Raw genomic sequence first — 135,137 nt, 5'->3', positions numbered from 1 at the left:
CTCAACAACAGCATTCTCATTCAGGGTCATCTCGTAGTCATTATGGACAGTCTTGAACTGCTTGTTGGCGACTCTGAGAGATCCTTTGGAGATGTAGTACACCTTCCCCAGCTCAAACATCGGATAGAACTTCTTGGCAGCCTCGTTGAACATGGTTGCCTGGATCTGGGTGCCCTGTACACAGATCCAACAAAATTAACTCATCAATCAACATACAAGAATTCAGAATTGCTCATGAACTGCAATTACATCCTACGGAATAAACATTTCACGGTAGGTTGCACTTACATCCACATCAGTGAGCTCCACATTGAAGACGCAGCCTTCACCACGAGCATTCTTGTACGTCCTCAGGTTGCCCTTGCTTGTGACACGCACCTTGATGATCCAGTTGCCCTGGTAGGGGTTCAGGGAGATCAAAGGATGAACTCTTCTCGTCATGGCCAACCGCGCCGCAGGAGCAGCACTGCAAACAGGAAGGCATCAAGAATCGGCAGGTTAGTCTCACCAACAATTCTGCATCAGAAACAACTGAACAAGAGAGATGGGGATCTCGCAAGAATCGCTTACTTGCCGCGCTGCTCGTTCACGATCTGGGACGCGGACTTCACCTCCTGCTTGGGCTTCAGCACAACCGGAGGAAGTGGCGGCGCGTTCGTGGGCTTGGAGAGAACCACGGATTCCTCCTTGGGACTCAACAGAATCGCCGGCTTCTCCTCTTGCTTTTCGGCCTCGCACTTGATCTCGGAATCCAGCGCCTTGAACACGACCTCGAGCTTCGTGATAATCAAGACCCTGTGACGCATATGAACAAAACCAGAGATTCAGATTTCAGAAGACAAAGAAACGCGAGTGGTCTGAAGAATCAGACAGGTGGAGCGCGCGGATCTGTACTTTTCCTGCTTTTCGCCGATGGTGTTGCAGGTGTAGTCGAGGACGCGGATGACGCCGAGATTCTGGATGTTGCCGGAGCGCACCTCCGGAGCGAGCTGGGTGAGAAGCATCGTCTTTATCTTGTCCTTGCCATCGCTCGCCAAGAAACTGCAACGCAACAGAGAGATCGTGAGGAACTCGTCGCTGAGGAAGAACAAGAACCCACCCAGATCTGGGCGAGTTTTTCCGTGGCGCGGAATCGCAAGAACGCTCATCAAAGAGGAATCGCACACAAGAAACACTCACGTGAAGCGGGTGCCGATGGGCTTGAGGTCGACGACCTGGAGGACGATCTCCGGCACCGGCACGCCGGTGGCCGCGTCCGGCGACGCGTTCTCCAGGACGAACGCCACCGCCCCCGGCGTCACTGACGGTGCCGCGTCGGAATCCATCCCCGAGCCGAGTTGAAGGCTTCACGCGGGAAGATTCAGCTGCGGCGGCGGCGGCGATGGGGAGGAAATGGTTTGGAGTTGAGGAGAATGGGAGTGGGAGAGGATTGGATCCGCGCGCCTTTATAACGCCGTGGTTTGGCGAGGCGAGGCGAGCGCGCGGGCGGGAAGGGGGAGGAGATGGCGTTTCGGTGGGATTTTTGCCGCGGGGTTTCGCGTTCTCCTCTTCTTCCCCGCGCGCGAACGGCCGCGTCTGGTTTTTCTTTTTTTGGCTCGGTTTTTGAGCTGTGGCGGGAGAAATTTTGGAGGGTTTTCGCGCCGGTGGCGGAGGCGGAGTGCGAGCCAGAGAGATGGGCCGGGCCGCTTTATCATCACGTTCGCCTGAACGAGGTAGTGGGCCGAGACTAATACGGCCCAATTAGTGAGATGGGGGAGCTGCCTCCTCGGCCAGGTTGGGTTTTGAGGCCCATAAGCGTGCTTTCCATGGGGGCCCACTATTCAGCGTGAAGGAACGACACTACGGCGGAATCCCCCCTACCGCCGGTCCGCCGCCGCTCGCCGTAGCCTGCCTCCGGCCGGCGTCGTAGTTGCGTTTCACGGCCGTTATTTCAGTCTCAGATCAAATTGGATTGATAAGCCAAGCATCCCAAATTCTCAATGTCACAATGTACAAATTGGCTTACGGCACAGCAGCAGTAAGCAACCTGAGCTTCGGCGAGATCCTCACGAGGCCAGGGTGGTGGTGGGGCAGTTGTCGACGCCGCAGGCGAGGATGTCGCGGTAGTCGCGGGAGACGGTGAAGCTGTCGTGCACGCTGCCGTCGCGGCTCCGGACGTACTCGAACAGCAGCGCCGTGTGGTTGAAGGCCGTCAGCTTGGCGAACCCGTAGTCCCGGTCCTGGACGTGGCTCCACCGCGCCCGTACGCCGGCGTAGTCCGCCAGGCTCGCCCCGCCGCCGCCCACCACCACGTGCGTCGTCGCCGTGAACGCGCCGCTGTAGTGGCTCGCCGCCTTCGCCACGCACACATTCTGAATGCACACATTTCACACACAGTAAAACACAAGCAGAAAATGAGAGCCACAGCCATAAATTCACAAGAAATACACATACTTTACACTTTAGCTGTTCTCACGTTCTATACTTCTAAAATAGTTGTCCCTGTGTGATTCAAATTTTATCTCAAAATAGTAGGATTCAATTTTATTTCAAAATAGTTATCACTTCATATTACTCCCTCCGTCCCAAATATAACAACTTTTAGCACTCAGAATTTGCTCCAAAATATAATAATTTCTTAACTATAATTCTCTTCCTAACCAATCACAACTATCCACTATCTACTTTTCCCACCTACCTCTTTCTGAACCAATCACAATATCTTTCTATTTAATTTTACCTACTTTCTTATATTCTGGGACGGAGGGAGTACCCTATCAATTACCTTCCATTCAAATATCTCGTTATTATACCCTCAACAAGGGCGGATCCAGGAACAAAAAAAATTAGGGGGGGCTCAATTATGCAGTTTCTTTAACCTCTAGCCATTTAAGGACCTTTAGTTTATCATTTATGGTGAAAAAATCGAAGGAGTGCTCCGGGAGGTATCCATGGGTATAGAGTTCCCCCTGCACCCACGTTGGATCCGCCCCTCCCTCAACTACCTAACCATACACCATTCAATTCAAATTTCTCTTTATTCTATCTCCAATCTCCAACTACTCTCTCACACCTAAACATACACCATTCAATGACGGGCACTATAATCTTCTCTTTAAATCATAATCTACACTAAACAACCTAGAATAGTAACTGTATGGGAACGGAAGAGTAACAGTGCTCATATACCTCGTAGACTGGGCAGGTTCTCTCGTAGCCATGGACATGGCCGTACATGGCGATGTCGACCTTGTACTTCTGCCAGAGCGGCTGGAGGCTCTCCCTGCCCATGGGCTCCTCGGTTGTGCCCTCCTCGACGTAGAAGCTAGCTGATGAGTAGCCGAGAACACGGTGGGCGAGGAAGATGAGCCACGGCTGTTTCTGCCGGTCGACGGAGGAGAAGCAGTGCTCGATGAACTTGTACTGCTCGGTGCCTGGCCTCCAGTCGAGCTCGGTGTTGGCTATGCAGAAACGGAACATGCCGTAGTCTATCGAGTACCTGCAAGGATGATCTCAGGGTTTAACAGGTGCAGGACTGCAGGTTATTGGGGCCATAATCTTTTGTAGTAGCTTTTTGTTCAGAATTTTGATGGACCGTACTAAGAAAGATGAGATTATGCAGAGTTGGTTGTGTTCAGTAAGAGAGATCAATGAATTTTAGCTATTAGTACAGCCTAAAAAAACATGATAGCTTGTTATTTGTTAATGTTGATCTGTGTATATAAGAAAAGCATGTTTACGCATGATCGTCTAGTGAACCAGAATGTCTCGATAAGTGGTCACATGTATGAGTGGTACGCCTTAAAATATCCAGGTTTCGTATAGTATTTCACAAAATTCAGGGGAAAAAATGTCCTACCAGAATTGCTCACGGTTCTCTGCTGGCACGTAGAACATATTCTGAGCTGGTACACCGCATTCACCACCTGAATCCAAATTCCCATAGAAGGAACCTGATCCAGGCCAATCTCTTTCATGGTTGCCGCTGCAAGCACAAAACAATATCATCAGAAACATTGTTTGAAATTTCCACCTTGTCTTTGGTTTGTTTCTGTCGTCAAGTCGGAGTACCTTCCAACCATGTAAGGCACACTGGATGCAATGGGTTCAACTTGTGCGGTAAATTGATCCCATTGTGACAGATAACCATTGGCATAGCAGATGTCCCCAATATGTATTACCATATCAATATTCTTCAAATCTTTAATTAGCTGGTAGGTCGTGTTCAGTGAACCAGGCTCGAAGTCATTGAACTCATTTGAACCATCGGCCTCAGCCTGTGCAAGGAGTTCAAATGCCAATTAAGGCCAGAGGAGAAAAGCGAATTTGTAGCAAATAATCTCTCTTGTTTTAGCATGAGTAGCAGGTACTTAAGTATCTTATTCTTTGTTAGTTTGACTCGAGATGATAGAACTCATAAAGAGTACAACCTTTTCTAACTTGCATAATTGTCATTACCAATTTACTACTACTAACTAAAGATAAAGACACACTTTGGTGGCCTTCTGCTAATTGTTCCCTATCTAATCTTTTTTATATAATTGAGAGATTTTATTTAAAGCACAAGTTGTACTACATCTCCCATATTAACTTTGAATAGCTATGGAGTTCCATATCGATTCAGTGATCAGTTACCTAATAATTTATTGCACTTTTGGGAGATAAACGTGGAAAAACAGGCACATTGTAAGTGGTATCATATTCACACCTTCCCCATATCTCCAAAAATGACTACACGCTGCAAAGAGTCTTCCCCTGGATAAGGAGGTGCTTGGAAGCTATACTCATGTCCCCAAATAATAGAGCCATCTGATAGCCGATGCCCAATTCTGTATGTATACCTGAAATACAAACTCACTTGTAAGACTTGTTGGCACTTGCATTTGTACAAATGAATAGTTACAGGACCACAGAGGGCACAGATGCAGACAAAGCAAGGTTGTGTAACACTCATTTACTTGAAATTAGGCCACAGATCCTTGAGGAAACTTGTATGTATGAAACCAGGATCGCGCCATCCAACTGTCCTAGCAGGAGGACCTGTGGTAAAATCATCATAAAGCATGACAATGTTATCATCTTATTAGGTTCGTCAAAAGTTACATGTCAATGGTTATTTGATCTACAACTGCTCTGCCATTATACCATTATTCTAAGATGTGTTTCTTTTTTAGTTGTCACTTGTCAGCACTAATGGGGGATTATTACTCTGAGCAAGTAAAAACATAATGAAAATTTACTCACCGCACATAGTGCTGCGACTGAACGTAAGGGTGCCTGCAGGAGAAAGGCTTTGGATTTGCCCTTGTAGGCCCCATTTGACAAATGGTGTAGCCTCATTGGTGCCATATCCACTTGTCCAAGTCACTGTCATCTAGAATCACTTAACATCAGTCATTATTCTGTAAACATGGTATGATCTGATTTGCAGAAGCACTTTGGTGCCCATTTGTTTCATAAGCAACGCAGACAAGCAAACACTATTTCGGAAGAAAAAAATATCACTTAAATGGAACAATCTGAGATGTCTTACATTCCTGTTTTTGTTGCTTTGACATTCGAGCTCATAAACATATTCCATTAAAAAAATAGGTTACTTGCATTGAAAAGTGCTAAAGGACCATAAACGAAATTTTATTTCTGTCCGCAATGATATTTTCCTTTGCAGATCACAGGCTAGGATGCTCAATTGAGACTCACTTCATTACTTATGGAATACTTAACAAGATGATACTTACTTCATTCCAGGATTTTCCTTGCGCTAGGCGTGGGTACACAGGGGCCTTTGGGTTCGTGAAGGTTACTCTCTTTGAGTGTGCAATGAGCTTTGGCTGTGAGGTTATATAAGACATGGCATAGGCAAGTTAGACCATATAATAGTTCAGTCACATTGTATTTTAACTAGAAAAGACAAAATATACAAGAAATACCACCATGGTAACTGAATCGTTCAACAATAAGTTTTCACACTAAATAAATGAGGAGAATTTGGCACATACATTTGAGAGGCCTCCAGAAAACAATGCAAATGAAAAATCCTCCCTCTGATTGATTAGCTGAAGCTTCATGGATCCCTTTCCTGTCTTCTCATAGTCAAGATTCTTGTAGTTTGCAAATATAAACTGCCAAAAAATTGTGCCTCCTTCAGCATATGTTATTGGCAAGTTTTCTGAAGTCTCATCTACAGTTCACATGGAATAAGGCTAACTGGATGTAACACTAACCTTTATGGGAGCTGTACATAGAAGTGGTGGTTCAACCCATTGGCTCTCTGATGGACAAGTAGAATCACTGGTAAATTGCCAAAAAGGCAAAATATAAATAAGATCTCAACTTCTTTCTTGCTGTCTTAATTAAGCATTCAATTCAGGCATCCAGCATCAGGATGATTGGATTGCAAGTACCTGAAATTAGCAGGAGAGAACACCCCAATCCAATCATCCTTCGATGGCTTGGGGTTGTTATAGGTAAGAGTCACCCATTCTCTGTCCTGTCCCTGCAACAGATAAGGTAGCCAATAATTTGAATACAGTGGGTCTATGGAAGTTCAAAAAAAAAATCATGATTGATTCTCCTATAAATCCTAATGCTGCAAAATGCAAATATATGCCTCGACCGACTAAATTAAGGCACTATTAACTGGGATCAGAACTCTCGAGCTCTGGTAAGTGGTAATGGCTGACTACATCGAACTATATAGGTCCGTACAAGAGCAAAAAACAGCAGCGAGTGCTGAATTGACGAGCTAGTAGATACAGTAGGTTGCTGAGAAAGCTGTAGTACCTCGAGGCCGAGGAGGAGCGGCGAGGCGTCGACGGAGGCACCCGGCTGGATCGCGAAGGTGGTCCGGTGGATGCCGATCCTCGACAGCGGCTGCTCCCCGCCTCTTCCTGCCGCCGCGACCGCGCCGGCGAGGCTGAGCGCCACCAGCGCGTGCAGCACCGCCGCCGCCGCCGCCGCCATCACGGCCTCTCGCTCGCTTTGCTCCCCCCAAACGCAGCAAGAGATTGGTACAGCGAGGAGGAAGATGATTAACGCAGAGCTGGCACGGAGGAAAGAGTGGCGTCTAAGCCAAAACACAAGTGGCTCGAAGAAAGAAAGAGAACGCAGGAGAAAATGGCGTTAATCTCTGCAAGATTTATCAGATTAGTGATGGGACGTGTTGGGCATGTGTAATCTAATCGACTAATCGTTGTGTTCGGAGCTGGATCCGCAGATGCTTTGGTTTAACCGTGGAATATCCTTGTGGCAATTCTGGTGGTTATGACTAGGGACTTCAGATGCAACACTTGCAGGCTGCAAGAGATTAATTAATGCACATAATTGCGAAGTCAAAATGGGATCTTATTTATGTATCAACACATGGTTTTGTTGCATTGATCTTACAAGTCAAGGTCACCAAACTAACAAAACCAGCAACATACAGCATCCAAGAGAAGCTAGCAAAAATTGGCTTAAGCATCATCAGCACTCTGAATGTCGTGCAGACAAGTGCCCTTGCCCTGCCTGATCACACTAGCTTCTACAGGATTATATGTCAAAAGAAAAATGACCATCACGTCGACATTTGAACCACCCCAAAAGAAAAGGAACTGGATATTGTACATAGCTCACACTGAGAACATTGAGCGATGAACTGTTAGCGTAATGGCATTGAGCTGATGCATCAGGTCAGGCAACATTCTCTACCTGCACTCAACTTGCATTGGAGTACAGAACAAACTAATTTTTCACACAGCCCAAAACGGTTTCTGCCCAGAAATGGAAGTTGGGTTCCCTCCAAGCACGCTATTCGTCTCATCGATGTTGTCCTCTTCATCGTCATCTCCATAATCCATAAGCTTCAGCAGAGTATCTGCAAATGAATGCCAAAGAAGTTCAGTAAAGATGGATTGGTTCTGTCACTATGTAGAAAACAACGATATTATAGTGTTCCACCATTACCAGAAACAGATGCCCCACCAGGTTTGACCACTCTAGGCTCCTTTGAAGGTAATTGTGCTGAATACAAATTTGGTGGTGAGACTGAACTCACGTCCAAGGATCTCGGAGGTGCCATTGGCTTGTTTAAATCTGAACGCCTATCCTCATTTCTTGACATCTCATTTGAAGGAAACTTAGGCGGTGGCGGAGGCATGCTCTTGGGAGGTGGGGGTGGCATGCTCTTCGGAGGTGCCATTGGCTTGTTTAAATCTGCACACCTATCCTCATTTCTTGACATCTCATTTGAAGGAAACTTAGGTGGTGGCGGAGGCATGCTCTTGGGAGGTGGGGGTAGCATGTTCCTGGGTGGTGGTGGTGGTGGCGGCAGCATGTTCTTGGATGCAGATGGATGTGCAGAAACATGCGGTTGATCTTGAAGAAGCATCCCATTTGATCCAGGCTGAACTTTAATTGGAGGTTCAATCGATGAATTGGTCATGTTACCTAAACCGTCTAAACCTGTCTTAACAAATTTGGACCTCTGTTGTGAGTTCTGGAAAAATGAAACAAAAAGACTTCTCCATCAAATTCCTTTGCATTAGAGTAAATAGTACACAATGAAATACAAATAAAGGATGAAATCAACAAAATTTGTGCATAAACAGCACAAATCCATAAATTGAAAGCATTATGACTGGTAAGCATCATACATGGATATCAGTTAACCATGCAGAGTTATAGAGATTAACTTACATCTTTCTAAAGTTCATATAACTAAAGAGCATAACGGAAACTTCATAAAAAGTGTCTACAAAGAAATAAAGCAAAAGGTACTGCATTAATACTATTGTTTCATTAGGCTAAGAAGTTTCTGCTTTTCTAGGACTACTTGTGAATGTCACTGAGTGAGAACTCTTTAACGTGCAAAACTTTAATGGTTGAACCTATTTCTCCAACTGAAAAGGAAGGAAAAAACTTGACCAAATTGTACCTAAACCTATTAAGAAACTACCAAATTTCAAATTCAAGGAATGGTAAAAATGCAGTCCTTTACGAAGTCTTCTTGTGGGCATCAACAGCTTGAACACAAAGGGTTAGTAACAAGATAGTACAAGCAGTCATCCACTTTAGAAGCAGAAGACTGTGCCTTGCTAATTCAATTTACGGGTTGAAAAACTCATGTAGTATCAAAAAATACAAGCAATAATCCAATTCAGAAGCAGAAGACTCTCGTCAGTTAAACTCCATTGGTGAAAACTCCAGCTTGTAACAAGCCCTGTGAAAAATTCACATTCTATTACCACCCTGTGAGCTTCAGACAAGGTCAGAGAAAATACCTGGAATGAAATAAAACGTCAGTAGCAGATAAATCAGTCTTGGAAAAAGAAAAAACGTGCCAATCTGGTAAACATTGAAGGACCACTATGAAAAGAAAATTTCACATCACATTTTGAATCGTAGATTTTCTAGTATAAATGAAGTTATGATTTCTCAACAGTAGTAAATAATTAAACATTCAATTTGTTCATGTGGTTGCATATGCAATATATAACATGAACTAAAAAAACATTTGCTTATTCTGCAGCACAAGTTCCTTCTTTGAAGACATTACCATATTAAAAGCACTATTACGACAATGACACTGAAATCACATCTTCAAATAGGATGATGCAAGGACTTACGTAGCGATGCCATCAGAACATCAACTGTATATAGAATCGAAATCAATTTCACAGGGTTCTATGGTATCAAATGCTTTGAAAACCATGTACATATGATATTAGATCAGTGGACTAAAGATGGTGCGTGGCAGTCCGTAGGAGATGGAACACTAAGAATGGTGTGGAGAGAGAGACAGGAGGGGCATCTACGCCAACATTGTAGAGAAGAGAGGGGTTCGACATGAATCAGGGGAAATGAATTCATGGGTGGATGGTTTTTTTAGTGGTGGAAACATAAAGATGTCCGAGATAGGCAAATGAAGTAACACTGCTGCTCATTTCAATCGAATATTAATTTTGGGCAATAGCAGTGGTGCCTATTCAAGTAAATGCTACCTGAACTTCTGTGGTTGCGCCCTGTGAAACTGGTAATTCCTGGAATTTCCTCCTTTGTGAGCGTTTATCTGCTTCTGCGTGTGAACAAGGGTTCACCATTGCCACAGTGCTTGTTGATGTAGACGTCGCTGAAACAACCTGGGTTGATGATGATGAAGCATGCTTGAGTGTTAATGCAACCTGCTGCAATGGAGTTGCCTGGGGATAAATGCCCCCATAGCCACCATAAAATGTCCCACCATTTGCTGGTTGACTAGGACATATCAGGTTACTAGGTGGTGAAACCACAGAATAAGACGGGGCCCCAGATTGAGATGTCACTGAAGGAGCAACTAAGGAAGCATTAGCTCCAGTAGATGCAAAGGAATGTGATGCTCCGGTTAACACATTAGGGCCTAAAGTAGGGTGTACATCTGGTATTGTTCCTGACGTTTGTACACCATCCAATAATTGCTGCGGAGGTGGAACAGCACCATATACTTTTGAAGAAGAAATTCTGCCATACAAAAGAAAATGAAAATATACTTAGAACTTTGTGGTACGATACAATCTCTAAGAACAGAATCAATCCATGTTTTACTGATCAGGCGAGTGCAAATGGGTTAGAAATGTCTGGATATAAGACCCTCTCACCCTAATATTCAGCAAGATAGATAATGCATTTACTAGTACTAATATTCAGCAAGATAAATAAAGCATTTACTGGTACAACTATAATGATACCAACAAAAAAGGAATAGTTCGAGGCAAATACGAAAAGAGAAGATGAATTAGTGACTAATCATAGCATAACTGAAGCATGGTATTTGTATAACTAAAATCCAACTGATCATGTAAAATTTCAATTTATATTTTTTTATAAGGGCAGTTATAATGAACGATACTAAAGCAAAAGAATCCATAATTTCACAAAACAAAAATTCCAAACTTACAGACCTGGAAGCACCAAATTCAGCTGCTATAGTATCTAGAAGGTTTTCTGCTAAAACTTTTGCAGCTTCTAGGTTCTTCACATGCATACTTGAGATGTAGAGGTGTAGAGGTTGTTGTGATGCTGTAGTATAGCAATAGACATTACACAAAGGAACAGAAGTAATATGCTTCCCAACTCACGAGTTTCCAAGAGCTACCAAAATAAACTACAGACCTTCAGCATGACAATTGACCGGAGTCCCTGAACCTTTTCCTCTGAGTACAACAGTGACCCCTGTTTCATTCATGATGTGATTTATGTACTGATCCTGCATAAAGAAATCAGAAGCACCAGCAGCACAAAAACAGTTTCTCCCATCCCAATTGGGATGCCAGAGAAAGCTTCAAGATTAGTTTTCTTTTCTTTTCCACGGGTAAACAGAACTGGACTGAATTCATAAAACAATACTGACAGTAATAGCAACAATGGCATGGTTGAATTATCCAATAACGCTTAATATTTTACAAAATACGAGAACATACATTTGGACCACGAACCCAAGCTGCAACGTTAAGTGATGGATCTGCATGAAAACCCAAAAATATTGAGGCACTAAAAGGATGAACGGCCTGTAACATCAAAAGGAAGATGTTAGCCTTCTCAACAAGAATTGCCATATGTTAAGTAGTAATTATTTATCTGCTCCCCTTGAAAAAAAAACTACACTGTAACTGGTTCCATATTAATCAGGAAACAATAATACAAGCACCAACCATATATGTGGATTATTATTTTCCTTCTCAAGATTGCATCAACATAATTATGAATGAACTAACCAGACCATGTATTAACACATTTAATGAATAACAGAGATGGATTATGACATGTGTACTTATAATATTTGGTTTGGTGCCTATTAATCCATTAGATATCATATATTAAACAGACTGAGATATGAAGGGAAGACCTGTCCGTTGCTCTGGATAGTGCCTTCTGGGTTTGGGCCTTGTTTTAAAATTTCCTCAATCATTGAAGCCGCACGATCAACTGCTTTGATACGCTCAGCAGTATCTTTTAGCTAAAGTTGGGGGAAAATATTAGCATACCATTATCTTGCTATAAAAAGGATCTTTTGTACTACAGGTATTGTACTATACTAAAAGCAATCACTGAAACATGCTGCAACATAAATGGCATGGACCATGTAGTTTTTTGTTGAAATTACAACAGCAATAATGATGGATGATATCACTGTGAAAGAATAGCAGAACACCATTGCACAACTAGAGAGTGTTGTGCCAAACAGACAGGCATACTGAATTATTGGCTGTATCAAACATCAGCATAGGTTCAGAAAACTAGCATCTGATTTTCTAAAGAAAAACACTGTTGCAATCACTGTTCTATAACATTTATAACATCAAAGGTGCATACTCCATTACTATATAAGCTTCCTAGTTGAACAGAAATCAGAAACCTAGGACCAATTCAGTCCTAACTCCCAACACTTGATGTTAGTTGGAGGCTTGGAGCTAAAGAAGTAATAGCCAATCTGGTAGTAACAGATACAAAATTTAGTTATCAAATCATGGTACTTGTCACTGTTACTTATAAAATACGAACATATAAATTGACACCACCATCATAGAGAAAACAATTCAATGAAGACTTGCAGAGATAGTTAATGAATGTGGATAGCCCATCGAAACATCCATTTACATGAGTTTATGTGATTATGTAATAGTTGCAATGCAAGAAATTCAGATAAAATTAGTAATTCAGATTTCAAATAATTAACAGCTCCCAGGTACGACAGGAAATAACATGGAGGCTCAATTTGATGATATGAACAAGATTTACCTGAGACCCAGCAGATATATGCAAGTAGAGTGGCTTCTCACCATCAGTTTGTCCATTTGGTGGATGGTATCTTCCCCTGGTTAGGTCAAAGCAAGTAAATATCAAAAGGGACCATCGCAGTCACAAGTCACATCTACGTTTTGCCTGGCTTACCTAGTAATGATGACAGTGCTTGTACATCTCTGAATCTGTTAAGTATCCAGCAAATCATTATTACTGCTATCACAAAGTGATCTACGCAAAAATGGTGTTTAACCCTGTACAGGAAGCACATAACAATTGTCTCGTTAAGGAATTTTACCTCCTCCTGAGTTTGCCGTTTCGTAAGCTTATATCGCACAGACGGATCGGCGTCATTTATAACAATTTCTCTTGCTATTAGCTCATCAGGCATTTTTGCCTGAAGAAACAAGATGTACACAGACAAAATTTTAGAACCGTGTGCTGAATTGCCTAATCAACACATATTGATATACTTACGAAAAATACATCATTGTCACACCTGACTCAATTTCTGGACCGCTGCCGCGGCGGTCTGGAGCACCGAAGGCGCCAGATGCACCGGCAAAGTATAGGGCACAGCGACTATATTCCCCAACGGACCGGCGGCTCCCGGGATCGACACGCCGGAGAGGGCACCGATGTTCACCACGGGCAACCCCGCCACAGCAGCAGCAGCCGCCGCCGCGGCGACGACATCCTCCGCGGGCTGATCCCACTTCCTTTTCTTCCTACATCACAAGCCCACGCAAAATCAGATGCGCCTGTCCGTTGCGTGGCGAGAAATTTCGCGGCGAATGGCGGGAGATCTGCGAGAGCTCCGGCGACAGGGGAGGGAGCGAGCGAGGAAGGGATAGGGAGGGAGGTCGCACCTCTGCTTGGCCGCGGCGGCGGCGGGCTCGTCGGGGACCTTGGGGGCGCGGTCCTCCGTCATGGGTGCTCGCCGGCGGGAGGCTCAGGAATCGATATGAACCGACGGGCGAGGCGGCGGCGGCGGCGAGTACGGATGGGATGCGGCGGCTGAGAGCCTGAAACGTGCGGTTGCTGAGGAGGGTTTGGCTGGAGCCGAGATCGTACGGTGGACGCAACGTTTTCCGGCTCGGAGTCGTGGCAGCTTTGGTCGGCCACTCCACTTTGGCGATATAAATTTTTTTAGATTTTAGCTCGCTATGATTGATTACGTCACAGCTAATGAGCTTAAAAAAATGAAAAGGTGATAACATAATTTATACGTAAAACTGTATTATTATAGTTGTTTAAAGTTGATATTGTAAAATAAAGTGATAAACGACCACGTAATTTGATATTAAATTTTAAATTATTATATTTCAAAAAAAATAATGGTTACGTTGATAAGCTAGCTAACAAGTAAAATGTGCTAATTTTTGCCATCTCCACCATTAGATGTAATTCAAATTCCAAATAAGTTACCATTTTTTAAAATGTGGTTAATTATGGATAATTCACCAATCCATATGCCACAATTCTACTTTCCATAGATTATTGATTTGTTGTGATCTTAGATATAGGCTATACCGGCTAGTGAATGTTTTAATTCTCTCTTTTTGTGATAAACGTTTTTGTTTGTTCTGAGTGTGACAATATCACAATGGACACAACTACACCGAGAGTGCTAGCTGGATAGTGCTAAAAAGAGACACCATTCTTTCCAAAAAAAAACTACTAGTACACTCAATATCTATGTATTTTTTTCTTCTTATAGAAGTTTCTCTTAAGTTACTCATCCGATTTAAATTCCGATTACACTGTTATTGTAACAATTAAAACTTTACAACAAGATCTCACATGATTATATTTTGATGAAAAATCACAAATTACTTTTATGATATGTCTAAATTACTTCTAGATTTCACTAAGTTACTTCTTAGACATATAAAAGTAAATTAAGTAAAGCTTAAAAGTAATTTAAATATATTATAGAAGTAACTTATAACAAAAAGAAAGTAACTTTAATTTAGAACTATATCTAGATTCATTAACATCTATATAAATGTGGGCAATACTAAAATGACTTACATTATGAAACGGGGTGATTAACTCTCTATAGTAGAAATAACTATATTGTGAGTGAGCTGAAATAAGAAACTATATAGAGTAAATTCGCAAGTAAAGTGTAGAGAAGATTTATAAAGTCCACAAAATATAGAATTAACTAAAAACAGTAATAAAAATAATCAACTTAGAGCATTATGAATGTATATAAGTAATTTAGTCAAATCTAAAAGTAACTTATATATATATATATATATATATATATATATATATATATATATATATATATATATATATATATATATATATATATATATATATATATATATATATATATTATAAAAGTAACTTAGTATATAATAAAAGTAATTTACAAATATAAATATTTTTTCATCGTAATATAATCATGTAAGATCTTGTTGTGAATATTTAATTGTAACGAACACAATGATGTAATTGGATTGTAAATCGGATAAGTAATTTGAAATAAAACTTTATAAGAAGGAAGAAAAAGACACACATGTCTAAGAGGAAAAACAGCACGCACATCAGCACGTGTAGCAGTAATTCTTCTCACAATTAATTCGTCGTTGGTTAACACTAAACCGAGATTTTACCTATCACAATATACGTGATGTTGGTGTAGCCTCAGCCATATTGACTCCACTTTACTGTACCGGGCATTGGGCATTGTTAAATGTCAACGACTAAAGCAATCAAAAATTCAAAAATGTGCATTGAATACTTGCCCAAGATGGTTGACAACGTCCTCCCTCTTCATAGATCAACATGAGAAAGAAAAAGGGCATGTGTTGATTCAAAGCAGAGCTCATTGGTCCAACTCAGTAATTTATTTGAGTATTACATGATATCATTAGAACACGAGACCAAACCATTTAGCCACCGCCATCTATCAGGCTACCACATGATAGGTGATGTGATACAATTGTTGGTTTCGGTGTTTTGGTACAAGCACAAACAACATTCCCAACAAATATTGCGTCTATCCGTAGTGTAACTTCTAACATGGCAATATTTTCCGTCACCTTAGTGAAGATGGTAGTGCCTCTCATCCATACAACACGGCTTCCTCATGCAATACGATCACTAGGCCTTCTCTCGTTGAGGTCAAGCAGCCAAAGCCGTCATGTGGCATAATAAGGTAGGAAATCAATTGGAGACTTCGAGCGAGATATATTGGGGAGACTGGGAGAGTGAGTTTGGGTTTGTCTTAGGTAAAGAGTTAGTTATTGTGGTTTCGATCCGATCCCTGCTATTTTATCTTTGCTCCTTTTATCTCCGTATTTTGTTTTAATGCTGCTATAAAATATTTTGTATAGTACATTAATACATGTTGTCAGATTATGACTACCTCAAATTCTCATACGAAATGAATTAGGAAACCGCAAGCAAGCCTAAGATGGGCTGGCCCGCCAGAGCGCCAGGCCCGGAAAAGCTCGGCCTTGCTGGACTCGTGGCGATGGGCCGTTGCACCGAGCGGAGGGATCTATCGACCCTCGCGCACGATCTGGGCCTCTCGATCCAGATCGAACGGCCGCCCCGTCACCGCGACCGCCGCGGCGAATCTGGCACAAGCCGCCGACGACGCAGACACGAGCCCAGCTTGGGCGAAGCCAAGCAGGCAAGCATCCATCATCCATGGCGCGCCGTTCAAAACCCTAAACCCTGAGGCGAACCTCGAGGAATCGCAGCGGCGCGTCGTGTCGGCACCCATGGCGGCGTCCCCGTCCGCTCCTCCTCCCCCCGCCGCCGCCGCTGGAGTCGGAGTCTGGAGCCCTGCTCCGCAATCGCCGTCGCCCAACCTCGCTAACTTCTTCGGTAAGTGCTTCTCGCTCGTTTCATTGCTTCATCGCACGGTGGCATCGGCTCCACTAGCCTCAGCTAAAATCCATTGTCGCGATTTGGGGGCTAGGAGAGACGGGCATGGGATGGAGAGGTCTCACAGTGGCATTAAAAATGACTTCGATCTGATCAATGATGTGAACCATCTCTTGTTCTGTTCCTTGCAGAAGAAGAGTGCTGTTTATGAACTCCTAGCAAGTTACCTGTGCATATTTGTATGTTTTGGCAGTTAGCGTAGCATTGAACTGTCATTCAGTAAATGCAATATGAATGGACACACCTCTCTTCAGATTTGAGCTTGGACATTGATTCACCCTATTCTCTTAGCCCACTCAATTAGGCCAACAAATAGTTCAGAGTTCTGATAACAGGTTATAGATTTCAATTACTCTGTGACATATCATGGTTTAATTTCATCAATTTCTTTGCACTTTCAAGTTTCAACAGCAAACTATGTGATAACTTGTATTAGGGTTTTACACTTTTACTGCATCTGGGCAATGCATTTTCCAGAAGAGAAACATGCATTAGATTATTGCTAAGATAAACCCTGTAATGCAGTATGGAGGGAATTTGTATGGGGAGCAATTGCAGGCGCATTCGGTGAAGGCATGATGCATCCAGTCGATACTCTGAAAACACGGCTTCAGAGTCAGGCTATAATCACAGGGGCTAAGGTATGAGATAGTTTACTTTACATGTGCACGGACAGTAATGTTTCTTGCTGCAATTCGTGATTTGATACATGGATACTGCATCCTTCTTTTCTTTGTGCTGAGCAGGCTCAGAAAAATATATTCCAGATGATCAGGACAGTCTGGGTCTCTGATGGTCTGAAAGGTTAGCCATTCTCTGTTGTTTGTTTACTAAACAAAGGAAAAACAACATGAAGCAACTTTGTATTAGCTCTGACCAAAACCAGTTACTTCGTATCAGCAGCAATCTTGATGAAATTCAATACTCACCCATTTTCAGGTTTTTACAGAGGAATCAGTCCAGGTGTTACTGGATCACTTGCTACAGGGGCAACATATTTTGGTGTTATTGAATCAACCAAGACATGGCTGGAGCATTCTAATCCTAATCTAAGTGGCCATTGGTCTCACTTTATTGCTGGAGGAATTGGTGGGTAGCTATTTTCTTATGTCTCTTGAATGTTTAGTATTGTAAATATTTATGACGTTACCTAAACTTTTTTATACTAGGTTTTATCAACTGTGATCAATATTTATTTTTAGAAGTATGCCCTTTTTTTCCACGCAATGTAAACATTTCTGGCTGATGGAATTTTGCCTTCTCATTGGAATTTCGCTGCTGGAAATTTGCCTTCTGATTGGAATGCATGGAACTCGAGAAAAATTCTTATGCCGCTTCATTGTGCTCATTGCAGGAGATACACTTGGGTCTTTTATCTATGTGCCATGTGAAGTCATGAAACAGCGAATGCAAGTCCAAGGCACCAAGAAATCTTGGGCCTTAACTGCCACAAAAGGAAATATTTCTCAAACTCCAGGGGCTCCGATGTATAACTACTATAATGGAATGTTCCATGCTGGTTGTTCTATCTGGAGAGATCATGGTCTGAAGGGACTTTATGCAGGGTATTGGCACTGTTTGCTTGTTGCTAGCATGCCTATCGTTATTGATAGTGCGTTTCATCTATTTATAGTGGAGGGGAAGCTTTTGTTTTAATGAATTATTATTTTCTAGACACTCTAAAATCACATCCATTGAAATATGCTAGAAAACTATTTCTGCTCGAATACTGATTATTGAATTATGCTCGAATACTATTTCTCAACCTTTGAATACAATTATTGATCATTAAAAACTACATTTTATATACACATTTCTGGACGCGTAAGTGTACAGTTGTTGATTGAACAAACCTACTATCAGTACAGTTTGTATGTAAAGAGACAAACTGATACTATCCCTTGCGTGATGATAGGCTAGTTATCATTCATTTCCTTTTTCTTTAAACTGACACAATCTTTTGTCATACACAGATACTGGTCTACACTTGCCAGGGATGTACCTTTTGCTGGTCTTATGGTAAGTGAGAAATTCAGCTTGCACTTTTTTCTCATTGTTCTAGTAATTTTAATATACATTTTCATATCTCAAAGCAATAGGTTTGGGGCCCTCCTCCTTCATGCAGTAGGCATGTCTTAAGAGCTAAATACTGACCACAACATGGCAGCCTCAAGCATATGAATTTTTAAAATTTGGCCAGGTCTCATCCCAGATTGCACATGTCTTGATAAATAAATATGTTTTGCTAGAGGGCTGTCTTCACTCTTTAGTAGCTTTCGACTATTAGAGTTCGGATTTGAATTGAGCCTTTGAGCTCCTGTACCCTACCTGTTCTATCTTCTATGCATAATTATCTCTACCATGACCCTAATTCTTGTAGATATTCATTTCAGCTTACAGTCTGATTTTATTGACAGATCTACGCATGTAATGTACACTTTAAGATTCCTTAGCTGCAGACAGTAAGAGAGTTCCTTTTTATCCTTTTTTGATGAGCATGATCTTTTGCATTTTCAGGTCACTTTCTATGAGGCAATGAAAGAACTGACTGAGTATGGGAAGAGGAAGTATTTGCCAGAGAGTAATTTGCATGCTAGCAGCTCCTTCGAAGGGCTTCTTCTAGGAGGCTTGGCAGGCGGTAGGTCTGGTCCAATTTTGTTAATACACCAAATGTTGCCTATAGTATTACTTGATTATCCGAAAATGCTTAGGTCTCTTGATATTTACTTATTTTCCAATGTTTTTCTATGTCAGGTTTTAGTGCATACTTGACAACCCCCTTGGATGTGATCAAGACAAGGCTGCAAGTACAGGGATCAACAACTAGGTAACTGGAAAATCTCACCTATCTCTCCTTTTCTGCTAGGCCAATATGACAGTCATGAAATGAACTTTTATGATAACTGCGATATCCAATTTATACTCTCCCAAATCGTCACACGCGTCATTTTGCTGTTTGACAAGGTACTGATTATTCTTTTGTTTGTTAATCAGTTACAATGGGTGGCTGGATGCTATTACGAAGACATGGGCTAATGAGGGAATGAGTGGCTTGTTCAAGGGGAGCATTCCTAGAATAATATGGTACATACCTGCATCTGCATTCACGTTCATGGCAGTGGAGTTCCTCAGGGATCATTTCAACGAAAAGATCGATACAGATGCCCGTGAACTAACCGGCCTGTCAATGGACACAAGATCAGAAGTTGAGGAAGCTGCATGAAGCCCTGAAGGCCTGAAGTAGTTCCCTGTTTTGTAGGACTGATCCAGAGGAATTTCTGATTTCTCCGTCAAGTAAAGTTCATTTCACGAATATAAGTGTGAAAAATGCAATGTCAGCCAAGTTTCAACGTTTACAAGCGTAGAAGAGATAAGGAAACTGATCATCCTTCATCTACTCAGTATTTTTTTGGGGGTGTTGGAAACCAGGATTGTTGGTGGGCAGTAGTTCTTCTGGGTCTTCAAAGCCCATGTTTGGACCTAACTGATGCACCCCAAATTCCATACCATATGTACCTTCCAACATTTTGTTCTATCCAAATGCAATTACAACGTAGTTCTTTTTTTTATTATTATTTTTAATGAACGAGCCGGCACTAGAATGTATCAATTCCATTGAATAGAGCACGAGTACAACGCAGTTCTTTTGTTCATTCAAAAACAGTAATACAGTTTGCTGCAAAGCGCCGTCCATTGGGCTTCTGAATCTCTTCCGAATTTGTAATGGAGAAATTTTTGCAGTAATTTCACGAAATTGGAGCCGATTCCTGGCAGAATATAGAAGAAGCTTTTTATCATCGAGCGTCTACCCAGTGGGTCCCTCCCGATGCACACTAGTCCGATTGTCATTAGCACACGTGAGTCTGACAAAAAGAAGCAGAAACTCCACCAGTCTCCTCGTCTTGAGCTGAGCAGAAGCCCGCGACGTGCCCTGCACTGCACGCGGAAGCAGAGCTCCGAGCCGTGGCGGCGGCGGGCGCGGGGCGGCGTCCGATCCAGATCCGCGCCGCCGGCGTGGGCGGCCGGCTTACGAGGTGGTGGGCGACTGGTTGGCATCATGGACTCCTCCCGCTTCCGGAGTGCGGCGGCCACGGAGGCGGCGGAGGAGGAGGCGGCGGGGTGGGTGACGGTCGAGGAGTGGGCGGGCTCCTCCGCCGCCGCGCTCTCCCGCACCGCCGTCCTCACCGCCTCCCCCTCCTCCTCCCTCGCCTCCCGCAGGTGAACCCCCGTTCCTCCTCCCTCGGATCCGCTTTGCCCCCGCTCACCCATCTCACCCCGCGACGCGGCGGCGGCGCGCGCAGGTTCGGAAGCCGGTGGGGGCGGGTCGGCGGCCGGCTGCTCGGCGCCTTCGTGCCCGAGGTGAGTGAGTCGCCGTGGTTGTGCGCATCGCCTCGCACGCGGAATCGTTGCTCTCGTTTCTCGCCCCTGCTATAACACTCGCACAGATGCAATGCAATGCAAACACCCTCGAGGAATTGATCATGTTCAACTACTACTACTACTACTACTACTACTACTACTACTACTACTACTACTACTACTACTACTACTACTACTACTACTACTACCAACACGCGACTTGATTGATTGCTTTGTCCTCTTCGTGTCAATGGCGACCATGGGCAAAGCATGTGATTAAGGCCGGTGTCTGATGGAATTTACTGCCGTGGAGTCTTCTCCATTTTCACACTTTGAAAATTGTTGGTAACTCACGAGCGAGAGCTGCCTCTCTGTCTGCAGGGCTTTCCTGGGAGCGTCACTCCGGATTACGTCCCGTTCCAGATGTGGGATACCTTGCAGGTGAATTTTTTTTCTTGTGGCAATGAACTGTGTGTCACAATGTCTATTACCTTCGTTTTTAATAACTGCTTTGGGCTAAGTTCTTAGCCAAGTTGGTATTATGCTTTGCTTATTTGCAGGGTCTCTCGACTTACATCCGTGCAATGCTGTCTACTCAAGTAAGCTTGACGCTGCCCAATCTTCGCTCATCTTGCACTCATGTCCTGTCATATTTTGCACTGTTCTAGATGGAATGCCATATTAATTTTTGAATGGACTCCAGGCTCTTTTAGGCGCTATTGGAGTAGGTGAGAAATCTGCCACGGTTATAGGTGCCACTTTTCAGGTAAATTTCGATTTCATGTCATGGTTTAGCCTTCTGCAGTTTTTCTTAGGAGCTAGGCATAACGTAAATGGTTTCTGATGAGCATATGTTAACTTCTTTTTGTGTCTTAAATTTGTGCATATATGAAATAGATTGCTTAGGTTGTTGTTTTCATTGCCCTGAGCTGCAGTCAGCTGGTAGTAACTTGCTCTGCAGTCTAGTATGTGTTTTCCCCCCTCAATTTTCTTCTTTTATGGGCTTAGTTTCAATTTCCTCATCATCTTTAATTACATGCTATTCTTGCAGTGGTTTCTCAGGGATTTGACAGGAATGCTCGGTGGTATACTGTTCACTTTTTATCAGGTGTCAAATTCTCTTGCTAACTCGAATAGGCAATGCCATCTTATTGCCATTGATAGTTTGTTTACTGATGAGATAACTTGCTTGGTCAGTATTTTATTTGTCTATAGGGTGTACTAATTCTTTGTGCTTTCACTTTTCCCAGGGATCTAACCTTGATAGCAATGCTAAAATGTGGCGCCTAGTTGCAGACTTTATGAATGACCTTGGTAATATAGTCTATATCAGTAATCGCTGTATTAATTCTTTGAATGCGGGCGTCTAATTTAAAGGTCCTGCAATCGTTTGGTATTTATATTCAAGACTAAGCATTCATTTTTCTTTTGAGGTATTCTGCTATAGTAGGTGAATATTAAATAGCATATGTGTCACATGCCCCTGCAAATGCATTTCACATGGAATCTGGATTTAAAAAATCCTTTGTTTAATGCGAATTCCTTGTAGTATCAAAGTATGCTAGCAGAGTTTGTTTGTTGGTTTTGCAGGGATGTTGATGGATCTCTTAAGCCCTCTGTTTCCTTCATCATTGATTGTTATAATGTGTTTAGGCAGCCTATCTCGATCCTTCAGTAAGCGGATTTACATGATGAATTTCATAACCTTTTAAATTTTCTTTTAAAATGTTTGTTCGTTAACTAATTATTTGACTATCTGTATAGCTGGTGTTGCTAGTGGAGCAACTAGAGCAGCGTTAACCCAGCATTTTGCACTTGCCAATAATGCAGCTGATATATCTGCAAAGGTAACTTTGCATTATCTTGTAACATCCTAAATGCCAATTAGATGGTAAATTTCTCTAAACTGTAGCTGCAGAAGCATACTCAACTTTTCAGGAGGGCAGTCAGGAGACACTTGCAACAATGTTAGGAATGGGACTGGGAATGCTTCTTGCCCATGTTACCAGAGGGCATGCTTTGGGTGTATGGGTTTCATTCCTTTCTCTAACGATATTCCATATGTATGGTGAGTGCATCATTCCAATATTTATTTATTTATTTTTTGTAAGAAGGCCTTTATAATTGAAGAATATTATTCAATTATGAGGTCAGAGGAATATGAACAAAAGGTGTGTAGATAAGTTTTTCCATCAGGACACTGCCACAAAAACACAAATGAATTGTGAAACAAATATGGTACACATGAATAACATGAAGAAAGCAGTTATAACAAGAATGCTGCATACATGGATTTCCTATCGAAATTTTCTATGGATTCTGGCAGTTTAAGGTATCCAGAGATTCAGACGTGGCACTAATCTGGATTTAGCTAAACTAGATAATTTTTATCTGGATCCCGAGTCCTAACCTCCTTTCTGGTCCATACCAACTTTTCACTAAATAAGTTTTGTTCTTTTCCTACTTTGTTCTTAGGAATAGGTTAGTTTGAAACCTCATTTTTCTACTTTGTACTAGATAATTTGAAGCACCACCGAGTATTTGCAGGAACTCTTCTATTTACATCTTGTTTTATTTGGGACTATTCAGCAAATTACAAGGCAGTGCAGTCACTTTCACTCACAACACTAAATTATGAGAGAAGTTCCATCCTGCTGCAGTACTTCATGGACAATGGTGAAGGTGAGTACACTATTTTCCTTTTCATGGTATCATGAAATTCATGCTCTTGCGATCACTATTGCATGCGAAAAAAGCTAATGAGCCCTGGAAAGTGTTAGTAGCTTGAAGAGGATGTAAATATATTTTACTGTAATAGTGTTTGTATATCATCAGCGGCTTAATGCTATGTGCTTTGTGCCCATTATTTTCTTCTATATCAATAAAAGCCCAAGCTTGGTCAGCTTGTGGTTAGCAGGCCATTACTAGATGCACCTAACATATTGTAACAAATTTCAAGTATAATGTGTACTGCACTCTGAAAACGTCCTGCTTCTCTATTTTATCATGAATTCATGTGTTGATGTTGAACTATTCACGGCATATGAAATCATTTCCTTAACAATAGCTTTTGCTGCTTCATCTGTGTGAATAAAAATTCCATGGCAAGCCATTACATTATTTAATCATCAAAATTTCTTGGGTGGAATTTTCCTAGTCCTCACACCACAACAGGTTTCCAAGCAAGAGCATATTCTTCCATATTGGTCAAGCTGGCGGAAATTTCTTAGAATTAAACTGCCACATGAGCATGTACATTTAGGTGCTAAAGCCTCAAGGCTTACACACCCTGATTTGTAAGTACTAAGTTTTGAGTTATGCTTTTATGTGTTTATCACTCTATGGGGGAAGAAACATTTACTCTGTTTGTCAAATTTGATAGGCTGCAGATTGCAAAAACAAGGCCCTACTATAGAAATGGTATAACTCGTCTCTTGGTTAATGTAACACTAAACTAACTGTTGCTGACTTTTCTTTTACTTCACAAATCTATTCAGAGAACTATTTCTTGCTGGATAAGGAAGGCAGTGTTCACATTTTCATCCACAAGCAGGCAGCGGCAACAGATATTTTGATGTCCTTCATACATGGACTCGTGTTAGCACATTTGATGCAGAAGAGCAAATCTGGGCATGCGGAGGCTCGCCAATGGATTGATGAGAAATATAACACTTTTATCTCAAAGGTAAAGCCCTATACCATAGAATATAGATGTTCATGTTGCGTTTGACTTGCTACGACATTAACTGATGTTAGTTTATCCTTTAACTGATGTTAGTTTATCCTCTCAGCGTTTCTTAATTTGTATTCACATACAATTGGTGGTAATTCATGCAAGGCCAAAATCTTTAAAGAACCATCTCTCTGAGCTCTGAGCTTATATTCGTAGAATGAACACACAGTTGTAAATGCCTTCTTCTATATCATTAATGGTAGGGTTGTGGAGATGTACTATACTCCCTGACTGTCTGTTACAGCTAATGAAAAATGAGGATTCCACGCATTTGCCTGTTGTATATGACACCAAACTGCGGTGGGAGAAGTCAGATCCATAAAGTTAAGGAATGCTCTATTTTGGGTATGTCAAAAACCAAAAGCTGAGTCATCGTAACACTGGTTTTCGCCTTAGCATGGCTACCCCAAAATGGCGTATATCCCCATCGCAGATAGCAGTATAGCACCATCTTATGCACGTGTGCTGGAGTACATTCAGGTCTCTTAGTAGCCTGGTCCTTGTACTTTGTCAAAGGGTGGATTTAGGTCTGGTAACATTTTATGATATAAATGTGAATTTCAACGTTTTTGCAGTTGTCTTCTACTGATGATGATTAATTTTCTCCCCTTTGCGCAGTTGCAAGTTGAAGGTTACTCAACAGAGCGACTTCTTTCACACTCGATCGTGTGGAGGGCACATTGGGTTCATGGTCCCTCTGAAGAGAAGCTCGAGTAGGAGGAAGCAGGCGAAGGTAGCAGTATCTGTTCAACGCGATATTATTAGAGCAATTCGACATACTGCATAGGATGCTTTGCATATCTCGTTTGTTTCCGTTCCGAATTGCCACTTTTCACCATGGAGTTGCACTGCATCTTGTAATCGCATGGGATATACTTTAAAAGCTATACTTGATAATAATACTATTAAATGATATAGCAAATGGTTTCGTTGATATTTGGTGGTACCAGGTTACTCGTTAGCTACACCTCGCAAGAAACCCAAAGCTGCGCACTTTTGTTAACAAGTGTTGCTTAAAACGAAAAGGTGCCGCTTCCTGTTGCTTAAAACAAATGATATGGAGCGCCACAAATCACCCCGTTGGGAACTCTTCGCTGCATACAAAACATGCACATTCATCACCTGAAATGTTGCCAACTACAGCATTTGCTTCTCGTCAGTACTGTAGGACCTGACACTTGTATATCAACTAATCCTTCCCTTGAGATTGGTTGGGAACTCAATGTTCGACGATCCATGACTCTGTTTAGAGCTATGCGCCCATTCACCCTGAGCCTTTTGAGTGTATCTGCAGGAGAAGGCTCGGGTGATTCTGGGTGATCTCTCTTTCTGTCCTGTATTTGGTTGTCTGGTGCATCATGAAACTTGCCTGCAGAAGGTCCACAAACTTCAGTTCAGTTTATATGAATACTTGTTTTTTTTTGAGTAAATTTCATAAAACTACATGTATTTTTATCAAACAATCATAAAACTACAGATTTAAGACGTATCACAAAACTACAGATTTAACACCATATTTATCACAAAACTATAGATTTAAGGTTAAGTATCACAAAACTGCATATTTAATATTTAAGTTATCACAAACAATAACTTTTAGAGTTTAAATCCCTAGCACCACTATTATGCTGGAGCTATAAACATTATTGTTTTATGACTAAATTGGTTCTAAACCTATAGTTTTGTGATAATTTAGTTACTAAAAACATGTAGTTTTATGACACTTCATCTTAAATGTGTAGTTTTACGATAAACTTGGTGTTAAATGTTTAGTTTTGTGATGCACCGAGTTAAATATGTAGTTTTGTGATAGATTGGTCATAGTATTTGTAGTTTTGTGAAATTTAGAAAAAAAAGATGAATACTTGTAGGCTTGGGTGAAGCATTTGTGTTCGCATTAGAAGCCGCCGAAGAGCTCAGAATATCAGAAAGAAGCCTGGTCTTTGGAAACAAACGCTCCTCTGAGCTTTCGTCCCGTTCTGTTACTACCTGCACTAGTACAGCTGCTAATATCAGCTAAACAATGAATATATCATTCAAATGGAATGCAAGTCAATACATCGTGCAAGGCACAAAGACAGAAGATAATTGGAAACTATAAAAATGCATTGTGAAGTAGGAACACAAATATATGGCTAAAATTCAGCCTCTGACTTCACATTTACTTAAATAGCATAAACTCGTCTTCACATTTACTGAAGATAACTTTTTTTTTACTCGCAGAATTTTTTTTAAGAAGCAAAACATGGCTATGATTGAAGCCACAAGGAGCAAACAACAAAATAATACCTAAATTTTGGCATTTCAACAAAAGATACCCTGCTTCATTGAAAGTCTGAAACAACTATTAGAAGAGATGTAAAGGATTTTTGAAGGGTTTCAATCCATGAAACCGCAAGTAAACTATCATCAGGCAAATCAAGAACCAAAAGCCTCAGAAACATTTCTCATCATGTTTTGAACAAAAATCAGGGAGTATTTTTTTCCATACTAGCAGCAGCTTACTGGAATGTGATTCCATGAGCAAAACATTGGTGTGAAATAATGCACAAGCGGAGCAGTACATATGCACACATGCACTTAAAATAATTCTGAGGTTCTGCCATTAAAGTATTGGGAACACATTGAACATAACACAACACGGCTTACTAGAACATGGGACAAATTGGCAATGGTTGGTAAAGGACAATAAAATCTCGTTTAAGGAAAAGGAAATTAAAGATAATTTAGAAAGCATGGGATTATTAAAATAATTAGGATGGGAACCATGTTGTACCTCATCCTGCTTACTTTTAATTTCATCTTCTTTTCCAGTTGATGCCTTCTCTGTGGCCATACAGATTGCAGGCAACCCAGGCTCTTGTTTCACTGCAAGCAGTTTAATAAATCCAGGAATGGCTTCTGTTTGTGCAACCCTTGGAACATTCAGAGTGAACTTAATGAGGGGTTTCTTTTCAGAAACAACAGTTTCAGATCCAGCAGTAGATACTATGGGTAGACGATGGGCTTTAGTAAATCCCGGAGGAACATCAAGAGAAAATCCTAGAGGGGTGTCCCAAGAAAGGCTGTGACTGTGAGAAGGGTTTATGTGAGACTCAGTAGTTTCTCCTGTATGAGGGAGATAATGAGCTTTCATAAAGCCAGGAGGGATATCAAGAGAAAGCCCTGGAGGTACGCCCAAATTAAGGCTTGGAGATGAGTCTATGTAAGGCTCAGTGGTTTCTCCTGTATGGAGGAGACAATGGGCTTTTGTGAGGCCTGGAGGGTCATCATGAGGAAACCCGGGAGGTGTGTCCAAAACAAGGTCAGAACCAGCAGGAACTCTAGGAGCAGATTGACAAGTAAAATCTGTAACTAGAGGAAGTATAATAAGCAAATCATGGATGAACAAAAAACAAATCAGTAGAATAACAAGATGTGCCGGCCCATACAAAAAAGCAATTGTACCTGAAGAGCTTGCCGCAGCATTTGGATCAGGAGTCAGCATTCTCATGCATTCGTTGATCCTATCTCTTTCTCTGCTAACTGCCGAATCCAATTTATTACCAATCTCCCCACATTTTTCCTTCTCTGTTTTTTTGTCTTGTGTCTCCAAAATCTTGCCAGTTTCCTTATTTTTGTGCCTCTCAATCTCTTTGCATCCTGTTGCATCAAATGACATACTTGTTTGATTATAGGATCTGTGCAGCGCCCGGAAAACACCCCAAAAGTAAAACTTATCACATTTTCCTGTTAAATTGGTAATTATACAGAAAAGGTTAGATGATAAATTTGTACATGCATACCACTTTTTAAAACATTTAACAGGGACTGTACAGCTATGCTCATGCAAACTCCATGTGATTTCATCTGGTTGCAAGAGAAACTACTGCGACGAATCAAAAACAGGTATCACAAAAAAAAATCAAATTAAAAAAATATTCATACAAATAAGATTACCAAATAGTAACTTTGAGATATGCATGCATCACAGCATCAGTTTGTTTAAGCATACAAGTGTAACAAGTCCAAGCATTGTCAGTTATGGGGGGATACATGACATGGTTTATAATGGAAATGGGACATAAAAAGGATCATGGAACATACTTTGATATTCTTGGGTAAGTAACTTGGATGAAAATATCAGCAACTCAGTAGCACCAATCTTGGTTCGTAACCCAATATGCGAAGAAATATTTTTCAGGAGATGGTCAGAACTCCCATTTGGTCTGCAAAGAAAAAGAGAGAAAACACATAAATGCAGATAAGCTTCATGCACACAGCTGCATTCTGTAGTTGACAAAAAGAGATTAAACTCCAAAAGCACTCGCATTTATTTTTCAGAGATAAATTGTTGAATTGGTTTTCAATTGCCGGTAACTGAAACGAATACTCCCTCCATCCCAAAATATAGCAAATTTTCCACTTACATTCTCCTCTCAACCAATCAAAACCTTCCACATTTAATTTCTCCACCTACCTCCTTTTCTCAACAAATCATAACATTCACCCATTTCATTCCACCTACTTCCTTAATACCCGTGTTCAACCCCAAAACTTCTTATATTTTGGGATGGAGGTAGTACTTGTTAGGATATGACAGATGATGTGGCTGAACGCACCAAAAATCATTGGTGATACTTCTGAGGTTAATTTCTATCATGCCACTAAACATCTGAGAACTTCCTCATTTTATAAATAATGAGTTGGGTCCATACCAGCAGGCCCACATGCCATTGAGACAAGTGAGAGGAACAAAAGGAAAGTAAGTAGAAGCATTGATTTGAGGGGTTGTACCTTTGAAGAGAGCTAATGAAGCACAGTCCAATATCTTGTCCTTCTGGAGGTTTCATCTTGAATGTTTTCGGCCACAGATGAGAAAGAGGTCTAGCCTCTAGCTTTAATATTTCAGGCATTTGTTTTGAAGCCTCATATACTTGGGCAGAAATTTCGAAAGGGAAATGGGCTTCAAGTCCATCACAAATATGTGTTAGCTCTCCAGTCACTTCAAATTTACCCCTAAAGAACATGGAAACAGAGCCTCAATGTTTAACTGAAAATCAAACACACGTATACTAAAATAGCAAAGTCTCACAGATTTTCCATTATAACTTAACTTCAGCATTGGATAAAAGTTCAACACTTCCAAATTGCATAATAATTCCAAAAACAGAAGCAGCATCACTTATCATACATGTGAAAATTGTTCTGAGATACTATATAGCTTACCACATTATCACTGGCACAAAAAAGCTCAAGATAATTCTGCAGATACTCTGCTAATCAACTATATTTGCTGATTAGCTTCATCCATACCAGACAAGATTCAAGGCTTATAATGCAAGTGAAAAAAAAACAATGCTCTTTTTTAGACAAGAATGCCAATTTCATCCATTAGTACATCAAATTTGAGGACAACTTTTGATAACTTTGAGTTTGTAATTGATCCCAAAACAATTTTTTATACAACACAGTAGCTACAGCTTATCCGGTCAGATAAATATAGGGCATGTAACTGGTAAAATACAGTGTGATAAAAATAAATTCTATTGATAATTCAAAAATACTCTAATGCATGAAGTAAATTACTTACTTCCAGCAGGCTTCTGGTTGGTAATGCTTCTTGTGCAGCTTTGTATGTAAAATTACTGGGATACCTGTTTGCACCAATACCAATGTTACTACAGCAGTGTTCTCAAAATAAGTTTTTCATCAATAAATCTCCACAAGGTAAAATGGCATGCCCATGGCTAAAACTTAGTACCGCTGCTTTCACTTTTTTCACCTTTTCAATTTTCAATAAGCATAATAATTGAAGGGCTAAATGCAGGGATGTCTGGATGCTACAGTACTATTAATGTCAGCTATTTTAAATATGTAGATGAAAGAATAGAAGAGATTACTGTCAGGATCCACACTGTACCTGAAGATACATTACAATTGATTGGTGCCTCCTGGTTCATTTGTTTTTCTGTAATTATATGGCTCTTAGTAGATGGAACTGCTTCAAAATCATCAGGCGGTTCAACACATCGTGCATGAGATGTAGACTGTGGACTTTGTGATGGAGGAATGATTGTTTCACTTTGCGGTGAGCCCACCTTGCATTTTGTATCAAATAAATTTGGTCTGGAAGAAGGCCTTGGAGCAGTATCAGGATATGCCTCGTTGGACTTTTCACTAAGCACAGATTTTGGGCTCGGTAATGCAGGCTCCATGGTTAGCTTTTTTTGCACTGAAGGCGCCACAGCAGTTCTTGTGCCTTGACATTGTAACGTGCCCAACTTACAGCTCATAGGGGATGACTTCTCATTGCCAGGCGCACAAAAACTTTCAGCAGAAGGTTCTGCATTTGTACCAGGAGGAACTACAGTTGAATGTGCATGCGCAGATGAGAAGGTTCTGGTGCGTGAACTGCAACTTTTGACATATGCTTCTCTATTACCCGATCTGCTAAGATTCTTGGGAGCAGTGGCATCAGTACCAAGAGGTGTCCCAGAAGGCTGTGAAAGAACAGCCCTGCAGAATGGTGATGGACGCTGTGAAAGATAAGCTATTTGTGTTGTAAAGGAATTTGTGATATAGCCCCCAACAAGTGAGTGACCATTTCCAGCTGTCTCAGGCCACATAGGAGAGATAGGTGAGGTAGCAAGTGAGTGAATCTTTTTAACTGCCCCAGGCCAGTTAGGAGAGATAGGTGAGGTAGCAAGTGAGTGAATCTTTTTAACTGCCCCAGGACAGTTAGGAGAGATACCTGAGGTAGCAAGTGAGTGACCATTTTCAGCTTTCCCGGTCAAGTTTGGAGAGATACATGAGGTAACGACTGAGTGAACATTTTTAGCTGTCCCAGGCCGGTTAGGAGAGATACGCGAGGCAGCTGGTGAGACTGGTGGTGTAGGCCTCTGATTAACCACTGTAGGTGTCACAAGAGACACTTTACGTGAACTCGGAGGGGGGGTGACACTTCGTCTGCGTTGCCTTTTCTGTAATCCATCTGAGCCAACAGTTTTACCACATAGTTTTCCATGACGTACATATGTAATTTCTTCTGCAGGAATTATCTTTACTCTTGCATCAGGTTTTGAATATGTACCACCAGAAGATTTGTGCATCCCATACTTATTTGAAGAGTTTGGCTTTGCAAATCCCTTTGCCTCAAGCATTGCATCATTCGTATGATGGATTTCATGCTTTCTGAGATGGCCCAAAACAGCAAAAAAATACTACTATTAATTATAAAACCAATAGGACTAGAATTAACACATAAATATTGCAGAATCTGTCATGTATAAAAATGTGCACGACATTTGAATACAATCCAGGTAACAGAGGATTTTATAGTCTGTCAAGAGCTTGCACAAGCCAAAAAAATGTATGCATGCCTCACATAATGCTGTAATAACAAATATCCACTTTTATGAGAAATAGGATGCCATACAAAATAAGGAAGCCAGTAGTCTAGTATATACACATGAATACTCAATGGTCAACAGATATAGATTTTTTTTTAAAAAAAAAAAAAGCTTCAGCCAATACACCTTATCTTATCGAAAGTATTATGCTCAGAATGACATCATCTCATTCTAATTTTGCAACACTGACTTGATATCAGATGTGAAATATTTTTTTTTTGTGTGTAGAAAATTTACATGTATCAAGTTATTAATTGGATTATATAAACTTATATGCAACTCAATTAAATTCAAATTTACAGCTTCTTTCTATTGCCCGATTCCTTTGGGTCATTATGATCCATATTTGTGCATGTGCAAGAAAAAATAATACTAAGGGGTCTAGTGAAAGCCTAATAAATAGGTGCAATCACATAAAACCTCACATAGCCAATAATTACCCGTTGGATGAAAGATGAATGAATGGCTACCCCGGACCAGGCGGAAGCAGTGATATTCTAATAATTAACCATCTATGAATTGAGTGGCTTATTAAGAATTTTATCCACCACATGACCCTTAAATCCCTGAAAATTTGATCCATTCATTTATCCAACATATGTTGGTTAACATGTAAAGTCTGCATGATTTCATCTAGCTATTGGTTGCACTAGATATGTCCCCTTTACCAATATTTAATTATTTATTATACGCATTGGTGGGTTAGGAATATGGGTTAAGTTTCTCAATCTATGGACATTTATGCATGTTAAACAGACAAGCTACCTTGGTATTACGAGTAGTTTGGACACTTTCAGTAAATTGTTGAAAAGTTTTTTGGCACCAAAAAGAGAACAGACCACATTACAGTTTGAAGAAAACAATTCAGCATTATCCTTGTGGACATAAATGCAAATTACAATGATAAATGGCAAGCTTCTAAAAAATTCTTTAGGTAAAATGCACATGACAAAGGTGTAAAAACAAGCCTATCTTTGTTTAATATAACTAAATAAGCACAAATGACAAACAAAGGGACCTACGCATGCTCTGGAGATTTCTTGCACTGACAACGTATTACATTTCCTGAATCAATTTTATCACCACAAGTTGCACAAGCTCTATCCTGCAGTAGTTGAACAAAACAAAACAAAACAAAGTTACACATTTAGGTGTCTCTGTATGGAAATAAAAACAATAATCTGGTAAAGGCATAATTTATTTTAATTTCATTAGGCAGAACCAGAATTTAAAGAACAATTGAACAAACGGTAAGAAAATAAGAAAAAGGAAAAAAATGGGCTAAAGGCCCAATGACACACTATAGAGTATAGATTACCCAGGAATGAACTGGTTTAAACAAACGCTCCCACCAAACACTCACACCTTGCCTTTGATCTTATGAAGTAGGGCTTGTTGGGCCTGTCTCAACATGTTGGAAGACCCCTACTACCAGATTCCCCATGTAACAAGATTACAAGAAAGGCATAATGAGGGTGGACTCTTGACTCTAGAAATCCTAATCCAAGTGTGAAAGTTGATTGGAAGGCTGTTATATATATGCATGCATATATATGCCCGTCACAAAGATTAGGCCGACAAGATGAAACTAAGGTGCTATGCAGGAAACCAACAAACACGTCCTAAGAGCATGTCCACACAAATGTAAAAAAGAATCAACCATAGAGATGTCGTGTGTACTCAATGTGGTAAACGCTATCGCACTGGTAGTTTCATACTTTCATGGCATGTTTGAAAAAGAAATGGCCCACATAAGTACCCGTATATTAGATCAAACGAGGTCAGACATTGTGAAGCACCGGGTGCTAGGTAGTATACTAGCTAGTGCAGAACAACTGAACAAGCACAAGTGCTACTGCTACTACTACCAGCTTTACAAATTAAACTGGGTGACATTGCGCAACGATTAGAACAGAGCAATCCCCGCAAAGTAAGAGAATAGATAGCCTCATAACAACAAAAAGTAAAACACACATACAAGGGTTCCGCAAAATCTATGGAACCAAACAGTAATTAGACCCAAAGCTCTGCAAAGCGGAATGCACGCCCTACCCCAAAAACCCCTCTTTTCTTTCTCACGCGACAAAATCGGACCAAAATACCCAAAAGGGGGCGAACTAGGCGATTGCTACTAACGCTTATCGAGAGCAAAGCAGCACATACGCAAAACGCACACGCAACCAACTATTCCACCCCGCAAAACATCGCCTGTAGAAAACCTTAATAAAGCAACCGCGATCGCCAGAAATGTTGGGGGTAAAAAAAAAAACTAAAAAAGCAGAGTCCGCCCGATGATCACCTTCATCCGCGCAACCCTCCGTGGCGCGTCGCGGAGGTCAGCGGCGGCGGCAGCATCCGCCGCCGCGAACGGCGGCGGCGGCCGAGCGGGCCCGGGGCTAGGGTTTCGCGCGCGCCCACCCAATGGCCGCGCCGCGTGCGCCATTGGATCCCTCGGCGATCGCCGCAGAGAGAATTGATGAAAGTGGGTTTTGTGCTTCTTGTTCGGTGCGTCTCTTTGATATGAAGAGAGAGAGGGAAAAAGGAAGGAGAAGCCGAGAAGGGCCTCCTCCTCCGGGCCCACCTCGCAGCTTCTGTTTCGGGAAATACACAGTCCACGCGACGGGGTCTTCCGACTTCCGAGCCTACTGGCGGGTGGGTCCCACCGCGTGTGGGACCGGGATGTCATTGTGTCGTTGCCCCGGCGCGTAGACGATGGGCGCGTGTGGTTGTGTGGGAGGTGAGGGGCCCCACGTTCCCAGTTCGAGCGGTGGGCCCCACATCAGGCGTGGTCTGGCCGGACCAGTTTTGGCAGGGGGGAGGAGCGCATCGGGCCGTTTATGATGGACGATCCGACGGCTGGAGATTAATCTTGGGTGGAGACGCATCAGAAGGTTACAGAAGCCCGAAGGCATCACCTCTGTTGCTCACGGATTTGACCGCTGGGCTCCACGCGAGGAGGTGCGTTTTGTCTATATCGCACGGTGAGGATTTTTCATGCGTTAGGCCCCTTTTTCTCTCAGAGAAGTTGGATGAAAATCTGGATATCCGTTGCATGTTTTTTAAACTGTTAAATACTATTGACGGAGCGTGGGGCTCCTCACCGGGAGACCGCGCAGGCCCCCCTTTGCCGGTTCGGCCGGGGACTCAGGGTGAGATTCTAAGCTCTCTGTATGTGGAAGGTTCGCGAGACCGGAAACACACAAGACTCGGGCGATGTATACAGGTTCGGGCCGCTGAGAAGCGTAATACCCTACTCCTGTGTTGTTGTGAGATCTGTGTAGGAATGAGCTACAAAGTATGAGCCAGCCTCTCCCTTGTTCTGGGTTCCCAATCTCGAAAAGTCCAGTCTCCCCTCTAAGTGGGCAAGGTCCTCCTTTTATATCTTAAGGGGATACCACATGCACCATTTCTCTCTTTTTTGTGGGGACTTACCCCACCTTTTCATAAATGGACGGAGATTTGTATAGTTGCCGTCCGAGTCACCTTCTGATGAGACGGCCCACAACTACCTCCACTTTCGCCGGGAGCAGATGCGACGTGGAATCGTGGTTGTCCGCTGACGACATGACCGGTGTCAGACCAGTCACGTCGGTCATTCTTGTCCACCACGTGTCAGCTTAGCAATCTACATGTTCGCCCTTCTTCACACAACATCTTGCCTGTAATGGTTAGGATGAAGCCTGGCATATATCTGACCATGACTATCGTGCCATCTCTGGGAGGTAACACGCTAGCTCCAGCTGGGGACGAGCGCCTAGAAGCCCTCGTCCTGACGGGATGGGGCGAGGCGTGCGTCAGATCGCCTGTCGCCACCTAACCCGCGATCTGACCGGTCTGTGACTGGTCACAGACCGGATAAATAAGTGCACTGCACTGCGTTATATGCGGCGTGACACGCTCAGCCAAATCGCAATAAATGTGGTTAGGTGAGCCCCACTGTGCTCACCTAACCCATACACTCGGAGCAAAAACCCACGAGGGGTCGGGGCGCCTCGGCCCTCGGGGCCGAGGCGGGTGCGGCCCGACCCCCTCGGGGGTGCCAGGCCACGTGTGCGATTGTGTCTGCCTCAAACCTCTAGTCATGATACTCCTGATCCCATGTCACCGACAACTATCTAGCAATATCCATATTCATATAGATGTTAATGAATCTAGGTATATATATATATATATATATATATATATATATATATATATGTGTGTGTGTGTGTGTGTGTGTGTGTGTGTGTGTGTGTGTGTGTGTGTGTGTGTGTGTGTGTGTGTGTGTGTGTGTGTGTGTGTGTGTGTGTGTGTGTGTGTGTGTGTGTGTGTGTGTGTGTGTGTGTGTGTGTGTGTGTGTGTGTGTGTGTGTGTGTGTGTGTGTTTGTGTGTGTGTGTTTGTGTGTGTGTGTGTGTGTGTGTGTGTGTGTGTGTGTGTGTGTGTGTGTGTGTGTGTGTGTGTGTGTGTGTGTGTGTGTGTGTGTGTGTGTGTGTGTGTGTGTGTGTGTGTGTGTGTCTAGATTAGCTAACATATAAGAAAGGGGCAATACTAGAAAGTCTTATATAATTAAACGGATGAAGTAGTATATTTCATGTGAAAACTTTCTATATGAAAGTTGTTGTAAAATATAAGATAAATCTGTTTTTAAGTTTATAATAATTAAAACTCAACTAAACATACGTTAATACCATATCATTTTACATAAAACACTTAATCTTCATCTTTTACCACATCGTTTTGTGTTAAACACTTATTTTTCATGAAGAACACCACCTAGTATTGCATATGGATGGGCCGAGATCTTGGTTATTGATGTTTACGGACCGAGATTATTAGATTAAGGCCCATTGAAACATATCCTACGAAGTTCTTTTAACACCCTCTCCTGAAGAATACGTCCATGTTTCCGCATGTTGTCGGCGAAACCAGAAAATGGCATCCAATCCATCAATCATCAATTATGTACAAGTTCTATGATCTATCAGCAAATTCAACCATAGCATATTAACATGGCTTGAACACAGCTCATGCCGATGGAAGTGTATAATCACAAAGAACGAACACAGGCAGGAGTAATGAACAATGAAACTGTAATAAATACACCATAACTCCACAAGTGTGGAAGGTTCACTATTGCAGTGTCAGTTTCTCCATTTGCTCGGCGTCAATCATTCAAGATTTGCAAGGATTTGATGACCAACTTGAGTAAAACAGCCCAACTACAAAAGGGCACAGCCAGCAATGCATTTAACTTGAGTAAAACAAATATCAGAAACAGTAATTCTCTGTAGTCTGTACCCTGCATTTGCTCAGTCATAGCTGCTCTCGATTTCTTATGCACTATAAATATGAAACAATGTCAGATTTAGGTGCACAAGATAGCAGAAACACAAGTACCAAGCTGAGTGAAATGGCAAGTGGAGAGGAAGGAAACACAAGAGTTCTCCAATGCAGTGAACTTATATATATCACCAAAGATGTTTGATGGCATTCGGCAAGTTTCCATGATTCATCATTGAATAACCCGAGTAAACCTGCTTGTCCAGGCAACTACAACTTCTGAACACCACAGTGGTAAAAACCAGATATACTAACCACCTCACTAAATTAGTTAAACAGTGCCTTCGGTTGGGATTTGACAAGTTGAGCCCTCCAAAGCAAAGGTAAACTGGGAAGGAGATAGTGACCTGACCTCCAGAGTTCAGTTCAATAGTTTAAAAACAACTGATAGCAAGGTCCATCTGCTAGAAGAGGCCTCGCTGGCGAGCAAGCGCGATCAGGTCCATAGGAATGGCAGGAGTGCTATCCCTTGTGGGAATCATGAGAACTGCCTTGTACAGAGGATCACCATCCTTGTTCTCCACTTCAGAGGTGGTGCGATCTGGGCTTGGGGTTGGGGTCCTGATCTTGGCACCCCACCTCACCTTTCTTGTGCAAACCCTAGGCCTGCGCCGCTGCTTGACAATATCGCTCATCTCATCGTCTCGGTTGTCCTCTGAGGAGCTGCATCCAGGGGTGGTGCGCGACACGGCTGCTGGTGATGGCAATGGTGCTGGTGCTGGGGACTGGGACTGGGTGAAGGGGAGGGTGCACATGGTGATGGCGTCCTCTTGAGTTGTGGGAGGTGTGCTGAAGACCTCACCATCATCACCACCATTGAGGAATGAGGAGTGGGCAAGGAGTTCTTCCTGGGAAGCGGAGATGTCGCCACACTCCAACACCACTGAGTCCATAGCTGATTTGATAAAACCCAAATTGCAACACTATCACTATCAAATTTCCTTTAACTTCCTTTAACTCAAAACACCCTGAAATTGCCAGATAACTTCTCCCTCCCTGAAATGAATGCAGATGCAAAAAGATCAGTACTAACAAATTTTTATTTGCAATTAGGATTAACCATTTGTCAAAGAACAACTACTGATTAACACCCCAAACCGAGCACAATATCTTCATTGACCCAAATGGAATGCAGACAAAAGTAGTAAAATGGGTACTACTGCATTAATTTAACAGAGCTATTGCCCAGGGTTTAGATATGATATTCTCACTAATCACATGTATGGAATATCTTCCAGTCCTACATGAACACTGACATGAAGCTCGTACTTCATCGGTTTCATAATGTAAGTCATTCTAGCATTTTCCACATTTCATTAACATCAATATGAATGTGGAAAATGCTAGAATGACTTACATTGTGATACGGAGGGAATAGTAAGTTAACATCAAGAAATAAACATAACAGAGAAGCCAGTCAAAACTCAATTAAATTTTCTACTTTAGCACTAAACAAAGAAGCCCTGGAATTGACTATTATACCTCAACAAATAACCAAGATCACATATCCCTGGGCATGAGACAGGGGCGAATCCAACTTGGGACATGGGGGTTCAGTTGAACCCCCAAACTTTTGGGGGGAACAAACAATAAACTGTTGTTACTTGTATTAAGGTAAGGGTCTGAAATTAAGAGAAGAGCTTCTTCCAGATCTAGAAGAGAAGCTAGGGTTAACGAACGCAGGCAAATTCCAGACAAAAGTAGTCCCGGTGGGAGAGAGAGATGAGTTCTGAGAAAGAGGATATGTGGATGCTCACCTGCAGGATCCCCTCCTCTCCCCTGCTCTGCTCGCCGCCTCCCCTGTTCAGCCGCGAGATGGCGCAAGGAGCGGAGGAGCCGAGACGGGAGATTTTCTTTCAGCTTTGCTATTTTGCAGTTGCCTGAAAAATTGCAATCCGTCACCGTCAGCCGATTTGTGGGCCATTAGATTTCTGTCAAGATTCGTGCGCTATTGGGCTTGGTTGTGGATGCGCGTTTTGTAATGGGCTGCATCCCTTTGGCCCGCTAACCATTTGTTTTTTTTTTTCCCTCACCAACAGCTAGAGCCAGACCTACACCGAGCAAGCCGGTGATTTGGGTCGCTGGGCAGCCATGCGAGCGAGGCCCTGTGTAGATTCCGGCGAAAATTTTTTTACCATGTTACATCGAACGTTTAAATGTCTGCATAAAATATTAAATATAGGCTAAAAAATAACTAATTATACAGATTGTAACTAATTTATGAGATGAATATTTTAAACCTAATTGCTCCATGATTTGACAATATGGTGCTACAGTAAATATTTGCTAATGACGGATTAATTAGGCTTAATAAATTTGTCTCGTGGTTTACTGACGGATTCTGTTATTAGTATTTTTTGTTAGTGCCCAAACACTCCATGTGACACCCCATATAATATTCAATATGACATGCAAAAAACTTTACACCTTTGGATTTAAACACCCCCTGGACTAGCAGCGGTGGTGCCAGCGAACTAGCAGCGGCGGTCGAGACTTTGTTTTTCTTAGCGTCTTCTCAGGTACAAATCGATGAATCGATCTCTTTTGTTTATGTGGATCTGATAGAAGTTCAAATCGTTCCTCCTCTCCGCGCTTTGTATGCGGGACCGCACCCTCTAGTTACCAACATGTCTCTTCTCCTCTCCCATTGTCATGCACACTACTGTTATGGTTGTCGTTTAGATCGGATGTGTCGGGCCTGCAGTGACTCAAGAAGGCAGGAGCCGACCCAACGAAGAGCGGAGACGCTAGATCTGAGCTCCTTGCTGGATCCTCAATTGTCGGAGGGAAAATAGAAATAGAGAGAGAGACTTAGTGTGTGGAGTGGTTACTGAGTAATCGGACTTGTAGATGGATAGAATAGGGTGGTCCAAAATAAAATGTAAATAATGGTTAAATAGTGACATAATATGAAAACTTTTAATAATACATAGTATAAACTATATTTTTTTTTCTCTAACACCGTTAAAGATGAGACGTCCATTACCCGATAGTGTCGTCAAACTCCATTATACCATAAGCCCATGTAAGGCTTATTTGGAAATTAGCAAATTAGAAATTTCCAGTTCACATGTGCTTCGAGTTTTTTTTTTAAGGAATATAAACTATTTGCCACTCTTATAGGTGGTAATTAAGGATTTATCATTGAGCTCATGTGTCATTGATACATGAAGGCCCATATGTCGTAAAATGTGAGAGGTAAAAGTGGCAAAAAGTAAAATGCCCCCTCGTGTGTGTTTTAGGCCATGTTTTTTTCTCCCACAAAAGTTGGATGGAAATTTAGATATTCGTGAAACGTTTTTCAATCTGCTAAACGGTGTGTTTCATGTGAAAACTTTTTATATGAAATTTGCCCTAAAATATTACATAAATATATTTCAAGTCTGTAATATGTTAGTACTACCTCGTTGTTATATTTGATCTCATGAGTTTCAAAGCCTATCTAAAGGTCTGTTTCGGGAGCTTAAGATTCTGAAAAGCAGCTGGTTGGTAAACATCTTCCGAGAGAGAATATGGAAAAGTTGGGTTTCACAGCTTCTCAGAATCTGGACCAAAAGCTGAACTGTTAGAGGAAACTTCTGATTCTGAGAGAAGCTGTAGTAGCTAGAAGCTCCCCAAACATGCCCTAAGGGCCTGTTTAATTGGAAAAAAAATTTGCCCCTGCATATCATATCAGATATATGTGGACATAAATTTGAAGTATTAAACGTAGTCTAATAACAAAATAGATTACAGATTCCGCCATGAAACTGCATGACGAATTTATTAAGCCTAATTAATCCGTCATTAACAAATATCTATCGTCTCGTAATTTTCTGACAAACTGCGTAATTTTTTTTTCTCCCTTTAAATACTCCAGCGTGAAATTTTTTGTTTAGAGCTAAACATGCCCTAAGTAATAAGGGGAAAACAGCCCGCGCGCGATAGTCCGGTGTCCGGACGAGACCGATCCAAAACACCAGTAGACCACCAGTAGTAGTCCACCATCCCGCCGGCGCGACCGCCTCCGGCGCTTTCGTAGGGGGCAAGCTGCTTGCGCGCGGCAGAGGCCTCTCCTCTCCTCCCTTTTAAGGGCCTTGGCGTCGCGGCGCGATCCAAACCGCCACTATCCCCCAATCACACCGACAACCCGATCGCCGCATCGCCGCCCTCGCCGCTCCGCTCCGCCTCCCGCACCGAAACCCTCGCCGGCGGCGGCAGCCGCTACGCCGAGATGCTCGCGCCGCTCCCGCGCCTGACGAGCGCGCTCCGCGGCCACTACGACGCCGACCAGGCCTACCTCCTCCGCAAGTCCGCGCTCCAATCCCTCAAGCTCCCGAGGTTTATCCCTCTCTCTCTCTCCCCTTGCCGTCCCCAAAATCCCAATCGCCGCGGGGAGAACCTAACGATTTCGCCTCCGCAGGCCGCGCGACGAGTGGGAGCTCGCACGGAAGATCGTCCCCGACTGGGACGATGGTAAACGCCTCCAAAACCCTCGACTATCGTGTTGCTGCGTCTGCTGCGCGCGAGCGCTTCTGATTTTTTCCTTTTTTGATACAATAACTGGTTGCGATTGCCCCCTTGTGTTGCAGCGCCCAGTGATGTGCGCCAGGCGTACAAGCAGTTCCTCGGTGCCGTGGTGGAGTTGTTGAATGGGGAGGTCGTGTCTGAAGAGCTTCAGGAAGTTGCCCCTGCTGTGTACGCCTTGTTTGCTGGCGATGATACGCAGTCTAATCTCGCTGACAATGTCCTTCGCAGAAGGTAATGACACAATTGTTATGGTTCGAATTTGTATGTTCAATTGATGATTTCATGTAAATGCTTTGGATATCCCAGTACTTAAGATGTGCCTATCTCCTCAGGAATGAATTGGAGAACCTTGTGGGTTACAGTGTGCAAGACTCTGTTTTAAAGAAGCTAGCTCAGTTAGCTCAGATGCTCTGTTCTCTCCAACGGGCAAGGGGCCATGAACTTGTTCAGATAAATGCAGATGAAAGTATTACAAGTGAATTTGGAGCAAACTTTGATTTCAAACCACCTTCTCGTTTCATTGTTGATGTTTCCCTTGATGATGACCTACCCTTAGGAAGTGGTGTATTGAGCTCTAAACCTGCTGAACATGATCAATACGATGCCAGCAGCGCATCCGTAAGTCATAATTCAGTTTCTCCTGGGGGTTATGTAAATTTGAGGTGGCTAAAGGATCAGTGTGATTTGATAACTAGAAGTGGTGGCTCAGTTCTCTCAGGAGATGAACTTGCAAAGGCTTTGTGCAGAGTGCTCCTATCTAATAAAGCTGGCGATGAGGTTTGCAATGCTGTGGAGTAAACTGCTTTTAGTCTTTCCTTTTGTTGCTATAATAATCTAATAGCACCACTTCGCAGATAGCTGGTGAACTGTTGGATCTTGTTGGTGATGCTGCTTTTGAAACAGTTCAGGATCTCCTTTCGGTAAGAGCGGAAGGCCATTTTATTTTCCATGTACAGTTTATTTTGCATGTTGTTCTTCATACATGATACATGGATAAGATAACCAAAAGAAAGATTATGAGATGACCTCAATTGTTATAACTTGTATTGATATCAGCTAGATGTTAGTATTTCTGTATATGCCACTTAGTCCTGTATTCTGCAACCTATCTAGGAAGTAGGGCATATGTACCAGACTAATTCCAGGACTCACTTTACTGGTACAAATCACACAATAAGATCACTAAAACCTCCTAGTTGGCCATATATATCCAAAGTCTATGGTGTAGCCAACATTCAGAACTGTCTTGGCTCTGTTTAAGTTCAAATTTTGACTGCTTGTCTTTTTGCGGAAAATTTATAAATACTTGAGCATATATTATATTACTGAAGTGTGTAGCGCCATAAATATAATCATACAACTTTCATCCATCATAAATATAATCATTTAAAATTAATCTGTCATAAAAGTGATATGGCCGTAGTCAACAATGTCAGTTATGTGAGAAACGGAGGGAATAGTGAACACTTAGTACAACAAGAAGATTATCCATGTCCCAAATAGTAAGTCGAGTGCTAGAGGACTACCTTAAGCCTTATTGGTGCTGTTTTATTGTGGCTACCTAGCGATACCATGAAAAGGAGCCACACAGTAAATGAACTGTTCTTATGAGGATATGCACACATGAGAAATATCGAAACAAAAGGGGGTGGACTTCAGTGAATTTTGGACTCTGGGACATACAAATGTAATGCTGGATTTCTAATACTATGTGCGTGTCAAAAAGTACTTTATCAGGATCTGATGCTTTATTGATCATTAGGAAATATGATAGTGATCGGTGAGTGGTCACTGGTGCAATTATTTCCTATGGGCTCACCCTGATTTCTCAGCACATTTCCATATTTAGAGTTAAATATCTCGTTTCAAGATTGCAAAGTTCCTTATTTATGGTTCAGTTCATTAATACATAGTGGATTTCATTTGTTTATCATGATAATATTTTTTTTTTATTTTTGGTCTGCCATATGATAATGTAATCAAACATGATCATGTCATGCCCTGCAGCATAGGAAAGAGCTAGTGGATGCAATTCAGCACGGATTGATGATATTGAAATCAGAAAAAATGTCTTCAAGTAATCAACCAAAGATGCCAACATATGGCACACAAGTATGCCAACTTGGTTTTTTGATTGCTTCCAACTTCCTATGTTGTGGATACCTTGTTAAAAGTTAAATGCCCTTTCTCGTATTGTAGGTAACAGTACAAACAGAATATGAGCGCCAGCTTGATAAGATTAGGAGGAAAGAGGAAAAACGTGGCAAGCGTGGTACAGAAACTGCAACAAATGATATTTTTTCTGATGATTTTTCATCATTTCTCCTGGCGAGTGAAAGAAAGCAGCCATTTGATGATGTGGTTGGGACTGGAGAAGGGGCGAACAGTTTTACTATAACTTCTCTTCCTCAAGGGACCACAAGGAAACATATGAAGGGGTATGAAGAAGTGAAAATTCCACCAACTCCAACAGCACCACTGAAAGCCAATGAGAAGCTGGTACATCCGTGTGTTACCCTTCGTTTGCTTGTGCAAGTGTTTTTTAATTGATTTGAAGAAGCTGTGGTTCTGTGTTACATTAAAAGAAACCAATGAAGCAGGACAAGCCATGCATTACAATTAGTAGCAACATAGCCATGTGCTATGATGGATACCCATAAATATGCTATAATCTCTAGAGTTAAAAATACAGAAACATATTTATCCTCAACTCTGATATTATACAAATGGCTATATGTGATCAACCAAAAATCTAAATACAAAAATATGCAAGGAATGTGTTTTTATGTAAAAGATACCACAAACAACTCACACATTCCCTCATATATCTAGCCACAAAAGATCTTGATGGTGGGATGGTTGTAGAACATACCATCACCCCCAATTCCTCTAAGGAGTAAACATTTTAAGATGATTGCCTGGAGTCATACTTGTTCTTTTTTTTACTTGCAACAATCTTTATGTAACTCTTTGACCCAGAGTGAATGTTTAGAATGTGGATTAATGAATACCTAGTACTCCCTCCGTCCTAGATTATAAACATTTTTAGAGTTGGACACGGTTATTAAGAAAGTTGATAGAATTAAATGAGGGAGTGTTGTGATTGGAGGAGACGTGGAGGTAGGTGGGAAAATTGAATGGTGGAGGTTTGTGATTGGTTGAGAAGAGAGTGTTGGTGGAGAAGTTGTTATATATTGGGACAAATTCTAAAGGCTAGAAGTTGTTATATTTTGGGACGGAGGGAGTACTAAGATTATCATGGCCTGAATGGGTTGGCCACCATGCATGCAGTTTTGCTCTAGGGTACTCTCAGATGCAAGCTACTGCAGGTCAGGGTTCACGGGTCAGCCAACCAGATGAAACTGGTTTTGAAGTTTCAACATTATCTGCTGGTGAAGGACTGAAGGGATCAATTTGCTTCACAACTTTCTTGTCTAACCCACTGCTTTAATCCGTGGGAAAAAAAACCCACATTTTGCATATGCGCGATAGTAGTCTTTCTCTTCTTTAATTTGCTTGGCAAAATGGTTTCACTTGCATGAATCTTATAAACTCTTCAGAATAAGAAGATCTTAACAACTGATTTCATGTCAATAGTGGTGTTCTTTTGTTGGTAACTATGGTGTTCTCTTTGTCTTCGCCAGATTGAAATAGGAGAGTTGGATGAACTCGCCCAAGCTGCTTTCCAGGGATACAAGTCACTCAACCGTGTTCAGAGTCGTATTTTTCAAGCTACATACTACACGAATGAGAACATTCTAGTGTGTAACTAAGTCTGCGAACCATGCAATTGCACCATTTTTTTAATATTAGACTTGTGCCATTTCATGTACTTTTGTTATCATAGCTAACTTGCATCGATTTTCAGGTTTGTGCTCCAACAGGTGCTGGCAAAACAAATATTGCAATGATTGCTGTTCTTCATGAGGTATTCATTGGCGGAACCTTGAAAAGCTACCCAATTCTACAAGCTGCTGATTTCTACCATTATCCCCCTGTTTTATCTGCTCGTTAAACATCTAGTTGGGAACCTTAAATATTGGGTTGGGCACTTCTTTTGCAGGTCAAACAACACTTCAGAGATGGCATTTTGCATAAAAACGAATTCAAAATAGTCTATGTTGCCCCTATGAAGGTATTTCTTCTTTCCTATTCTATGTTTTTTTTACCAGGTCACCTGATCTATGTTATTGTTCAATGTTCTGATTGTTGTGGCATTTTTGCAAAATTGTGCCATTTAGGCTTTGGCTGCAGAGGTAACATCCACATTCAGTCGCCGATTATCTCCGTTGAACCTGGTTGTTAGAGAACTTACAGGAGACATGCAGCTGACCAAAAATGAGATTGAAGAAACACAGGTATGCAACTTTGTTTCATTATTTTCAGTTGCAGGTCTGAGCTGTAATATTTGGTGCTTTCCATAGATGATAGTGACTACTCCTGAGAAGTGGGATGTTATTACACGGAAAAGCAGTGACATGTCACTGTCAATGTTGGTGAAGCTTATAATCATTGATGAGGTGCACTTGCTAAATGATGATAGAGGTTCAGTCATTGAGGCGCTAGTTGCTCGGACTCTTCGCCAGGTCAGTCTTTTTAAAGGAGCCCCTTCTCCTTTTCCTTTTGATGTGGAAAGGGTCCTTATGCTTAATGATGGCAAAAATTAAACTTGAATGATCTGTAAAAAACTTGTGGCTGTTAAGATGGACATGCTTGAAATTTATTACGCATCCATATGACTAAGTCTTTAGATCATGAATGCTCTTGTTTAGATCTTGTCTTTTACCCTTGATTTATATTTATGAATAGTCTGAATCTTACAGGTTGAGTCTATGCAATCAATGATTCGCATTGTTGGCCTATCTGCTACCCTGCCCACTTACTTGGAGGTCTGTTACCTTAAATTCCATGTATGCTACATGAAATTGCATATTACTGATACCATGAAATTCACATTTCAGGTTGCACAATTTTTGCGGGTTAATCCAGATACTGGTCTTTTCTTTTTCGATTCGAGTTACCGTCCAGTTCCTCTTGCTCAACAGTACATTGGAATCAGCGAAAGGGATTATGCCAAGAAAATCGAACTATTCAATACATTGTGCTATGAGAAGGTCTCTTTTTGTATATCATGGTCCCATATGGATTTCTGCCTCGTTACCTATCTTTAATTTCTGTGTTAAATTAATAGGTTGTGGAGTCCATTAAGCAAGGTCACCAAGCATTGGTTTTTGTTCATACTCGTAAGGATACGGGGAAAACTGCTAGAACATTGGTAAGCCACATACTAGTGTTTAGCGTGACATCGTTTAATTGCTTTATAGAACTACTATAATAATGTTTTCCTATTGTTTTCTATTTTCTTTGTATGTGCTGGATATCTTTTTTCTTTTACCAAAATACTGCAGGGGAAGGCCCCACAGTGCAGTTTTATTTTAATTATAATTAAAAGAATAATTTACATGTTACATTACAAGCCATGAATCCAAATGGATATTACTATTTATCAAGTGTTAGAATGCATGCTCTTAAGTTCTTCCTTATTGAAGATTGTTTGTAGCAAGTGATTCTGGACTCATGTTTTTGTAGTACCAAATATGCTGTGTTTATATAATTTATTCATTTGAGTATTCTGGTTTCTAATTCTTTTCACATGCTATGCAGATCGACCTAGCTGCAAATGCAGGAGAATTGGAGTTATTTTCATGTGCTGACCATCCCCAATATGCATTAATCAAGGTATGTTGTTACCTTTATCTGTAGCGTTAATTTGAATCTACTAGTCATGATTCAACTAGTCTTTTGGTTGCAGAAAGATGTTAGCAAAGCCAAAAGTCGTGAAGTTGCAGAATTTTTTGAATCTGGTTTTGGTATTCATAATGCTGGAATGATTCGATCAGATAGAAGTTTGATGGAGCGCTTGTTTGCTGATGGGCTCCTGAAAGTAAGTACTATTCTTTTCAGCCAACCAACAGTTTTGACAAGGGTTGTAACATATTTCTGTTTTAGGTCCTTGTTTGTACTGCAACATTGGCTTGGGGAGTGAACTTACCGGCTCATACAGTCGTTATAAAGGTCAGTATCTGCTTTTTGGGTCCAAAACAGACGTGTGACGGCAACACCCAGTTTCCTGGCATCTATTATGATTACTTTTGTGACTGTATTGGTAAATTGTAATATACTGTTAATATGTCAAGTGTTAGAATTCATTTCCTCCAGTTTAGTAAACGAAACACTAATAAATACGGTGACTTCCCACAAACAGGGAACACAACTATATGATCCTAAAGCTGGTGGATGGCGAGATTTGGGGATGCTTGATGTGATGCAGGTACCGCTTTGAACTTGCCTTGATTCTGACGTGCTATATTCATTTCTAGCTAGCTAAAGTCTATGTTTCTAATGTTAATTTTATTTTTTATTAGATCTTCGGGCGTGCTGGACGACCGCAGTTTGACAAAAGTGGCGAAGGAATTATTATCACGACACACGACAAATTGGCTTACTACTTAAGATTATTAACAAGTCAGCTTCCGATAGAAAGCCAGGTTAGCAAATTACTTTTTGATTCGGAGAGTATTGAAATAAGGATGCGGAAAATATCAGTCAGCCTTTATCTTAGTTCAGTTATGGGGCGAAGAAAAGATTCAAGAGGATATGGCCCTAACATTGAATTGTTGAGAAAATGAATATGCCATGGCCAAACATAAATCAGTCACACTTCCCATTTGTCTATATTAACCCCTAGGTGGTTGACTAATTTTCACATAAACCTATTTTTGTTTACCATGTCAGTATCTTCTTAAGATTATTTATGAAGCCTTGAAAAAATTGCATAGTTATGTGGAATGCCTTTTCCACATGTACATGTGGGTACCTGCACTACTGTCATTGACAAACGGGCTTTAAGACTACTGTGAATTTCTAATATCCAAACCAATCAGATATTCAAAAACCAGATTCATTGTAATGTCTTCGGCACAAATACATAGCGCTTTAGATGGGTAGGATAATGCATACACTAGTAAGGCCCATAGATACATTTGGAAATACATCTTGTAGTTTTCTTTCCTCCCTTTGCTTCTTGGTCTTGGCTGGTGGTCAGTTGGTTGATGTTGCATGTTCATTCGGTTTGATTTGAATTTGACTAATTGTGGCCATGTTCATCGTGCAGTTCCTTGGATCTTTGAAAGATAATTTGAATGCTGAGGTTGCCTTGGGCACTGTTACAAATGTCAGGGAGGCCTGTGCCTGGCTTGGCTACACATACTTATTTATAAGGATGAAGACTAATCCTCTGGTGTATGGAATAGCTTGGGAAGAGGTATCCTTTTCTTCCCTTGTTTACATATTCGATGCAAATGATGTTGCATAAGCTTATTCTGGAAAGTATGTATTTTGCAGTGTGAATTGAATGCAGTGCTGTATACTAACTTTTTATGCATTAGCACTTGTGGAAATGTGACGTATTATCTGTATTTTACTAACGATCGTTTCTATCATGTGACAAGCAAGATAATTGTCCTTTTTATCGTGCTTCATTGCACAGTTGATACTCATGTTCTGGTTTTCGAATCTAACTTTAACCTTTATCAACTCCCACCCTTATATTTGTCAAGGTTATTGGAGATCCTTCCTTGGGTTCCAAGCAAAGAGCGTTTATTATTGATGCTGCACGTGCGCTAGACAAGGCTAAGATGATGCGGTATGATGAAAAGAGTGGCAACTTTTACTGCACAGAACTTGGTCGAATTGCAAGCCACTTTTACCTTCAGTACTCCAGTGTTGAGGCTTACAATGAGATGCTTCGGCGTCACATGAATGAGAGTGAGGTAAGGTTTTATCTCTTTTTGTTTGGTTGATGCTTGTGAGGTTGTACTAATCATTCTGGATACTGCCTCAGGTGATTAATATGGTGGCCCATTCCTCTGAGTTTGAGAATATTGTAGTAAGAGAAGAAGAACAGGATGAATTAGAATCCCTTTTTAAGAATGCATGCCCACATGATATTAAGGGGGGGCCAACTGACAAACATGGGAAAATTTCAATTCTCATACAGGTATCTATTGGATAACTACTGTTTTTCCAATGTCTTGAGCCTAACAACTTTCTTTAACCAATCACTGGTATCAATTTTGCAGGTTTACATATCGCGTGCTCCAATTGATAGCTCCTCTTTGCACTCTGATGCTCAATACATTAGTCAAAGCTTGGCTCGCATTATGAGGGCATTATTTGAGATTTGTCTGCGCCGAGGGTGGTCTCAGATGACATCCTTATTATTAGAGTTCTGCAAGGGTGTTGACCGCAAAATATGGCCCGAACAACATCCACTTAGGCAGTTTGACAGAGACCTTTCTCATGAGGTTTGTTATCTGCTACAGCTGACCAATAATTTACATTTTTATGTGTTTGCTAATATTTTTTATGTGTTCTCTGAATTAGATATGTAAAAGACTTGAGGAAAAACATGTTGATCTGGATCGTCTTTATGAGATGGAAGAAAATGATATCGGAGCTCTTATTCGGTTTTCTCATCTAGGAAAGGTATGCCCTTACTTAAGAAGTGGTACCTGTAACTTGCAAGGTTGATTTGAATACCGCAATCGCTGAAGAGTACTGACTAATGAAATTTACATTCTTTTGCTGAAGGTGGTTAAACAATATGTTGGATACTTTCCATATGTCAACTTATCTGCTACTGTGAGCCCAATCACCAGGACTGTTCTTAAAGTAAGGGCTACTGTGACCTGTAATTATTTCTTTTCTTAATAAAATTTCTAGCTGTGGGGGCCTCCTCTACTGTGGTCTTGGTAACAAAATAAGTAAGGGCTAATGCTAATTGATTAATCTGAAAGAAATACCAAATTAGTTGATTATTTATGCCTTCATCTCTTGCTTTGTAGGTGGACCTTCTTATAACTCCTGAATTTTTGTGGAGAGATCGTCATCATGGCATGTCGCTACGATGGTGGATTATTGTTGAGGTTTATTACTTTGCATATATTATTTTGATGCTCCTGCCGCTACATCATTTTAGAGTTGTAGCATAACATATCTTCCACCATTTTGATTGTCTTATTGCTTCGATGAAATATTCTCTTATAGTCTTGTTAGAGATCGCTTTTTTTGTTGACTCTGTTCAGTACTGTATGAAGTATGGAACTATGGATAATGCACCTCTTTTTTTAGTATGAATGTTTTGAGGATTCCAACTATATTGGACAGTGATATTGATTCGTGGATAGCAAATTAGTAACTCCAGAGACAGTTATAAATCTCACCATCTTCCTCAGCAACCTTGTCCATCAACTGTATCACTCATGCGGTTATACTAAAAGCTAACACAGTGTTGTGGGCCACGACAAATATCAAATAAATGTATCATAAATTCTGAGTGTAAGAAATGCAAAATTATTATTTTGAAAGAAACTAAAACGCTATAGATGTAGTCACTTAGGATCTACAGATAATGCAATCCTTTTTCCCCGCAAAAGATCCTACAAATTCACAGAAGGGTGATAGTATAGAGTGCTAGAGGCTAGTATTATCACCACCAACTCTTGTTTTTAAGTGGTAGAGGATATACGAAGCATGTATATTCCCTTTTATATGTTTTTAATTTGATCCTGTAGAACTCTATCTATATTTATGTCATGCATTAATGTATTTACCACCAAGTGATTTAGGAAAATGCGTTGGTAACATTCAGTTTTATTTTCCAGGATTCTGAAAATGATACTATTTATCATTCAGAGTTGTTCACACTAATGAAGAAGGCAAGAGGAGCACCTACAAAGATTTCTTTTAATGTACCGATCTTTGAACCTCATCCACCACAGTACTACATACGGGCCATATCAGATTCCTGGTTAGGAGCAGAGTCACTGTTTACTGTTTCTTTTCATAACCTTACCTTGCCACAGGTGAATTCGACGATGTCTTGCTGTAGTTCTATAATGTTTTCTTTTGACTTATCATATACTGAAGTTTTCAGGTGTTCTTTACAGACACAAATAACACACACTGAACTTTTGGACCTGAAGCCTCTTCCATTGAGTGCTCTTGGCAACAAGACGTATCAAGATCTATACAGATTTTCCCATTTCAACCCGATACAAACACAGGTTCGATTGAAAATCAAATTATCTTGCGTTTTAGTTGTCCATGTTACATCTGCATGTTATAAAGATGACTGTAATTACACTGCATAACCTTTCTATTTGGCTGGAAGTGGAAGACTTCATTATGAAAGGCTCATAAAATCAAGAATCAAGAAAAAACTTTGATTAAAAAAAGAATCAAGAAAAAACAACCAGAAGCTCATGCTGTGAATTTCTTTTACTATATAATGGCCAATGCATATATCTGTTAATGCATGCAGACTCCACTTGAATTTTCTTTTTTATATGTTTGCTTTTTATAATCTGATGTTATCTTTTTTTCAGGCTTTTCACGTCCTCTATCACAGCGACAATAACGTACTCTTGGGAGCTCCAACTGGGAGTGGCAAGACGATTTCTGCAGAACTAGCAATGCTTCATCTTTTCAACACACAACCAGACATGAAGGTTAGTTCATTAAATACTTACAATGAGCTAAGATTGTTTCTGGAATTGATTTTCAACACCCTTTCAGGTAGTTTACATTGCTCCATTAAAGGCTATAGTACGGGAAAGAATGAATGATTGGAGACAACGTCTTGTTACTCAGCTTGGGAAGAAGATGGTAAAGGGCAATCTGTTCTTCTAATTTTCCAATACACCAATATATATATAACTTATCTCAAGTAATGTGCTTTGGCAGGTTGAGATGACTGGCGACTTCACTCCAGATATGATGGCCCTATTATCAGCGGACATCATAATTTCTACCCCTGAAAAGTGGGATGGGATTAGTCGTAGTTGGCATAGTAGAAGTTATGTTATGAAGGTATGAGTTTTTCACTTTCTACATTAGCTTTAACTATTTGCTGATTTGTAATTTTGCTTTACTTTGTGATAAATAACACTTCTATTAAGTATATCTTGTTAAGCCTGTTAATAGGTTGGGCTCATGATATTAGATGAGATACACCTTCTTGGAGCTGACCGTGGCCCTATTCTCGAGGTATCATTTCTGGAAGTCAAAGACATGCAACACATGTTATGGTCCATAAGTAACTTCATTTACTTTAACTCTATCTCAGGGCAACATAATTTATTGTCTTCTGCATTCATCTTAATCCCATCTATTCATGCTGTGCTTGTTTTTCAAAGTTATCTTTTTGCCAATTGTTTACCATGATGATTTTTTTTCAGGTCATTGTATCAAGAATGCGATACATATCATCACAAACAGAACGTTCAATTCGGTTTGTTGGTTTATCAACAGCATTAGCCAATGCTCGGTATGTTACTAAGGGAAACTTTGGCATGCAATCCTCTTATCCCCTATCACATAGGAATACCTTCTACATGACTAGTTCTATATAGATCTGTATGCTGTCCACAACCTTCTATACATGTATTTTTGCTCCATGGATTGCAGAAGTCTAGTCACATCAACTGTTATGAGTGGTTACTGCCTTACTTGTGGTTGATGGTATTGTTAACCCTGGTTGTTGGAGTCCTGATCATGATCAATGTTACATTGATTTTGATTTTGATTTTGATTTTTGTGTTAGATTGGTGTGAATTTTAAGCTCTTGAAAATTTTATTAGTGCCTCCATCCAAAAATATAATTTCTAGCGTTCAAAATTTGCCTCAAAATATAGCAACTTCTCCACCTACTCCCTCATCTCATGCAATCACAACCGATCTCTAATTAAATTTCCCCACCATCCTCATCTCAACCAATCACAGCCCTCTCCTCATTTAATTTCACCTACTTCCTTAATACCCGTGCAGAACTCCAAAAAGGTTGTATTGACTGTGCACTTGTGCACTATTTTCCTTTGGCTGACATCTTTCCATTTGTCATGGTACTTCAGTGATTTAGCTGATTGGTTGGGCGTGAGAGATGATGGTCTATTCAATTTCAAGCCCAGCGTGAGGCCTGTACCTCTTGAAGTGCATATCCAGGTAAGTAGGATTTTCACATTAACTGAAGCTCCTATTCTGGCTCAAAAAGAGCTAACACAGACTTTTTTTTAGCACAGCCATTTGCCCCATTGTATTGCTAACTTTACCTGGAAAATGCATCAAGCTGTTGTTTTCAATATATGTACACACACACACATGCACATTTCTCTTACAATGGATTAGTATTTGTTTTGATGTATTCTTGAATGGTTCTTAAGAAAAGAGAAAAGACTAAAAAGAGGGTACAACTAGGTCCATGTTGCATTTTGCTCAAGCAGGTCACTACATTTGATTTTTAGTGAGCAAACCTAATGAGGGTGGTGTGAAATGCTTGTAAGTCGTAAGTAATGCTTTGCACCTCTTCTAGTTGCTTAACGGATGCGAGATAAACATGTACATGAACCAACATACTTTGACTGCAGGAAAGTAAAATGCAGAATGCATGTTATTATCTCATTGATGGGTATGGTATGAGTGTGCTTACTTTGCGAAATTAGTGCCCCTCAGCCTGTGTAGCCATCCAACTCAGCTATATTAGCCCACATTTCATGATCAGTGACAAAGTTTGCATCAACAAATCAAATTTTGGTTGACTTGTTTGATCAAAATGCAAGATGTGTGACTTATTCCACCATCCACTTTGCAAGTTTGGTGCTTCCGTTCATTTTATTCTTTAAGAAATGCATTAGCAAGCATTTGAGAAATCTATTTTTAAGAGTATTTGCTTGATGGGCCACCTTTTGTTACTTTCAGTTTCCTACTCTGTGTAAACATCTCTATCATCAATTCATAGTGCCTTTGTTTTATACCAACAGGGATATCCTGGGAAGTTCTACTGTCCAAGAATGAATAGCATGAATAAACCAGCATATGCAGCAATATGTACTCATTCACCAGACAAACCAGTTCTGATTTTTGTATCATCTCGTCGGCAGACTAGACTTACTGCTCTTGATCTCATCCAGGTGGATGCTGTTTTGGATTCTTTTATTTAATGGATATATAGATAACTGCTATCTTATACATTTACTGTACTCTTATTACAGCTTGCTGCATCAGATGAAAAACCAAGGCAGTTCCTAAGCATGGCAGATAACTCTCTCGACATGATTCTTTCACAAGTCTCTGACACCAATTTGAGACATACTCTGCAATTTGGAATAGGTCTGCATCATGCAGGTCTAAATGATAGAGATAGATCCTTGGTCGAGGAACTCTTTTCAAACAACAAGATTCAGGTTTGTTTGGCGTCAAGTAGTGTTTTTTTTTTCCTGTAAACATGCTATTCTTTACATTTAAGTAAGATTATTGCGATTTCTCTTGCAACCCAAGCTAATTACATACCTGGGCTAATTTAAACATCATTTCTTGTTGCTTGATGTTTTTCCAGGTACTGGTATGTACTAGCACACTGGCTTGGGGTGTTAATCTTCCAGCTCACCTGGTCATAATTAAGGTAACACAATGCTATATATTTTGTTTGTCTTCAATTGTCATTTTCCTGAGAACTCATTTAATCGTTTGTTATAGGGAACCGAATACTACGATGGCAAAACAAAAAGATACATCGATTATGATATCACGGATATTCTGCAAATGATGGGTCGGGCAGGTCGACCACAATATGACCAACATGGCAAAGCTGTTATTCTTGTTCATGAACCAAAAAAAAGCTTTTATAAGAAGGTTTCATATTACTTTTTCACTTTGTCTGCCTAACAAACATTCTAATGCATATTTATCTGAAGTTTAACAATGAATATTGTAATATTCTCAGTTCCTGTATGAACCATTCCCTGTTGAAAGTAATCTAAGGGAGCACTTGCATGATCACATAAATGCGGAGATTGTTTCCGGCACTATCAGTAATAAAGAGGAGGCGATCATTTATCTTACTTGGACATACCTGTACCGAAGACTGGTATTTATCTCGTGCAATCCATTTCTTTACTCTTTATGTCCTTGTAACTTACATTGAAGAAACAAAAGTATTTAGTCAATCTGGTTTCAGCATGCTTTGTGTTCTATCTCAACTCAATTATTTGGGTGGAAACCGTTCCTACTCTTGTAAAGTTGAAAACAGAATCATTACTATAAATCATATGGCTAGTAGTTGACAATTGATGCAGTGAACTGTCGACATTCTTATTACACTGGTTAAATCTGTGGCTATTTGAAGTTTTCAGCTAAAAATGACTAAAGACTTTAATTCAGTGTAACTTCTTATATGTTCATATGAATCTATTGTATTTCCTTTTGGTTCGTTACCAACATTTGGTTTCTGCATGGCAGGTTGTTAACCCAGCTTACTATGGATTGGAAGATACTGAAACGTACACCTTGAATTGCTACCTCTCAAGGTGATGATGATGACTTCTGTTGTCTTAGATCTCATCTGCCACTAGCTATAACATCACATGAGACCAATTACTTCTCACATTTATCTAAACAGGCTAGTGGAAACAACATTTGAAGATCTTGAGGACAGTGGATGCATAAAAGTGGATGATCACTCTGTAAAGTACTTGATTTTGGGAAAGATAGCGTCACAGTATTACCTTAGTTACCTTACAGTCTCAATGTTCGGGACAAATATAGGCCCCAACACATCATTAGAGGTAAGTAAAAGTGCTGCCCCATTTGTTTGCAACATTATTAGTTCAACCTGCTTGTAGTGCTAGTTGATTTGGAATGCCTATATAACTAACAGCCTAAATTGCTTTCTAGGCATTTGTGCACATACTGTCAGCTTCTGCAGAATTTGATGAGCTTCCTGTACGCCACAATGAGGTAATTTCTCCTATTACTTTTTTCAGAGAGCAATTGAATACTTGCTCCAGTAAAAGAAATATGATGTTTGACCTTTTTACGCTCTTCGAGGTGCTACTTTGACCATAATTTTTTTATTAGGATAAATTTATAATATTGTGAAAGTGCTTCTCACGAGAAATCTCGCATAACATTTCCATGTTCTCAAGCTAAGGATTTTATTAAAATTGCATTTATAGTCGAAGTTTCTGAAGTTTGACCAGATCTTTTCGAAAACGCCATATATTTATAATCACAGAGAGTTAGTTCATTTTCAAACTGGTAGTTACTTCTGCAAACACTATCATCCATTGGACATAAAACAATATGTAGGCAAATTTAATATTTTGATTAATGTTCCCTGTCCTTTCATCTACCAATTTACAAGATTAATGTGTATATCTCGATGGAAAGAAATTGCTATTCAACCAGTTTGTAAATGCATTATGATCTTAGTCGGGCCTGAATTTAGTTGTTATCATGGTGCAATCTTTTGTTGTATTCAATGCTCTTTGCTGATTCAGGATAACTTGAACCGAACCCTGTGTGGAAAAGTCCCGTACTCAGTTGATCAGCAACACCTTGATGACCCACATGTTAAAGCAAACTTACTCTTTCAGGTAAGTAGATTTGAGCTTATGATTGGAAATTTGGAGTATCATCTTATTTTTGTACTGGCATTTTTATGATAACATTTGAATGCACAATGAATGGTTATTACCCCCTTTTTTTCCCTATTTCTTGCTTGCAGGCACACTTTTCCAGAGCAGAATTACCAATTAGTGACTATGTCACTGATTTGAAATCGGTTCTTGATCAGAGCATACGTATTATACAGGCTATGATTGACATATGTGCCAATAGTGGATGGCTTTCAAGCGCATTGACTTGTATGCATCTTCTACAAATGATCATACAGGTCAATTTCATTGTCTCCGTTTTCTCTCTCTCCCCCCCCCCCCCCCCCCCTCTCTCAATTTGTTGTTAGTCCTGTATCAGAATCCCAAATAGATATATTGTTTTGAACTAGACTTCATTAACTTTGTCAGGGTCTCTGGTTTGAGAGAGATTCATCTCTCTGGATGCTACCATCCATGAATGATAATCTTCTAGATCATCTGAAGGGCAGAGGAGTTTCAACAATTCCAGCCTTACTAGGTCTCTCTCGTGAAGAATTACATAGGTTGCTTCAACCATTTTCTGCTTCTGAGTTGTACCAGGTACTGCTTGAGAGTTTGGACATACTAACCTTATTTGGAAGAACGATTTTATTTTTTGGTATTTTACAATGGTAGCTGAAAACAGATTATTTGCAATCACATCGCTGTATTTCATTCTTTGCCCAGCCCTTTTTGCAGCCAAGAGGAAATGCAAACAGAGCAGATTCTTTTTTTCTCTTATCAGAATGTGGTGACTGTTGTGAAATCAGCACCACCCAACATTTTTAGTGTTATTATTGTTTCATGTACTGTATTCTAAAAATGAGAAGAATGCTAGGGAATCTGCTATTCAATCCTGCTTAAGATATCATGTGTTAGGTTCACCCACCTATCACTATGCTTTGTACCAGGGTTAAAACCCTGGGTTGGACATTTTTTTCAACTTTACCAAGTAAATCATGGACCATACTCGTTTTTATCTCAGTTTACTTTAGAAGTTTGTAGAATTATCAGCTTCAAAGAACACATAAATATGTATGTACCCTCAGTCTAATGAACATTAAATAGCAGTAGATAACACTCACAGGAGCGATGCAAATTCTGGACCTCAGTGGGAAATCCGGTTCTGCTGATAACCAGCAGTATTTGAACCGTGCTCAGCAGAACTTTAAATTTTCTAGCTCTACAGTATTTACTGTTGTAGTTATTGAATATTTTGTACGATATAACAAAATGTCTCAGGATCCTAAGGTTTTCTCTATTGTGTAGCAAGTCAAAACTCCGTGTCACTCCTTTACATTTTGTATAGCTGGGTAATTTTGTAGTTTCTGTGCAGTTGTTTGACTTGTTTCCCTCAAAAATAGTTTCCTTGCAATTATCTCATTGGTTTTTATCCACATAATTCTCGATGGAGATGTCATCACATCATTAACTCATGAATGAATGCTGGATTTTGCATTATGCAGGATCTGCAGCATTTCCCTTGTGTGGATGTAAAACTTAAGCTTCAGAATGAAGATAAGGACCAGTCCAGGCCTCCAATTTTAAGCATTAGATTGCAAATGAAAGATGCGCGCCGTTCAACATCAAGAGCGTTTTCCCCTAGATTTCCCAAGGTCAGTAACTATACTGATTACATGAAATGTACAGAGTTCACTAATCACAGTGAAGTACCAGGCTACTGGTTTTAATATTACTTATATTACTATTTTCTTTATGTTTGTCACTTTTTGACATTGATGACCTCTTCGATGAATATGCTTGATTGTTTCCTATTCTTATTATATGATGGTTTTTATATAAAACAAATAGGAGTACAAGATTTGGTGAAGATTGTACTATAATTTGTCTGATCTAAATACTTTTGTGTGTATGATTTTTTTACTTCATGCATTCTAGGACAACAACTAAAGAAGGGGTAACTATTTTGAATATCCATGCAAGAGTATGCCTGAAGAATAACTACCTTTGAGAATTGTAAATTAATACTGGCTCAGCATAACAGTACGAAAGAAACAAATCAACTTATAATCTGCAAAATTGATATATGTTATGGAAATCTAAGTGAATGATTCATAATACAAAGTATAGAATTATGTGCTGGGACTGTGTGCTGATCTGTATTCAACATTTTGATACTGTATTCTGTAGGCAAAACAAGAAGCTTGGTGGCTGGTCCTTGGGAACATTAGAAGTTCAGAGCTCTATGGTCTGAAAAGAATTAATTTTATGGATCGGGTGGTTAACACTCGGATGGAATTGCCAGCAATGTTTGATATACAGGTATTAAAACACTACACCATGTGCAAATTTTCTAGGCTAAGCTAAGCTCAAGGTAAAGATTTTTATTACTGTTTTGAGTGATTCAAGATGTCTGTGCCCGTGACTTCCATATGTTCCATATTTTGGCTTGTTGATTCTTTTGATTTTTAGTTCTAGGCAATAGCAATGACAAACTGATTAGCAACTTAGTATAACGAGCCTTCAGCATCTCAAAGCTGACACCAAATCGTTAATAGATTACCTTTTGTCTTGTCATTTGTGATATTTCATTGTGTATCAGCTAGAAAATGTTAGTCTAGCAGTATTTCAGGATGATGTATATTGTTGAACCTGAGGAATAGACAAGTTGTATGTACCTTGAACTTAGCTGGACAGATTGAGAATGGTTGGAATTTTACTCCTTGCCAGTTACAGGTCGAAACTACTCTATTCATTATTCGAATTCAACCTATTGTGTCAATTTTCTGAGCCTTCTTGAATTTTTAGCAAGCAACATAGAGGAATGTGTACAAAGTAAAGCAATAAAAAACTGGGAAAAAGAACTACCAGTACCACTAAACTAAGCTTTCCGTGCCACTGTTCTGGATGATTCTGTTATTTTTGTCTTTTCAAAAATAACTGGGAGAGTTAGATACGTTGTTGGAGATCTAGCTCAAACTGTGTGCTTAGCTGGTCCACTGATCCTTATTAACCTTTTTTATATGTACTGATGGGGCGATTCTTTTTCAGGAGACGAAGCTAATTTTGGTGTCGGATTCCTACCTTGGGTTTGATCAGGAGTACTCACTTGGGCATCTTGCAAAGGGTGTGTGATGCTCTTGTTGGCTTACCAATGCAATGCTCATCTACTGTAGGGCCCAACACTCAGCAGTGCCGATCTTGCCGTGGTTTAGTTGTTCAGCATATCTTATCTTAAGAGCCCTTGGGAGCTTACATACAGTATGACGGGCCGCGAATATTATGAAATGAACGGTGGCGGTGGCTCATTCATCTCATTTCTCCTTCATCTCATTGTCTATTACCAGCCATAACAGTCAATGTTTATTAGCCTCTGGCCTTAAATTTTGTTAGTATTAACCATGGGTATTAACCTCAGCCTAGAATTTCACGAATGCTTCATTTGCTTCAACAATGCATGAATTTTGGCTTTGGCCTGGAAATATTCGTGTATTAGTAATTTGGTCCAAAGTTTCATGAGAATTAAACATTAGGCTCAAAAACGAGTGTCTATTAGTCGTTGAGCTAAAATTCCAGGAGTATTAACATTGGGCCTATAAAAGCATGAGTATTAAGGCTTTGGTCCAAAATTTAATGAGTATTAATATTGGGAAAAATGTATGAACATAACCTCTGACCCAAAAGAATTTTTGGTCCAAAGTTTTAAAGAGTATTGGCCTTGAGTTTAGAATTAAAATTTCATAGGCATTCACTCTAGGCCCAAAAGCATACGAATATTACACTTTTGCAGGAAATTTTATGACCTTTGGCACAGAAACACATTAGTATTAGACTGTCCCAATATTCGTGAGCACTCCCTTCGTCCATAATATAGTGTCCTTTTAGCTTTGAATCACTGTCCAAGTTCTATTTTAGAGAAGGCGGTAGTTTTAACTTTGTGCTCAAAACGTTTTGCTTGGGCAAAAAAGGTAGTTTTAGCCCTCGTCTCAATAACATGAGTAGCCTTCGACATAAAATTCAATGAGTATTAACCACAAAAAAACACATGAATAGCTATTTGCATAAATTTTCATGATAATAAACTGTCCCCCCAAACACGTGAATATCATCCATCTGCTGAGAATCGTGTATATAGTTATTTACTTATTTACCTTGGAAATTGCGTTCGGCCTTGGGTCGGGAAAAACATGCTAATTATCCCTTCGCTCCAAAATTATTCACCTTAGGTCCAAAATGCATGAAAGCCTTGGCCCGAAAAGGAGTGAATATTTAACATTTTAACCATGGGCACGTGATGTTTATTCTTTAACAGAAAATTTGATTAGTAACCTTGGATCCAAAAATAAACAATTATTGTGGCCCAAAAATTAATAAGTATTAGCCTTAAGCAAAAATGTGTGAATATTTGCTTTTGGCCCATAATTTCATGAGCATCACCTTTGGCAAATGCATAAATATTATCCTTTTGTCCAGAATTTTGTGATTATTAACTTTGGGCCAAAAAAACGCATGAATATTAAGCCTTTGGTTTTAAAAAATAAATCAGTTTTAGTTTTGCTCCAAAGTTTCATGAGAACCTTATTGGGACCAATCACACATGAACATTAGCCTTCAACCCCAAAACAAATGAATATACCCCTTTAAAATTTCATGACAATTTTCCTTGGGAACAAAAATTCATGAATTTTAGCCAAAAAAGACATGAATATTAGCCTTGGGAACAAACTTTATAACTATAGATTTTGGGTCCAAAATTGCATGAACATTGCCTTTGGCTTAAAATTTCTTGAGTATGAACAATATAATATTATCCTTCTGCCTAAAATTTCGTGATCAACATGGGTCCAGAAATGCTGAATTTTAGACTTTGTCCCAAAAGCACATGAGTAATAGTTATTGGCATAAAATTTCGTGAGTACAAACCTTTGACCTAAAAATGAATGATTAGCTTTCAGTCCAAAATTTCATGAGTTAAATACACATGAGTAATATTACACATGAAGTTCCGTTAATACACATGAGTAATGATTCACCCATGAGTATTATTGAGAACATCATGAAACTAACATACTTTCATGTGTAATATTCATGTTAGTACGCATGCTAACCATGGGCCTAAAACTTAAAAAGTCCAAACCTTGGGTAAAAAAACACAAATATTAGATTTTGCCAGATTACGCATGAGTATGGTTCTTCGACCCGATCTGAAAACACAAGTATTAATCTTTTTTTTTTTGAAGAGAAAGTATTAATCTCTCTCAAAAGTACATGGTTCAGTGGCCCAAAACACATGAATAAAAATGAAGGAGCACTGGCTATTTATCTGGCAATTTCATGCTTATTTGTCTTGGGAATAAAAATGCATGAATTTTAGCGTTCAGGCAAAAAAAAAAAAAACACACATGAGTATTAGACTTTGGCCCAAACTTTCACTAGTATTGTTTTTTAGGCTAAAAGAGTATGAATGTTATCTTTTGGCCCAAAAGTTTCATTAGTATTAACATTGGGACCAAAAACCCTTGAATCTTAGCATTTGGCCAAAAAATCATGAACATTTAATATTTTAAAATTAGCATGAATAGTAAAAGAGAATGAATATTTGCATGCGATTAAAATTTTCATGATTATGAACCTTGGGCACAAAAATGCATGCATTTTAGAATTTGGTTGAAAGCTGTCCAATAGTAGCCTTCAGCCAAAATTTTATGAGTTTTACCTTGGCCAAAAAAATTAGTGATAGTGTTTATGCCATAATTTTGTAAGTATTAATCTTACACCCAAAAGTGCATTAATATTAGCATTACTATTAACCTTGGGAACAAAAATGAGTAAATTTTAGCCTTATGCCTCAAAACAAGTTAGTATTAGCATTTTTTATCAGTGGCGGATTTAGACTATTTCTGTGGGGTCGGCTAACTCCACAGCTTTTTGAAAAACATACTATAAACTTTGATTTTTATGTATAAATCCAAAAGAATTTAGAGAAATGACCCCACTTAAATATAAATCACTAATCACTAGTAATTGACCCCACAGGTTTAAATTCCTGGCTCCGCCACTGCATTTGACCCAAAAATTCAGAAAGTATAGGTTTAGGGTCCAAAACATATGAATATTATTATCCTTCACATAAAATTTCACAAGTATTAACATCAAGCATAAAAACGAAGGAGCACTGGTCTTCGTCCAAAAAAATCATGAGTATTATTAGCATTGGACATAGAAATTTATGAATATTACCATTTTTTAAAAAACTGTGATTTTAGCACTATGCCTAAAACACGAGGATTAGCCTTTGGTCTAAAATTTTGTGAGTATTAACCTTGAGGAAAAGGAGTAAATATTAATCTTCTTCTTGAAATTTCATTATGCTTAGAGTTTCTCTAATTATTAACCCGCGCACCAAAAACGCGTGAAATTTAGACTTTACCAAAATTATTACCTTTCTCACGAACCGACTCACGCAGGAAGCAACAAAAACAGACAAATGATGGGACTATCCAGTGTTGAAAGCATATATCAATGCCAACTTCAGCATCCGCTTAAGAATACAACTAACAATAAAACGAGCATCTGGTTCAAACAAAAGGTTACATGAAGCACAAGAGCATTCTTACCTCAGTTATATTTTCATTTTAAATTTACAAGAACCCATTGAGATTTCGACATCACGGGGATTCAAATTACAACAAGTTTCCAAGCTCCCTTACCCGCCACTTGTTCCATGAATGCTTTCGGAACTACATAACTCTAGTAATTAACTGCTGACTAACACTGGTCAGTTAGACTGGACACACTAGCCAATTTGCATCCCATCCTAAACGAACAAAAGAACCCAGAGGAAGGTTCCCGTTATTATTCCCCCCTCTAACCAGCCAACACTTCATCATCATGGATAAAAAGATGACAAATAGCTACATAGTTCGCCAGATGTACTAAGCTAGCAAAGCACTGGGCTCTCTAACAAAGTATGAAGCTAATACTCTTCCTTCATCAGAAAAATGATGCGAGATCCGTAGTTTCAACTTGCTTTCCACAATATACAGGACCTATACTTGATACAAGGGAGGAACAACGGCAGCCAGCACTGAGTTGATCGGCTGGACGCACCCCTTGGCTTCTCCATCACCATGGTATTATGTGATGGTTTCGATTTTTTTTCGACTACCCCTGGATTTGGTTGCTCTGTATGAAAGGCCATGCTTTGCATGAGAACAAGGAGCACTGGAAATCACAGGGTGAGTAGTTTGTAAAAAACGATGGGAGGAATCAATGCACTAGAGTGACAAACAGTACACCCCTTCAGGAAGATTTCCAGGCACTGCAAAAGACATGACATGTCTTTCGGGAAAAATTCTGCGAGGAATCATTTCTGAAGCCGATGAGGCCTCGACTCCCGCCGCATGGTTCCGGCCATGGAATCTTCCCAGACGATTTACAATAGAAATTCTTTCCAAATCTTGGCATTCAAGTTGCACATCTAGCATAGAAGACCTCTTGTTCAAGCTGCAATAATGAAAAATGGAGATGATAAGAATTAACATCAATCTAGTTTAGACAGCATCCCAGGGGTGTAAGTAAACAAACTGTCCTGACAAGTAAAATATGGGATGGAAGCTGGTGTCAGGGATTTTAAGAAGTGCAACACAGATCACATCTTGTTGTGTAGTTAATAGATGGTAATGAATTAATTCATTCACTGTGTGGACCAATGAACATGCAACCAATAAGTACTAAAATGACTTCTTGGGTTCCAATCAAAAATTTAATTTAGCACATGGGACTACAAATAAGACTTAGACCTTTGGAAAAACCAAAAAATGGAATAGGTCTTAAGACTTTTTGATGGATGGAGTATGATGGAACTCTTTTAGCGACAGATGTTGCATAATGAAAACTTTTGTGCATAAATAAAGGAATAGCATTAATGTCTGCATTCGTCAGGTGGGAGTCAAACGTGTGTACCTCACAAAGTCATTTTCCATCTTCTTGATTCTTCCAGTAAATACTTCCACAACCTTTGACAATCTGTCTTCCATTTTCTTGGCATTTGTTTGTTCAGATGAGCTGCCGAATAGTGCCAGGCTTAGAACGAGAGAATTAAGCAACGGGTTTATTCAAATAAATCAGTCTATCATGCTCATAAGAGAATAAGCAAATAAGGCACAACAAAACTCATTCAATTTACAGAAACTTACTTATTTTCATGATCGGTAAGAGTGCGAGAGTTATATGATGCCATGTTGCATGCATCTCCTAGTGTGAACATAGCGATGTTATAGGTTACACCTTCATAAGCTGATGCAGCTTGTGCTTTGAGGACCTTTGCTGGTATAGCAGGAAGAATTTGCTGGATTAACCGTGTGGTCAATCTTAACCTTTTGCGCCATAAATAATTTACAGGGACATCTTCTAGATTTTCTGCATCATCCTCTGCCTGTTTTTTGAAACTTAATTCAGTACCAAATAAAGATTGTTGTGCTCAAGACCTAAAAGGTAGAAACAGTAAGGCCCTACTAACCTTCTCCATTAACCTATTAGCTGCCCAAGCCCAGTCCATCTCAGTTGTGCTGTCAAGCCAATTGAAGATTGTCACGACAGAGAGCAATATCAAGACCATAAATTAAAGCAATTCAACATAGAAACACAATTGTCACAGAAACTAGTGATAAAAAGTAACAACTAAGGACAGGCTAAACCTGTAAAGGGTGGGGAATTACCTCATGTTTCTCAAAGTTTTGGGGTGCTCAATGAGTTTATGCCAAGAAACAAGATCAGATTCTGCAGATTTGCGCTTCTTTGGCCTCCTTTGCATTATACTGGAAGGGACTGAAACTTCCATCTTTTTCGATGAAATGTAATGCCCAGGCTTAACAGATTGGCCAGAATCGATTCTTTGCTCAGCAGAATTATTGTCCATGTTCCAAGAAGGTTTTTGGACATTATATGGCGGAACAGGTGTCTTCTGCAAATTGAACATGGAAAGATTCTGACCATTTCTGTGGTTTCCATAGCGCTCAAACCAAGAAGGTGCCATTTGAGGGTTTATCCTGGGCCTCTCACTTCTTTCAATTAAATCTGATGATGCATTTGCTGGCTGAACTTGAGTTTGCTGCTCAGTTTGTGCTGCAACTGCCATACCCTGAGAGGGAGGTTCTCTTGAAGGGAATTGAGAAGGTATGCTTGGACCTCTATCTTCATTGTTCCTTGGAGCAAAGCTTAGCATCTTCATGTCAGCAGGGAATGGCCCTGGGACATTTGCATTGCCAATGTTATCTACAGACGATCTGACCGAGTTATTGGTTCCATGCGCAAACCTCTGACCAGATTTCCAGTCAACCTGTGAAGCATCAGAACCTGTTTCAGGTGATTTAAGCTTCTTTCCAGCTATATTTGCCGGATCAACATCCACGTGTCTCATGGCTTGCATTTGATGGAGTAAAGAGTAATTCTGCTGCTGAATGTTTGACGGTGTCGGGCTTCCATGTAACCCAATAGCAGTGTTCTGAGAAGTCTTCATAGCCTGAAAGTTCGCTGCAGGGTTCTCCCCTTGTTTAGGGTTCATGATTCCCTGCTGGTGCAACCGTGCCAAGGATGAAACATGCATGGCAAAATTCCCGTCTGACGAATGCTTCTGTATGGATTCTCTCGACATAGTAGCTCCTGTTGAATCAAGATTTACCATCTCAGAAGAGGCTAACCCTGCATCACTGTCCCCACCTTGCTTTGTTTCTTGATTTTGTGAATTGGTAGAACTTGTGGCAACATCAGATGGAGTTGATGCTCTCTGTCCTTGATCATCTGCCTTTTGGGAGCCCCATAAGTTGGTATCTGCAGCGCTATTGGGAAACATCATAGACTGGAGAATATTGGGTGTAATTTTGTTAGGTTGCACACCGGCTAGACGCTGTGCTGATATGTTTGTCCATACATTCTTGAACACTGTTGCAGAACTGCCTTGCTGAGGCATCGCTACAGAACCAGATCTTGACTCAGAGACAGGGTATTGTTGGCCTGAACCAAACTGGTGAAATTGCCCAGTTTGCTGTCCAGTACTATCTATTTCTGAAGAGTTAAACGGTGTCGGTTGTGAACTTGGATGCCCAGGTGGCAAAGACTGGCTAGCAGCGGAAGGTTGTGTTTGATCTTCTCCCTTTGTTGAGTGCTCAGGTTGCTTGCCATCAACATCAGCACGAGTAGACCATACATGGCCTGGAGTCAATTGTCGTTGTGATGGTGGTGCGAGTCTTAATCCAAAACCTTGCAGAGAAGATTGATTAAGCTGTTGCTGAACAGTACCAGTATTATCAGGAGAACTGTTTGGCATATCAGCAGCAGCATTGCTATCTGTTGAATTGTCCACCTTATGCAGAAGTTGAAGCATATGTTGACTGCATAAAGCACAAATGTGTCAGTGCCTTATGAAGAATTTCAAGCATAAAGTGGCTACAGAAAAAAAAAAGATCGAAGAACTATGCATGGAAAAAATACACTGTTTGCAAAAGAGTTAATCAGTCCTGCAATAAATCCCAAATAGAATATAAAGCAAAGGAATGCTTCAGTCCTACAGTGAAAGGAGCATTAATGTTGTTTGCAACCTTATGTTAAAGGCTACAGGGCCCCACAAATTTGAGTTCACTCCATTAGTAGTAGATGGCGCATATACTAACCAGTTACAATAGCTCATTTCATTTTTAAAAACACAGCCAAATACCATGTGCTGCAACGATTTCTACATTGAAAGGAGCATTGATGTTATCTTAATGCTAAAGGCAGCATACAGTTCTCCACAAATTTGAGTTCGCTCATTAATGCTAGAGGGCACCAAAACTAACCGGTAACAATAGCTTACTTCATTAAAAATAACTAGCCAAATACCCATGTGTTGCAATGATTTAGAATACGTACATCATAAACTCTTAAGTTTAAAAGAATATATATTTTTTAATTGAAATAGGCAAATAATTATATTACAAACCATGAGTGCAGATGGTATAGTTATCCAGATTCCAGATAAGATTTTTCAAGTAGTATACATTTCACAGAAAATCCCATGGTGGTGGTGATGCGATGGCAGACTCACCACCGTCATTCACTTAGTTTATAATAGTAGATAAAGGAACAAGTGTAGGAAACAAATTGCATAAATTACAGCAAAAAATAAACCTAAACTCTTACAAGTGGAAGATCTAGAATTCGGCAAGCAACACATGATTTGAGTAATTAAGAAATAGGAAATACCTGTTTTGAACTGCTCGATTTTGAGGCAGGCCAGCATCAGATCCTCCAAAGGGTGGTGAACTGGAGCTATTTGGAACATGTCGAGATTTAAATTGCTCCTCTCTCATCAGCATTTTCTAAAAAGGAAATTACTTCATAAATAAGACGAATAAACAGACTAAAAGTACATTAATAAAATGTATTCAAACAAAAATAACAATACTCTTCATTATGTACATGAAGTTGGCAGGCATACCTCATTTACTGAAGCCATATTACTCGAAGCCTGGGAGCTAGGAATGAATCGAGGTTTCAGGTTATTATGCAACTGATGCGACTGAGATGGAAACTGATTAGGCACTGGATTGCCTGAAGAATGCCTAATGTTCATTCCTGAGTTATCCATGGCATGATTCTGCAACATGTATGATCCCATTGCTTGCTGACCAGATTGACCCAAATTTTGGGATTCTTTTCCAGCAAAGAAAGGATGCCTCCTGGTAGCAAAATCACTGCTCACATGTTGTCCATGATTTGAACCATGCCCTTGCCTTTCAGTAGGGAGCACATTTAGGTAATCCTGGTTGTGGTCATTTGACTTTTGCTCTGCACCTCTTCCTAGTGATCCTGTAATCTCTGGACCCTTACGTCCCATATTATGGTTTTGCCCAACATGTTCACCAGTTCGACCAATAATGGATTGATACTGATCCTGATTTAAAGTTGGCATGTTTGAGCCCATCGCACTAGTGCTTTTACCGTCCGAACTGTCATTTGGCATTTGCATGGTGCTTATATCAGGCTTCATCTGTTGAGGCCTGTGGACTGAATTTGCATTGCCTCCACTAGACTTCCAAAAGCTCCCATCATTATTAAAGACGTTTGGGGTACTGTTGATGTCCTGTACAAGGGGGGCCTTGCTTTTCCAGTCATTTTGGGTGCTACCAGACTCTCTGCTGATATTATGATCAATACTGTTTTGTTGGGACATCCAAAATCCATGTGCACTTGGTGGTGTAGCATGTCCACCAGATGAGTGTGAATTATTTCTTGGCATTTCAGGTTTCTGGTGTGCCCAAATGCCATTTGATGCGTTCATTTGTTCTTGTCTACTGTAATCATCAGATTGCTTTTGTTTCATGCTCTGCTGAAAATATCCATTATTGACTCCTGCAGTTGATTGATGATTGGTACCAGTGGCATTAGAAGAATCATGTTGCATTCTGTCCCTTTGCTCATAAGGAGTTCTTGCAGCATGCTGAAAACCAGCAAAATTTGGATTATGCATTGTTCCATCACCGTAGCTAGAAGCTGATGAAGGCCGTTGATTTTCTAGATTGGCACCACTCAATGCTGAAAATTTATTCTGGTCATGACTTTGCAAGGTTGAATTGTTGGCTATAATTTGTTCTTGTTTCTGGAAGCTCAAGCCGCTCCATTCTTCCTTGGGACTGTTGTCACTGGTTGTAGACTGTAGTGCTTCCTGCATAAGGGCGCTCCAGCTCCCACTCTGGAGAGATGGCAGAGCTCCACCAAAGTTGTCATTATCCATAGAACTGCCATGATCGTTGCCACCCCTCAACAGAGCTCCCCAGTTGCTATCCTCGTCATTGCCAAATAGGAACTTCTCCTCGGTAGGATCAAGGCTAGCACCACCATTTCCTGACTCTACCTGCATTGTTGATTTTTCACGCAGGCCTGCTTGAAAATCAACTTGGTTTGGCCTACCATGAAAATCTTGGTGTTGAACACCATGTTGTAGATGATTTACTGGAACAGGGGTGCCCACCTTAATATTATCACCTACCTTCCCAAGGAAATTTTGCATAGAGCTGGATGGACCTTGTTCACTCATTAAAGAGCTAAATTGCATCGATGCCTTTTCGGACTGATGTGCTGCTGCCCTTGCCATTGCATTCCGTGGATCAGTTGGGATCCCTAAGAACTGAGAGTGCTGATTTCCAGATCCATCTCTGCTGGTAGTATTTATTGGATATAAAGATGGGTTCATTTGGTGTGCAGCTAATCCCATCGGTCTCATGGGCTGAATCGGAGTGTTTGAAAACATTGAACCGTTTACAAAATTGGCTACACCAGGAGCACCACCATATTGCTCCCAATTTGTGTTACTGCTAGGATTCAACATTTGAGAATTGCTTGCCAACCCTGGGTCACTACTACCATGTAGTTGATGTGACCATGCATAAGCTGTAGATTCATTGTTTGGCATTTCATTCGTCATTGCCGAGAGTTGATCAGTTGGAAGTGGTTTTGCAGGAGCTTGAAACTGACCAAAAGAGGGTTGCATCCTGGCTCCATGATCAAGCTGTTGTACCTGCTGCTGTCTCTGAAACTCTTGCAATTGCTTGTACATCATCTGTTGTTGCCACACCTGAAAATCACTATCACCTCCATGCTGAGTAGGGTGAAACTGTGACATTCCCAACGTATTACTGTGGGTCTAATGCACGTGAAAACGTAAGGCGTCGGCAATATGCAAACCCCAAAGTTTCATATCAAACGACACTACATGCAGCTCTTAGATCTGTCAGGTTCAGGATGATGAGGATGATCCCACTGATATTACAGCTAACACGGAAGGGTAACCCTCAACCAATAAAGCAGAATTCAAGCTGAAAGCAACCTGAAACCGGCCTCTTATTTTTCCGTAGCCTGAAATGTTAAAAATGTTCACGTTAGACTGCTGTTGAACACTATACATTGAAAAGAATAAGGAGTACAGTTCACTGCATTGCATTGACATGCAAACACGAGGTGGTAAAGACAACATAGAGACGATAGCAGTAAGTATCCATTAAGCAGGTGTAAATTATCTCCCATTTAAAACAAGGAGTTGGTTGTGATTGTGCAATCTACCCCCATACTCTTCTCATCAAAATATCTTTTGTGGATGGATCTGCATAGACGTGCATCATTTGTAAGCTTTTGTAAAGGATTGCACCTAACATTCAGCGGTATGGTTGATCCAATTAGAATTGTGTCTGCAGTATTTTAGACTACAGAATCATTATTCTTGTGTTAATTTAAGATTAGAACCTTAAGCAATACTTAATTGAAATCATCACAATGCACCGCCTGATAGGAACTATGCTACTTGAATTAAAAATATGTAGTCATGTTTGAATGGTGATGAGACAATTTACCAAGATTAGTATTTTACATTCCTGGATAAGTAATCAACAACAAAAGTGGATCTACATCTGTATTAGAGTTAAGAAACGTTGTCGATAAATGTAGCAAGGAGGGATTCAATTTGTGCACCAACAATCTTCAAAGAAGACATTGTTGCATTTCCGGTTTGAATTATGTAAATAGAGTTCAAAGTTTGTTGGTGGCAAGTGAAGAAAGCTACGAGTGCTGCAGATCAATGCACAGGAGACACAACAGCTCATGAAACAACACACTACTTAAGCTCACTTGCTAGAGTGCCATACTTGACCGAAACTGGCATGGAGACGAAAAAATAAACACAAAAGCTCAGCTAAGTTAAGCGTATCTCCCAGGAAACACTATTAGTTAGCACGACCGAAATGGCATCTCTAAACTCATGCTGTATTCGGAAGCTATGAGCAAGGAAAAGCGAACAGAGTAGAACCATGAATTCAAAACAAAGAAACTTGAACTTGAACACATCATCACAACTATGTCAGCAGATTCATAAATACTATCACTATAATTAGGCAGCCAGCTTGAAATCACAAAGACAAACTCCATTCCCCTTAAGCAGGCACCAAAGCAAGCATATATGCAGGAGAAAATAAAGCTGAAAATGTCGATACCAGCAGACACACCATACGATCTATTTGCTAAGCTCAAAGATGCCATTTTCCCCCACTTATATACCATTAGAAAAGGGATGCAGCCTGTAAATCTCCAAAGATGCAGAGGAGACAACAACGAATTAGCTCGAACTCTGCATCATCAACTCAGACCTCGATGCTCAAAGGAACCATAAAAAGGTGGCCACACGAAATAAAGAGAACGCATCTACTGAAGCAGACCCCAAATCCCCCACGTTTCTCCGCCGCCAGGAGACGCCCGAATCCCGGAGCATGCAACCAAGAGCAACCCAAAGCTACGCTCCCGCGCTGCTTAGCACGAGCCTACACTTTTAAGCAAGTAGATGAACTCAGCTGAAGTGAGCTAAAGCTTGAATCCAGCCAAACCCTCGACCATCCCACACAAATTACCCCTCGGAAACCTAAAATTTAGCACCCAATCAAGCAAACCCAGCCACAAAAACCCAAGATCGAGCGCCACATAGCTCCCAATTTCCCCACTCACACAGATCCCCCATGAAACAAACGAACCCCCAAACTTTTCCCCCCTCCCAAAAAAAAAAATCCCCAAGCCCCCGGTCACGCCACGACCCCCTCCCACCCCCACCCGATTCACACCCATCCCCGCAGCCCCCCCACGCAGGCACACCCCAAGACCACACCCCCCGCGAATTCCGGGGAGCCGATTCGGGCGGAGACCTACCTCGATCGGCTTCGGAACTTTAGGGCGGCGAAGCGGATCGGATCGGCGGCGCGCGCGCGTCCCCCCCTCCCTCCCCCGGGACGCCCCCCGCGGCGCTCGCTCGCACGGCCCGCGCGGCTAGGGTTAGGGTTCCCCCCCGCGGCCGCGCAAATGGCGAGGGTTTCGAGCTCCAGCAGCAAAGCGAGGGGGGCGAGATGAGAGAGAGAGAGAGAGAGAGAGCAGCGAGCGCAAGCGAGAGGAGAGGAGAGAGAAGGAAAGCTCAGCTCTCGCGATGGGGTTGCAAAGATAAAGCGTGGTGTGTTGTTTACTAGCCCTCCGCGAAGATTTCAACGAAGGCGCCCACCCGGTCCGGTCCGGTCCGGCCTGGCCCGGTTCGGCGGCGTGGGCCCGTGCCGACCGGCCGGTCCGGCTCGGGGGGGTGGTGGGGGGTGCATCTGGGCCGTGGGTTGGGGGTCGGCGGGGATGTGGGCCGTTGGATGGGGGGGAAACGGCGGGGAGATGACGGCGTTAGTTAGGGGAGGGAAAGGGACGTTGGTGGGGGGGGGGGGGGGGTGGCCGCGTGGGTAGGAAAGCGTGGGTATTGGGATGCGAGCCGGGGGCGCAGGGAAAGTGGTGACTGGTGTGAGTAAATGCGCTATGGACCTGGTTGGTTTTTACTTTAAAAGAGGGGTTGTTTGCCGGTGAGCTACATGGATTTTTCCATCTAGAGATGCTTGAAAGAGTTTAGGGCTATAGATTTTGGGTGAGATGTTTTGCTTTGTTTTTATTTAAGTATATTTATCATATGTATCATTGTTGTGGTTGTGTAAGATAGTACTCCATCCATTCCAGATTGATCTTTCTCTAAGCAAATGACACCAAAACCAAGAACACCAAAATATTTATCATTTTTAAATTAATTCTCATTGGTTAAGGTGTTTCATCGTTTCGTGACTCATGTATTGCTCATATCTAAAATATTGCATGACATTGCACCAATAGAAATTAATCTTAATGGTGCACATTTACTTTTTGCACAAATAAACGAACGACTCTACAATTTTGCTTATTCGGGGAATAAGCAAAACGACAGATTTGCAAACGAAAAATAATTTGTGGATAAAATTTTTATATTCGTATTCTTAGCTATCTAAAAGCAAAGGCTGAAAACTAAACTTTGATGAAAAAAACCTCAAAATCAACTTCAAATTTAAGGTTGGAAATTCAAATTTTGTCTGATAAGCATAAGCATAGGCTAAAAGATGAGGCCGGAAGAGATACTTATTAGATAATGTTTATTTTGGGAAGACATAAAAATCCTTAGGGGATGATGAAAATGGGGGTGAAGGGAGTAGCAAATTTATGAAGCTTGAGCTGAAACTATCATACTTTGGATTAGGTAGAGATATGTTTAGCTTGATAAAATTTAAGTTGAAACAACTAAGTTTTCTTACTATAATATTTATCATTGTAGTGAATATATTTCAGTACACCACTTTTATATCAGGGTAGTGGTTATTATTATCTTTTTATAAAATTAATTAAGAGTTACTCAATAGTTGAGAGCTACCTCTTTTGCATGTGGATAGAAAGTACGTTTTGGTATGATTCTCTAAAAGGATATGATAATATTATTAAGATATAACTGATACTCAAACCTAGGTGGATGGATACACTTGTATGCGTACCATTTGTTGTTCATAAGAGAATATAAGCATATCAAGTTACTTATCCTACCCTCCCCCCTCCCCCTCGGCATGACTACCACCGGGGGAGGGCCTAGGCCTCAGGGCATCCGTCCTAAGGCCCAAGGCATAGGATTGGAGGCCCATTATGATGTACATTTTTTCAACATGTAAGACGCAACTCAGCATGGGCTAGCCCTAGCCCGACCCTTGAGCCAATCCTGGGTCTATTCCTGGCCACCACTACTCCCAAACTGGGGCGGATCTAGGACAAGTTTGGAGGGGCTCATCTTCCTCCTCCTCTAGCCCCCTACCCTTCTAGTCCTTCTCTTCTTTCCTTCTCTCCATAGGGATCCATCAGCACCCCCGTGTTAGATCCTCCATGCTCCCAAATTGATATTGTTTTATGTCGCGGCGTTCAACTTGATATGGTTGCTAAAAATAAAATTTTGACCGTTAGTTTGTTTAAATCTACAAACCATGCTGTAAAAGTACTCTCAAATCTGACTACAGTGTAAACATGCATATTGTTGAACTTCTTGTTTGTCAAAATTAATAAAGTTCTCTGAATCTTGAAATGCATAGTACCCGGTAAAAATCCTATTACTTGAATACTAGACAGATTTGAACACCTTCCAGATCTAATATGATATCACTCGCACAACAACATATCATAAGGCTCAATCCGAGAATTCATCATACCACAAAATAACTTATGATAATAGAGTTATTTAAGAACCACTAGAATATTTTCTTGCTCGATCAGCAGTAGGAGTGGATTAGTGGAAGCTTTGGTGCATATGTTCATAAATAAATACCAAACTTACTCTACATGGCTTATAGTATATGAGTATAACAAAAGTCAAGTACTCAGCTTGGAAGAGTTCCTGGACCATATATAGTGGCATAGTCCCCACGTTGACGGCCGGCCTCTGTTATCTAAAGCAAACAGTACTCCCAAAAGAAAACCAAAGGGAGAGACGACAGCAGCAGCAGCAATCAGCCAGCATGAGGAGCCGCCACATCGTACTTCTCTGCGTCAAAGAAGCTGCCAATGGGAGTTATTATCTCATCATCATACAACACTCACTCACTATATCTCTGTGCACTGCACTGCACTGCATGCATTGCTGTACTTCTCCTAGAAGTACTAAAGTACAAAACGCTTTCCATCTCGTCATCAAATCTTTTCTCTCTCTCACACACACACACATGACTTTGGGACTTGGGACACATGACTGCAACTGCAGCATCAGCATCAGCAGGAGTACACTTGGAACATTCTCTGCAGTGCAGGTGTGCAGGCCATGCCAAAGCAGTACCAACAGTTTTTTATTGTACTCTGTCCCTGCTGCTACTACTACTACAAGACACTGGCATGCATATGCAGGCAGGATATGGCAGGTTCTGTTGCCTCGGTTAATTGCAAATACTCCATTCAGACACAGAACACAACAGCACGGGACAAACAAAGCAGCCGCGCTGACTGACTGACTGACTGACGCACACATGTTAGCCCAATATACTGTCTCACTGCAATCTCACACTGGGCCACTGGATTGGCTGCGAGCCTGACGTTGTGTGTGCGCGCCACATGCCCAATGCCCAATCACAACTCGTCGTCTGGCTGCTCATGGTGTGTGCACTTGCTCCAAGATTCTTGGGGAAATTAAAGCGACTTGGATACAAGATTCTTGCTCATGGTAACCTTTTTTCTTTCTTCCTTTCTATATTTCAATGAGAAAAAAATAAAGAGCCGTGCAATTTACTATAGATGCGTAGGAGGAATGTAAATATTAGGGGAATATTAGTATTAGTGCTGGCTTAGTTAGCAAAGTGGATTTGATGGTCACATCATCGCCGTGCTCTTTTTTTCCTTTTGTACTTTGGCGTCAGTGTGTGTGCGTGACTCAAGTGACAGGATCAGATATACTCCACCATAGGTTCCCTTTCTCTTCTGCCTTTCTTATATGAGAATTAGACGGAGGTTGACTGACTCGAGCTGGCCTTTTCAAAAAAGCCCTGCCGATTTGGACACACTACTGAAGCAATGCAGTGTGTGTGCACAAGTAAGCAAAAGAAAAAGACATTTTTAAGGCCCTCTCTCTCTCTATCTTTCAAACCATAAACAAAAGTGACAAAACCGATTCTCATCGCATCAGCACTACTACTACTACTTGTGCACGAGGCTGTGGCTGCACTTTTTCCTCGACGATGACGACGACAACTACAACGTCGTACTGCAGCTGCACGACCGGATCTACTGAGAGAGAGAGTTTGACAGGGACAACCGGGGGCAGCAACTGCTGCTGCTGTCGTGGCAGTGTAGTGGTAGTACGTGCAAGTACTCTTCATCCTGGAGAGAGAAACTAATTAACGGATTTGGTTGGCATCGAAAAGAACATTGAAAAGGGCCAAGTGGACAGGAACACATATATACTCTCTCGTGTGGTGGCAAGTGTATTGATTTGATTAGTACGACGACGTGATTGGCTCTCGATCGATCGGCTACTGCCCGCCGCGTCGTCACGGGAATGTCCCCTGCAAAGTCGCGTGCTGCCGCTGGTTGGATGATGGATGGATCGATGTGGTCGGCTACTCGGCTGGACCGGCCGGTTTGGTCATGTGATCATGTTACGTGAGGCAGCCCTGAAAAGAAACTACTCCCACCATAAAAAATAAACCACATATCCCGTACGAGGTTGGTTTATTTTGGGACTGAGGGGTACTACTCGTGTGCTTTGCTTGTGACAGACAGGAGAGGATAAATTGGGAGATAAATGGATCAGGCCGGTCTCGGCTAATTTAATGCCAGGAAGAAGGAGGAGGAGGAGGCACATGTGTGTTGGGTTTGACTCATAGTAGCATCAGGGAGTGAGCATTTTGTTTTTTTGGATGTTGTTGTTGTTTCTTAAAGGAGGAAAGGGCAAGGGAGCTGACAGGCATCAGAGCTGGTCCATGGTATGGAAGGAGCATTTTTAAAGAGCATGTGTTACTCTGTGAGTGTCCAAGCCATTAAAGCCATTATTAAGGTGCTATTGGAGTCGAATTCTTGAGCAAAGGAATTGGACCCTTATCTGCAATACATGGAGTCGTCGTGGATTGTCACACCTGCTGCAGGAACATACTCGAGCGGTTGATTGCAGGCTGTTTCTCAGGAACGAAAAGGGCGTTTGATTCCTTCAGATATCTCGAGCAGATTGTGTTTGTGTTTTTGCTGGGCAAGAAATAATTTTTCTCGAGTTCAGCAAAGTTCCATCTCTTTCAAGGACACGGAACGGGAAAAAAAAAGCGTTTTCTATTTGGAGGTGCTGACGGGCCAACAGGCCAAGCCAGGCCTATCGCAAGCCCAGCAACCAGACACAGTGTTTCCTTTTGTCCTTTTTCACACACCTACCACTACCAGTCAATCCTTCAATTATGAACAGAAGGCACAATACATAGGTATGAGCCTCTATGGCTTCATCCTTCACTTCCCTTCATCCATTCCTTCACGCCAGATTATATCACACGCAAAATACAAACACAAAGTTAAAAGGAGTTACAGGTGTGTTTTGCATGAACAGATGTCATCAAAATTATGGGGCAATTTAATGATGTATTCATAAGAAAATTGATTATGTACATATATGATGAGCCAGAACAGACTTGAAGCTAAGGGTAATATACTTTAGAACTTCAAAACCTTGTTTAATTCGATAGCGGATGATGGCTTAAGACTTTTCAGATAATGATCAGTGCTCTCCCTCAAACGTGATTCCTCAGTGAACCTTGGGTAGATAAGTAATTCTGTTTTAGTGTTAAACTTTCTGTTTGTAAAATCTAAATTATGAGAGAATGGTTTTCTCCCTTGGGGTTCGAGCAGATTACATAAGGTTTTAGCATTTAGGACTTCTAAGGAAACGAAACCACAAACAGGAGGATAGATCAACTTTTCTTACTTATAAGTCATACGCATCAGAATCCTCAAGACAATTTTATCTGCATCTCCTCCCCGACAAGCTCAAATATTTCATCAATTCTGAAATAGTGCAAAGTCACTGTTACTATCACACAAGTTATGACATCAAGCCAGAAGCGAAAACTTCATGATAACAAAAGGTTGAGGAAAAAAAGATATGTTTTATTTTCAAGATTCAATAACTATAGTTCTTAGTTTATGAAATCCATAAGATAAAATAATACAATAATATGATTACCTGCTTGTCTTGATGTTCACATTAGCAAGCCAAGAAGTCAAATAAACCTGCAAAAGAAACTCTGGAGCAGTTAAAAGATATAAACCCAATATGCTAACTTTTGCACAAAAAAATCCAATCAAAAGATGGACTATTAATTAACTCTTTATATACATAAGACAACTTTGTCTTTACTATGAAGACAACCAGACAGAAGATGTAAAATATATGAATCAAGACAGGATCAATTGAGCTTTCTTCTGTCTTAAATGCCAAAATTCTCAAAACATAAGGTTTCAAAAAAAAAAAAAAATCTCAAAACATCAACCTGTACCTGTAAAACCTCATGGGATGGGGTTTGATCAGGTTGCCATGCCTTTGAGACACCAGCACTCCAATTTTTGGGCAGTGCGTAGCTATCTCCTGACAGAAGGCCAATACTCTGAAACTCATTGAACTCCCCATCAAATAGCTCATTGGACCATTCTAATGATGCGTCATGTTGTACACCTTCCTTGAAGGTTACCGAGAGGAGTTCCAAGACAAGCAATCTCTGTGATATGGAAACAATTTCCATTGTCAGGAAGGTTCCCAAAGTAACAAGGAAGCAGGCAAGTATAATAAAACCAATATTTGTACTGGCTAAAAAAAGCTAAAAGTAAATGCACATGCTGTTTCTGGAATCAATAAGCATCACCATAGAACAATAGAAAAAGAACTCTCGATATACCTTCAATTGCAGTTCTGAAATGAACATATCGACAAGTTCTTGAGCAAGATTCTCTGTGATAAACCACAAATAAACGAATTTAAATTCAGGAGTTTATCTTGTTTGATTAAAAGCAATGTATTTTCACTGGGAGGATCTGAAAGAGGATCGTCCAATAAAAAAAACCAGGAAAAACATAAAAAACTAGATACTGATCCATGGGATACTGTTAAACTGAATATTATATGCAAACTAAGAATCAGTTTGCTAAATATAATCTACGCCCGGCATGTACCTGGTACGCAGCAACATGACTTCGAGGAAATGTTCTTCAGAGATTATACGCGCTTAGTTGGTTGGATGTCATATCGACCAGAGAGTAAAAGAAGGGGGCATGCTAACTTAAATCAGGTTTTGCATTGAAACAAAATGAATAACCCACCGAATTCTAATACGGAGAACCATTTGAATACAGGGGATCCTCCTCCGTCCCCCGAATCATTCATATCATCTTGGCGCTCAGTAAACCGTATCAACGGACTATTCGCGGCTACTTTGGAAAAACAACGCATAGAGTGAGAAGCTCTAACCAACTCGGCCGTAGCAAGGACCTGTTAACAGGTGAAACAAGAAGAACTATCACATGAACCGGCCATGCTTTGCGGTATCCAATCTTTGGATTGAACAGTCAATGAGAGTTTCGACCAAGCACAGCCTTACGCCCTTACCATCTCCCTATAGGCCGATAGAAGCATGCTCTGGCATTGCTCCTGAACAAAGCAAGATAGCAGAGCAGATCAGGAGACATACAAACACTTCATAGGCAAAATTCACCGAAATGATGGCGATGATTACCTCCCTGCGCGCAAGCTTACCGCTCGCCTTCTCGCGGATCCCGGGCATGTCCTTGAGCACCCCCAAATCCATGCCCGGCATGTACCTGTAACTACGCAGCAACACGCCCATCGTCAGCTAGTAAAACCCAAACCCCCCAAACCACCACGAAGGAAATACCGGGGCATGGTGGCGGAGAGAGAGAGAGAGAGAGTGGTGGACTTGCCTGCGGGAGAGGTGGGCGTTGACGAGGGCGGAGGCGTGGGAGCGGCCGTCGGCGGCGGCGGACAGCCACCGGGCCTTGGCGGCGAGCAGGCGCGACCACTGGTTCCGCAGGTTGCGCTGCGCCGCCGGCCGCCACTGGCGCAGCGACGCCGGCGACGGGGACGGGGAGGAGGACGGGGCGGCGTGGGGAGGGCGGGTCGGGGTGGCCGCCTCCATCGTCTCGCCTGAGAAGAAAGAGAGAGCGTTTCTCTTCTGTAGCATAGACGACATGGGTAACTCGCATACACGTTGGCGGGCCGGCGAATTGGCCCACCCACCCTTAAATTACAGGGGGCCCGTTGCTAGATTGACGTTTCGATATGCTCCAATCCGGAGGCTGGAGCACTTAACCAGAAACAATTCTTATTGGAGTACTAGTTTTACATGACGTGTTTTTTCATACGTTTGATCTCCCGTCTTGTTTAATTTTATTAAACATATAAACATATAGGTTATACTTAAAGAACCTTTATTTTTGAAATCACAACAAAATACTTACTTCATCTGTCTCAAAATAAAATATAAAAACCTTAAATCGAATGGAACATGTCCTAGCAATATAAATTTAAATTTGGTCAGACTCCAGTCATTCCTGATAAGTTCATCAGGTTGTAGGTTCTTACATCTGGGGACATATTTGGGGATGTAAGGAATAAATGATAATATTTATATGATTTTTTTTAGTAAGGCGAATAGTCACCAGTCTCAAAAAGTTAACGATAACACATGCTAAAAAATGAGAATGTCTTTTGAAAGTTAACATTTTATCCATGTGGCCAAACACTTGCAATAAGAGAAGCAGCAGGGAGACATAACACCAGATTAGTTTCCAGTGATCAGAAACATTAGTCACGAAGGTTGCAGCAAAAAAGAGATCAGGAATCAAATATACTATCCAGTTTAAAAGATAATAAAAATTGATCGCAACACATCCAGTTACTACGATGGCCATTGCTGTACTCGGGGCAGGAGCAGGACAAATAACTCCATACACTGGCATGAACAAAACGCATACTGCTACAAGATTCTCATTGTAAGTAAGTCGGCAACCTAAGCTGATTCTGAGGTCTCCCATTACATGACAGCCGGCCAAGCAGCACTGCGACTCGCAAGAAGTTCCAGCTAGGAGTTATACAGCTAAGGTGATCAAAACCCAAAGAAACCTAGCTCGGTAGCCCTTTCTTTCTCGAATGTCTCAAAATACTGGTAGATGATTGTAACAGCGAGCAGTATCCCAGTTCCTGAACCAATTGCACCCATGAAATCAGCTAGGACAGTCAATGCACCAATGCAGACTCCACCAAATGCAGCAGCTGTAGGGATGTATCTGTTCAATTCTTTCTGTAAATTCGACTCACGATGGCCTGGCATCACCATTTGTTGCTCCTGTTAAATTGCAAAGGTTGGTGGTTTAAAGGTAGCTCTTGCATGATAATTCTGCATTCCAGACCAGATATAGAAAATAGTTTTGTTTTATTTTACCTTGAGCTGTTTAGCAACATCCTTTGCTGATGAACCAGATACTTCAATCCATGTCTTTGAGAAGAGAGCACAAGCTGACAGCATGAAGACCACATAGAACAGTGCATGGAATGGATTTGCGAGAACATCAGCTAAACTGCAACATTTCCAGTGCATATGCCAAGGTAAGTATAATTAAAAGTAAATTTTATCAAACAGTAACAGAAACTAAAATTGCGAGCACAAAGAGATGAAGGCCTCATTGATGAAATTGATTCTTCACCTTGATGGAGCAGTTACATAGTAAGCAAGACCACCAACAGGAACAGAATGGCCAGAGTACTCAGATTCCTTCCATTTCCCAATAAGGTTGACTAGGAAATTTCCACTGTACCTCCTGTAGAGAAGCTGCCAAAGCAATACAAACATGTTAATGCTAAACACAAACATTAAAGATTTATCTTGCTAAAGCAGTGGAATTGAAGTTCAGACCTGGGATATGAAATAGAGGTTGGTAATCAGTGCAGAATGCAGAATGATGGGCATGTTTGAAGTGTAGAACAGCTTAATTGGGTATGAGCCTTGTTGACCGCGGGCATTCTTGGATCTCACTGGTAGCACAACACGGAAGCCTTGGAAGTAGATAACTATGAGGAAGACTAAAACAGTAGCAAGCAAGTTGGTCACATTTGGAAGATTCTGGCGGTAGAAAGCCTCGCGCAAGGCACGGACTTTGTCGGTTCTAGTAATCAACAGATGGAACAATGCAATGACAGCCCCCTCGAACTCAGCACCACGGCCACTGTTGATAGTTGTGGGGCTAAATGCCTTCCAGATGATATTCTCACTACAGAGAAAGATTTCCATAAGTCAAGTTGAATAGAAAATGTCAACAATAGAGAAGAACAAAGTTCAATGTGCTCACCAGATATTGGTAGCAATAAAGAGAGAAATGCCAGAACCCAAACCATAACCTTTCTGGAGAAGTTCATCCAGACAGATGACAATGATGCCAGCAAAGAAAAGCTGAAGTATAATGAGGATGGCATTTCCAGTTCCAAGCTGGCTTACACTGCCATACATTCCAGACAAAACATATGCCACAGCTTCCCCAATTGCAATCAGGATACCAAGTAACTTTTGTGCGCCATTCCTGGGTAAAAAAGTACATTAGCGTAACAAATATAATCAAAAGACATGGTAAACATGAATCAGATACGTAGTAGCATTTAATCAATAGCCATTCGCTGAAATATGGTGGGCTACAAACAGCAGACCATAGTAAATAAGGCACTAAGTTTCAAGGTTCAGGTAATAGTAAAGAACATAGTGTTAATCTCATAATACTTACAGCAGAGCACGATCCTCTCTCACACTGTTGTCAACTTCAATGATCTTTGATCCCACTAGAAGTTGCATTACCATGCCAGATGTCACAATTGGAGTGATACCCAGCTCCATAACAGTACCACGGTTTGATGCAAGGATAACACGCATCCAGTAGAAAGGATCAGCTCCAGTAGTTGAATGGATGCCATACAGTGGTAGCTGGCTGCATACCAGGAAAATGAATAGGGAAATAACAGTGTAGATCACTTTTTCTCTAAATGGTATTTTCCTATCAGCACTCTGTACTTCAGGCAGGAAAGCCAGAAAAGGCCTGACAAGATGCAATACCCTAAAGCCACCAGCCATCTTTTCCTGTGACCAAGCAAAAAAATAGGTCAAGATTTTGTACAATGCACACAAAATTATAAAACATGTGTCTTGTAAAAAAATTTCAAACTTGGTAGTTCAGACTTTAGACAGTATATCACACTTCATTTAAGAAAAAAAACACTGAATCATAATAGAACCTAACAAACTAGAGAAGTTATTCTTCACCATAAACAGGAGGGCGCAATTGAAAAAAAAAATGGAAACCCACATTAACATGAACAATAATAGGCTTCTTTCTTAAATAATGTGCAAACATGAATGCTTATTCAGCTGCATGAACTTGAAATCAAACAATATGATCACATCACAATGAAATAATAATAAAAAAAATTCTCAGTTCCTCATGCAGACTTGATTGAAACAGTTCGGTGAAAAAGATAACTCTGGCTAGGCCCGGGCTGCACAAAAGGAAGCTGATGATCCGCATCCATCATATGAATCACAGAATGAATACATGACACGCTTTCCATGTCAATCTGACAACATGCATAGATGAATCACACGCCCGATAAATGAACAGGGTAACTGGCTGCTGGCCATGTAACGCTCATATGACAAATATGAAGGCCACTAAAACTATGGCATCCCTAAAATTTTTTTCTAAAGCAATCCTCATGGATCAACCAGCTTGGATCTAGAACAAATTTCGCTAGCATCAGGCCTACATCTACACCGCACGACCAACCGAGCGTTCCATCACACGCGCGCACGTAGCACCCAGATCAGCCCCCACAAAAAAAAATCCCCAAACTGAGCACGAATCCACCACCGGAACACCCACTTCCCGCTTTTTCACCGATCAAAAAGTGGTCGCCGCAAAAACGTAATTCTAACGACAAGCCACTGAATCTGAAACGCATCGCCTCCGCGAGATCCAGACACGAGACATGACGAGGAAGGGAACACGCGGATCTACCAGGTAGCGGACAACGACGACGGCCCGACGCCGAGGAGTGCGGATGCCTGCCTCGCCGCCGCAGCCGGTGGTGACGAGCTCGTCAAATCCAACGCGACGAGAGAGAGAGAGAGACGAAGAGAGGAGAAGAAACAACGCGCAAGGCGGAGGTGGTGGGGGGGAGGGGAGGGGTTTAGAGGGATGGGGAGGAGACGAATCGTGCGTGCCCCCTCCTCCACGCTGGCGCTCACTGACAGGTGGGCCCCGGAACGTGGAGGCCGTCGGATCTGGATCGTGCGGTGGAGATGCGCTCCCGTGACGTGGAGGCGGGTGTCTAACAGAAAGGGGAAGGGGGGAATGGGTGTCCGCACGGGACAAGGTTTGCTTTTACGGTTTTTGGCGATGACCTGGTCTCTCATCTCTCATATCTACCATCTTTCCGTTCGGATAACGTGATGAGCTGGGTGCTTTTGGTGAAAGATTTGTTAGGCGTTTTTGTTCGTTCTGGCTTTTGATCATGGCCATCAGATTCTAACTCAACGTACGTGCCCATTGTGAAAATTGTTGTGCGTTTTTCACGAGATGTTTGCACCTATATTTTGAGTGAGGGTCCTCAATAGCTGATATATGGGTCCAACATACCCTCGGCTCCACATGTCAACAGAGGATCTGAATTGTTATATTTGGACTTGTCGAACAGTCAAAGCTCTCGAGACGACGCTTTAAAATGTTTGTATGTTTTCGTTACTTTTTTTAAGCTGCTACTCTCTCCATCCCATAATATAAGATATGGTCAAACTCAGCACAGTCTTTAAAACTAATCTTCTTTAATTTATAGTTTCTCATATACTATACTATAAGGTTTATTGCAATAAAATTATAATCATATTAAAGTAAATTTAAATGTCAATCCAATAATATTAATTTTAGCAAATAAAATCTAATTTATATTATAATAATTGTTGGTAAAATATTTTTAAAGTTAAATATTGTAATTTGTGCACGTCTTATATTATAGGATAAATGAAGTAATATTTTATAGGTTCACGTTTCACGAACTACTAAACTATAAACAGTGTGTTTTAAAAATAAAATTTAGCTGTTGCTCTCTTTCTTTCCCGGTGAGAACACGAAGAGTTGGTCAGAAACAGGGTGACGGATTTTTCCTTCGCAACTTGCAGGGGTGAAAGATGCTCGGTCTCCCTGATTTTGTCTAGTGCAAACGAGTCACAAAGAGTGGGCTCAGTCAACATTGGTCGTGTGCCGGTGTGATAGCAATTGATTTTCACCTCTCTGCGAAAGCCCAAAACGTGCCGACTCAAACAGAAAAAAATCCCAAAGACTTCTCCAACCGTGCAAAAAAACGAGTGACTATTTAACACTGTAGATCCCGTTTCGCAAATGCACACTGTAAGAGATTGGAGAAAGGGAAATAATTAACGGGGGCCATCGTTTCGCTTATTCGTGGAATAAACGAAATGACATATTTGCAAACGAAAATTTAAATTTTGGCTTATAAGCATAGGCGAAATAATATAACTCTAAGTGAACGGTTAGAACAAAATTAAATTAGGTGAGCCGTTCGAAAAAAGGACAAAGATGGCCAATCTACTTCGCGGCTTGTGCTGGAATGACAATGTGTTTCAGCAAAAAAACTGCACATTATCAAACCTACTCCACAAAATCAAGGATGACATCAAAACCTAGGAAAACAGAGCCAAACCAAGCTTCCGAGTGCACATTACTAACTGAGCATGCAAGCTCAGCTAAACTGTCTTACACCTTAACTTTCAAGTTTTAGTTCTTTTGTTTTTTCTCTTGTGATTATTCTTACTTTCTCTTACATTCTGTTCCCATTATTTTCAGTATTTCTTCTGTCTTTCTGAATTTGGCAGCTTGGCCTGTACTCTTTGACACACCATTTTCATTAATGGATACAAGGTAGAGTCTCTCTACTTTTTTGCCAAAAAAAGAGGAAAAAATATATGGGAAGAATGTATGGATAATATATAATGTCAAGCTTTAATAAGTGGAATATTATTTCCTACCACATTTGCCAAAGAACCCCTTTCAAATCACTAATGCATCATAATCACATTTTGACGCAACCAAGATTGAGGAAATGAGTCATATGCGGTGATCAACTAGATACCGCTGGGTCCCGGGATCCTGGAGGCCATGGCCCATCAATTGAACTGTTGTTCCTTCCTTGCTGGACCTCATTATGGCCCATCTCGAATAACGTCGAGAGAGGTAGCGTTGGGCAGCAGCAGTAGCAGAAGTCCACTTGACATCCCTCGTATTTACGTCGAGTTTAATGGGCATTCCTAAACTACAATAAAATGTTCACCTCTCGTCTAAGTAAAATCATCCAAATCAGGTCCCATGACAATATAGATGAATGGTTTCACCAACATAACATGTCAGCAGAAAAAAAAAAACATATGAGGCCCATATTGTCAGGGTCATGGATACCACATACTCAATAGTAATCGACTAAGCTCGGCAGGGCCCATCACATACCAAGTCTTATACGGAATTATACCTCGTATATATAAGGAGTTTCGGATAAGGAATGACGAATAAAGTTCTATATAGAAACGACAATGACTACTCGGATTGTATCCATATTGGTCTCACTAGTTTTACTCAAACAATGGGGCATCTATGGGTATAAATACAAGCCCCCTAGAAGGAGAGGGGGAAGCAGATCAACATAGATAATACACCGGCTTCGACCAACAGGATGTAGAGCTCTTACCTGTCAGATAAGGGGTCCGGACCTATATAAAAATCCTTGTCTCCATCTATTTTACCTCAATCTCGCATATACCCCTCTCCCTCTCTTTCCTTATTTTTTTTATCTGCTCTCTTCCCTTTCTTCACGTTGAGGAAACGTGCTCTTTATTATCACATTGGTTTAGTGTAATCACAAACCACCAGGGACTGTACAAAATCTGGGAGGGGGTCAGCCCAAATGGACATATGACCCGGGTCCCAACTAACTCCTTGATAAGCAAGTTCATGAGCACAGTTATTACATGAGCGACCAGTAAAAGACACTGTGATCATAACAAAATCCAAATGAATCATCGCTTTAATCTGCCTGAAGATGACACCCGCCGTAGTTCGGTCACAGCAAGAAGACTCCAAGGCATTCACCAGGGTGACAGAGCCTGTCTCCACAGAAATGTGCGAGAACCCATGATCTACTGCAGCTCGCAACGCATGCAAACAAGCAACAGCCTCGGCACTTAGAGCATCCTGCACCGAATCAATCCTCCCTGCACAGCAAGCACAGCACTCCCCGCATGATCCCGGATTGCAAAACCCCACCCTCCAGTTTTGTTTTCACTGAAGAAAGATCCATCAAAATTCAGCTTTAGCTCACCTTGAGGAGGAGGACACCATGTTTTTTGAACGCTGGGACTTTTTTTTTTAAGATAATGGAATATAACATTCCAGCCTTTGCTGAAAAAGAGTTACAGCCAATTATTACAAAGTAGCACTCCAGAAGAGAGTGTAGTTCAGATAAAAAGAACACACCAAACAAAAACAAAGGTAACCAAGCCAAAATAAGGAGAACACATTTATTGAAGTCTATTTGTGAACCTCCACCCATAATTGGCAAATAGTTGCATAACCATCGACTCCAACCTGCGGCATGCGACCTTTAGAAATTCCCCATCATCCTCACACCTTTGTAACTGTGCCCAAAACCGAAGCCAGTGTGTTGCTCTGAAAATTACCTTGCAGAGCTGAAGAAACCATAGCGTCCAACGTTCTCGGTGGCGACCTCCTCGGAGACGGAAGAGGACCGCTCCAGGGTTTTACCGCACTTTCCAAGTCTGCCAAACTATGACCGGAATCGTCACCAGACGCATCCTGCAAAATCGAAAAACGAGATCCCGATGAATCACCGTATTCATTTACCTGATCAAACGCAGCGGACGATCCATGCACAGCTCTTGGTCTTGTCGCAGAAGCCGCCGCCGCCTCCACCAAGCGGCCAAGCCGAAAACAAGCGCGCTCACATTCTTCAGAAGAGGACTTCGCCGGCGAAAGGCTAGCTGCTAGTCCCTTGGAAGAAGTTGTCCAAGACGGCGCCAGAGTGAGACGACGGCGGCCATTGCCACCTTGGCTTCTCATTCCATCAGAGAGAACCAGCACAGACTAACTATCGAACGCTGGGACTTGATTGGGCTTTATCATGGTTTAAGGATGCTAAATAAATTTAACCTTAAGATGAAAGCGGTAAGTGAACTTATTCCTAGCACAGCACGCGCCCATGCCGGCAGGTAGTTTGTCTCCTGATGAGATAGTTCATAACCAGTCAGCACATTTCAGATCCAGAGCTAAAGGAATTCAGTTTCACATACTCGATTGGGAACGTGACATGACACACGGGCACATTCAACGCCGGACATCGGAACATGCCTTCTCGCCTCAGGGAATTTAACTATTTGCCACTTTTAGATTTATCACTTATCCAAATGTCCCTATTAGGTTAGCGTTTAATAATTTACCACTGGAGAGAGAGGTGATTTTTTAACTACTCCCTCCGTCCAAAAAAACTCAACCTAGGAAGGGATGTGAGTATTTGCCACTCTTGCCTACGTGGCGAGGCATCGTGGTGTGCCCGTGTGAAAAACGATATGGACACCACCAATCAGCCCCTCCCCTCACCTTATTCTCCACCTCCGACTGTCTTTTCTCCTCCACCTTAGCTCGCCAGGGTTCTTGTTCCTCTCGCCGGTGTTCTCCTTCCGGTGCTAGACCGCCTCGACCTCTCGCTTGTCTCGTCGTGGGGGCACCCGCTCCTCTCTTTCGTCTCGCCCGGTGGCGGCGGCACGCCGTCGTCGTCAACGTCGTCGGGGATGAACCTGTACCACCCCGAGGAAATCTCCGAGTAGAACGCCTCCATCGCCACCCATCTTGCAGGTTGCTTCCCGGCGGTGATGTCACACCCTAATCCGGCACCGCCATACAACGGCACTTGACAGGAGCGTGTCGTAAGAAAAATGGCGCGAACCGCTTCCTACAAAACCGCGATCTCAGTACCAGTCCCAGGACATAGCGCTGGTACCCACGGTGACAAATATGAATCATTGCAATCCTTATAATAAATAGAGGACTTATTTACCTTAACTTAGGTTGCAGCTCAGAACAGCCCGAGAATACAACCGATGACACGGACGAGGAAACACCAACAACAGAAGCAGCAGCAGCGGAACCAACGGACTAACACCCAACACCACAGGCGACGGCTGGGAACCAGAACGAAACCCTGGTTTTTCAACAGCTCTTTTGGGCCGAAAAGAGACTTGCGTCTCGATTCGACTTTAAGAGATGTTTTCTAACAACTCAATTGGTAATGTACCGACCTCCCGGGTCAGATCATTACTTCTCGGCTCCCAGAGCCATTTCACTTGATTAATCGGCTCCCAGAGCCTTTTCATTTTCTCGGACTCTTAGAGTCCAGCTGCCCAGCAGCACAACAATCCGCTTCCACTCGGGAAGCTTAGTCTATAATGCTCGTAGACATCCCGAATCACACAGATTCGTTTCTTGACCACTCAGGTCATCCATCTACCACATAGGCTGATTCTGATAACGATTCCCACACCCCAACAACTTTTCACAAAGCACAAGCAAACAAATCTACGCTACATGAAACACCTCACATCCGCCCATGACTGTGGGCATGGCTGTTTGAACAGTTAGTTAACCTCTGTAGAGGGGGTACACTTTACCCACACGACATTACTAACCCGGATCACCCAGCCCGTGAGATCAGCCACGTCGGGAGACCCTAAGGCTTTCATGATAAGGCATTTCGAAAGCCGACACAGGGTTGCCATATGCCAACGAGAGGGGTCCCAGACCGACAACAGGTTAGGTCCCATACCATACTATGCCAGGAAGCCCGAGGGTTCTACCCGACACCACCTCGTTGAATCCACATGTCTCTTGGGATCAAGACTTCCCTGGTTTGCTATTTACTCAGCCAGGGGCGTCCCATTGCACCCATGTGGTCGCACTTGTTATATGCTCGGATGAATTTCCCACAGGAATCGGTCCTTATATGCGAATACGGGATAGTGCCACATAGGCACAACCCCCGCATCGCGAGTTTTCACAATTTATTTTATTTTCAAACACGCCGACACCACATGTCGGGTTTTCAAGGCTTCTCAAACCCATTTCCCAAGTTTTCGACAAACAACGGTGTATGTGGGATATTTGGTATACGCGCTCAGAGAGCACGGATACCGAGGTACCACAAAAGTGGAGCGACAAGGAATCAGGGTAGTATGGCCTACAGGAATTAGCGCGACTACTGGGTAGGTCCGTCGGTTTGGCACACAAACCGAGGCCAAGCAAATTAAACGTGAGTGATTCTAATAATGCAACTTGCAAACAAAATAGTAATGATTTTCCAATTATAGGAGCAATTGGTCAAAGGGTGACTTGCCTTGCTCAAGGCCTTCACGGAGCTTCACGAATCTTCGAGAAATCCACGATCGACGGAAATCCGGTAGCCGCGACTATACGCAAACGATAAAAAACCTAAACAAAAGACCAAAAGAATATCCTATTTAGACTAAATAATAGTGCCATTGAATAGATCTCAATTTTACGGAATTATTGGAAGTGGAACGGAGGCGTTCGGACGAGTGGATCAAGAGATATGAATTTTGGAAGGATTAAGGAATTTCTGTCTAAAGGAAAAAGGATTTATTAAATCCTTTTTGGAAAGAAATAAAGGAGGGACGTGAATCAGACTTCGTTGGGCGGCTTAGGGCGCGGCCCGATGGCTTGCGCGGCTCCGCCGAGCCGTATTGGGCCGGGCGAGCGCGGAAGTCGGCCCATTAGGGCACGGGAGAGATGGGGGCGGGTCCGGTGGACCGATTGCACCGTGCGGGGTCCCGGGTGGGGCCCGCTTATTGGTGACACGGCCCACGGTGGGATGGGCGCACGCGAGGGCGGCGCTAGGGTTCGGGGGAAAGCGGTCCACGCGCGGCGCGCGGGTGGATGCGGTGTGCGGCGGGCCCACGCGCAGCCTCTCGGCTCTCCGTGGACCCCGCGCGCGAGTGAGGAACGGAGGGAGGCGGCTGACCGAGGTCAAGCGGGGCCGGGTGGGCTGAGGTGGCGTCCACGTGGACTTCCACGTAGGCGCAGGAGAGAGGAGGAGCTGCCCGGGATCGGACGGCTCACGACGGCGCAACGCCGCCGGCGAACGGCGACGAACCGGCGTAGGCGGCGGGCACCGGAAGCGAGAGGGAATCAAGGCGGTTCCATTCACCGGCTCGGATGAGGGAGAGGTGGCGCGACGGCGGCCGGCGACGACAGCCGTGCGGCGGCGGGATGGGTGGCACGGCGCGGGCGCAGCCGGCGAGGCGGGCGGCCTCGGCGGCTCGCCGGGGAGGTTCAAGGGGACACGGGGAGGGTCACGGCGCAAGGAATCGGTGGGAGAAGGGCCTACGGCGGCGGATTGCAGCGGCGGCCATTGCCGGCCGAGAGAAGGGGAAAACTCGCCGGGGCAACGGAAGTCCAATTCACCGGGGAAGGAGCTTCTACACGGTTCCGGGAACTCGTTTCAAGCGACGGGCGGCGACGAGCTAGCCTAGGAAGTCATGGCGACGGTGAGCGACCTCCGGGGCAGGGCAAGGCGGACGGCGAGCTATGGCGAACGGCGACGGGCGCGGCGCGGCGTCTAAGCGCGAGAGCATGAGGGTGACGACACTGCATTCATCGAGACGAAGAACACGGTGGGGAGCTCACCGACGAGAGGGGAGCGGCGTTGGCGGCGCGGATGGAGTCGCGGCGAGACGGTCGCGACGGCGGGGCGACGCGGCACCGAGGGTGCGCGGCCGAGGAGGAAGGGAGGGAGAGGTGGCGCCTGGAGCTCCTCGTCACGCGTCCACGCACGCACCGGCTCCCCCGGTGCTCGGCGACAGACGGCGACGGCAAGGACAGGTGGCGACCGGGCGGTCAGTCACGACCGGCGCGTGCGCGGGAACCAAAAGCGGTGGCGGGTTCAAATGGCGGCGGCGAAAATCGAATCACGGCGACGGTGCATAGCGCGGCGAGAGGAGAGAGAGAAAGGAAGCAGAGAGAGAGAGAGAGAGAGAGAGCGAGGAAGGAGAGAGGAAGAAGAGAGGCGCTGCCTCTCTCTCTCGGCGCGTGCAGTGCACGTGCGGGGAGGAGGAGGAGCGCCCGAGAGGAGAGAATGGGCCGAGCAAGGGAGAAACGGCCCACAACCAAGAGGGACGTAATTTAGACTTTTTCCGAGGGAACTGATTTGGAGGGTGTTTTTGAATTGGAGAGAATTTGAGAAGGATTTTGGAATTTAACCATGATACTTTGACTCTAGGAACATAAGGTGAAGTCAAGGGAAGGATTCGAGGCGGAATTTGAATAATTCTGGATTCGTAGAAGTATTTGGCGAGGATTCAAAGGAAGGATTTGAATTTCAGAATTGATCTAGGAAGTTGAATCGGAATTAACATTTTAGAGGTAGAGGATTTTGATGGCGACGAGAGGGAACAATGATGGATTTAAACTGAGATCCACGGCATGACTTAGACTCGCACACAAAAAACGAAATTTTCGCAATTAGGATTTTGCCGAATTAGTTTTTAACGTCCCACTAAAAGCGCGGCGTTACAGGTGACCTCGCTCACTGTCTACTACCGCGACCCCACCACGCTCGCCAACCTCACACCGCACTGGTAGGCCTCCCTCCACCGCGTCAAGCTTGTGCGCTGGCACCAGCGCCCGCCCAACCTCCCCCACGGCGCGGATCTCGACCTGATAGGTAGAGAAACGGCGACCGGAGGTGGAGAAGAAGGTGAGGGAGGGGCTGACGGGTGGGGTCCACGCTATTTTCCACGCGGGCACGCCACATAGGCAAAAGTGAGAAATAGTTAAGAACTCACCTCTCTCCGGTGACAAATTATTAAGCGCAAATCTAAAAGGGTATTTGGATAAGTGACAAAGCTAAAAGTAGTAAATAATTAAATTCCCCTCTCGCCTCTGTAGTCAGTTGTTTCTTGCTTCTGCATCATCAGTAGTAGTAACACAGAGTATCCCAGCTGTTCGGCGGCATAGTTCCAGTCTCCACCGATCCAATTAATTATCATGGGCCTGTCGAATATATAAACCAACGAATACCGGCACCGGCACGCGCATTGCCTGCTCTGAATTTGATTTCTGAATGTGAACGAAGATTTCATCATATCATAAACAAGACGAGACGAACAACACAACGCCTAAACGATGACAAAGGTGTCGTTCACACTATGCATGATCAAACATTATTGCAGGAATGAATCGAAGAACCGAAGCACATACACTAGCCAGCTAAGGTCGGTCGGGATTGGGGTCGCAATCAGTGCAGTATACTCCCACAAATCAAATTATTCAGACTGCAACGCACGCCAGCGACTCGCAATGCAGTGCATGCAACTCGCTTGCGGCGAATGTGAAAGCCGCGGAAGCGCACAAGCTTAGACCGAGACACAGCTTGTTTCTGAATCTCTGAACTGAAAGTACTCGGTACAATCTGTTAGCAACTTTATATGATAAGTTGATAAGCACGATCGCAGCACTTAAACGCCTTGCGGTGATATGGAGTCACCAACCACCTCGATCTAGCCAAACGGCCAAATTAAGATGGGTTTTATGGAAAACAGCTAAACCGGCTAACGGAGCCGATTTAGAGATCAAAATCAGCATCTAGGCCGATTTAGATTGATATGAGGATAACTACCCGTCTCGTGGGCAAATCGGAAGATTTTCAGGACAAACCTACAAAGAGGTGTCGCACTCTCGCAGCGGCGGCGGACGATTTACGGCACAAATTGACAAAGATGGACTAAAACTAGGGTAAAGTGGAAAACATAACTGAAAAGTAAAGATAAAAGAAAAGGCGATTCAAGTATATTGTGTGTTTAGGGATTACAATTGAACCGGCCTTGTCCCTTAAATAGAGGTTGGTCTTATCCTCTACAGACCCACCTCCATGTCCAACTCGGGATAGAAACCAAAGAAACCCGAAACATGTCTTCCCAAGTAAGGAAATCCGAAACCCGACGAAAACAGACTCGGGCTCGGACCCTGACGATCTGACCGGCCACATACATTCGGTCAGACTAGAGTTCAGGCCGCGGTCAGACCGCCCACATACCTGCGGTCTAACCGGCCCTGTGAAGGAAACCCGGCACTTTTCAAACTTTGGCAATTTTCCCCTATTTTGTTTATAGGTGACAAATTTGGTGTAAACACACTCTACTATTTTCGTTCCAAGATAACTCTTTTCTCTGCTCTGAATTTGATATATGTTAAAACAACGAATATTAATAAGTGTTTGGACCAGCTACAGCTGCATAAAGAAACACAGTGGCTATTGGCTGTCACACAATATATGGAAATAAGTGTAGTCAAACAGAGGCTTTGTTAAGATTGATCTGGGTTATTTTGGGACGGAGGATTAATCCGCTGCAGGTCAGGTCAGGTCTGGTCCGATCTGACGCGTGCATGAGTCGCCTACAAGTTCGCTCGCCGCTTCACACCGATTTCGTACTTCCAGTGAGGCCAGCAAATCATCGCCATGAAGGAGACGGCGACCAACACGAGGAGATCGACCGAGAGATGCGCAAGAGTGGAGTGGAGTCGCGAGCGCCTACACGTTTCGCCCCCCCATGTCCCGTGTATCAATCAACACTTGTCGTTTCACACAACAAACCTTCAAAACTTCCAGTCTGATGTTCCTAGTCCTAGGGTAGAAGCTCAGAAAAAGGAGGGTTCAGATCATCATCGAGTCCATTCAGAATATATATTCAGAATGAACACAAGAATATGAAATGGTTCAGATAGCGCCAGCCAGCTGGCCTCCGGTGTAGTATCTGTATGATCGATCGAGACGAGCATGGACATGACACCGATATTATATATCGATAGGTTCGCATATATCTGAAAAAGAAACTTCTATACTGGTACAGTACATTACTAATTGTATCAGCAGTTCAGCACTGATGATCTGTGCATGTGTACATGCACCATGGAGATTGATTTGAGCTGGCAAACTAAGACGCGAAATCAAATGATTGGGTGGAGGCAGCCAAAGCAAAGCGAGATATAAAGAAATAAGCTAACAGACAATTATATTGATATATAGAGAACTGCATATATGATGCAATAGTGCCTCTCACAAGTATGGAGGCAATGTATGCGGGGAAACTATTCTAATCCCTCGAGGGGATGTTCCCTCGTTTACTCAAAAACCATCTAAACGGTTATGAAAAATTCTGGAAAAATTTGACAACATTCATACAACACATATATATAACTTTACAAAATCTTAAGTCCAAACTCAACTCAAACGTCGAGATATAAAAAAGACAAATTCAGCGTATGAATAGTAGCGTACTGTTTATATCTAAATTTGTTTTTTTTTGTTTCTTGATTTGTAGATCGAATTTGAACATGAATTTTGGTGGACTAGTAGGTACCATTATACTCTACATTGTCAATTTTTTTCAGATTTTTTCACAACTATTTACATCGAATTTAGAAGAAAAAGATATACGAGGGGATATCCTCTCGAGGGATTAGAATCCACTCCCATGTATTCGTTTTGTGATGGTCCGTACGTGCAAGGGATCATCTGTATCAATTGTGCATTTGTTTGCGGCAAATTGCACGGTTTGTGGTTGGAAACATGCGAGATGATAACGAACTAATCATGACAACCTTGGAACATGCCAAACTCTCTGAAAGTAGACAGGGGAACACACGCGATTAGGTTCCTTGTAAATCTGAACCACGTTGATGCAGATGTTATTCACGTCTTTAATTTATCTAGGATCAATGCAGACGCAGTCCTTTTCAACAGATGTCCGCATGCAGGCAAGGTGATCAAACCCCTAAAAACTGGCTCGATTTGTGCTTATTTAAATACTTGAACTGGTCAATTTGCTCCAATTAACCTGCCTATTCACAAGTATCCATGCTATCTGATCCTGTTAAAAACATTACATGCCGAAAGAAAGCATTGATTTTTTTTCACAGATAATATGCATTCAAATAGTGGATAAAAATACTAAAATAGTACACCTTTTTCTAGATAATGGACATTTCATTCATCCGGCTAGTGCACTAGGATAAAAATAGCACACTGTTAAAAATTGTTATAAATACGTACCCTGATCTCAAATTTATCCATTTTTTACTCCATTCCATGGTACTTATTTAATACATTAATTTGATGCCCCAATAGAAGCACGCCAATCATGTTATAATCAAACAGCAATCACCATTTCATAGTAGTTACAAATTTAAAATGTTTGATTCCCCAATAATAACACTGATCACTGATCAATCATGGCATCATGCAAGCAGGACTAGCAGAATGCTTTCTCCTCCCACACTTTCGCTGTTCCTTCATTTCTCACCTAACCAAAGGACCTCATCGTCTACCCTAGTACTTATAAGTTGTTGCCAAAATTTAAATTTTAAAACTTGATTTGGATCAATGCTTTTCTAACGTAGTTTTTCTTCATCATTAGTTTTTGAGAAACTTTATAGTCCTTAATAAAGTACCTTATGGTACTTAAATTTTACACTACAATTTTTAGTATTTAGAGGTAGCAAATTATACACTATAAAATATGATATCTCTAGATATCTTCTCAAGGATGGTAAAATAACCATTAGTTTTTTAAGCCGTCAAAAACAGATTTGTAAAAGTTCTTATCTATAATGTTTTAATCACTAATAAACCATTACGGTCACAGGCAACCGATAGAGTCCCAACCACGCTTCACACTTCCATCCCTTAAAGCAAGAGCTCACTACTACATACATACACACCGAGAGAGATCACATCCCAAGCGAAAAATTGGTTATTAGTGGGAGCGTGCATGCCTCCATTTCTGCCGCTATAAATACTCATCTCATCTCATCATCCACCATCAGTCCGTGCAGTTTGGAGCCCACACACCACGATCTCCCGTACCTTCTCTCTGCGAGATGGGGAGGATAAAGAGTAGTAGTGGGCGATGCAGCACGGCGAGGCTGGAGGCGGTCGCCGTCCTCGTCGTCGTCTTCGGCGTCGCGTCGTCGTCGCTGCGAGGATGCATTGCGCAGCAGAGCGGAGGAGGGCTAACCAGGGGCAGCTTCCCCGAGGGGTTCGTCTTCGGCACCGCCTCCGCCGCGTACCAGGTTAGTCACGGATGGATTTCCCATTGTTGTTTTGAGAGATAAACTTGTGGAGAATCTGTTGTTCGGTTTCAGAGACAAACTTGTTTGTTCATCCTTTTTGCCGTTTTAGTCGTACAGTGGTTGAACACACGTACGTACGACTTGATCAGTGATGATTAGTTACCAAATTAAGGGGGGATAGCCGGATGGAAGTGCAAATGGGATAAGAAACAAACTTTGCTTTTGTTTCTGGAATTTATGTGTGTCTCTCGTCTTTGCCGGATTCTCGATCTCCCCCCTCCCTCTCAAAGTTGTGTTCTTGTCTTGTGACCTTGGGTTTGCTCGTTTGCTTTTGGAGAGTGGCGTCTCAGATCTTGAAATCACCTGCGTCGTTGCCATCTCCGAATGTCCGGTCCTCCATGCGTCCACCTCAACACATAGCTTTCAGCGTGCACGCGCCCATACGGCAGAATTGCACACTTTTGTTACAGTCGCGCGCGCCAGATTGGCGGAAGCTTTTTTCTTCCATTCTAGGAGAACAGTACCGACAAAAGAACACCACTACACTCTGATCTCTTCTCCTTTTTCCATCCCAAAACAATAGGTTCGGTCCATACGGACTACATTGGTACATGTTCCAGAGTCACCATGTGTAGTGGACTATTTTTACTGAAAACGAATGTGCGCAGCGTGCGTGCGTGCGTTGCGTCTGATCGTCGCTCGCCGTTGCGCAGGCGGTTTTGGCCGTGGTCCGTGGAAAATTCCGCGGAAACGATCGGAACCACCTCCACCACCAGCAGCGGTTCACGTGCCGCGTCCGCTTGCGAGGAGAAGACGAGAACGCATGGGGGGACGTGGCCCTGGGCCCTGGCCCCGCGCGGCCTACCGCGAATTCGATCGCCAGAGGCGCGCGGACCAGGAGTAGTTGGGGGCGCCTTGGCGGTTGGCTGGCTCCGCGCCGCGCGACACCACCGCCCAGTCCACCACCACCCCGCGCCGCGCGGCGCGCCGGCGCCCAGCTTCTCACGCATTCTCTCGCCGTCTCCCGCGCGCGCGGCGCGGCCATCGTGAGATCGTGGCGCCCGGAAGAGGAGGCTTGGTGACCAGAGTATTTTTTTAGATAAGTCACCGGGGGGGGGGGGGGGGGGATTCCCCACCTGAATTTTCATTAAAAAGGAGGGCTACAAAGTTTGTTACACATTCGTCAGAGTTTGAAGTGGAGCCGAAAAGATAAGCTTCCAAGAAGTTATTACAGAGCGATGCTCAAATTTGAGGCGTTCTAGCCAAAGACCACATTCCTCCATACATTTGCGAAGAACCGATTGCAGAGACGGGGACATGTTCCTGAAGACAACGTCATGGCGATGTTTCCACAAGGACCAAAAACATAGCAGATAGAACACCCTGAAGTGCAATTCAGGCAGATTCCCATCGGGTTTAAGATTGGCCATATCAGTAACCATGTGTATTCGAGGGCTTAAACCTATTGCCTCCCAGAAGCCTTGAGCGAAGGGGCAATTTAGACAAAAATGACTTCCGTCTTCCACTTCAAGGTTGCAGATGTCACAAGTAGCAGAGGAAACGATTCCTTTTTTAATTAGATTATGTTTCGTTGGTAACCTTTCCTTTGCTAGAAGCCAGGCAAAAAATTGCACTTTTAGAGGTGCTCTGTTGCACCAGATGAACTTCCAATTCACACAGCGAAGGCGGTCATTGAAGTTTTTGAGGTAAAGTTTCTTTACTGAGGGAATAGGCACATTTGAAAGCTCTGAACAAATCCTCACATCTTCACCAGCATGGAGAGAAACCCCCTGGAGCTCTGCTTGGTGACCAGAGTAGACACGAAAACAATCGGAAATGATCATAAACGGTATCATTATTTTATCATTTTTATAAAAACGATCGAAAATAATTGAGATATTTTTATATTATGAATTAATTATTTAGTGCCAATTTCAATGTAACATTGATAGAATTAAAAAAAACTAAATTTTAGGAATGATAAATATTTGTAAAAATTGTTACTTATTATATTAGTTTGGAAACGGTATAGGTACGGTAACCAGATTCAGTTGGTTTGTTCGTTTGACGACAAGACACGCTACGCTAAAAATACCGACGCGACCATGCAAATAGCAGCACTGTGAGTCTGATTCAGATTCGTGTATGTATTTTGATGTGAATAAACAGTGGGTTTTTGTTTTTTTTTATTTCGTAGTACGAGGGAGCTGTGAAGGAGGACGGGAGAGGGCAGACCATCTGGGACACGTTCGCGCACACCTTTGGTACGTACGTATTGCTACACGTTTTTCTTTTCTCAGTACTGCAAAGTTTATTCCAGATTAATCTGCCTGTCGTCATATCAAATTAGGGCGTTTCTGCAAAGCAAATACTCCTACTTATACCTATCAAGTTCAAGCACATTCGTGGTGATTTCATTTCTGAACACGTTTATTATAGGACACTAGGGGTGTGTTTGAGGAGAGCTTAAGATTTTAATAAACAACTCGTGGATAGTCAGCTTCTGTCAATCTAAAAAGGTTGTGCTTTTTTTCAGCTTTTAGCTCTTCTAGATTCTACAAATGTAGCTTCCTAAGATCTAAATGAAAAGCTATACTATTAAGTGAGTTCCTTATTTTATAAGAAGCTGTAGTTGTCAGAATATCTTTCAAATATAGCCTAAAACTGCAATACGAAAGCCGAAAGCTCCCCTTTTGTGGAGAATCCAATCATTGGATCGTGCCACTTGTACATCTCGTCTCTTGTGCAGAGTGCAGACATGGTACCTAGATAGACAGTATAGTTAGTGCTTGAAGCTTGTCGCAACTTTCTTCACCCAAAGTTGGATAATGGAGCAAACAAGACCGCAATTGTGCTATTTGATACTAGATCTCACCTACCTTTCATAATTAGTAGTACATGTAATTCAGTAGTAGGGATAACTAAGGTAGTGCTCATGTAGCTTAAGATAGTGGGCCTAGTGGGTAAGAATTAGTTGGCATCTGTGTTCATCTTTCGTAATACTGGCTGATCTTTAACCTTAACCAGGTGTTCTCAGGACTAGTAGTTGCAGCTAGTCACTACCGTAACGCTAATGTTTTGCTTATTTCTCATCTTTTTGTGCAGGAAAGATCACCGACTTCAGCAATGCTGATGTTGCAGTTGATCAGTACCACCGTTTCGAGGTGAGCACCACTCTCTCTGATTCTCTCTATCTTTCAGATCAAGTGCACACGTATTCATATCTTATCCATTTATCCTGCAAAATGAGCACAATATAATCGATGTAGCCTACGAAATGGATGCTTTTTTCAGGAGGATATACAGCTCATGGCAGACATGGGGATGGATGCGTATCGGTTCTCGATAGCATGGTCAAGAATCTACCCAAGTACGTGGTCTCCAACTGAGAAACTAGCGAAGTCGACCATGATGTCAAACTGCGTCTTCAGTCAGAAATTTTTACCTGCACTTTCTGTCCCCATATTCTAATTAGCCTTTGCATCATCTCGTGCTTACTCCAGATGGTGTTGGTCAAGTCAATCAAGCTGGTATCGACCACTACAACAAGCTGATCGATGCACTTCTAGCAAAAGGTGAGCACACAGATTTGAAAGTGATAAATTCAGGTCATCTTGACAGCTTCTGAATTTGCTGAAAAAGTATAACAATCTTTCAGGAATTCAGCCATATGTGACACTCTACCACTGGGACCTCCCCCAGGCCCTTGAAGACAAGTACAAGGGCTGGCTTGACAGGCAGATAGTGTGAGTGTCGTCTCCCTCAATTAACTAACCAGTTACACACTTACAATTCAATTTCCTTTTTTTTAAAAAAAAAAACAAAGGAAGAAGTTCTGCCTCATTTCATTGATAAAAAAGAGATACACATCAACTAAAGAAAGGGTTCATACTGAAAACACCATCCTACAAGCACCTAAGATCATTCCTCGAAGCTAGCACTAAACACCTGAAAACACCAAAAACGTACACTTTCAACTAACCCAGCAACAATCTTCATGGCAGAGTTACCAATCCCAATGGCAATTTCAGTTAACTAAGTAGGAGAAATTAACGATCTTGATGAATGAATGTATCAAAAAAATGCAGAGAACTTACACTTGAACTAATCCAGCATCAATCTTCATGACAGAATTACTAATCCCAGTGGTAGTTTCAGTTAATTAAGTAAGTACACTAACCATCTTGGTGAATGTACCTATCCAAAAATGCAGGGACGATTTCGCGGCGTACGCGGAGACGTGCTTCAGGGAGTTCGGGGACAGGGTGAAGCACTGGATCACGCTCAACGAGCCGCACACGGTGGCCATCCAGGGCTACGACGCAGGGCTCCAGGCCCCCGGCCGCTGCTCCGTGCTGCTCCACCTCTACTGCAAGGCCGGCAACTCCGGCACCGAGCCCTACGTCGTCGCCCACCACTTCATCCTCGCCCACGCCGCCGCCGCCAGCATCTACAGGACAAAATACAAGGTGACAAACTGATCCGTTCTGAATTTCTTCCCATGTCAATGTGTTGCTGCTGCGTTCTTCCCATTATCGATCTTTATCTTACTATACGGATGGAGTGGGAATCGCAGGCGACGCAGAACGGGCAGCTTGGGATAGCGTTCGACGTGATGTGGTTCGAGCCGATGTCCAACACCACGATCGACATCGAGGCGGCCAAGAGAGCGCAGGAGTTTCAGCTAGGATGGTGAGCTAAGCTCTCTTCACCTCCCTTTTCATACACCGGTCTTATCGTCTTCTCATTAGTCATTATCTACCTCTGCTTCGACTTCGGCTATATTTGATTTAGATTATTGTCGCGGATTATCTACTTGGGTAAATAAATATCTTAAAAGATAAACTTAACAGATGGCCTGAAAAAAGTGGTCTAAACAATACAACAAAAAAGTTTTTTTTTTTTAGAAACGTATTCCATTTTTAGTGAGTTGAAAAGAACAGTGCCGAATCGACATGTTCTTTTTTTCTAAGGAAAACATATCACACATGTTACAGTATGATTGACCGGCTGCATTGTTTGCAATGGAAGGTTTGCTGATCCGTTCTTCTTCGGCGACTACCCGGCGACGATGAGGGCGAGGGTGGGGGAGAGGCTGCCGAGGTTCACGGCGGATGAGGCCGCCGTCGTCAAGGGGGCGCTGGATTTCGTCGGCATAAACCACTACACCACCTACTACACGAGGCACAACAACACCAACATCATCGGGACATTGCTCAACAACACCTTGGCAGACACCGGCACCGTCAGCCTCCGTGAGTTCTCCTTCGCCATTTTCGTGCTTGGTTTTTAGTGTGATTCCAGGGTTCATATCCTCTACCTAGTGACACTATCATTGTACTCCCTCTGTTTCACAGTGTAAGTCATTCTAACATTTCTCACATTCATAATGATGTTTAATATGAATGTGGGAAATGTTAGAATGATTTACATTCTGAAACGGAGGAAGTAAACACTAACCCTACGATAGAAAGGTGTGACCCACATACCAGTGACTATAATGATAATAATATTATGGTAGAGAATCCTCACCCATAATTCTGGTAATGGTATGGATGCTGATTTCTTCTTTTTCTTGGTGATGGTTTGCGCTTTTGCAGCATTCAAGAATGGGAAGCCAATTGGAGATAGGGTGAGTTTGGCACCAGAATTAATCTTGTGGACTCCGGATGACCATTGCGAATTTTGCAATGTCACACTGAATTTGAAACGAGGTGTGCTGTTGTTTCGCAGGCAAATTCGATATGGCTGTACATTGTGCCCCGAGGGATGAGGAGCCTGATGAACTATGTCAAGGAAAGGTACAACAGCCCACCAGTGTACATCACTGAAAACGGTAAGAGCATGAATCCTTGCTTTACCCATATTTTTGCGCATGAAACTAGCAGTCGTGAACCCAAGATTACACCAGAGTTGTGACAGTGTATAGCTGATGATGATTCAGGGATGGATGACAGCAACAACCCGTTCATTTCCATCAAGGACGCCCTCAAGGACAGCAAGAGGATCAAATACCACAATGACTACCTCACCAATCTGGCTGCTTCCATCAAGTAAAGCTACAGCAACTACGATTCTTTGCTAATTTCACATTGCAAATATTGGTTATATGCATTCAAAGTGTAGATATATATTTTCTTCTACAATAAAAGCCTTAATTAGTCCTCCGTGGATGGTGATGTTGCAGGGAGGACGGGTGCGACGTACGTGGGTACTTCGCGTGGTCTCTGCTGGACAACTGGGAGTGGGCGGCCGGATACTCCTCGAGATTCGGGCTCTACTTCGTGGACTACAAGGATAACCTCAAGAGATACCCCAAGAACTCGGTGCAGTGGTTCAAGGCCCTCCTGAAGACCTGAACTCCAGCTGAGAAGTAGTGCTACAATAGTTTGGGCGCCATTTCCATACATCCGATAGATTTATTGGTCTGCACATATACGAATATACGATACCCTGCATATCTCGGAAATGTTTTGTGGTTTTTGTTTTGTTTGTGATACGATAGAATGTATCACTGAATCGTCTGGTCTGTTAGCACACGAGTGAAAAGGGGTAGTACTGCACTCTGCACCTTGTCAGCTTCAAATTGGAAGTCCGGATTCGGCTAATGCAGAGGGTGGCATTAGCTCCAATCCTATCCATCTATCTCTATTCAACGGCTGTGATTAGTTAAACATCTTTCTTATTTTTGCTGTTCGTATATTTTGACAGGGAGGAGATGGTTGCAAGTCTGAGCGTTCATGGTTCTTGCATGTTTGAACTGACTTGTATCAAAAACTCAAGTCAAAAATTGTGAGTTACTGTTCTTGTTGAGGAGCTTTGCCGCTGGGGAAAAAGAAACACGCGTGACCAGCGCACCCCAGTAGCCAAAGGCTGTGTTTACTCCCACTTCCAACTTTTCCATCACATCAAATGTTTGGACACATGCATGGAGCATTTATGCATGGAACATTAAATGTGAAAAAAAAACCAATTACACAGTTTGTATGTAAATTGTGAGACGAATCTTTTAAGGCTAATTACGCCATTATTTTACAATGTGATACTACAATAAACATTTATTAATGACGAATTAATTAGGCTTAAGAGATTCGTCTCGTAGTTTACAAACGAAATCTTATTAATCTACATTTAATACTTTAAATGTGAGTCCGTATACATAAAAAAATTTCATACCTAAACAACTAAACATGGCCTGTACCCCACCTTCCCCTCCCGGCGGCACAGCAGCGCGCGCCGCGCACTCCCACGACCTGTCAAGATCCACATCGGAGTAGCGGACGGCGAGACGGTTTGTTGCCGTTCTTGCCGATCCGATCAGCCTGAGCCTCCTTGGTTCAGGCCTTCAGGCGCGCAGAGCGGAAAGTAACTAGCTGTCCTAAAGCGGCGGACACCATGGCCCGAGGATCTTTAAGTACGAGTACACAGGACGATAAAGCTATTAGTATATAATTAATTAGGTTTTAATTATTTTAAATTTAAAAAATATATTTATCTGATATTTTAATTTAACTTTTATATAGAAAGTTTTCGCATAAAATATATCGTTTAGCTATTTAGAAAATATGCTACCAAAAATTAAGATAAGATCTGTATCTTAACTTAAAAAATGAGATAAGACAAGATAATACTCCGCTCTTCCAGATTCACTATAAACTGGGATATTAGGTCGTCTTGGCCTTGGAAATGCCAGGGAGTATATCTCAATACTCTCTATCGCCATCCACCGTGTGTAAACAAACCAATGAACAACTAAGGCCGAGTTTAGTTCCAAACATTTTCTTCAAATTTCTAACTTTTCCATCACATCAAAACTTTCCTACACACATAAACTTGTAACTTTTTTCTTCACACTTTCAATTTTAGTCAAATTTCTAATTTCAGCGTGGAACTAAACACAACCTAATACAGAATCAGTCCAAGTCGCGACGCCCGGCGAACGGATGATGCCAACTGCTCAAGCGCCAAGGCCGTGCGAGCGTGACTGGAAACGTAACGCACAACAATTTCGCCATGACTTAAAAAGAGCAGCCGGAAAAGGCGATGGAGCGTGAACACCGCACAAGGAGACACATGGATGGCTGTTACCGCCTCGTTCGAACCATTCACCGCCATACCTTCCCAAATACTACAACACAACGAACCAACAGCCAAGTTTCTCCAAGAGGCAATAAGAGATTAACAGATCGGTACAATTCGCACCTCGTGCAGTTGTCAATAGTCGACACAGCAAAACTATCATCTTTACATAAGCAGCTTCATCAAATTATTCCAAGAAAAAGAAAGCAATCTTGCAATAAAAAAAAGGATAAGTAGGGGTAACGATTCATCGTAGAAACAACGGGTGGCAACTCAAGTAAGCCACGTCAGTTGAATTTGCCTATCATTATTGACAGCTTTGTTGGTTTTGGACAAAGAAAACAAGGAAAATGGTGCTCAAAAAAATTTCCTCCACGTCGCACACACAATGTGCATGGACGAGGCCATAATATACTGATGCCAAAAGAGGCAATTATCTTGCCTTTGCAGAATGTAAACATAGTACATCGGTTGGAGAGTCTAGTAACGGAGCATGTAGGTCCGGCGCCTGAACCAGTTGTAGTCCGGAAGACCCTGAATGGGTCCCATTGCAGCAATAGCGATATCCTGAGAAAAAGAGATAATGACAATGAATATTGGCCTCCTGCCCACTGAGCAAAATTTAAGTTCATATGATGTAACGTTTGTATTGCTCTTCACATAAAGCGCAATATTTGCCCAAGCCACCAAAAATACTTGCTCCTAAAAATCTGTGCATCTTGGGTTCACAGAATGAGAATTTGTTGCTCACAGCAAAGCAAAAGCATAGCATTGAAACTATATGTACACAAGTAACCAGTAAACTATTCTGTAGGATGGTAAGGAAAGAAAACACGCGTTTATCACTAGTGATTAGTGTGAAAGAGAGGATTACTGGCAGCTCCATAACAAAGCATGCCTCATGAAAAACATGATACAAGTGACTAAAATTTGGTAGGTTCAGCATATTAATACTATGAAAAACTAGCTAAAGGACCATGCATTGCAACTGATATTATAAGAGATAAAAGCAAAAGCAAAAAAAATACAGTTTATAGCATAGTTAGGCATATAAAAGTGCCATATCGAAAGCAAAAGCATATTCACGTGTGGTCGTGTGGGGACCTTATGGCCCCACATGTCAGCTTGTGGCATTGGAGATAGACTCGGACAGCACCACTAGCATCATTTAAAGTAGTATAGCAAAAGCAAAAAAATATAGGTTACAGCATAGTTAGTTGATTAGGCATATAATGCCATATCTAAAGCAAAAGCACGTGTGGTCGTGTGGGGACCTTATGGCCCGGCGTTGGAGGCAGACTTGGACACCACCATTATATCATTTAAAGTAGTACAGAAAATCAAATATTCTACATGCCATATCTGTATGCTGGCAAAATAACAATTACCTGGTCAAAAATGAAACGGTTGGCCACTCGCTTGACTGTGCTTGCGTCAACTGCATCTATTCTTGCAAAAAGCTCAGGAATAGGAATTCTTCGACCATAGATGAGTAACTGAGAAAAAAGAAAAAAATAAGCTAGTGTGGATGGCATTAATCAAGAATGTGATGTGACATCACATAGCTAAAACCTGGTAATACCTGACGGCCAATATCCTCAACAACAGCAGTGGAACCATCGAGGTGCAGTTGGATGGAAGATTTCAGCTGGAAGTCAGACCAAAGTAATGAGAATGTGAAGCTGAAGTGCATAGTACTATATTGTGGCCCAAATCAGTAGTAATTCAAAGAGATACCTGATTACGTGCACGGATAACATCTTCCTCAGTAACCCGGTATGACAGTTTGCTAATCTCTTGCATGATTGCAAAAGCCAAATCATCCAAGCAGTCAGGCTGCAAAATAGGTGATACAAAACCATCATAAAAAAGGAGGGTGTGAACACTAGCAACAATATTATCACAATACTACTGTGCATTTCGAGAAGCCCTCGATCAACAAAGTGCTATAAAATCGAACAGACAAATCAAGTGGACCCAAGAAAAAAGAAGAGCAATATCGTGTATGTACCATGCTCATGTCCGACAGAGGAAAATTTTGCATATTGCGCTAGACTACCAAGTTTGCCAAGATATTTCAAACTTGCTAGCCAAAGTAGGGGAAGAATAACCCCACAATGCAAAACACACACACACACACACACACACACACACACACACATACACACAAAAACATCCACTTCATCTAAGCAACCCATGAGTATATCTGTGCCAAGTAATCAAGTTTAACACTTCATTCGACGAAAAAGCAGAAGCAAGAATTGGAACAGGAACACCATCACCACTTCCACAGATCAGTAATACAGAGCTCTTTAGGCCTGAATTTTTGTTCAATTACTCTAACCATAACATTTGAGGGGTTCGGACAATTATTATTATGGTAACCATGGATAGGAAGGATTGCATGACCAAGGATTTGCACTTCAGACATACATCACTATGAAAAACATATAAGAATAAAAGACCAGTTCGAGCACTTAATATAAACTTTTCCTTGATAAATAGACATTCAAGCAAGACTTACCTTAGCAACAGCGTAGACACCAAAGAGGCCAGTGTCCTTGTAATTTGTATTAAATGCCATTATACTCTCAGCAATGTCATTGATCGCTACCCTTTGTACAAGCTCTGAACTGTAAAAGTTATGTAGGATGATCATCAGTCAGTAGAACAAAACAAAATTTGGTCCATATAGAAACACTGATAAAAACACCAAGAGCTAGAGAAAGAAAAAAATACCCCATGTGTTTCCCTCCTCCAGCACTCTTGTTCCATGAGCCAAGCATGGATTGCATGACCATCAAGGCAATAGAATCAGGATCTATCCATGATGCTCCATTAAAGGCAACAGCAAATTGAGCAAGGGGCATGTCATCATCAATGATGCGGACCTATTGAGTAGCATAAACTGAGATCAAGCCATATTAACAATAGATAGTGCAGGTAAGCGTCAAACACACCTCAGAACCAGTAAAGCAGGCTGGTTGGGTAGAAACCAACATGCTTGTTGTTGTAGGGTCAGTTGGTAGGTCATTAAACAGTTTTGTTGCCATCTCTACAATATCATCATGCTTAACAGCACCAGCAGCAGTGATAACCTGAAAACATATAGAAGCGTATGATATTTACTAGTGAAAATGGTCCATCCAACTGCAGCAATAGAGGTACTATAAAACAATAAATCTGTGAATAAAAAAATTCAATAAATTCATTATCATGTACCATTCTAGGAGCCGTATAATGTGTTTCAATATACTTCTGGAGGTCCTCTTGGGTAATTGACTTGACATTTTCTGCAGAACCCAAGATTGGTCTGCCAAGAGAAGTGTACTGGAATGCAGTTGCATGGAGATGATCGAATATAACTTCCTCATATTGTCCCTCAACCTAATATAAGATAGCAACAGTCAGAAGTTATGCCGATGCCCCTCAAACAGAAAAAAAAAAAAGGCCTTAGCTAGTGAATTATGACACAGTGTGCCTTAGCTAGTCAATCAAAGGATTAGATAAATATTGGTTTCCACAATTAGGATAAATAAAGCAAAAGAAACAATCTATAGAAAAAATTCATGTGAACAACCGCAACGCTTCAAAATTAGTATGTCTATATGTCTAACATAAATGTACTTAATCCAAAAGGAAGATTTAGAAGATTTCGCATCATATAAAAATACCCATAACACAACAGGATAAGGTGAAGTTATTTCCATCCAGCATCTGTCGTGTTGAATTTGCATTTGAATGCAGCTTATCTAATTTATCATGGGCCTAAAGGTAATATATAATGCATATATAATCTACACCAGAACGCCAACAACTAGTAACATAAATCAGCCACCATCACAATGAAGATGATTAATTAAGGGATGTTCACATCTAAGCATAAGGAAGCAAACCTCTTCCATCTCTCGCAGAATAACATCGCGCTCACGTTCAATGCGGGACTCTTCCAACTTTGAGTGCTGCAGAATGTCCGCAAGAATATTAAGTGCACGCGGCACATCCTTGTCGAGTACTTTGGCATAGTAGGTCGTCTGCTCCCGCGACGTGTATGCGTTGAGGTGGCCGCCGATGTTCTCGATCTCCTCCTCGAGCTGCGCGGCGTTGCGGTCACCCGTGCCCTTGAACAGCATGTGCTCGACGAAATGCGCGACCCCGGCCGAGTCCTCCGTCTCGTACCTGCTCCCGGCGTCGATCCACACGCCGACGGTGGCGGTGCGCGAGGCGAGCGAGGACTCCGTGGCGACGCGGAGCCCGTTGGGGAGCGTCGTGACGCGGGTCTCCGGCGCGGCGAGGATGGCGGTGTGGTCGGCGTGGGCGGGGACTGGGCTCGCGTAGCGGAGGAAGCGGGGGTCCGGGTGCTCGAGCCGACGGAGCCTGGCGTTGACGGCCTCGGCGATGCGGTCGTACACCATCATCGGGGGGCGGACCGGGGCCGCGTCGGGGGCGATGACGCCGGGCCCCGCGGCGGCGACCGCGGTGGATGCCTCGCGCGCATTCCCGGGCCCCGCCGCCGCCGCCGCGGCGGCGGAGCGACGGCGCACTGCGGCGGAGAGGAGGCGGCGGAACGCCATCGCGGGGGGATCTGTGGCGGTGGGGCCTCGCCGGAGGCGGCGGCGGCGGCGGCGGAGGTGGAGATCTAGCTCGGCTAGGGTTTGGAGAGAGACGGGTGGATCGGGGAGATGGGGAGAAATAGAGAGAGAGAGAGAGAGAGAGAGAGAGAGGGCGTTGTCGCGTGGAGGCTGGAGGGTGGGATGCCTGCCAAGTGGGAGGAAGAGAGGGCTTGGGTGCGCGAAGCTTAGCTTGCGGAGGTCCCACCTGTCAGTCAGAAAAGGCGGTTGGACTTGGACCGCGGGATCACTGGGCCATTGATTGACTTCGTTTCTAGCCCATGGGCTCTTCTTGGGCCTAATGGAGCCCATAAAACGAATGCTAGGTTGTACTCTCTTCGTCTTGTAAAAAACAAACATATTTAGATTCATATTATTAGTATATGTCACTAATATGAATATGAATATATTTGTTTTTTTATGAGAATGAGGGAGTACTATGTAGTAGATCTCATGTGTTCTTTTGACGTCTGATAAATTTCGTTTGGAGAAATCAAATATACTCCATCCTTTTAGTTCTTAATCTTATTTTGTACTTCCTAAAAATATATTTGGTGATTAGGATAAATCTAGACAATTTTTAAAACTTTACCTAACAAATTTACATTGAATAATTTTGTTATACAATATAACAGATTTATGGTATGTATTGGTATTTTTTCAAGGCAATACACACAATTTTTTTTTAAAAAAATAAACATTTGAGAAATATTTGATATCAAAGTTCCAATACTTGACCAAATCATGCCAAATGTTTATGATTGGAGGGAGTAATTCATACAAACTTATACAGTGACCAAACATTCAGCAGAGGGAACAAAATAGGAATATTATGGGCATACATCATTTTAAACCTGAGAAGCATATACATGAGCTCCTTTTTAGCACACAAGGAGATGCTCAGTTCGTCAGTTCCAGTTTACTGTTTTTACAGCCAATTATTTTCAGTCCAGTGAAAATCGCCGTAAAAATCTTCATCCAGAAGTCCAGAACAAAATGAGCTAAGAACCAAGGTATATATATGAACACGATGGTATTTCTGATTTGGCAAGAACGAAGGTTTTGAGTACAAGAATACTACTGCAGCATATCATAGAAATTCTTGTTTGAATTTCCACTTTTATGTTCCTTGTACAACTTCTCAACCTCGGTGTGGTTGCATCTGAAGCACAGAGCTACTGATAAGGCATGTACATAAAAAGAACTCGAGGGGACAACTGAAGATACAAAAATTTAATGTGATTTTGTTTCCGGTTCAGATAGTTCAAAGAATCTAGAACATGCGTGGCAATGCCTTGGATTTCTCAGCAAGTACAGTCGACTGATCATGAAGACATGATGAAATCAGCATTCCGGTGTCCATGCATCGCTGTCGACATAAACTGTCAGACACCATTGAAATATAAGAAGCATTAAGAGCATGCTTCAATTTGTGAATGCAGAAATATTTATTCTGGATTAGATTCAATGAACTTCATAAGTAAATACATTTTCTTAGCTCCCTTGAAAGTAAACTCACCATGACTGTTTTTCCGGCCGAGGATGAAATTTTGGTTCCTTTGGAACTGTTGCTGGTTTTGCAGATCTTTTGGAGAACAAACCAGAGATAGAACTGAGTATTAGTAACTTGTGCAAATGGTAAGATAATGCTGGTGTGCTACTGCAAAGTAAATATACAGCATTGATTTCTTTAGAAAGAAATGACAATACTGAATCATTATTTCCAAGCAACAGACGAGAGTGAAAGTGCTACAAAAAGAAATTTGGCAGGCTAAGTTTCACTTATAAACTGGATATTCACCTTTTTGGAATGAACGGCCGATCAAAGTACGGCATTGGCTGAGCTTTAGGAACCAGCTCTTTCCTGAGCTGCTTGATCATCTCTTCCTCCTCCAGCTTCTGCTGCCGCTCCCTCTCCAGCCTTAGTTGCTCAGCGAACTTGTTCCTTTCTGACACCTGCATTCTCAACCAAGCATACCAAGTATATGCAATAAGTAACGTTGTGGTTTACTTAAATATAATACACAAGACATATAATGAGTTTGTGGTGCGATGCTCACATATTGATCAAATTCTGCACGTTCAATTGCTCGTACATCACTGTGCAGAACAAGGTCAACAGGCTCGGTGGTTTCTTTGACTGGTGGCTTTATCAAGCACTGCAGAATAAAAACGCAGAGTCAGGATACCATAGAAAATAGGTAAAATTATTCATCATACTGATTTCAAAGAAAAATAGGTAAAAAGCTGTGCAAATATACTCAATCCTGACTATTTTGATATGTTAACTAACCTAGCTGCAATGAGAACAGCCAGGACAAACAAGCGCAAACAACAAATTTTAAGCCAACTCACTTTGCTTTTTGAACAAACTGGTAATGAAAGCCTTGCTTTGAAGAGAAAACAAGAATGCTCTAGTCTAGACATACCTCAGGTTCATCTGTTGTCCATGGAAGTCCTTGTGCAATATGTATACGTTGCTGCTCTTCCTCCATAAGCATTTCTTGTACTTTTTGAATAAACTGTTGTTCCTTCACCCTTCCCCGTTGCTGTTGCAAAAAAGAAAAAAAGGAGTGATTGATTTTGATGCACTAGTTTATTTGAGGGAACAGCTAGAGATTGTCATCAAAAGAATCATAATCTGTAGAAAATACAGAGCAATGCACTGAGCAAATTGTATTTGCAAAATCCAACGAGAAGCAAAGTAAATCAGAGATTGAACCAAATGTTGTTGCATTGGATGTATCAACATGGTACTAGCAATTGGCATGTCAAAGAGAAACACTAAAGAATAGTATGGCACGACACATTTCACTCAAGTACTGTAAATCTTGGGCTAAGAATATTTCAGATATCTAATAATCTTTCCATAAGCATCAGATGTATGTTGCCATGTTTATCCTTATAAACACATACAACCAACTCATTGAAACGCTTCATAATAAAAAGTATACTTTTATGCTACCATTCTACCCATTGTCACTTGATGGCGCATTTCAGTTTGAAGAACAGTAACACTGGCTGGTAATGGACTTAATAAACACTTCAAAATTGACACGAAGCCAGGTATAGGTCGATTGTGCTGTTGTTGTCACTGTAGTATCAAATTAACCCATAGGGCCCCTTTGAATCGCAGGGTAGAAAAAACGGAGGAATAGGAAAAACACAGGATTCTGACAGGATTTGAAGTGTAAAACAGAGGATTGCAAAACACAGGAAAAACATAGGAATAGTCGTTTGATTGGAGCGCAGGAAAAACGCAGGAATCGGATGAGAGAGATAGACTCAAAGGAAATTTTCCAAGAGGTTGGAGCTCTTGCTAAATTTCCTCCAAAATCCACATGCAATGTGCCATTCCATAGGAATTTCATAGGAATTGGAAAGCTTCAATCCTTTGAATCAAAGGGCCAAATAGGAAAATTTCCTATAGGATTTGAATCCTATGAAATTCCTACATAAATCCTTTGATTCAAATGGGAATTTTATTTGGCCCTTTGATTCAAAGGATTGAAGCTTTCCAATTCCTATGAAATTCCTATGGAATGGCACATTGCATGTGGATTTTGGAGGAAATTTAGCAAGAGCTCCAACCTCTTGGAAAATTTCCTTTGAGTCTATCTCTCTCATCCGATTCCTGCGTTTTTCCTACGCTCCAATCAAACGATCATTCCTGTGTTTTTCCTGTATTTTGCAATCCTCTGTTTTACACTTCAATTCCTGTCAGAATCCTGTGTTTTTCCTATTCCTCCATTTTTTCTACCCTGCGATTTAAAGGGGCCCTAAAACTTTTGTGCACTTCTCCTATCCTAAACGGCCTAATGACACAATAGATTTACAACAACGATTCACACTGCATCAAACATATCGTTTACCTCGGTTCTCAGCTTGAACGGATGCTGGCTTGTGACCTTCAGTTTCTTGTTCCAACTGCTTCTTAGCGACTCCGATGTCTGACAATCAAAGAATAATATACGTTCACATCAGAGGCCAAATATGAAACATAATTAACTCCCAAAAGGAAACAAAATTCATCGTATGTCCTCACATTTCGCCTGCTCCTGCACCCCCCTGCCGATGTCCGGCTGTCCCAACTCAACCTGAAAAGATACAGAATTGTTGATCAAACTATTGCATTGGCAGCAACCAAAACACAATCCATATCCCCCACTTGTTCAAATTGACCAACCTGTCGCTTTTCCCATCAAGTGAAGAACAGAGCCTGTTCGGTCCTGCATTCAAGAACTCAGCAGAAGAGGACACCGACACCGGCGGCATCCCTATCTTACCCTCGCAATCTTCCTTCCATGCCTGTAACCCGGGGAGCGCCCAGGACCCCTCACCGGCCCTGTCGGCGTCAGAGGTGGCTCCAGAGATGGAGAGGATGCTCTCGAAGGCCTGCACAAGGTGCTTGACACGACCAGCGCCAGAATCAGGGACGCTGCTCAACGCCTTGGTCATCACTTTGGTCCTCAGCGCCCTCACTTTGCTGCTCCCTTCCAGTTCCGCTACATCTTCCTCCTCCAATGTCTCCAATGCTCCTTTCTTGGCTTCTTGCGCGGCCGCCTTCTCCTCCTCCTCCTCCTTTTGCAACTGCTCCTCTGCTGCTGCGGCCGATGCGGCGCGCTCCTTGCGGAAGAACTCCTCGTGAGACGTGCGCAGGGCCTCGCGGGCGGCCTCCCTGCACTTGTCGAAGTCGAAGTCGCCTCCTCCGCCACCGCCGCCGCCTCCATTGGCGCCGTTGCGCCTCCGCCGCGCCCTCTTCTTCGCCACGAGGAACCGCCTCTCCCGCGGCGGCGGCGGCGGCGCCGGCGTGGAGATCTTCTTCCTGGCGGAGGCGGAGGCGGAGGCAGACTTGGACGCGGTGGTCGGCGACTTCGCGGGCTTCGACGGCGGGGGGGACCCCAGGATGTTGGGGTGCGCGTTCTCCGACGAGGCGTGCGAGAGCCGCGCCAGGGTGGGGTTCTTGGACGGGGTCCCGGCCTCCCCCGCCGCCGCCGCCGCCGCCGCCGCCGCCGGGATGTTGGGGTGCGCGTTCTCCGAGGAGGCGTGCGAGAGCCGCGCGCGTGAGGCGGGCTTGGAGGACGGGGTGGTGTTCCCGGCCGCCCTCCCCCCCGCCGCCGCCGCCGCCGCCTTGGTCGGAGTCCTCGCCGTCGCCGTCGACGTCGCCATGTCTAGGGTTTGGGCCTCGCGTGCGTGATGAGTGAGGTGGTGGATTTTCTTTTGCTACGATGGAGAATTGGAGATTGTGGGAGGGGGGAGCGGAAGGAGATGGGAAAAAAAGAGAACGTTGCGGCGAGCGGGCGATCCTAACGGCTAGTTTCTCGCAAGGCGGGCCCACCCGAGGTGGCTAAAATGGTGGTGCTACTTTCTGCACCTGGGCCGTTTCTTACCCGACCCACTGGGATGTGGGCCAGGATCGTGGGTGGGGCCCAGTTTCATCGACTAGGGCAAATGTGGTCGATGTGGTGTTGCAGTGTAGCAGCTGTCAGGTGGGAGAGACGCTTGCGTGGCGATTAATCCCTTTCACAAGATTCCAATTCTCTTGAGATGATTTATTTTACACATAATCCTCCTCAATCTCTTCAAATCCTTTTCTCCTCGGGGATTAACCAAACAAAGTCTGGAGAGTGTCCTAACGGTGCAATAAACATGCGACAACTGAAGGTGTTCTCAGTGCAGATTGTTATAATTTTGGGTCCAATTTGATGAAATTACTCCTACCTAGCAAGATTTGATTGTGTTTTGTAATTATGCAACTAAAGTTGCTATCCATCTCAAAAGCAAATGCTTGTCAGTTTTGCAGCTCGTGCAAACTTAGCAATAATAATAATAATAATAATACTAATAAAATTACATAGGCGCGTCCAACCAAGCAACACAAACTGTCACAGGCCGCATCACCAGCCGTCTCCTTGCCGGCCGCGCCCACGGAGAGCGCGCTTGACCATGCTGAGTACCGCCTTGGGCACAGCGGCGACCAGCTCCCGGCCCTGCGCGCCCGCGCCGCCGCCGCGGCGCCACCACCCCCACCTGCGCCGCCGCCATCGCCGCTCCCGCTCGCCAGCAGCCGGTTCAGCCGCACCACCATCGCGTTGAGCTCGAACGAGTCGTACAGCGCGCTGCGCCGCCACCGCCCGCCGCCTCCTCTTCCGTCGACCGGCCCCGGCGGCGAGATGACGCCAACGTCGCGGTCGGCGCCGCATGGCTTCGTCGTACCCGAGGCCATCGCGCCGCCCGCCGCGCCCGCGCGCGAGCACACAGACCAAGCCCGTAATAAGCGTGAGAGCGCGGCAAATCGACAAGGGCAAAACATGGGTTTTGACGTAGCAAAAGCGTACGCCAAGTCCTAAGATGAGCTTCAAGGACAAAACAAGGAGCACACATCAAATTTGCTGGAGTAATTCTATCGCTTGATTCAATTCTCTTCTCATCTCGTTCTGGCATATTTAGGAGTACAGATTACATCAAGATTCTAAGAGAAAAGGGGAATGGTGGTTATGTCCTACACCAAGTAATTGAAGCTATCAACTTATCATACAACAAGTGTATATGACGATTTCTCATACAACAACACAACACGGGAATCTGAATATTTGCTCAGAATTCAGACACGACAGAATATCCAGATGAAGTAGGCGCATCTGCTAATCGCACTCACAAGTCCTGAATCCCATGGGATGGAGAAAACTGCTAGAAACAGAGTTGCTGTGGTTCGACAACCTGATGGCATCATTTGCCCAATAACCGGCGTCCCCGTTGGTTTGCCCCTTTAACTCTGAAGTTCAGTTCATCAACATCATCACCGAAAGCATCCAGTGATTTATTTTGCCTGCAGCAAAATGATAACTCCATCAAATTTTATGAACAGTGAAGTGAACAGCTGAAATGGGCAATCTCTTCTATAACATTTTTAACAAATATTTGAAAGAAGTATTACCTTTCAATTTCTGTGCCCATATCCAATGCCATACCCTTCAGCTCTCCCAACATGTTACTCAAGTCTGAGAGCGCATCATCCTGCTTTGCTATCTCAACCTAAAAGAAGAAAGTGGTGTAAACTTCCAGAACAAATTACTCATTCTACAATTCATGGTTAGATGGGAATGCAGACCTGAACTTTCTCGATTGCAGTTGCAGGTGAACGATGTACTTGATTTGGAGATGGCTGACGTGTTGAGGAAATACCTAGCCTCTGCCTCTGTTCCATGTGGTTCGCTGAACTTGTGAAAGAATTATCTGCCATAACTCAAATGGATCAGTTAAGCAAAAAAAAAAGAGAGTCCCAGAAATTAGTCAGAATCTAAACCATCATACTTTGTGAAATCGGTCCTTTTATCTGTTGGTTTCTCTTTGGCTTCCATGTCTTGGAAAACAGCCCCCCTAGACTTCCCAAAAGCTTCTCACTCTGAAGAGACCATAAATTTGGATTTCAGATTTTTTTTTTCTGATGAGATTAAGAACAAGGCAAAGAATCTCTATAACTTCAGAAATAAAATACATCATGTAATTTATATCTTAAAAACAAGCCAAGCAAAACACAATTATCTAGACAAGCAAGAAAAGGAATAATAATAGTACTTAGTAAATCCTCCATGGTTTAGCCCAGCAATTGACACGACATAGAGAAACATAAACTAGAGGGGAGTTAAGATAGTGAGATAAGGATAGATATGTGCAAAACATCACATAACTTATCGTTGAGGTGCATAGAAATTTAGTCTAATGTTTGGATGAAATATTGAAATGATGACTGAAATTTAGTACTAACACATCCAAAAAGTTCTATGGAGCTTCTACCCATATTTATGAGCAATACTCATGAGAAGAAGATCAAGGATACTTGGGTTCCACAACATAACTTACCATACTAAGATCGTGTTCAATATCCGCGGCTACTCGATGAGTTCGGGTGATCTGTTCACCTTGACGATGCAAAGTAACCAGTGTTTTTGTAGCATCTTCTCTGATTGCTTCAGCGGCTCTGACACAATCATTTACTTTGCGTGATGTTTCTTCTACTTTATCAACAGCATAGTCCTCCAGCTCTTGTATAGATTGATCTGTGCGTCGCACTGGGACAGATTGTGCCCTTGACGGTCTTGAGGGCACTTCAGAATCAGAGTCAGAATCGAAGGGATTTGTCCTGTAGACAGGAGTGCCTAACGAGGTCTGTTTCTTATCCATTAATATCGGCACTGTCTTTATTCAGAAACTGGAGTTGTTTGCAGCAATCTGGTGTGGAAACAGAAGAAAAGGGAATCATCAGGAAATGTCACCTTTGTGAGGTGGTGATGCCTATTGCCTAGCATTCGTGAAAAGAAATTATACACTAGAAAAATGTGTTTAATAGAAATAATGAATGAAGGCTAAATTGCTAACCCACCATCCAGAAGAACATGTATTTACTATGGAAAAGAACAGTGAATTGAATGAGATAAATTTTATGAAAAACCACAGTTAATTGGAAAAGACAACACGTTAGCATCTTGCACACATGCTGTCATTCTTCCACATGAGCTTATCCAACAGCATACGAGGTGTAAGCAAGACGAGATTGCCAAGAATTTGCCCTAACACAAGCAATCATTTGTAATGTAAATAAGAAAAGGAACTAGTAAAAGAAGCCTAAGGCCATGACTTCTTGAACAGCAAACTACCTGGTCTGAAACCCGCAGTTCCGAAATTTTATAAAGTACGAACAGCAAACTATGACAAGCACAATGATACAGTTATAGTAAATTTCTGTGAAAAACAACTAGGGCAACAACAACATTCCAGTACCAAAAGACCTTATAGAGGCCGGATTTCTATCCATTATCTAAAAAAAAGAGTACCAAAAGTCCAATTCTGGTCGATTGACCATCATGTGCAATGCGCCAGATCGTCCAATGCCAATCTGTGGGAAAGGGCAATAACAACTTTTGAAGGTACAGATGTGCTATCTCCTACCAAAACATCCAAAGAAGTGCGTTCTTGATAACATATACCCTTCTATTGCATTTTCTCTGCTATGTAATTAGACATGAGTTGCTGAAGCATTTGAATAAAAAAAACATGGGTCATTGGGGCTCTAACCTATCAAGTTGTTGGTATCAAACTAAGGATACCTAAATCCGCACCAACCAAAGCCATCGCACGCGCGCATCAACCCTAGCACACAAGGGGATCGGGGGAGCCAGATCTGATAGATAACTCGCATATGCTTTCGTAGATACTGCCCGTGTCATCCACGGATGTAAAGAAGAACCGCAAGACGAAATCACAGCAAAAACTACAGAAGAAAACCCCTAAATCTCTCTCTCTCTCTCTCTCTCTCTCTCTCTCTCTCTCTCTCTCTCTCTCTCTCTCTCTCGGGGGAAACCTTACCCTTACCCCCAAGGTTGACTCCGGCGGAAGGAAGCCGGCAGCGTCGCCGCGTAGCGCGCAGGCGACCACGGCGGAGACCCCCTCGCTCTCCGGTGACGAGGACTCGGCGGCGGCGGTGGTGGCGCGAGGGGGAGGAAGGCGAGCACGCGGCGCGCGGCGGAGTCAGCGAGGATAATGTGACCGTTGGAGCCTCTCCTGACCTGGACGTGTCGTATCGTGTGCTTCATTTATGCAACTGATTCCGGGTATCAGGGTGCACATCCCAACACGGCAACGAAAAGTACATAAAATGACAGGCGGGCCCAACTATATGGGCCTTGGTCTAGCAGGCTCGTTTCCAGGCAGATGTATGGGCTTTTTATTGGGCCGGGCTATATGGGCTTTAAAATCCTTTTAGTCTGCAGATTTCTGCCATGGAGTGGAACGGTTCAGTGTCGTTCCTTAAGCTGTGTCACTCTCACACTTTGGATCTGTTTGGATGGTTCAGTTTTTCATTCAGATTTTTAGAAGATACAGTTACACATATTAGAAAATGGACTAGATGCTTAGGCCTTGTTTGGTATCTAAAACAAAAACTTTTCACCCATCACATCGAATGTTTTGACACATGTATGGAGTATTAAATGTGAAAAAAAACTAATTACATAGTTTACGTGTAAATTGCAAGACGAATCTTTTAAACCTAATTGCACCATGATTTGACAATATGGGGCTACAGTAAACATTTACCAATAATGGATTAATCAGGCTTAATAATTTTGTCTCACAGTTCCTGGCGGAATCTGCAGTTTGTTTTTTATTAGACAACGTTTAATACTTCAAATGTGTGTCCGTATATTTCAAACTTCGGAAACAAGATTTATCAGTTTTAGCTTTGAACATTGGCTTATACTTTATCCGTCTCAAAATAAATAAATCAGAGATAGAATGAGATATTTTATAATACAATAAATTTAAATATAAAATATCACGTTTTATATTAAGTTGGTTTACATTAACACTGAGGGAGCACTTGCGATACGAATCCATCCAGTCTTATGACGAGATTGGGTTGTTTCCCATTGTTGTGAATGCGAAACACAGGGCCTTGTTCGTGAAAGAGAGTAATAAAGCAGTTCGGTACACAGCTCGGCCACCTGTCGATCTGCCAGTGGCACACCCACAAACACCATCCGATCAAGTACCAGACGATTTAACGTAAGACAAATACGGGCCATTTAGAACGACTAACCAACACCTAAACACACACACACACGACGAGACGAGACTACGAGAGCGCGCTAATTAATTTATTAATCTCAGTAGTTAATTAGTAAGATCGATCACTCGAGGGTGGTGCCGTCGGCCTTGCGCACGGCGACCTTGAGCACGTGGTCGTCGGCGGCACCGCCGCGGCGGAGGTCGCCCTCGCGGAGGACGCGGAAGAAGCAGGTGTCGCCGACGGCGAGGCCGTTGTCGACGCAGAACCGGTGCCACCCGTACCGGAACGCCGTGCGCTGGCCGCGCTCCCGCCTGCTGTGCTTCAGCCTCACCGTCCATGCCTCCCCGCGCATCCGCAGCACCACCTTCTCCCGCCTCGCGTACTCGTGCGCCTCCTGGAACTCCATCGGCACGTTCTGCGCCGCCGCCGCCGACGGCCGGTGGTCGGATTGGTTAGCTACTTAGCTAGCACATGGCAATCGGCAACAAGAAATGGCAGCAAAAGAAGTGGGCACGAGCTCACCAAGTACTGCGCCTGCTTGTCTTCGAGGTTGCACTGCCGCAGCGTCACGGCGAACTGCGACAGCGCCACGTCGCCGACCCCCTCCGCCGCCGCCGTCGCCACCGCCGCCGCCGCATCACTGCTGTCGCTGCTGCTGCTGCTTCCGCTCTCTGCAGGCGGAACACACAGGTATCAGTCATGCCAGAGCGAGGGCGGCGGCGGCCGGCCGCGGCGGCGAGCAATTACGTGCCGGCGGCGTCGTGGTGGCGGCGGTAGTCGCGGCGGCACATGGTCTCGTCGAAGACGGTGACGGTGAACGCGGCGGCGCCGTCGTAGCGGAAGACGAGGAAGTGGCCGTCACGCAGGTCGTGGGCGCGGGCGAACTCCTGCCAGCCGCGGCCCAGGTACACGTCGCCGCTGACGTCGTCGTCGAACACCTTCACGTCCCACGGGCGCCGCCCCTCGCCGGCGACCCGCAGCCTCGCCTCCCGGAGCTCTCGGTCCCCAAGCTCCCTCGCGAACTTGTAAGGCAGCTTCTGCACCACCACGGATCGATCAAACACACACTAGGCTGAAGCTAGAAACCCAAGAATCAACAAAAAAAATGGTTTACCAGTTTCGTTTTGGAGGATCCGGGCAGGATGATCCTGAAGAACTCGAAGTCAGTCAAGCGAAGGTTAGCCATCTGGTCCTCCATTCTTTGGGCTAGAATTTGAAGGAGATCAGGGCAGCAAGCAGAATGGGCGAGAGCTAGAAATTCAAGAACACAAAGTGCATTTGAGTCAGATCATGAGAAAGATAACTCCAAGCAAAAACAAAAAAGAAAAGTGGTGGTACATGGTGCTGATCATCACAGAACCTTACCTTTGATTCGATGTCTCCGACGATCACGCAGTTCACTTCGTGTGATGATGCAAGATAGAAGAAAAATGTGAACTTTGCTAGGCTAGCTGGACTTGTGGGTGAAGAGAGGGGAGCTACATTGAAGAGGGGGGGTGCCCAGGAACCCGGTTTTTAGTTATAGTTCATATATTTTCACCATATATGCACCCCCTTCAATCCAAACTCAGTTACTCATATCAGTCTAAACTCGGCCTAAAGCAGAGTAAAGCAAGCAGTGACACCCCTCCCCATTTCGTTCTAGCTCCGCCCTCAATGGTCAGGTCTTTCTTCCACAAGCTCTAGCCAGTCATATTGCAACAAGTATGACTACGATATCTCTTCACCCATCCAAGCAAAAAGAAAAATGAAAAAAAAAGAACAATGCAACATCTCATCGTAGGCTTTGTTAAGGGTCCTCAACCTCGAGATGCATTTTCCATTGCCTGGCCAGAATTAGCATGACACTTTTGCCTTGCGCCACTACTGATGTGCAAATCACTTAGGATTTTTCTGTTTGGACGGAGGGAAAAATGAAACATATATATTGCATGCTGTAAAAGTATCAAGCATATGTGATTCTCTAAAAAGCACATGTTATTATTTCTTAATTTTCAGCTAACGAGTTATTAAATTCTTCTGTTATATGGTTACCTCATCTAGCATAGCCAACACGGAGAAGAGAAGGTACTCTTGCTATATTCATGCTTCATAAAATGGGTATTCAATACTCATGGGTCTAGTCTTTATGTTATTTTTTCTCTTGCGCCATTGGAGTTGAACTCCTGCTGATGGGTATCCAATGCTCATGGGTCATGGCTTGCATTCCTTAGCAAGCAGCAGCAGTACTAAAAAGACGACCCTTACTGGTAGTAGATCAAAGATGGTGATGTACACCTAATTCATTGAATATTTGCAAAAATTACACAGTTCATTCATTAGTGTGTGTTATACATTTTTTTGTCTTTTTACCAAATCAGAGTATCGGAAAAACTAATATGTACACTAGATTTACAGTTGGTCTTTTGACTAATGGGGTAATTATAAACTAAATAAAATTTCTGAAAAACTAGTTCAAATCAATGCCTTCATCCAGTGCTGTGGAACTCATCATGACATTTGAATCAATCTGTTTGTCAAATTTTTTCCTTCGGCGTGCCTCAAATTCCGTAAAGCCATCCATCTTCAACAGACAAAGAAAACAAATTATAATTGAATCAAGATTAATCAAATTACAAGAATCTGTATTAAGCTTTCATGCCACTAACTTGTTGAAACTGGTCCATCGAGATTGGATTGTCATGCAACGATATGTTCTGAAGAGCCTTGCAGTCTTTCAGTAGGTTTTGGGGAAGCTGTCAGGGAGAGTCAAAGTTCGGAGAATCTTTGCTTATTATTTTGTACGTTACAAGTTGGCAACAATGTAACCAGGATATTTCAAATCTAAATGAATAGTCATTATTCACTGACTTTGACCCTAGAGCCTCCAGGTTCAAACACAGAAGTAATCGACGAGGGAAAAGCATATTCATAAGTTCGTACCTGACGAATCTTATTCCCGTTCAATGATAGGGATTTGAGGCAAACAAGGTTACAGATTGATGAAGGCACGTCTTCAATTGAATTTCCTGAAAATGTTTTCGTGAAGGTTATCTAAGATGATGCATCGAAAACGAAAACCACGATGTGCTTTGCATTTTTTTTTTAAACAGCATATGAATGGTTGGATCATATTTGAGTTAGATGACAAAAGGTATCTAAAAATGGTTCTGGCATGCCTTTCCCAATGGAATATCAGGTGGTATAGCATACGAGATAGGAAAGTACGACGGCACAGAGCACTCATGTTTGTGTGTGTGTGTGTGTGTGTGTGTGTGGCAGCAGTATAGCATTAACATGGATGCATGTGAACAGGGTGCAGAGAAAATTGAAATGATATAAATGCTACCATTGCAAAAAACTGATGGACTTACCATTTGCCTGCAATTCTTCCAGGGAACTGCAACCTCCAATTGATTCAGGAAGTGCAATTAGTTTGTTGTCAGATACATTGAGTAGCAACATCTGCATCAGGAAAAAAAAAAGGTTGAAAAAACAGTGATGAGCACAGCATAGTCTCCATTATTAAAACAAGTTTAAAATACTTACTAGTAAAGAAGAAACTTTACGGAATGTAACAAGCTGCGTAAATTTCATATGAGGAAATATAGAATCAAGAGTTTATTTGATTCTGAAGAGGAAAATAAAAAGAAGGAACAGCTTGTAACTCTGAAGGCATTCATGCTATACCAAAAAAAAGTTTTGAGAAGACAAAAAAATATTTTGTGCCTAGAAAAGTTGCTTTTCAAAGATATATAAAATTTAACATCTTGAATCGAATAAGAAACTTACATTGCGCAAATCTCCTACACTCTTAGGCAGGCGTGATAAAGAATTCTGAGAAATAGAGAGTTGTTGAAGATTTGATAGAGAACCCACTGGATAGAATGGAAGAAACAAGTTAGGACTTAGACGTGGGAAATTGTGAAGTGTAATATTGCAAAAGTCAATAAATCTCTACTAACTTGTTGCTAGGATTAAGAATATACACGTGGACAAATGATAAATATTATCTAAACATATAAATAAAGATAGCATTAGGTTTTTATGAACTAACATTCTTCAGGTAAGACAGAGATCTTATTTCTGTCAAGTGTGAGGATTTTAAGATTCCGCAGATATCCAATGTTAGCTGGGATGCTTTCAACCAAATTACCAGCCAAAACCTACAGGAACAGAAAAGAAATAGTAAACTTAAATGTCAAGCAAAGAAGAACCACTCTTAAAAATACATGTCTCTAGTAACTTGGTAAGATGAACCAAATCATGATTTCTATTAACATTAACTCTTACAAGTCTTTGCATATTCACGAGTGTGCCAACTTCCTGGGGAATCTCAGCTGCAACATAAAATATATATTTAATTGATATTTCTCAAGATATAGAAACATCTAAATACAGTGTGTGCAGTTCAATTGGATTTTTTTTCTACCCAAACTGTCAAAGAAACCCTGCAAGGTAAAAAAAATAACTTGTCGAATTGTTGCTGACTTGCTTCAAGTATATGCATTTGTTAGTGATGCCAAGTGAAAAAAAAGGGGTGTGCATAATTTTTTTCCTCCCATCTGATACTGATGTGCATAATAAAAGAAAGAAAGAAGCAATGAACGACTCCAAACTAGTTTCTTCCTGACAATATATGAGAAAAAAAAAGAGAGAAAATATTGATACTAGCATTGCAGAACTTCTAAGTATCCAGGGGTCATGGTCTAAAGTCCAAATACCTATCTTATTGTTAGTCAAATCCAGAATCCTCAGGGAATTCCCTACTTGTAGAACTTCATTTGGTACTACCTGCATGGTAACATTGACATTTAACAATTTTGGAAGAAAAGTTCAATTTCACAGTAAAAGAACCTTGTGTCTTCGTTCTTCGAAGAAAATTAAATATAAATTGGCATTGACTTGCAGGATAAATATATATTTTAGATGAGATAGTAGAACATATCACATACTGATATGAGGACAAACAAATGAATGAGAACTAACGCCAATATTAAAATGCACCTCTATCTTCTGGACATGGAACAAAGCACTAAAATCTTACAATCTGGTGAGTGTTTATTAAATATTTAGTCGCAAAAAGTACTTCCCATGCTAATTAAGAATTTAATTATTGATAGGCAGTAGCTCCATTATGCAAATAGAGGAGAAAGTACAGCAGTTGTTTTAGAGAGAGAGAATAAAGGGTAAGTATAAAGTGTGGAAGTGCCATGGGCAAAAAGTTTTTAACCATCAGCATTCCCTGAAACTACAGTGAAAAAGAATTGGCCAAGTTAACCCATCAGGCCATCACCATTCACCAATCACCACATATGATTACATACTTGTAACGGCAAGATTGTGCCTTTCCTTCAGACCTCCACCTAGCAATCCCATAGGATTAAAACACCCGCAAGCAATCCAAAAATCACACCTTTGCTTAACCTAACGCCTATGTGGCAGTAGACCCCTTCGGCTGATTAACAGAAATCCTAGGATGCATCATCATATTTGTCGTGTCATCGTGTACCCGAATCACTAAGCATCAGATGATAAGAACTCGGGAGCACCGAAATTCCTCCACGCCCCAACTAGCAGACTAGACAGAATCCCCAATGGTACTAAATTTACAGGAAAAATCAATCAACAGGAACCTTCAATCTGGCGTCGCGGAGGGCGACGATCCCGGTGGAGCGCCAGCGCGTGACGCGGCTGGCCGGCGAGTCCGCGCTCCGGCTGCTGCAGCAGCCCATCTCGCCGCCAAACTCGCTCGCTCGCGGCGCTCTCTCCCCTTCGAATTCGACGCGGGGAGGAGATTTTTTTTTTTGTTCGCAGGGAGGAAGAAGAGCTTGGTCGTCTCGTCGACTTTGGTGGGATCTGTACTACTCGTCCTCTCACTGCTCGGTGGGGCCCAGCTGTCTGTCTCTACTCACCGCCTCACCGGACGGTGGCGGCCGTTTTCTGTTGCGTAAAAGCAGGCTGTACAGTTGGACAGTTGGACGACCACGGGAGAAATCGGCCAAATGTTCGACGTTTAAAGGATAAGATTGGTTTTAATAATTTTTATAACTTTGTCCCACAATTTTACATCAGACATGTTCATAAATTCTAACGAGTTTACGATCTTATGATAGTACTTTTCTAAAAAAGGAAATCTACGGATAGAGATTTTCAAAACCAAACGGTTTGAGAAATTATTAATAGTTAAAATTTTAAGGTTTGACGAGGGCGCTGTCCCGGGGGCGACGCGGGGCCCCCGCCCTTCTCCTCCTCTCCCCAGCATCGCCGTCGCCCGAGCCACCGTCGGCGAAGCCAGGCGGCTGCAAGGACGGCGGCGGCGGGGCTCCCTCTCCCTCGCTCGTGGTCAAACCGTACGGGACGCCGGCAAGACAGGAGCTCAGGCTTGGTGCCGGCGACGAGGAGAAGCGCCCGGCGGCGGCCAGATCCGGCGCCGTGGAGGCCGAATCCGGTCCTCCATGGCGGGATCTGCTCGGCGGCGGGGTTGGAAGGTGGGTCGGGGGCGGCGACGACCTGGAGTGCTCGGCGGCAGGGTTTGGCGACGGGTCCGGGGCGGCGGCGACCTGGCGTAGCTGGCGACGGGTCGTTGCCGGCGCTGGCTCCCCTAGCTGCGCACGGACGCTGTCGAGATGGCGACTGGCGGTGGGGAGGGCGACGGCAATGGCGGCGGGGAGGGCGACGGTGAAGGCAGGGGCGCGCGGCGCCTGGGCGGCGGTGGTTGACTCCACCGCGCCGGCGCCAGTTCAGCGAGCTGCCCCTCTGTGCTTCTGATTTATGTTTGTGCTCCGCAGCTGCTATCCTCGCCCTCCGCAGCCGCTGTCCTCGCCGGCCCCTCAACGCCCTCCTCGCCCTCATTTCCCTCCGTTACCACTTCCTTGCCGGTGCGGGCGAGAAGGTCTAGGAGCAGCCGCACCTGGCTTCGGTGACCTGCTCGGCAGGCTAGCCAGCTACCTTGGCATATGCAAGCCTGCAGTTTGGGCTTGGGGAGAGAGGGCGAAAGCCGTGCACACCCCCGGTTGTGCGATCGACGGCGACGCCTTTTGGTGCCGTATACCTCCCTGGAGGCGTTGATTTTAGTCTCCCCAACCAAACCTGCAACCATTTGCCCGATGCTCTTTTCGTCGATGGTGGCGTCCGTGGATGTCACTTTCCTTGCTGAAGGCATCGACGCAAGCGTGCCCCCTCCTGCTTCGCCCTTTTGCTCTCCAAGCTTCTAATCTTGTGCCAATTCCCGTTGTCTCCCATTGATGTCCTTCTTCCTTGTGGAATTCCTGTCCTCAGCCATCCCCCTTTATGTCCAACTCCCTGTTCATCTCCATCCATTCCTTGGGATGTCCTCTATCACATTGCTTCGCTGCCTTCCCTCTTTTGAGGCTTCCTTCCCTTAATGGATGTTGGAAGGCGTGAAGCCAACAAGCAATTCGTTTTAGCCTGATCAAAGACGACTCCATGTAGGCGGCTCTAGGCCGCAACCTTCAGTGCCTCTCCCCCTCTGGGGCTTCCTTCCCCCAAAGGGCGTTGGCGGGCACTGTTCTAGCTGCAACAAGAAAATGTTTGGATTCTTGAAGGCTTCATGCGGGTGGTCTAGTACTTCCATAGCCTTTTGGTCACCACTTTCCCCTGCCGGCATGCTCGTGGCACTCTGCCCTTTGGCGCGGCGTTCTGGATTCCAAGGCTGCTTGAGGATTTGTTTGTTGTTGATCTAGGAAGTTAGCTTTTAGGCGGTTATGGTTTGTGGCTGGGTGATTTTGCAGGAAAACCGTCTTTGGTTTCCTCGGAGGGCCACCTTTTCTCTCTGTTGTTTTTCTCTTCTTTGTGTTTCCCTGTGTATCCTCTGCTACTATCCTCCAGGGCACCTGCGCTTGTGTAGGCCGAGCCTGCCCTGTGTAATTTCGTTTGACTTAATATATTCAGGTGGGGAAACTCGCCCCCCTCCTCCCGGTGATTCAGTCAAAAAAAGGTTTGATTAAATCTTACTCCAAACATCAAATATTTATTACGAAGAAAGAGAGAGAGTGTGTGTGCGCTATTTGAAAAGAAATTGTTCCCTCCATTTTATATTATAAATCGTTTGATTTTTCCTTAATTAAACTTTATTAAGTTTAATCAATTTTATAAAAAAAATAACATCATCTAAAGTATACTCCCTCCGTCCCAGAATATAAGAAGTTTTATAGTTGTACGCGGTTATTAAGAAAATGTATAGAAGTGAATGGTGGAGCGTTGTGATTGGATGGGTAATGAAGGTATGTGGGAAAATTGAATGGTGAAGGGTTATGATTGGTTGGGAAGAGAATATCGATGGAGAAGTTGTTATATTTTAGAAGAAATCCTGATGGTTAAATGTTGTTATATTTTAAGACAGAGGGAATACCAAATTAGTTTCATTAAAGAGAAAATCTACTATATGCCACTGAGTTTGTCTCAATTCAACGATTTGCCATCAACATTGTCTATTTCTATAATATACTGGTGACTTTACCAATTGTTCTACAATATGCCACTAGTCTATACATTTTTTTATAAAATGCCCAAAATACCCTTAAAGACATACTATGTTAACAATTGTTTTTATCTCATTAGAAGTTTCAAAAAAATATGAAATTTTTTGTGTTGCCTTTTTATACAACATGGAGGTTTGTATATAAGTTTCATGTTTTTTTTTTGATATTTTTATTTTCTAAAACAATATATTTTTGTGTAGAATTAAAGAGAGAAATTACTTACACAAAAGATAATAGCATAAAAATAACTTATATAGCATATCAAAGATGATTTATATTAAAAATAACAACACAAAAAAGTATTTTATATAGCATATAACTGATAATTTATATTACAAAAAAAATATAAATGAAAAAAATCTTAAAACTTGTATTACAAACTTTCATATCGTGTAAGGAGGCCAAATAAAAAATTTCATATTTTTTCCAAACTTCTAATGAGATAAATCAATTGTTAACATTATATGATTATAAGGGTATTTTAGGTATTTTTGAAAAAGATCTCCAGCCCAATGGCGTATTGTAGACTAATTGGTAAAGTCGCCGGTATATTGTAGAATGAAATAATGTCAGTGGCATATTGTTGAACTGGGATAAACTCAGTGGTGTACACTATATTCTCTCTTCATTAAACCTCACATTGAATATATTTGTTTATGTTGAAAATACTACTATTATGCTTTTTTTTTATAAATTGGAGAGTTTGATCTAGAAAAAAAAAGTCAAACATCTTGAAATATGAAACGAAATAAGTAGTCATCAATTTAAGCCCGATATACACTCGTTTGGTAATCGGTCCAAATTTTTAGTTATGAAACATTTTAACATTTCAGTTTGTGATTCATATGGTTTCATACTTCCTTCACGTTCCGTGGATCCGCCGCCATCTCCCGGCGCCGCACATCCTCCAGCAGCGCGCCGACGGCGTCGTACGACGACCCGCCCACCTCGACGGCGCGGCGCGCGCGCTCGCCGACCTCCTCCGCCCGCCGCCGCATCGCCTCGTCAGCCATGGCGGCGCGCACCCTCTCCGCCACCTTCTCCCTGCACACCACCACCCCGCCGGACTCCTCGCCTCCCCACACGTACCCCCTCTCCGCGCCGACGCCGGCGCCCGTGCCGGCGAGCCCGACCACCAGCGCCTCGTTGTAGAACTGCTCCGCGAACACCGGCCACGCCAGCACCGGCACCCCGGCCGCCGCCGCCTCCGTCACCGCGCCCCACCCGCAGTGCGTCACGAACGCGCCCACCGCCGCGTGCCTCAGCACCGCCACCTGCGGCGCCCACCCCGCGATCACGTGGCCGCGGCCGGACGACACGGCGGCGTGCACGACGTCCGGGAGCAGCGGCGCCGCCGACGCGTTCTTGCCCCCGACGACCCACACGAAGTTCACGCCGGAGCCCGCGAGCCCCGCGCCGAGCTCCGCGACCTGCTCGTCCGGGAACCGGGTGAGGCTGCCGAAGCAGACGTACACCACCGACCGCGCGGGCTTCGCGTCGAGCCACGCCAGCGCGCGCGCGGCGTCCGTGGCGGCGCACGGTTCCCCGCCGCGCCCGCGCTCCATGACGTCGTCGCCGTCGCCGTTGACGAGGCAGACCGGCCCGACGGCGAACACGGGCTTCCCCGTCTCCTTCTCGTAGTGCTCGATGTACCTCTGCTCTAGGTCGGCGAAGGAGTTGACCACCCACCCCGTCGTGGCGCGCTCGCCGTCGAACATTCGGTTCAAGAACTCCCGCGAGTGCGCGCCGGGGAGGGTCGCCTCGGCGAGCCTCGACTTGGTGAGCCGCACCGCGTCGGGGAGGCCCGGCACGAGGAACGGCTCGTCGTCCGACGCGACGCCGTCCTGCGGGGCGTGGAGCAGCAGTGCTCGCTGCACCGAGAGCGCGAAGCACCCCGTCCCCGTGAACGCGTACCGCGGGACGCGGAGCTCGGCCGCCGCGGTGGCAGCCCACGGGAGGACGCCGTCGAACACCACGGCGTCGGCGGGTCTGCGCCGCAGGAGGTCGGCGAAGAGCGGCGCGAGGAGGTCGACGGCGACGGCGAAGGGCCCCGCGAGCTCGCGGCTGGGGAGGTCGTCGGCGCTCTCGTGGCCGCCCGTGAGCCCCGCGGCCTCGGCGGGCAGGGCGAGCGCGTGGACGCGGATCCGTGATCCCGCGGCGGCGGCGCGGGCGACGGCGCCGCCGAGCCTGGCGGCGTTGGCGCGCGTGAGGACGAGCGTCGCGTCGGCGCCGCGGGACGCGAAGAGGCGCGCGAGGTCGCACATCGGCAGCGCGTGCCCCGGCGTCGGGAACGGGATGAAGTACACGCGCGGTGCCGCATTCTCTGGCGACTGCATGGCGGCACCGACCCGCTCGGCTGCCGGCGGCGAGGGAGGTGGTGGCGACGGCGAGGTGTGGTCTTGGCCAGGATGGGGGGTATATAATAGACTTCTTGTACAGACAAAGAAGGTGCGCCACGAGAGCGCGGGAAACGCGATTTTCACGTAGGCTTTGCAGTACGAGTTTGTCTCCGAATGAGTTAACCGTTTTATTAGCCTTTTTATCTTTTAGGCAGTTAATTAAGCTACTACTAAGCTAGTGAATTCGTTAAACAACATGACATGCTTATGGCATTTCTTGGCTAAGTTGGCTCGTACCGACAGGTAACAGCACGAAAGGGTTGTATCCTGCTCTAGCCTTCTGTTAAGCTTTTGCCATGATCAAAGATTCAAAGGTAGCTTCAGTATTCAAGTAACGGTTTTGCTATGATCCATCGTTTAGGCATCCCCTAGCTAAAACCACCCAACCAATTAGTACAAACTCACTCTAGATTACATCCTCTTGTGGCGGCATCCTAACTAGTCTCTACAAGCTGGCCATGTCGGAGGGCCTAAGGGGAGAGGAGTTCCATTCTTCTCTCTCACCCTCTCTCCTTAACTCCTGAATACTTGGATAGAGCGGGGCTTTGTGTTGATTGTAAGAGTTGGGTTTTGGGCGATCCCGACCGTGTTTTCTTTGTTGGCCTAGCGGAGGTCGGCCACGGTTAGTGGTGGCCGGTCCGGTGCTAGCCTTCTCCTTGTTCAGTGTTTTGGCGTTGTCGGTGTGTGGGTGGTGGTATATTTTTCCCTTTTTCCTAGTTACAACTTCCAGGGTTGTAATCTTATAATTTTTCTTCTGCTCTATCAATAGAACTTCGCACCGTCTTATGCGAGTCGTTCAAAAAATATTATAACTTGTATGTAATTATAATATAATATGTATGTAACTTTTTATGTATTTTTAATCTGTTATATTTACTTTAAGACTCTGCAAGCGGGAAAGGAAAAAATCATAGCGCAACCACGGGTGATGCAATTTGGTCACGTGTACTCCTTTAGTGGAAATAATGTGTTAAACAAATTATATTATAGTTATGTGTAAGTTACACTATAATTATATTACAATTTTAATATTTACATTGGTAATCCCTTTCAATAATACTTTGCTATACCTGGATGAGTTAACGTTTTTATGTAATCAATTAATTTAAGTTGTTAAGCAGCAGGACATGCCTAACGCATTTCTTGGCTCTTACCAACAACATGAGAAGGGTTGCGTTCTGCTATAGCATTCTGTTAGCGTTTGCAATGATCAAAGCCAGCTTCAGTATTTCATCAACGCTGTTTGATTACATTTCCAAACAGTTGTAGTACTGATCACTTTTGCTACAGATCACACTCTCTATATTTCAGTTACTACCTTAGTTTTTTAAATACTTGATACCATTAACTTTCTGACAAATGTTTGACCATTTGTCTTAGTTAAATTTTTTATGTAAATATAAAAAAATATGCCACACTTAAAAAACATTTTAGCATAAATCAAGTCGCAATAAAATGAATAATAATTACATAAACTTTTTAATATGACAAATGATTATACGTATCTAAAACAACAACAACATTACATATTAAAAAAGGGAGGAAATATGTGACTAGATAAATTCAGTAGATTCAGAAAACCTTTTGCTGCAACGAAAAAAAAAAAAGCTAGGTGCGAATTGTGGTGGGCCTATGCCCCTCGAGTCGGCTTCGGGTGGCCCGGCCGGCCGGAGATAGCGAAGCTGGCCTGCTCGTTAGCCCGCCCCCAATGCGGCCCACGTAAATCCTGACAATCGCGACAGATAACCGTTTTCACGTTAACTAGGTCAAAAGTTAAACAAACCGTTGACAAACCATACTTTACAATAATGTCAAAATGTTCAATACAAACTCATGATTATCTGTAGTACGCTGTACACATTAGTCGTTGTTACCTTGCGAGATCAACCGTCTTCCAAGAGTTGCCTGTGCAAATTTGACGTGCTCGCTAGTCGCTAGTTGCCCGTCCATGTGCTAATAAAAAGAGAAAATTCCCTATATACCCCTGAAAATTTACTCAATCCCTTCAATACCCCTGAATTTGACATTATCCCTTATATACCCCTGAGTTTTCATTTTGATCTCCTCTATACCCATCTCCGTTAGTTGACCATTAGTTGACCGTTAAATATTTTAAAATGACTATATTACCCATCCTATACATATGTGTGGTACCTACCCAATAAATTTTCATATGAAAAATAAACTTATACAAAATACAAGCAATATAATCATTTAATGCCCAACTTAAAAAATAAAACTTATTATTTTTTATTTTTTAAAAATTATGATTAAATCCATACATTAGTTTCACCAGAAAATTAAGAGCAAAAACTAAATGTTATTTAGGTTTAAATTTTTGGGAAGATATACGAAATTCATCAAATTTGATCTGAAATTTATTTAAAAATTTTAAATTTGTTTTCTAATTTGTGATAAACTAATTATATCCCCTTTGTTTTTTCACAACGAATCTTTTTTCACTAAATATTTGTTGAAAAGTAATTTTCAAATCTTATGCAGAACTTTTTTTTACAATAAATCTTTTTTTATTTTAATGAAATAATGTTTTATTTTCAAAAATTCATAACAAATATTTAGTAATTTATTCCTTATTGGTTTTCACAACTCAAAAAATTTACACATAAAACATTTCTAGCTTTTAACAATATAACAAGGACAATAAAGTAATTTCTACAATAACTAACGGTCAAACTAATGGTCAACTAACGGAATGGGTATGTAAGGGATCCAAATAAAAACTCAGGGGTATATAAGATATCAAACAAATTTCAGGGGCGTAGAAGGGATTGGGTGAAATTATATGGGCATATAGGGAATTGGCCCTAATAAAAAAGAAATTGGTGCGGTCTTTGGCACGTTAGCTAGTTAGCCCGTC

At 42.5% G+C, this 135,137-nt stretch overlaps 17 protein-coding genes and 1 non-coding gene across 49 annotated transcripts in view; 4 read left to right on the top strand and 14 right to left on the bottom strand.

Annotated features, from left to right (window-relative positions):
* LOC4332052 (replication protein A 70 kDa DNA-binding subunit B-like) overlaps window positions 1–1,414 on the bottom strand; it is a 3,498-nt gene extending 2,084 nt beyond the window's left edge. The window contains exons 1-5 of the mRNA NM_001417363.1: window positions 1,180–1,414; window positions 895–1,041; window positions 571–795; window positions 289–466; window positions 1–174 (exon numbers count right to left, since the gene is read on the bottom strand). The exon at window positions 1–174 is cut by the window's left edge and continues 94 nt beyond it. Of these exons, the coding sequence (NP_001404292.1) occupies window positions 1–174; window positions 289–466; window positions 571–795; window positions 895–1,041; window positions 1,180–1,325 (870 nt within the window). The 5' untranslated portion in view covers window positions 1,326–1,414. The remainder of the gene's footprint in view (window positions 175–288; window positions 467–570; window positions 796–894; window positions 1,042–1,179) is intronic.
* A 514-nt stretch (window positions 1,415–1,928) lies between these two features.
* Window positions 1,929–7,089, bottom strand: LOC4332051 (probable inactive purple acid phosphatase 1). Its single transcript, NM_001417362.1, has 12 exons — window positions 6,763–7,089; window positions 6,384–6,475; window positions 6,204–6,270; window positions 5,979–6,101; window positions 5,718–5,810; window positions 5,224–5,353; window positions 4,938–5,019; window positions 4,688–4,820; window positions 4,051–4,256; window positions 3,839–3,964; window positions 3,169–3,478; window positions 1,929–2,351 (listed from the first exon to the last, which is right to left on the bottom strand). The coding sequence occupies exons 1-12, from the start codon at window positions 6,940–6,942 to the stop codon at window positions 2,046–2,048; spliced, it is 1,848 nt and encodes a 615-aa protein (NP_001404291.1). The 5' UTR covers window positions 6,943–7,089; the 3' UTR covers window positions 1,929–2,045.
* Window positions 7,090–7,302: 213 nt separating this feature from the next.
* On the bottom strand, window positions 7,303–13,793 carry LOC4332050 (protein RIK). Its single transcript, XM_015774808.3, has 12 exons — window positions 13,605–13,793; window positions 13,235–13,463; window positions 13,034–13,132; window positions 12,886–12,920; window positions 12,733–12,808; window positions 11,840–11,950; window positions 11,415–11,501; window positions 11,107–11,200; window positions 10,896–11,013; window positions 9,960–10,455; window positions 7,924–8,455; window positions 7,303–7,834 (listed from the first exon to the last, which is right to left on the bottom strand). Exons 1-12 carry the CDS (start codon window positions 13,664–13,666, stop codon window positions 7,710–7,712), a joined length of 2,064 nt encoding a protein of 687 aa, XP_015630294.1. The 5' UTR covers window positions 13,667–13,793; the 3' UTR covers window positions 7,303–7,709.
* Window positions 13,794–16,371: 2,578 nt separating this feature from the next.
* LOC4332049 (uncharacterized) lies at window positions 16,372–20,213 on the top strand. Its single transcript, XM_015774812.3, has 9 exons — window positions 16,372–16,584; window positions 17,170–17,285; window positions 17,391–17,448; window positions 17,584–17,733; window positions 17,999–18,209; window positions 18,618–18,663; window positions 19,162–19,282; window positions 19,399–19,471; window positions 19,639–20,213. Exons 1-9 carry the CDS (start codon window positions 16,479–16,481, stop codon window positions 19,865–19,867), a joined length of 1,110 nt encoding a protein of 369 aa, XP_015630298.1. The 5' UTR covers window positions 16,372–16,478; the 3' UTR covers window positions 19,868–20,213.
* Window positions 20,214–20,543: 330 nt separating this feature from the next.
* On the top strand, window positions 20,544–25,670 carry LOC9266565 (protein root UVB sensitive 3). Of its 2 annotated transcripts, none has more exons than XM_015774810.3 (15): window positions 20,544–20,862; window positions 20,946–21,003; window positions 21,385–21,444; window positions 21,564–21,602; window positions 21,707–21,769; window positions 22,055–22,111; window positions 22,254–22,317; window positions 22,594–22,677; window positions 22,768–22,850; window positions 22,942–23,071; window positions 23,593–23,685; window positions 24,161–24,299; window positions 24,386–24,423; window positions 24,501–24,688; window positions 25,355–25,670. In XM_015774810.3, the coding sequence occupies exons 1-15, from the start codon at window positions 20,702–20,704 to the stop codon at window positions 25,451–25,453; spliced, it is 1,356 nt and encodes a 451-aa protein (XP_015630296.1). In that variant the 5' UTR covers window positions 20,544–20,701; the 3' UTR covers window positions 25,454–25,670. The 2 variants fall into 2 exon arrangements, with proteins under 2 accessions (XP_015630296.1, XP_015630297.1); XM_015774811.3 differs by lacking the exon at window positions 25,355–25,670 and adding an exon at window positions 24,981–25,305.
* Window positions 25,610–34,636, bottom strand: LOC4332047 (uncharacterized). 19 transcript variants are annotated; one of them, XR_010740436.1, is made up of 10 exons: window positions 34,427–34,636; window positions 33,150–33,232; window positions 30,639–31,909; window positions 30,309–30,372; window positions 29,513–29,734; window positions 28,823–28,944; window positions 28,184–28,465; window positions 27,513–28,090; window positions 26,602–26,730; window positions 25,610–26,105 (listed from the first exon to the last, which is right to left on the bottom strand). XR_010740436.1 is itself a non-coding variant. In XM_015774798.3 (10 exons), the coding sequence occupies exons 1-10, from the start codon at window positions 34,568–34,570 to the stop codon at window positions 25,855–25,857; spliced, it is 3,141 nt and encodes a 1,046-aa protein (XP_015630284.1). In that variant the 5' UTR covers window positions 34,571–34,636; the 3' UTR covers window positions 25,610–25,854. The 19 variants fall into 19 exon arrangements, 12 of the variants coding, with proteins under 12 accessions (XP_015630284.1, XP_015630285.1, XP_015630287.1 ...); XR_001544429.3 differs by having other exon boundaries at window positions 26,602–26,725; window positions 27,527–28,090; XR_010740437.1 differs by having other exon boundaries at window positions 27,513–28,084.
* Window positions 34,637–37,548: 2,912 nt separating this feature from the next.
* LOC4332046 (uncharacterized) lies at window positions 37,549–39,305 on the bottom strand. Its single transcript, XR_010740434.1, has 2 exons — window positions 39,205–39,305; window positions 37,549–38,443 (listed from the first exon to the last, which is right to left on the bottom strand). It is a non-coding gene; the product is annotated as an uncharacterized protein (transcript).
* Window positions 39,306–41,380: 2,075 nt separating this feature from the next.
* On the top strand, window positions 41,381–60,929 carry LOC4332045 (DExH-box ATP-dependent RNA helicase DExH14). Its single transcript, XM_015774461.3, has 49 exons — window positions 41,381–41,767; window positions 41,850–41,902; window positions 42,019–42,187; window positions 42,289–42,733; window positions 42,811–42,876; window positions 43,964–44,068; window positions 44,156–44,455; window positions 45,601–45,717; window positions 45,825–45,884; window positions 46,020–46,091; window positions 46,198–46,314; window positions 46,381–46,542; window positions 46,780–46,845; window positions 46,918–47,070; window positions 47,148–47,231; window positions 47,621–47,695; window positions 47,769–47,900; window positions 47,966–48,031; window positions 48,222–48,287; window positions 48,382–48,504; window positions 49,131–49,280; window positions 49,576–49,788; window positions 49,860–50,015; window positions 50,098–50,322; window positions 50,402–50,503; window positions 50,609–50,689; window positions 50,863–50,943; window positions 51,682–51,882; window positions 51,967–52,083; window positions 52,405–52,527; window positions 52,595–52,684; window positions 52,763–52,888; window positions 53,003–53,065; window positions 53,257–53,345; window positions 53,929–54,019; window positions 54,835–54,984; window positions 55,066–55,257; window positions 55,410–55,475; window positions 55,550–55,705; window positions 55,797–55,940; window positions 56,312–56,379; window positions 56,472–56,637; window positions 56,747–56,809; window positions 57,352–57,447; window positions 57,579–57,746; window positions 57,877–58,047; window positions 58,953–59,102; window positions 59,638–59,769; window positions 60,499–60,929. The coding sequence occupies exons 1-49, from the start codon at window positions 41,661–41,663 to the stop codon at window positions 60,580–60,582; spliced, it is 6,252 nt and encodes a 2,083-aa protein (XP_015629947.1). The 5' UTR covers window positions 41,381–41,660; the 3' UTR covers window positions 60,583–60,929.
* Window positions 60,930–64,037: 3,108 nt separating this feature from the next.
* Window positions 64,038–73,467, bottom strand: LOC4332044 (uncharacterized). Of its 2 annotated transcripts, none has more exons than XM_015774458.3 (8): window positions 73,171–73,467; window positions 68,924–71,340; window positions 68,689–68,804; window positions 66,168–67,838; window positions 65,969–66,017; window positions 65,646–65,884; window positions 65,413–65,532; window positions 64,038–64,953 (listed from the first exon to the last, which is right to left on the bottom strand). In XM_015774458.3, exons 2-8 carry the CDS (start codon window positions 71,105–71,107, stop codon window positions 64,725–64,727), a joined length of 4,608 nt encoding a protein of 1,535 aa, XP_015629944.1. In that variant the 5' UTR covers window positions 71,108–71,340; window positions 73,171–73,467; the 3' UTR covers window positions 64,038–64,724. The 2 variants fall into 2 exon arrangements, with proteins under 2 accessions (XP_015629944.1, XP_015629946.1); XM_015774460.3 differs by having other exon boundaries at window positions 65,413–65,514.
* A 1,992-nt stretch (window positions 73,468–75,459) lies between these two features.
* Window positions 75,460–81,073, bottom strand: LOC4332043 (uncharacterized). Of its 7 annotated transcripts, none has more exons than XM_015774455.3 (9): window positions 80,782–81,073; window positions 80,577–80,667; window positions 80,450–80,491; window positions 80,164–80,332; window positions 79,743–79,795; window positions 79,347–79,565; window positions 79,034–79,080; window positions 78,776–78,855; window positions 75,460–75,882 (listed from the first exon to the last, which is right to left on the bottom strand). In XM_015774455.3, the coding sequence occupies exons 1-8, from the start codon at window positions 81,048–81,050 to the stop codon at window positions 78,801–78,803; spliced, it is 945 nt and encodes a 314-aa protein (XP_015629941.2). In that variant the 5' UTR covers window positions 81,051–81,073; the 3' UTR covers window positions 75,460–75,882; window positions 78,776–78,800. The 7 variants fall into 7 exon arrangements, with proteins under 7 accessions (XP_015629941.2, XP_066165182.1, XP_015629940.2 ...); XM_066309085.1 differs by having other exon boundaries at window positions 80,577–80,661; XM_015774454.3 differs by lacking the exon at window positions 75,460–75,882 and adding an exon at window positions 78,115–78,323.
* A 604-nt stretch (window positions 81,074–81,677) lies between these two features.
* Window positions 81,678–85,055, bottom strand: LOC4332042 (uncharacterized). Its single transcript, XM_015776624.2, has 7 exons — window positions 84,916–85,055; window positions 83,632–83,981; window positions 83,206–83,433; window positions 82,773–83,127; window positions 82,564–82,688; window positions 82,302–82,437; window positions 81,678–82,205 (listed from the first exon to the last, which is right to left on the bottom strand). The coding sequence occupies exons 2-7, from the start codon at window positions 83,973–83,975 to the stop codon at window positions 81,966–81,968; spliced, it is 1,428 nt and encodes a 475-aa protein (XP_015632110.1). The 5' UTR covers window positions 83,976–83,981; window positions 84,916–85,055; the 3' UTR covers window positions 81,678–81,965.
* A 12,733-nt stretch (window positions 85,056–97,788) lies between these two features.
* Window positions 97,789–104,849, top strand: LOC4332041 (beta-glucosidase 6-like). 2 transcript variants are annotated; one of them, NM_001402087.1, is made up of 13 exons: window positions 97,789–98,121; window positions 100,319–100,385; window positions 101,227–101,285; window positions 101,416–101,491; window positions 101,625–101,696; window positions 101,780–101,867; window positions 102,335–102,590; window positions 102,698–102,813; window positions 103,153–103,376; window positions 103,722–103,753; window positions 103,855–103,957; window positions 104,066–104,174; window positions 104,309–104,849. In NM_001402087.1, exons 1-13 carry the CDS (start codon window positions 97,930–97,932, stop codon window positions 104,478–104,480), a joined length of 1,566 nt encoding a protein of 521 aa, NP_001389016.1. In that variant the 5' UTR covers window positions 97,789–97,929; the 3' UTR covers window positions 104,481–104,849. The 2 variants fall into 2 exon arrangements, with proteins under 2 accessions (NP_001389016.1, NP_001389017.1); NM_001402088.1 differs by lacking the exon at window positions 100,319–100,385.
* Window positions 104,850–106,276: 1,427 nt separating this feature from the next.
* On the bottom strand, window positions 106,277–110,935 carry LOC4332040 (probable mitochondrial-processing peptidase subunit beta, mitochondrial). Its single transcript, XM_015776516.3, has 9 exons — window positions 110,097–110,935; window positions 109,423–109,587; window positions 109,161–109,298; window positions 108,940–109,091; window positions 108,725–108,833; window positions 107,938–108,036; window positions 107,783–107,848; window positions 107,589–107,696; window positions 106,277–106,767 (listed from the first exon to the last, which is right to left on the bottom strand). Exons 1-9 carry the CDS (start codon window positions 110,772–110,774, stop codon window positions 106,681–106,683), a joined length of 1,602 nt encoding a protein of 533 aa, XP_015632002.1. The 5' UTR covers window positions 110,775–110,935; the 3' UTR covers window positions 106,277–106,680.
* An 893-nt stretch (window positions 110,936–111,828) lies between these two features.
* LOC4332039 (microtubule-destabilizing protein 60) lies at window positions 111,829–116,057 on the bottom strand. Of its 2 annotated transcripts, none has more exons than XM_015773989.3 (8): window positions 114,997–116,057; window positions 114,856–114,907; window positions 114,683–114,760; window positions 113,240–113,359; window positions 112,871–112,969; window positions 112,612–112,766; window positions 112,330–112,395; window positions 111,829–112,192 (listed from the first exon to the last, which is right to left on the bottom strand). In XM_015773989.3, exons 1-8 carry the CDS (start codon window positions 115,977–115,979, stop codon window positions 112,084–112,086), a joined length of 1,662 nt encoding a protein of 553 aa, XP_015629475.1. In that variant the 5' UTR covers window positions 115,980–116,057; the 3' UTR covers window positions 111,829–112,083. The 2 variants fall into 2 exon arrangements, with proteins under 2 accessions (XP_015629475.1, XP_025879468.1); XM_026023683.2 differs by having other exon boundaries at window positions 111,829–112,179.
* A 1,141-nt stretch (window positions 116,058–117,198) lies between these two features.
* LOC4332038 (SNAP25 homologous protein SNAP32-like) lies at window positions 117,199–120,378 on the bottom strand. Of its 3 annotated transcripts, none has more exons than XM_026024437.2 (6): window positions 119,886–120,378; window positions 118,674–119,042; window positions 118,125–118,215; window positions 117,922–118,046; window positions 117,748–117,845; window positions 117,199–117,639 (listed from the first exon to the last, which is right to left on the bottom strand). In XM_026024437.2, exons 2-6 carry the CDS (start codon window positions 118,992–118,994, stop codon window positions 117,540–117,542), a joined length of 735 nt encoding a protein of 244 aa, XP_025880222.1. In that variant the 5' UTR covers window positions 118,995–119,042; window positions 119,886–120,378; the 3' UTR covers window positions 117,199–117,539. The 3 variants fall into 3 exon arrangements, with proteins under 3 accessions (XP_025880222.1, XP_015628615.1, XP_015628616.1); XM_015773129.3 differs by having other exon boundaries at window positions 120,177–120,378; XM_015773130.3 differs by having other exon boundaries at window positions 120,183–120,378.
* A 742-nt stretch (window positions 120,379–121,120) lies between these two features.
* Window positions 121,121–122,868, bottom strand: LOC4332037 (B3 domain-containing protein Os03g0212300-like). The gene is made up of 5 exons (NM_001417361.1): window positions 122,743–122,868; window positions 122,492–122,628; window positions 122,129–122,414; window positions 121,900–122,048; window positions 121,121–121,792 (listed from the first exon to the last, which is right to left on the bottom strand). Exons 2-5 carry the CDS (start codon window positions 122,573–122,575, stop codon window positions 121,499–121,501), a joined length of 813 nt encoding a protein of 270 aa, NP_001404290.1. The 5' UTR covers window positions 122,576–122,628; window positions 122,743–122,868; the 3' UTR covers window positions 121,121–121,498.
* Window positions 122,869–123,629: 761 nt separating this feature from the next.
* Window positions 123,630–127,189, bottom strand: LOC4332036 (plant intracellular Ras-group-related LRR protein 7-like). Of its 2 annotated transcripts, XM_015773136.3 has the most exons (10): window positions 126,993–127,189; window positions 126,081–126,150; window positions 125,650–125,696; window positions 125,414–125,522; window positions 125,149–125,234; window positions 124,906–124,938; window positions 124,731–124,821; window positions 124,300–124,385; window positions 124,026–124,112; window positions 123,631–123,940 (listed from the first exon to the last, which is right to left on the bottom strand). In XM_015773136.3, the coding sequence occupies exons 1-10, from the start codon at window positions 127,089–127,091 to the stop codon at window positions 123,827–123,829; spliced, it is 822 nt and encodes a 273-aa protein (XP_015628622.1). In that variant the 5' UTR covers window positions 127,092–127,189; the 3' UTR covers window positions 123,631–123,826. The 2 variants fall into 2 exon arrangements, with proteins under 2 accessions (NP_001404289.1, XP_015628622.1); NM_001417360.1 differs by lacking the exon at window positions 124,906–124,938 and having other exon boundaries at window positions 123,630–123,940.
* Window positions 127,190–130,606: 3,417 nt separating this feature from the next.
* LOC9266909 (UDP-glucose flavonoid 3-O-glucosyltransferase 7) lies at window positions 130,607–132,292 on the bottom strand. The gene has a single exon (XM_015773988.3). It carries the CDS (start codon window positions 132,194–132,196, stop codon window positions 130,712–130,714), a length of 1,485 nt encoding a protein of 494 aa, XP_015629474.1. The 5' UTR covers window positions 132,197–132,292; the 3' UTR covers window positions 130,607–130,711.
* Window positions 132,293–135,137: the final 2,845 nt, after the last annotated feature.

Source organism: Oryza sativa, chromosome 3 (assembly GCF_034140825.1).
Source record: "Oryza sativa Japonica Group chromosome 3, ASM3414082v1".
NCBI lineage: Eukaryota > Viridiplantae > Streptophyta > Magnoliopsida > Poales > Poaceae > Oryza > Oryza sativa.
The sequence above is the reverse complement of the archived record's forward strand: the minus strand, read 5'-3'. Positions and strand labels throughout refer to the sequence as shown.

Excerpts from the sequence above, each read along its gene's own strand:
- LOC4332042 (XM_015776624.2), bottom strand. The coding sequence starts at position 83,975 with ATGGCTGGTGGCTTTAGGGTATTGCATCTTGTCAGGCCTTTTCTGGCT. Across the intron at positions 83,434-83,631 it reads AGAGAGGATCGTGCTCTGCT|GAATGGCGCACAAAAGTTAC; the intron begins GTAAGTATTATG and ends TTTTTTACCCAG. Across the intron at positions 83,128-83,205 it reads TTTATTGCTACCAATATCTG|TGAGAATATCATCTGGAAGG; the intron begins GTGAGCACATTG and ends CTTTCTCTGTAG.
- LOC4332038 (XM_026024437.2), bottom strand. The coding sequence starts at position 118,994 with ATGGATAAGAAACAGACCTCGTTAGGCACTCCTGTCTACAGGACAAAT. Across the intron at positions 118,047-118,124 it reads AAAAGGACCGATTTCACAAA|ATAATTCTTTCACAAGTTCA; the intron begins GTATGATGGTTT and ends GAGTTATGGCAG. Across the intron at positions 117,640-117,747 it reads ATGGGCACAGAAATTGAAAG|GCAAAATAAATCACTGGATG; the intron begins GTAATACTTCTT and ends ATTTTGCTGCAG.
- LOC4332044 (XM_015774458.3), bottom strand. The coding sequence starts at position 71,107 with ATGTCACAGTTTCACCCTACTCAGCATGGAGGTGATAGTGATTTTCAG. Across the intron at positions 65,885-65,968 it reads CTAATAGGTTAATGGAGAAG|GCAGAGGATGATGCAGAAAA; the intron begins GTTAGTAGGGCC and ends TTCAAAAAACAG. Across the intron at positions 65,533-65,645 it reads CTTACCGATCATGAAAATAA|CCTGGCACTATTCGGCAGCT; the intron begins GTAAGTTTCTGT and ends TCTCGTTCTAAG.
- LOC4332037 (NM_001417361.1), bottom strand. The coding sequence starts at position 122,575 with ATGGAGGACCAGATGGCTAACCTTCGCTTGACTGACTTCGAGTTCTTC. Across the intron at positions 122,415-122,491 it reads GATCCTCCAAAACGAAACTG|AAGCTGCCTTACAAGTTCGC; the intron begins GTAAACCATTTT and ends GTGGTGGTGCAG. Across the intron at positions 122,049-122,128 it reads CCGCCACCACGACGCCGCCG|AGAGCGGAAGCAGCAGCAGC; the intron begins GCACGTAATTGC and ends TTCCGCCTGCAG.
- LOC4332040 (XM_015776516.3), bottom strand. The coding sequence starts at position 110,774 with ATGGCGTTCCGCCGCCTCCTCTCCGCCGCAGTGCGCCGTCGCTCCGCC. Across the intron at positions 109,092-109,160 it reads CCTGCTTTACTGGTTCTGAG|GTCCGCATCATTGATGATGA; the intron begins GTGTGTTTGACG and ends GCTACTCAATAG. Across the intron at positions 107,849-107,937 it reads TTATCCGTGCACGTAATCAG|CTGAAATCTTCCATCCAACT; the intron begins GTATCTCTTTGA and ends TCTGACTTCCAG.
- LOC4332036 (XM_015773136.3), bottom strand. The coding sequence starts at position 127,091 with ATGGGCTGCTGCAGCAGCCGGAGCGCGGACTCGCCGGCCAGCCGCGTC. Across the intron at positions 124,939-125,148 it reads GTGTAGGAGATTTGCGCAAT|CTTGTTACATTCCGTAAAGT; the intron begins GTAAGTTTCTTA and ends AAATTTACGCAG. Across the intron at positions 124,113-124,299 it reads ACGGGAATAAGATTCGTCAG|CTTCCCCAAAACCTACTGAA; the intron begins GTACGAACTTAT and ends TCTCCCTGACAG.
- LOC4332045 (XM_015774461.3), top strand. The coding sequence starts at position 41,661 with ATGCTCGCGCCGCTCCCGCGCCTGACGAGCGCGCTCCGCGGCCACTAC. Across the intron at positions 46,092-46,197 it reads TCTATGTTGCCCCTATGAAG|GCTTTGGCTGCAGAGGTAAC; the intron begins GTATTTCTTCTT and ends TGTGCCATTTAG. Across the intron at positions 49,789-49,859 it reads GTCACATGAATGAGAGTGAG|GTGATTAATATGGTGGCCCA; the intron begins GTAAGGTTTTAT and ends ATACTGCCTCAG.
- LOC4332039 (XM_015773989.3), bottom strand. The coding sequence starts at position 115,979 with ATGGCGACGTCGACGGCGACGGCGAGGACTCCGACCAAGGCGGCGGCG. Across the intron at positions 114,908-114,996 it reads CTTGATGGGAAAAGCGACAG|GTTGAGTTGGGACAGCCGGA; the intron begins GTTGGTCAATTT and ends GTATCTTTTCAG. Across the intron at positions 114,761-114,855 it reads GGTGCAGGAGCAGGCGAAAT|ACATCGGAGTCGCTAAGAAG; the intron begins GTGAGGACATAC and ends TTTGATTGTCAG.
- LOC4332047 (XM_015774798.3), bottom strand. The coding sequence starts at position 34,570 with ATGGCGCACGCGGCGCGGCCATTGGGTGGGCGCGCGCGAAACCCTAGC. Across the intron at positions 28,466-28,822 it reads ACTTACCCAAGAATATCAAA|GAAAATGTGATAAGTTTTAC; the intron begins GTATGTTCCATG and ends CCAATTTAACAG. Across the intron at positions 26,726-27,512 it reads TTAAAAGTAAGCAGGATGAG|GTAGTAACAGAACGGGACGA; the intron begins GTACAACATGGT and ends GTACTAGTGCAG.
- LOC4332051 (NM_001417362.1), bottom strand. The coding sequence starts at position 6,942 with ATGGCGGCGGCGGCGGCGGCGGTGCTGCACGCGCTGGTGGCGCTCAGC. Across the intron at positions 5,811-5,978 it reads TTTCTGGAGGCCTCTCAAAT|CCAAAGCTCATTGCACACTC; the intron begins GTATGTGCCAAA and ends ATAACCTCACAG. Across the intron at positions 4,821-4,937 it reads GATCTGTGGCCTAATTTCAA|GTATACATACAGAATTGGGC; the intron begins GTAAATGAGTGT and ends TTTGTATTTCAG.
- LOC9266909 (XM_015773988.3), bottom strand. The coding sequence starts at position 132,196 with ATGCAGTCGCCAGAGAATGCGGCACCGCGCGTGTACTTCATCCCGTTC.
- LOC4332049 (XM_015774812.3), top strand. The coding sequence starts at position 16,479 with ATGGCGGCGTCCCCGTCCGCTCCTCCTCCCCCCGCCGCCGCCGCTGGA. Across the intron at positions 17,286-17,390 it reads CTATAATCACAGGGGCTAAG|GCTCAGAAAAATATATTCCA; the intron begins GTATGAGATAGT and ends TGTGCTGAGCAG. Across the intron at positions 19,472-19,638 it reads GTACAGGGATCAACAACTAG|TTACAATGGGTGGCTGGATG; the intron begins GTAACTGGAAAA and ends TTTGTTAATCAG.
- LOC9266565 (XM_015774810.3), top strand. The coding sequence starts at position 20,702 with ATGGACTCCTCCCGCTTCCGGAGTGCGGCGGCCACGGAGGCGGCGGAG. Across the intron at positions 21,004-21,384 it reads TCGGCGCCTTCGTGCCCGAG|GGCTTTCCTGGGAGCGTCAC; the intron begins GTGAGTGAGTCG and ends CTCTGTCTGCAG. Across the intron at positions 22,112-22,253 it reads TACTGTTCACTTTTTATCAG|GGATCTAACCTTGATAGCAA; the intron begins GTGTCAAATTCT and ends CACTTTTCCCAG.
- LOC4332041 (NM_001402087.1), top strand. The coding sequence starts at position 97,930 with ATGGGGAGGATAAAGAGTAGTAGTGGGCGATGCAGCACGGCGAGGCTG. Across the intron at positions 100,386-101,226 it reads CACGTTCGCGCACACCTTTG|GAAAGATCACCGACTTCAGC; the intron begins GTACGTACGTAT and ends CTTTTTGTGCAG. Across the intron at positions 102,591-102,697 it reads TCTACAGGACAAAATACAAG|GCGACGCAGAACGGGCAGCT; the intron begins GTGACAAACTGA and ends TGGGAATCGCAG.
- LOC4332050 (XM_015774808.3), bottom strand. The coding sequence starts at position 13,666 with ATGACGGAGGACCGCGCCCCCAAGGTCCCCGACGAGCCCGCCGCCGCC. Across the intron at positions 10,456-10,895 it reads GCTGAATTTGGTGCTTCCAG|AATTTCTTCTTCAAAAGTAT; the intron begins GTCTGTAAGTTT and ends TTTGTATGGCAG. Across the intron at positions 8,456-9,959 it reads GCGCAACCACAGAAGTTCAG|AACTCACAACAGAGGTCCAA; the intron begins GTAGCATTTACT and ends TCATTTTTCCAG.
- LOC4332043 (XM_015774455.3), bottom strand. The coding sequence starts at position 81,050 with ATGTCGTCTATGCTACAGAAGAGAAACGCTCTCTCTTTCTTCTCAGGC. Across the intron at positions 80,333-80,449 it reads TATCGGCCTATAGGGAGATG|GTCCTTGCTACGGCCGAGTT; the intron begins GTAAGGGCGTAA and ends ACCTGTTAACAG. Across the intron at positions 79,081-79,346 it reads CATCCCATGAGGTTTTACAG|GTTTATTTGACTTCTTGGCT; the intron begins GTACAGGTTGAT and ends TTTCTTTTGCAG.